The 109,599-nt window shown below is 43.6% G+C and overlaps 3 protein-coding genes across 9 annotated transcripts; 2 read left to right on the top strand and 1 right to left on the bottom strand.

Annotated features, from left to right (window-relative positions):
- The first annotated feature begins 12,359 nt into the window (after positions 1–12,359).
- ZNF131 (zinc finger protein 131) lies at positions 12,360–39,611 on the top strand. 6 transcript variants are annotated; one of them, XM_080933572.1, is made up of 7 exons: positions 12,360–13,500; positions 14,398–14,536; positions 15,787–15,888; positions 23,370–23,514; positions 29,725–30,407; positions 36,653–36,783; positions 37,882–39,611. In XM_080933572.1, the coding sequence occupies exons 2-7, from the start codon at positions 14,413–14,415 to the stop codon at positions 38,554–38,556; spliced, it is 1,860 nt and encodes a 619-aa protein (XP_080789698.1). In that variant the 5' UTR covers positions 12,360–13,500; positions 14,398–14,412; the 3' UTR covers positions 38,557–39,611. The 6 variants fall into 6 exon arrangements, with proteins under 6 accessions (XP_080789698.1, XP_080789697.1, XP_080789699.1 ...); XM_080933571.1 differs by having other exon boundaries at positions 12,360–13,893; XM_080933573.1 differs by lacking the exon at positions 12,360–13,500 and adding an exon at positions 13,965–14,194.
- Positions 39,612–45,418: 5,807 nt separating this feature from the next.
- NIM1K (NIM1 serine/threonine protein kinase) lies at positions 45,419–88,702 on the top strand. Its single transcript, XM_080933588.1, has 4 exons — positions 45,419–45,499; positions 73,650–74,567; positions 86,108–86,376; positions 87,890–88,702. The coding sequence occupies exons 2-4, from the start codon at positions 74,276–74,278 to the stop codon at positions 88,637–88,639; spliced, it is 1,311 nt and encodes a 436-aa protein (XP_080789714.1). The 5' UTR covers positions 45,419–45,499; positions 73,650–74,275; the 3' UTR covers positions 88,640–88,702.
- Positions 88,703–92,396: 3,694 nt separating this feature from the next.
- Positions 92,397–108,715, bottom strand: HMGCS1 (3-hydroxy-3-methylglutaryl-CoA synthase 1). Of its 2 annotated transcripts, XM_080933566.1 has the most exons (11): positions 108,608–108,715; positions 103,872–103,930; positions 99,812–100,269; positions 99,315–99,440; positions 98,477–98,641; positions 97,921–98,086; positions 96,902–97,072; positions 96,310–96,416; positions 95,688–95,813; positions 95,369–95,532; positions 92,397–94,153 (listed from the first exon to the last, which is right to left on the bottom strand). In XM_080933566.1, exons 3-11 carry the CDS (start codon positions 100,257–100,259, stop codon positions 94,064–94,066), a joined length of 1,563 nt encoding a protein of 520 aa, XP_080789692.1. In that variant the 5' UTR covers positions 100,260–100,269; positions 103,872–103,930; positions 108,608–108,715; the 3' UTR covers positions 92,397–94,063. The 2 variants fall into 2 exon arrangements, with proteins under 2 accessions (XP_080789692.1, XP_080789691.1); XM_080933565.1 differs by lacking the exon at positions 103,872–103,930 and having other exon boundaries at positions 108,608–108,711.
- Positions 108,716–109,599: the final 884 nt, after the last annotated feature.

Here is a 109,599-nt window from a genome sequence, read left to right as displayed (position 1 = left end):
CTCCTGCTCTCACACTCTTAGGCCAGCCTCAACAGCCCCCATGCCTCCATAACTAGCCCCATCTGTGCGTTCGAGGGACCCAGTCTCCCACATGTACAGACTTAAAGGGGCTGGGCCGGCAGCACACACTGTAGGATGGCTTACCCGTGCCATCACCAGGGCAACCTTCACTAGGTTGCCCAGGTCAGGTGCAGGCCCCAGTCTCCTAAGTGAAAGCCAAAACTCAGTTACTGTCATCATACAATGCAGACAGAGGGAGGAGAAGGGAAATAGGCAAGGGTGGGAAGCACCAGGAATTCACCAAGGTTATAAAACAAGAACTAGGGGCGGTGGCCAAATGCCTTTAATTCCAGCACTTGGGAGGCAGAGGGAGGCGGGTCTCTATGAGTTCGAGGACAGCTTCATCTCCAGAGGGAATTCCAGGAGAGTCAAGGCTATAAAGAGGAACCAGTCTTGAAAAAAAAAAAAAAAAAAAAAACACAAAAACAAAACAAATAACAACAACAAAAACAAACAAAAGAACTGGGAAGTTGGGAAGTATAGAACTTTTTAAACTGAAGTGGAAATTCCTGGTTTCTTTGGAGACTCAGTTATGTTACGAGAGAGCACGTTATATTTTGAAATAAACACTTGCAAGGTCGTGTGATGTTTAGACCGCAAGGGGACGCCTTGCAATACTCTCTAGTCTTTGCTGATCTTCACACGCCGTGACTTCATTGAGAGAACCAGGCCAGGGAGCTTCTCAGGGTATTCCAGCTGCTTCTTGCTGCTTCCACAGCCTCATTCGGTTTCTTCTGGATCAAGCCACTGCTACTGACTTGTGTTCAATGTTTCAGACTGGACTTCCGATATCCTGAAAACGAAGATTGCAATTGCCCCAAAGAACTGCTTCCAAACAGGTCCACATCCCCCTGTCCCGTTAACCATCTTTCTCCCCTACCTTGGCATGTGAGCTGGAAGGGAGGTGGAAGCATTCGAGAACATTGGGCTTTGAAAAATCTAAGCCCACCACAAATAATTTCTTAGTTCTGAATATCTTATTTTTCTTATATGTGTATGGCTTTTTGCCTATTCAGCATGTGTACCAATGACTGCAGAATCCAGAAAACAGACAGAACCCAGAAAATGTAAGCTATTTCTACACATTAGGGAAAGAAAGGGCTGGAGAGATGATTCAGCGGTTAAGAGCACTGACTACTCTTCCAGAGGTCCTGAGTTCAATTCCCGGCAACCACATGGTGGCTCACAACCATCTGTAATGGGATCTGATGCCCTCTTCTGGTATCTAAAGACAGCTACCATGTATTTATATATAATAAATAAATAAACCTTTAAAAAATAAACAGAAATAAAATGTTTTAAAAGGAAAAGAACACTGCTATGTGACCAAGAGCCAGCCTTCTGCCAGGCTCTGGACCAATCTTCTATGCCATGTATGGTGGTAAATCTTCATATTGTCAACTTAGCTTAGAATCATCTAGGAGATACATGCTATGCTTTAAATATGGCTTTCTCTCTCCCCACCCTTGGATGCATTTTTAAAATTTTATGTTAATGGTATTAAACAGGTATAAACTTAATTCCAGGGTGGTGCTTAGAGGTGGGGCCTTGGGGAAATGATTACATAGGACGTGGTCATGGGAGTGGAGATTCCATGGAGTGAATCCTGGTGGCTTTTAAAATCATAGTGAAAGATGCCCTACAAGAAGACACACATACAGGAACTCTAACCAAGATGTAATGCAGCAAAGCAGGGGGTGGGGGAGTTCTTTGTCACTAGATCCTGTGACATGCTGCTTGGCCTCCAAAAACTGTGAACGAGATGTTTCTGGTGTCTAGTAATGAAACATAGCTAACTGACTGACAGACCGTCCCAAGGTGAAAATGTTCCCCAGGATGCACCGACAGGAAGCAGGAAGGAGTGAGTCTGTGCATTCTATTGCAGCTTGGAAAGTTCCCTCTCATGTCTGCCCAGGGGAAGCCCAATCAATATAAAATCAGTTGCTTAAAAATAAGAATGGGGGCTGCAAAGCTCTGGCTCCAATATACCAAGAAAGGTATAGAAGAGTCGGGTTATACTAAAAAGAAAGATAATGTTCACTGGTATATTTCACCACATCAGTTTCACCAGCTCTCAGATGCTGTTTCCTAGGAATTGGTTCCTGCAGAGAGAAAAAAAAAAGGTGGAGAATCTTGTGACAGTTAAGAGACTTCAGCATCTCCCAACTTACAAGCTCTTTCTAAAGTAACATTTTACTAAAAATCATGCTGTTGGGCATACAAGGAAAGGAAACACCGAAAGGAGTAGGGAGAGGGTATAGTTCTCAAAGACATGTCCCCAGTGATATCCTTGGCAATGTCATCCCCACAACCTTTCAGTTTCTATCTCATCACCATACTGTGAATCTTTAGGCCACAGTCCTTGTGATATAATTGTCTCTGGAAATACTATCATTCGCATTCGTTTCACTAACCTCCAGGCATTTCTTTCTTTCTCTTCTTTTTGGATTCTTGTTTTTTTTCCATACAAGGTTCTCCTCTGTAGCCCTGCTGTCCTGGAACTAATTCCATATACCCAGGCTGGCCTTGAACTCCATCTGCCAATGCCCCTGGAAAAACATGTTTACCACTACACCTTCTGTTTATTAATCTAGTTAACTTGATGATTAAAATTAACAATCAAACCCTCAGAAAACAAATACCTCAGGGTATGAAAAGTCCAAATTAATTTTCTTTGCCTACCTCCATTTCTCCTCCATATATAACATACACAAATATGGCTTCTGCCCAAGGGGTTTTCAGGCAACTCACACAAAACATCTATTCAGGACATTACACTCCTCAGCCTCAATCTTTGGACACAGTAACCCCATGCTATGCAGGGCTAAAGGGCAGAGAATGAAGACTATTATTTTTCTGTATTTGGAAGCCAAGGACTAGAATCAGCCCAAAATCAGGATACTATCAAATCCCAGGAGGTAGGAGTCCTTAGGGACCATTGTGTGTGTGTGTGTGTGTGTGTGTGTGTGTGTGTGTGTGTGTGTGTGTACATATTTCGGAGGTTTTTGGCTTTTGGAGACCAGGTTTCTCTGTGTAGCTCTGGCTTTCCTGGAACTCACACTGTAGACCTGGCTGGTCTCCCAAATGCTAGGGTCAAAGGACTTTGACATCACCTTCTAGTTCTTAGGGACTATCTTGAAGGTACCTTAAAGCAAGAAAAGTTAAATTTTTCCTCATTTACTTGTTCATGGCTGGGACTACTAACTAAGATATTAAAAAGAAAAACATACAATGATATTTGCTTCAAGGAGTACTTGCTCTGGTACTTCCAGAGTACCCGGAATCTATTCCCAGCACTCACAACAGCGACTCAGAACTCTAACTCCAGTACTAGGGTATCTGATACTCACACAGACATACAATTCAGGCAAAACGCCACTGCACACAAAATGAAAACAAATACACAATGAAAAAACTAAAAAGTCATTGAAACAATTTTTTATAGAGTATGTTAAAATAAAATATCCACAAAGAGGAAGAAATGTAATTTTAATACATATTTTACCTCCATTTTATTTTTATATTCTATAGATTCATGACATCATCAAATATTTACTGGGCAAGTACAATTATGTTCTCGACAATCATGATTCCCTTATGGGGCTTGCATTTAGCGACAGCATGTGTGCCAAGTACAACAGCTAGAAAACACATAAGCTTTTAATAAAGGAGAACACAACACCCTAAGATGGTTAGTGTTAGCCAGGCATAGTAATCCCTACACTGGGGAACTGAAGGTACAAGGACTGTCAGGAGTTCAAGGCCAGCCTGATCCCACAGCAGGACTCTAGTCTCAAAAGCAGAATGGAAACGAAGAAAAGAGAGATAAAAACATTAAGACTTTGATAGTTTGCCCTTTGCTTAGTTTTTTCCTTGGGTATTGAAACCAAGGCCTTCCGCATGCCAGGCAAGCACTCTTCTGGCACTAAGCTATAACTTCAACTCTTTATTCTGAGGCAGGCATCAGTTCAGGCTTTGAAGTTTGGATCCTCCTAGTCTGCCTCTCTTGTATTGGGATTACAGAATCACACCATCAGGACTTCCTATATTGTTTTCTTCCTGTCCATCTTTGCTATGCCTGTACTCGGACATCTATAGAGCATACAAGCATGAGGTTTTATAGTACCCTGTCTCATACAGGTCTACACAGTGTGTTTCGGGTAATTGTTGGAATTGTCAAACAGATTTAGAAAGACTATTAGCCAATCATTTTGAGGTCATTAAAAATGCCAAAACAAGAAGACTGGGCAACACAGGCATGTATCGCCTAACAACTGGCAAAAGGTGATTCTGCAATTATATAAACACTGTGGGAAATACACAAATCTAGGTGATCTGCCAGTCACAACCCAAGTTATATGGTGTGGTTTTGCATCTGAGTCACACATCTATAGCATATAATCCATTGCTTTTAGGGAATCGACAAGATAGTTTAAACACAAGAGAGAACTGGGTAATCAGTGAACACAAGACAGCCATAAGAAACATGAGCCTATCGATACTGTTTTATAAAAAAAAGCAACAAAAAAACCTCAGTATATTTGTATGTGTAAGTAGGAGCACATGAAAAGCCGGAGCAAGTACAATAGGGCGCACAAACCAAAAACAGTTGCTTATTTTCAAGCATCACACAAAAATATGCACTATATCTTTATTTTTTAAGGATTTATTTATTTATTTATTTTATATAAGTACACTGTAGCTGTCTTCAGACACACCAGAAGAGGGTATCAGATCTTATAACAGATGGTTGTGACCACCATGTGGTTGCTGGGATTTGAACTCAGGACCTCGGAAGGAGCAGTCAGAGCTCTTGACCGCTGACTCTCCAGCTCCTGCACTGTATCTTGATACTATAATTGCAGATTTGTTTACACCAGCATTGGCACAAACACCAGTCATACAGTGCTCTAAAAGCTAAGAAAGCTATGACAGGTCTCAGTCACGGGGACTTTTCAGCTGCATTCACACTGCTTGTGAATGTGGCTATCCTGGCTGATGTCAGTCTGTGGGGAATGAGGACACGCCGGCTGGATGTGTGTGTGAGAGAGAGGGAAGGGTTCTACAAAGGAGAAAGCGTGAATATCAACAACCAAATGTATGTTCTGGGTAAAAAAAGTGAACTTGATATATTCACAAACTGTAGTGTTTAGGTGGCTGAGGTAGCCAAGAGAATAACAGGTCAGGACATCCATATATGAACTGGAGTGACAGTGCTTGATAAAGTTTCCATGTTAAATGTCCCCCAAAGCCCATTCTCCAAAGGACCATGGCCCTTGTTGGTGGGGGCAATCTTGAAGGGACTGCACAGTAGGGGGCTCTAAGTCTTTGGGAATAAGCCTTTAAAGGGGACTGTGCGATCCCGGCTTCTTCCTCTTCGTGTTCACAAAGACAATGATTTTGTTCTGGCCTGTCCTCATAATAAATTGCCTCATCATACACCACACCCCAAAGCAATGGATCCCATCAACCATGAGCTGGAACCTACAAAGCTGTGAACCAGAACAATGCTTTTCACATTACGTTAGTGGTCACAGGTATTTATTGTCGTGGGAAGCTGAGAACACGGGTTCTGTATTGTACACCAGGGAAGGACAAGTGGAGCTTACAGCGTGGCAGCAAAGAGAAGGAGAAGACAGAGCTGGGTCCCAGAGAAAAATTCCCATCACCAAACCTGGCCTTTCATGCTCTGGACTGGGTAATCTTGGGATGGCTGAAATGTTTCCAGATCTTCCTAGGGCTTTCATTAGATTTAGGGTTATGTCGGAGATGCCTGGAGAACCTTTGGTGGGGTACCCTTGTTTTACCCCTTGTACAGCATTGCGACATCGAGGGTTGAGGTAGAGACTTCCTGTGTTTATTTTTTATTTGCTCTGCTGCCCCAACATGCACACATACCTTGAATTTCATTTACGATTGTTTCCATGTAAGATGTTTGAATCATCTTACATGGCGAAAGCAAAACATGTACTGGATGTTTAACAACAGAACTAGAAAGTCTCAAAAATCATGTGCAGAGTATTCTGAGCTCCAGAAGTCTTAGCAGCTGAACAACAAACTAATTTAGGGGGTATTTTTGACTCTTAGAAGTCAAATGAATCATTCCAAAAAGAGTTTAGTAAAAACGAATGTGAATGAATATTTGCTCAATATATGATCCAGTCACTATTTAGGGACCATAAGACAAGATCAAACCAAGAATCAGGAGACAACAGAAGATCCATTTGACTCAGGGCACCATACATACTCAGTGGATGGCTTCAATCACAGTGATACGCTGGCAGCAGCCAGAGGTGACAATACTGCACCTTCAAAGCTTGTTCTTCATAGGGTATTATTACCTCATACATGTGTCAGAAATGTTGAGGCTTAGATACGAAAACTGCATTCTGACTTCTGAAAAAGCAGACGTTACATGTAAGTATTTATTAAATACTGAATCCATTCACTATTAATTTTTAAAGTGTATTTTTTTAAATGTGGATTTCGGAATCAGATGCAATTTGTCAAGCGTGTGCAGTGAGCGCAGGGCTCTCCTGCTGCTTCTATTTTTTTTTTTTTTAATTTCTGTCATTCAAATTCAGTTCCAAAATTCAAAGTTGGGAATTACACTATTTCTTTTCCTTCCCCGCCCATACAGTAGCCTTGACAGTCCTGGAACTCACACTGTAGACCAGGCTGGCCTCAAACTCAGAGATCTGCCTGCCTCTGTCTCCCAAGTGCTAGGATTAAAGGTGTGAACTACCAAACCTTGAGAATTATTTTAATCTTTTCTTTACCAAAGCCTTCTATTCTATTGTTAAATTTCACACGTGTTCACGGTTGCTTCTGACAGGTTTTGAGCTAATTCTAACATCTCTGGAACTTTGTTGTGTTTCTTTCACAATTAGCTTAAGAACCTTTTTATTAATTTATTTTATAAAATATTATTATAGCTCACAAAATTTGTTACATAATAATATATGAATACACGAATTATTTTTTTCTAAGGACTGAGGCTTCCACATGTTGGCCTTCCTTCTTTTTGAGCTTCATAAAGTCTGTGAATTGTTTCTTGGGTATTCAGAGCTTTCTTGGGCTAGTATCCAATTATCAGTGACAGCATACCATGTGTGTTCTTTTGTGACTGGGTTACCTCACTCAGGATGATAGTCTCTAGTTCCATCCGTTTGCCTAGGAATTTCATAAAGTCATTGTTTCTAATAGCTGAGTACTTCATTGTGTAAATATACCACACATTCTGTATCTATTCCTCTGTTGAAGGACATCTGTGTTCTTTCCAGCTTCTGGGTATTATAAATAAGGCTGCTATGAACATGGTGGAGCATGTGTCCTTGTTATATGTTGGAGCTAGAACTTCTTTTCTAAAAAAATTGAAGTTTTTTTTTATGTTAGTATTTTACCTGCTTGTTGTGTATGTGTATAATGTACATGTCTGGTGCTTTCAGAATTCACAAGATAGCATTGTTTGTCTTGCAACTAGAGCTACAGATGGTGTGAGCTTGGAATCAAACCCAGGTCTTCTGTAAGAACATGGGCCACTTTTCCATCCCTGTAACTTTGGTTTCTTGTTATAAAACTCAGTTTTATTTAAATCCCCACATTTAACAGGTTTTTTAGGACATGGTTTTTACAAAGGAGGCAGAGCCTTACTACTGTTGGATGCAGAAGCCCAGGTTCCCCTTAGTCTCCATGAACACCCAGGGAGAGGGCTTTATTGAACATTGGGCAACAGTAGGTGCTTGGGGTGCACAGGTGTCTGCCCTTGAACCCACAGGGAAGGCGTTCTCATTCGTTGTGTAAGAGTGTCCCACTGTCCACTGAGCTACTGCTGCTGTGACTCCCAGAAGACAGTTGGGAGTCCAGGCCTGCATCACAACCCAGAGACAGCGGAAACTTTGGTTTGCATGCAGGCAGAGATGGAGCCCAGGCTTTGTTTCTTTGACCTGAGCAGTAATTTTTTTTTTTTTATAAAAGTTTTCAATCCTTCTTTCCTGTCCTTTGGGCCAGATAGGGCAGATTTTTATTAGTTTTTTTTTTTTTTTTTTTTTTTTTTTTTTTGCTTATTTTGGCTGTACTTATTGGTTCATTCCTTGCTTCACTGGTTGAAAGTCTGTAAACACGAAGCAAACAAGAAAGCCGGAAACCTGCTGTCAGGTTCTGAGGTTGCAGGATCTTCTTCTCGGTTTCTGCCAGACCCTCTTTATGTTTGTTTTTCCATATAACAGCCAGGGTTTTCAGTTGTTTTTCACGAGGTGGGAATCATTATAACTTCCTCAAAGTGGGAGTTTTAATATTCATTTTGCTTTTTAAAAACAATTCAACAGGGGCTAGAGAGATGGCTAAGATGGTTAAGAGTGCTTGCTGCTCGTCCAGAGAATCCAAGTTCAGTGCCCCACACCTACATTAGGCGGCTTCTAATAACTTCAGCTGTCCTCTTCTGGCTTTTGTGGACACACACACACACACACACACACACACACACACACACACACACACACACACACGGCATATAAAGATATATGCACATAAAAGAGCAATGATCTTATTATAGATGGTTGTGAGCCACCATGTGGTTGTTGGAATTTGAACTCAGGACCACTGGAAGAGCAGCTAATGCTCTTAGCCACTGAGCCATCTCTCCAGCCCTATGTGCCACCCTCTTAAACCTATCTTAAAGGAAGTACTAAAAAGAATTTGCAGATAGAGGGAAAGCAATAAAAAAAAATTTAATTCAGATCGAGATTAAATGAAGGATAACAAAAAAGGTAAATTATTAGCCAAGTTTTAATCTGAATGGATACACATGAGACAATAAAATAATATTTACAATATTGAGATTCAAAAGTGAAAAGTATGGAGAGAACGGGAATCAGAATGTCCCCAGGACTTTCTGTTGTATGGAAGACAGTAACAGCACCAAGCCATTTAGATGTTTTAAATCATGGACTAGGATGTAGCTCAGTTGGTAGAGCATTTGCTTATAGTGCATGAGGCACAGAGTTCAACGGCCAGTACATGCCTTTCAAAACCATTTGGGAGGTAGGGGCAGGATCAGAAGTTCAAGTTCATCTCTGGGGCCATAAAGGAATGAACAGAGAACAGATACATCTCCATAGTGAAAAGCAGGAGTCAGATGGGCTGAGCAAACTGATTGAGTGGCACCAACTACCAAGCAATCCAGACCTAACCCTGTTTAATATGCACACGGGGAAAGGTTAGCTAGCTAGTCTTCTGGTGGCAGGTCCCCGTAAAACTCGTTTCATAAGAGTCCTCCAATGTAGAGGAATTTTAACCCAGCAACATGGCTGCTGTCATTCCAGCCAGACCACACAGACCTAGGTCTCTGGATAAGAGACCAGAGCACACGTTACTCCTTAGAATTCCTCTATGTGCTGGAGAGATGGCTCAGTGGTCAAGAGCACTGACTGCTCTTCCAGAGTTCAAATCCCAGCAACCACATGGTGGCTCACAACCATCTGTAATGAGATCTAATGCCCTCTTCTGGTGTGTCTGAGGACAGCTACAATGTACTTGTATAAATAAATTTTTTTTTTTTTAAATTCCTTTACACTCCAAGACTGAAACATCTCGTTCCTACAGGGAAGCTCCATCAACAGGAAGGTAAATAGCTCAAGACAGCATCTCGGAAAAAGACCACAGTCTTCTTCACTAGGCCCCTCTCTGCCAGAGTAAATAATAAAAGCTGAGAGTCCCTCTCAGAGGAAACAAGCCAAGTTGCAGCCAAAAGACCATCAAAGCACACCAGACCAGCCAGCTGCCTGGAAACACAAACTAGTTGAGCTGCCTAAAGACAGGCTTAACCGAGACACCTGGGAAGGGCACGGATTGAGATGCCTGCAGGCTGTGCAGTGGTTCCCCAGCTTTTGTGAGCTGTGACCTATGCTGGAGTGGGCCTTGGTGGTGCATGAAGTCATTTTTGTTCTGGCTCCTGCAATCCCCTCACCTATATTCCTGTAAACAACCTCAATAAAACGCATTGGTTCACCCAGTTGGACTTTGCTGGTATTGGTACTTTTGGTCTGTCTGGGATCCCTAACTGGGGCAAGAAGATATGTGGTGTTGTGTCTTCATCACACAGCAGCAGACTCAGGCTGTAAACATCAGGGAGGAGGAAGCTGCAGTTGTTGGATTTTTCACACTCATCAATCACTCAGAAACATTCATACTGCCAACATTCACACTCAGACCACAGGAAAGATTTGCCAATTCCAAGCCAGACCTACACCGGGTTAAGGCTTGGACAACTTCCCATGAGCCTGAGGCCCTGGCCCTTGACATGACAGTTCATGTCAACACATTCACTCTGGACTTCAAGCCCCTTACGGTCCCGGTCCTGTCTTCTTCCCTACCTCTTGAGAAATTATCAGATATTCCACTAACTCAAGATTTCCAGTATTAAAGACCAACATCCATCAGCTGAGGAGCAAGTAAGCCCCACTGTGAAGCATTACCTCACTTCTGGACCCAAAGCAATGCAGCTAACCAAGAACCTGGGCCTCTACAAGTGTGAAAAAGCACAATCACTTCCCCGGAGTACATTCTCTTGGGTATTTCTTTACAGCAACAGACAGCTGTATGTTCCTTCTTTCTCATTTCCTTTCTCGGTTGGGATCTAGTTGGCATGTCTTTCAGAGAGCCTGGGCTGAAGAGAAGGTGTGCAAAACACTGAAGTACTTCATCTAAGGATGGGAGAAACCGAATTCTATTCACAGCTGAACCCTGAGATGCTGGCATGGTTTGGGTGTCATCAGCCCTCCAAGGCTTGTATGTCTGAACACTTGGTTCCTGGGTGGTCCTGTTGGGGGAAACTGGAAACTATGGGGCCGAGAGTCACGCTTTTATAGGTGGATCACAGGATTACAGCTCACCAGCTTCAAGCATGAGCACTCTGCCCCCTCTCTGCTGCTGTAACTTGACCAGAAGCCTCATGTTCTAAAGGATCCAGTAGGAGCCGCCCCACCTCTGAAACCTGTAAGCCAAAATAAACCCCTTCCTTACCTTTTCTGTTGTCTCTATATGAAATAGTGATCGTGAACGTTAACAGGAAACAGCAGCTCTAGCTGATACCTTGACTAAAGCCAGTGAGAGATGGTGGAAAACCCAGTTTCCCGATTCACAGAAACGATATTTTTGAGATTTTTTAAAAAATTAGTTAATCATTTCTTTTGAGACGGTTTCTCTATACAGTCCTAGCAATCCTAGAACTTCGAAGACCAGGCTGGGCTTAACTTCAAGAGATCTGCCAGCCTCTGCCTTCCAAGTTCTGGAATTAAAAAGGCCTGTGCCACCATACCTAGATCCTACTGCCTATTATTTAATAGGTAGGTGTACAGCCGCCATTTCAACTAGTAAAGGACTGAGTATTTAACCTACTTGAATGTGGATTACCTTAGTGTCTCTCTCACTACATCGGCTATCACTAAGGTCTTTCACAAGGATGCCCAAGACACAAAGTGCATCCCCAATTCCCAGTTGTCTATCTGGCATCGTTGTGAGGCTCTTGTGTGCACCGACCCTACTGTAGTTAGCTTTGCACATGTGTGGCCACCCCTGCTTATGTCAGGAATCATATTCCATCCCTCTTCCACCTTATTGACTGAGACAGGATATCTTAATCAAGCCCAAGGCTTGCTGATAAGGTTAGCCAGCTTGCTCTGGAAATCCCACTTTGCTTTGCAAGTCTGGATTACAGGAGGGGCACCGTATTCACTTAGCATGTATGTGGGTTTCTGGAGATTGAGCCATCTCCAGTAGCCAGCCTTTCTGCTTTAGAAACACTCTTCTCTCAAGGCCTTCTTATCTGGTTTCCCACCTTCCTCTTGCAGCATTTCTGAGCCCTTTCAACCTTTTTTATTTTCAAGTATATAAACACACACTTTTTAAGGGAAAAACATTGTTGCTTCCACTTAGATGTTTTAAGCACAGGGACGACAAACTTCCCACAAGGCAAGTATTCAAAAATGAGCGTTATGTTCAGAGACAATGGGGCACGCCTTTGATTCCAGTGCTAGAGAGCCTGAGGCCATCCTGGTCTACAAATCGAATTTCAGGCCAGTAAGGGCTACACAGTGAGACCCTTTTTCTAAATGAATACCTACATGAATAAATAAATAAATGTTAGGAGCAGAATCAAAGGACAGAAGTGTTTTTCATTTAACCAACTCAAACATACAGGGAAGCAGACCCACATACTGGAAGTTTCTCCCAAAGTTTATTTCTATAGGTAATTTCTTGTCCTAAGAAATCGTGAGTAAGGGCTTGAAAGATGGCTCGGCAACTAAGAGAACTTGCTGCTGTTACATTTCCATTCCCAGAATCCGTGTGAAAATTCACAATCATTTTTAACTCCAGTTCTGGCAAGAGGCACATGGTGCACAAAACAATCCTATACATTAATCTAAAAAAATGCGTGTAATAATAACGATTCTAACATTAAAAACATACAGTAGTTCACTTCAATCTACAAGGTGCTAATTGGTCACTCTTGAAGAATCTTCATAAACTAGCCACACACTTTAGCGCTTTCCCCTGAAGAGGTTGGTATAGCTTAATGCTTCGTTGACATTATCACGTCTACTTAGTTGTCCCCTCACAATGATTCCTCTCATCTCGGTTCTCTTTTTGCTGAACTTTCAATGATTCCACTCTTAAAATGGTAAGAAGATCGGACATCTTGGACTTTAAAGGGCTGTCGCATGCCTGTCCCAGCAAAAGGAACACTCTGACCTCTGGAAAGACACGTCGCCGTTTTGTTGGCTATCCTGGACTCTCCAAATTACCTCGTTCGCTATTCTGCTACTCAGACCTGAACCTCAGTTCAGACTAAAGACAGAATGTAGAAAGCACGTGTGTTCGCCCAACTCCTACCCCCCCACCCCCCGCCGCTTCTTAAACACGTTTCTTTACCAAGGCATTGCCTCACACAGCTCTTTGACTTTTCATTAGTCTTAATTCTTCAATTCCGGTGAGAGATTAACGATCACTACACATGAACTATGAGAGCATTACCCTCAGCCGAGCCTTTCTTTGGATGAATGAGCGAGCTGGCCACGTGCAACTGACTGGCACTCTCCAGTCGCTTTAGGGGTGGGTGCGGAGAGCTGTGATGAAGGAAATCATAACTGGATCTCTCCGTGCTGGCCGGGTCTCTGAGTCTGCAGACATCTCTGAGTCTGCAGACAAGTGCGGCCTCCGCAGAGAGGACCTTGGGGAAGAGGGAACCCCTCGCACCCGAGCGTGCTCGCCCCCGCGGCCGCCGAGCCCAGGGCGCAAGTGCGTCCGCCGGACCCCTGCGGACCGAGCGTCCCTGCAGAGGAGGTGAAGATGGAGGGCGAGGAGCTGCTTGGGCACCGGAGCAGCTGCGCCACGGGAGGGGAGAGCGTGGAAAGAGAGGCGCGCGGACCCGACGCCAGCTAGGTAAGGACAAGGGCCCACCTCGGCTCCGGAAAGAGGGCGGGGCCGGGCGGGGCAGCGGAATAAAAGCGTCCCGGGCCTCTGAGCCAGTTTTCTAGGAGTTCGCGGTCGGAAGTGCAGCTGAGGGCCCGGTGGGGGCGGGCGGGCTGCAGGAGCGCGACGCCCGAGGGCCTCAGTCTTTCTTCCCAGTGCTGAGACTGCGCTGCTCTACCGGAAGAAGCCGCCGCAGCCCACGGAGCCTTGGCACACGGGCGCCCGCCACGCGGGAGCACCGAATCCCCCCGGGGCCTCCTCCCCCACCCCCCACGCCACTGGGCCACAGAGGCGTGGCCAGGCGTTGCGGGGATTGGCGCTCCGGGTGCGTCCGCGTCCGGCGCGGTGACGCAGCACGTCGACGTAAGTGACGCGCAGGCCCGGGCCGCTCCTCCTTCCCTGAGTGAGTGCCGGCCGGGTCGGGGCGGGGGAAAGAGGAGGGCGGGCGCCGGAGGGAGAGGCGACCCGGGGAGTCGTTGTGGGCCGCGGGCCGGACCGGGGCTGGGACTGCGGCAGCCTGGGCCGGGCGGAAGGCTTGGCGGGCCGTTGGGAGGCCGTCGAGGCTGTTCGGGGTCCTCCCCGGCCGGACTTGCGCTCCCGGGCGCCCTGAGCCTCCGGCACTGTGCCCACCCCGCTCCAGCTCGCGTCTCCAGACTCCAATTAGGTCAGGCTTGGAGTCCCGCGGCCGCGGCTTCGGCCCGCGACGCGCGGCGGCCGCTCGGCTCGCCTTTCTTCTTCCCCAGCCTTGCTCTCGGCCTCCCCCTCCCCCTTCTTCCCCGGTTCCTGGGTTTTGTTTTGTTTCTGCTTGTAGGGGTTTTGTGTCAACCCGAGCTCATGGGTGTACATTATCATGCTCCTCTTTTGTAGAGCACCCCGACGGCCATGGAGGCTGAAGAAACGATGGAATGCCTTCAGGAGTTTCCTGAACATCATAAAATGATCTTGGACCGATTGAATGAGCAACGAGAGCAGGACCGGTTTACAGACATCACCCTGATTGTCGACGGTGGGTAGGGTAGGTGGGCAGAGGAGAAAATTGGAGCTTCAGATCGCTCTCACTGCCCGCCTTTTTGTACCCACCCTCTCCGGGCTCACTTCCAAAGTCTGTGGAGGGTTTGCATTGGAACCAGGAGGGCGCCTGTCAGTGTGGCTCACGTAGACCATGCTGCTGAAAGCTGGTTGGCTAGTCTCAATTTTAATCTAGTCTGATGTGCATCACGTTTTAACTTCTTGCCGCCTGCTCAAGTTTTATGATTGCACACATGAGCGTTACGTGCCTCGGGGAGAGAGGAGATACCTCAAAATGTTTGGTCAGACAAGGAGGCAGTGTCCAATGTTTTGTTAGTAAGCCTGTTCTTAGCAAGCTGTTTTGAGGAGTTGCGCACAAGAATCATTTGGGAGGTTTTTTAGTTTACCAAGATGGTGTGGAAAACGGAGCATGGCTCCATGAGTGACTAAAAATAGGTTGGGATCTTTGCTAGTCTTCCTTGTATAGGCAAATCCAGATTAGGATTCTTTTTTTATTTAGTGGAAATTGGCTTTCAAGCCAAGCTGTTCCTTATAATGGGAGTTTGTAGGTGTTGTGACTACAGGTAATTTAGGCATATTGAAACATTTCCTGTGCCAAACACATTGGCTTTGGACTTTTTTCCCACCTCTTTCTAAATGATATGTGAGCTTTTGCATTATCATATTTAGCACTTTTTTTTTTTTTTCATTTTAACTTTTGTGGATGAGTGTTTTGCCTGCACCACATGCCCGACACTGGTGTTTGAGGTCAGAAGAGTGTCAAATCCCTTGGAACTGGAATTGCAAACAGTTGTGAGTTGCCCTTGTGGGTGCTGGGAACTGAACCTGGCTTCCCTGGGAGAGCAGCTGTTGCTCTTAACCACTAAACCAGGTCTCTGGCCCATACTTAGTAGTTTCAGTGGGATTAAATATACCTTATTACTTAACTGAATGGAACAGAAAGTGCTAGAAGAGATCTGTTACTTAGTATATAAACTAGCTTTTATAAAAGCTGAAGAAGTAGTATTTGAAGTAAAGGTTTAGATTCATTTCTAATTAGAATTAATTATTCCCAAGAAAATTGACAAGAATGGTTTGGCTATTTTTCTAATAATATATGTGAATATGTATTTGTTTTGTGAGGAGAGTTTTTTTATACAGTCTATAATTTTAACTTTGATTCTTTGATTTTGATCCCAGTGTATGATTTTTCTTCCCTCTGTATCTTCACCCCACTCCCTTGTTTAGGACACCATTTTAAGGCCCACAAGGCTGTTTTGGCTGCCTGCAGTAAGTTCTTCTACAAATTCTTTCAGGAGTTTACTCAAGAACCATTGGTTGAAATTGAGGGTAAGTGGTATTTTCCATACTGTACTTAGCAAAAATAATTGGTTGATCTTGCAAGGCTTCCTAGAAAATACATACCAATAGTTGCTAGTAGACAACTTGAGCATTGTTTTTATTACTTGGGAATTCTTTCAGGAGAGTATTTGGAGTAAGTGATACTGGTTTCTAACAAGTCTGGCCCATTGCTGAAACCAGGGTCCACTGTCATTTTCAAAGCTTGCATAAGTGGAAACTACCGTCTTTGTTTTAGTGACCTTATGCTTTGGGGATATTAGGAATAGTAGATATTTTTATGTTACATGAGAGACCTCCGTACTATCAGAAGCAGTGATGTACTAATGGGTACAAATGAAATGGGCTGTCATAGTATGGGGGGACTAGGGAAGATGAACTTACAAAGAAGAGAGGGGCTATCAGTTTTTAGGTATTACTTTGAAAGTAAATGACTGTGACTCCTCCCCACCCCCCAAATAGCAGGCCAAGTGCCAGGGATTGTGCTGTGTAGTTTGTATCTTATCTGGGCTTCATGTTAATCTTTTGAAAAGTAAGTGGCAGTGTTTTGCATATGGGGATCAGGGTCCTACAGTTTATGTAACCAAGGTTGCCTAGCTAGTCAGACATTTAGTTTGTACTATTAATATGCTTTTATCTTTTGCTACTACAGTGCTAACTCCCATGTCCCATCAAATTCTAAAAGCAGTTAGAAATAAATGCTTATGCCTATGTGAAACACTCTTTTTTCAAAGTTTCTAGGTTTTGTGTCTTTTTCACTCAGTATATATTCTTCATTATGGGTGAATTGCTTAGAAACTTTTTTTTAGGGAGGGTTGATGATACCTAGGGGAGTAAAAAAACATATATGTAACTTTCATTTTGGTATATTTCAGTTACTGTATCAGCTGGTAACTTGATTCTGTGAGAGATAGCACAGGCTTACTGGACATACATAGGGATTGCTAGTGAGACTCTAGCTGCCTAGGTAGTACTGCTTTTGCTGCCTGCCAGGTCAATCAGCTTGAGACTTGTTAAGTAGTGAAGAAGTTATTTCATCTCGGGTTATTTGTCTTCTGTTCTAAAACTGTGTTAATTGGCTTATAGTAATTAGAAAACCTGTCACCTGGCATATTTGGTGCATTGCCAAAGCTTAATAATTGGGAGCTATTCATCATATTGATTACCTGTTGTGCTGTATAGTGTGCTAGATCTAAGAGCTGAAGAATTCATGAACACAGCATTCCTTGAAGTGCTTGAAAGTATAGCAACAGTCTAAAAGAAAGTCAAAATTGTTATGGAGACCATTAGTATGGGTGGTGTGTTGTGATGAAGAGAATGAGATTTATTCCATTTCAGGGAAAAGTCGACTATACTAAATAAAGGTTATCAAGAAAGTGGGGGTGGGGGTGCTCCTGAGCTTGTACATAGTCCAGGCCAAAGGCCAGCATCCATTGTCTTTATTGATGGCTGTCCACCTTACTCTTTGAGGCAGGGTCTCACAGTTGTTCCCCGAGCTGGCTAGTTGAGCTAGCCCTGCCCCACTGTCTTCCCAGTGTTCTAACAGGCAGATTGCTACATCCACCCACTGTCTGCATAGGTTCTAGGGCTCTGAGCTCTAGTCCTCATACCTGTACAGCAGCTCACTGAGCCTCCTCCCCACACCTAACGTTCTAAACCGTGGCCCCGGCTGAAGTACCTATTGCTAATTGAGAAAACAACACTGGAGAAAGGATTTTTCCTTCTATCTCTCAGTACCTCTGACCTACATCCATTGTAGAGTAGTACACATACACCTTAAGTATCTAAGTTGCAAACAGAAAATAAAATGGAAAATACCTTTTTCTTGTTACTGGGCCAGGTTCGGGTTAAAAAATAAAAAGGTTATCAATTATCATGTAACCCTAACTCTGAAATTGCTGTTTTCTCCCAAGGTCACCTGCTATAAAGTTCTGGGTGGGCATGTATTAGAACACTTGGATCTTGGCTTTACTGTTTATTAAAAGATCTTGAATGATATAGTAGTTTCGGGTTATGTCGTGGACATGTGGTGTAAGAGTAGGTGCTCTTAACCTTTAGAGACTGCTTTTGTGCTTTAGCATGCAGTCATCCTATCTAGGTTCAGATGCCCTCTTGGCTCTGCACCCAATTTGAATTTAATTTTAAAATCTTTATAATCCTGGCAAAGTGCTAATCCTAGTTGTAACCCATCTCTAGGGCGATGGGCAAGAACATGGGAAATGTGAGGCCTTCCTGGGCCACAAGGTCCTGAACATTACTGTACTGTTCTCAGTACGGACTTAGAATCACAGCTTATTTTGAATGTTGCTGAGGAGAAAAGTACTACCAAGTACCCACCACACCTTTTATTACCTTGCTTGATTCTTTAGAACGTTCTCTGGTAAATATTTTTTCTGTTTAGACCCATTGCTCAGCTGTGAGATTTGGGCTTTCCTTATGTCTAAGCCAAGATACTTGGGAGGAAAAAATTAAGACTTAAGAGCCTTAAGACTCTGCTGTTTGAGTTTGATTTCACTCTCTGGTTAGCTCTTTTCAGAGTCCTTGTGTATTTGGTGTACAGGCTTTCCCTCCAGGAGCTTCAGTTTTGAAGAGTGGATGAGATGGGGTGGAGTGTGCTTGTGCTTTGTCTGTTCAGCTGGAACTAGAATCCCCATCTGTAAAATGTGAACAGTGACTTGTGGTTTCTTGATGAAAATACCTTTGACTAGAGATACAGTCTCATCCTCCCTATGGCTTTGAATAAAAATTGGTGCTCCTGAAGCCATGTATATACGTGTTCAGCTCTGTGACTTGGATTTTATCCATGTTATTATCTTCAGGACATGGTCCCTAATTCAGAAAGAAGGCTAATTTTCTAGATTCATTGTTTTTCTGCTTTTGAAACTACAGTTCTATAATTTCTCTTTTGGCAATTCTGTCATGTCCAGAAAACTTCATCCCTGATTGTCACAGACAAGCCAGCAAAGAGTTAAAAATTAAAAATTGTAGGTTTTGTTTGTTTGAAGACAGGATCTCCACAAAGCCTCTGCTGTCCTGAATTCACTATATAGATCAGACTGGCCTCCTAATTGGTAGGCAGGTACAACCACACCCAGCCAAAAGTTGTTTTGAGTATGAATTTTTTTTAAATCCAGAGTAGATGAATGTCAAAACAGTGCCACCACGTGAAGATTGGGGTTAGTGCTCTTTAGCATTTTCTGTAGATAATCTCAGGAAAAATTGCCTTTCCACTAAGAGGAAGAGCGGATTAATGAGAATGTTTTAATCCTAAAATACTAGATTATATTTCTCACAACTATTTTGTCTTTTGCCTCCTCCCTTACCTGGGCAGGAGTTGCCACATTGATTTATATTAGCTAATTAGTAAGGTGGGTGTTGGGTTCTAGGACAGTCCTGAGCTGGTTACAGAAAACAAGCAACAAACCCATAAGTGCTTAAGCTAAACAAATAACATTCCTAGGTTTGAGTCAAAAGATAAGAGAACCAACTTAAAGCCCATAGAACAGGTGATTGATTAATCCAGATTGGAAATGGCTAGAGGAAGTGCCTAGCAAGAGTAACAAACACAAACCTCTAGACACAGTAAACCTTCCAATTTTTCTTGCAAATTCCACTTCAACAGCATTTTCTAACTTTATCAACCTTTGTTTTTTCTGAATGTTAATGGTATGTGTTATGTGAGGAAAACATGTCTGTAAGCCTAATTTTCAAGAAGGCAGTCATCCAAGTTATAGTGTGGCTCTTACAGCTTCTTTTTTTCTAAAAAGACTTATAATTTTATTTTATATGTGAATATTTTGCTCTATGTATGTCTGTTGGCTACATGTGTGTAATGCCCACATGAGCCAGAAGAGGGTGTCAGGTCCTCTGGAACTGAAATTAGAAACAGTTGTGAGCTGCCAATGGGTGCTAGAAATTGAGTTGGACCAGGTGGTCTGGAAGGGCCTATTCAGTAGCAGAATAATTGAGTGGTCTTAATGTAGACCTGTAGTAGAATGTTCAGACAGAAATAGTATCATTTTGTTATTTAGATTTAAAACTTGGAAGATAAGATTGGCAGAAACAGGATTTTGTTTTGAGACAGACCCCATTATATTATTTAGTCCTTGCTGGACTAGAACTCACTTTGTTAGACTGGATTGGCCTCTAACTCAGAGAGGCTCTCTTGCCTGGTGGATGCTGGAATCAAGGGTGTATGCCATCACACTTGGACTAGACACTTAGTTTCAAAAGTAACTTTATTGTTGTATGTTTGGTGTGTGTAGAAGCCCTGTTAGACACTCAAAGGTCAGTGTACAGATCAAAAGTTATCTCTTGCCAGTGGGTTACAATGGAAAGAGTTCTATAAAGTAACTCAAACAGTTGCAGAACTGAGCCTGTGGAATGATGGAGAAACGGTGAAGATTGAATTAGTTATCAGAAACCCTCCTAACAAAAGGCTAGAATCAGATGGCTTCTAGTGAAATCAGTCATGCATTTAAAGAATTCATGCCATCTTTTAAAAAATGAGTAAAGGGGCTGGAGAGATAGTTCAGTAGTTATGAGTATATAACTGCTATTTCAGAGAATGAGTTTATTTCCAGCACCTGTGTCAGAGGGCAACTGTTTGTGCCCCCAGTTCTAGGGGATCGGATAGCTTCTTTAGGTCTCTTCTTTAGGTCTCTTCTACTGTGTGTGTGTACACGTAAGTAAAATGTCTTTAAAAACAATTGAATACTTCCCAACTCAGTTGAGACCAGTATGACTCTGATACCGTGGCAAAATAGACAGATGATTTAAAAGAAAACTGAAGGCCAATAATCCTTTATGAATATGTAATTGTCAGTAAAGTATTAGGAAACTAGCCAAGCATGTGGCTGGCACCTGTCACCCCATTACTTGAAAGTTAAAACAGGAGGGTTGCTACAGGTTTAAGGCTAGCTATAGAGTGAGGCCTAATTTTTTTTTAAAAAGTCTAGAGAGATGATGGCTCAGCAAGGAAACAGCTTGCAAGGACAGCCTTTCTGAATTTGAGTCCTGGAACCCACCAGAGAGAGTAGCAAGCAAGCATTTGTAATCACTGTAGGCCATACTCTGAAGTGTGATGGAATAGAGAGAGAATTAGCTGAAAGCCAGAGAATTGACCAGCTAGCCTGGCATTCACAGCACAGTAACAGCAGCAAAAGAATGCCTGCTTCAGAATAAGGTGGAAGGAGACTGACTTAAACTTTGTCTGACGGTCTTCTGTCCTGTGTAATCTGTGTATACACATAAACACACATAAACTGGGAAATAGAACCCAATAGTATGTTAAAAAATGTTTACCACACCAAGTGAGATTTGATCCTGTGATGCAAGGATACGTCTGTGCAAAACTCAGTGTGGTACACCATGTTGACTAATTATATCTCAGTACACTAAGACTTAGGCAGAGCATTCCATTAGTATGGCATTTACTACCACAGGCAACAAGACACAGTAAAGGGAGCGGTGAGAACACAGGAAGTGGAAGTGGATACACCTTACACACCAAGGATCTATGTGAAAAGGAACCCAGACAACTTAAAGTTAAAAGTTATAAACTGGGGCTGGAGAGATGGCCCAGTGGTTAAAAGCAGTGACTGCTCTTCCAGAAGTCCTGAGTTCAATTCCCAGAAACGACTCAGTGACTCACAACCGTTTGTGTAATGGGATCGGATGCACTCTTATGGTGTGTCTGAAGACAACTACAGTGTACTCATACATAAATAAATAATATTTTTTAAAAAGTTATAAACTGTTATTTTAAATGAGTAGGCATTTAGGTAGAAATTTCTCCAAGAAAGAAATACAAAGGGCTGGAGAGATGGCTCAGTGCTCTTAAGTGTTCTTCCAGAGGTCCTGAGTTCAAATCCCAGCAACCACATGGTGGTTCACAACCATCTGTAATGAGATCTTTTAGTGTGTCTGAAGACAGCTACAGTGTACTTATATATAATAAATAAATCTTTTTAAAAAATACAAATAAATAGCCATTAAGTATATAAAGCATGTTCCACTTCATTACTTGAGTCAGATCTGGAAAGTATTGCATACGTTTGTGAAGAGGGCCATCAAGGAAGCAGACAGATGTGGGAAGAGAAGTTGGAAATGAGTGCAGCTGCTGTGGAAAACAAGACTCATTCCAAAACTTAAAAGTAGAAACACCATATGTATTGAACAGCTTTCCAAGGAAGATTTGCTTTGGCTCAGAGGTAGAGGTTGTGATAGGACAGAACCTTGGCATAGAGAGCAGGTGCTAAAGCTGAGGCTTGTGGTGTAAGCAAGAAGGACCTTCCTCTCACCGGTCCTTTAAAATCGATTCAACGTATACTGAGCCCTTACTCTGTAACTTAAGCCTTTTTAGCATAATGCTTTCTGTTCATGAATGAGTTCATAATATTTTCAGAGAAGCACACCATGGAGAACAGTGTATAGTGAAGAACAATTGGGTGTCTTATATATACAGACAAAAGCTGCACAAAGGCCACAGAATAGAATAGCTTAACCCCCATCTCTTCAATATTTCATCCAGCTTTGAATAAGCATTGTCAGGATCCAGTCTGAAGTAACATCACCTGCTGGGGTCCAAGGTGTTAACACATGAGCCTTTGGGAGGGATATTTCATCTTTAAATTAGCACATGGACTATTAATTCCACATCTGAGCATCCATGTAAAAGAATTGTTCTCCTTGGCCAGCAAGATGCCTCAGTGTACAACACCATTCAGTACAAGGCTGACAGCCCATACTTGACCTCTGTAGACACACTGACACATACCTTCATGTATCATGCACACTCACAGTAATACACTAAAGATTTTCTCTTAATTGCATGTCCACATTCTTTTCAGCACCATTCATGGTAGCCTACATGTGGAAATGACCTAAGTGTTCATCAGCAGGCTAATGAATAAAGGAAATTTTATGCTTATGTAAAATAGAATACTGGTCTTTTAAAATTTTGCCATATGCAACAGTGTGTATAAACCTTGAAAATGTTAAGCCAATTAAAAATAAATGATTAAACTATCCTATTATATAACCATCTGAAATTGTCAAATTCATAGTTTAAGGGTTTTGGGTATTGGAGAAGTGGTTCATCAGTTAAGAGAATAATTGCTTTTCCAAAGGTCCAGAGTTTAAATTCCAGCTCCTGTAATAGGTAGCTCACAACCACCTGATATTCTAGCTCCAGGAGGTCCAGGGCTTCTGGCTTATACAGGCACATACATAATTTGAAGTAAATTAAACCTTAAGGGGGTGGGGGCTTCAGTGGGCTTATCAGCTTTCAGAAGAGGACCATGAGACCTTAGCTTGATAAATAGTACTGGGAAGTGACGAGCATATTGTGATAAGAATTCTGGAAATTTTCAAAAAAGAGAAGAAATCATCAAATCCCAAGACCTTCATTTACTGTGCATTGTAAAGTTTGAATTAATGTGAGCTAATGGTAATGTGCATCTTTTTTACAGGCGTTAGTAAAATGGCTTTTCGTCACTTAATAGAGTTCACATACACAGCAAAGCTGATGATACAAGGGGAAGAAGAAGCAAACGATGTGTGGAAAGCAGCAGAGTTTCTACAAATGCTGGAAGCTATTAAAGCACTTGAAGTCAGGTAATTGTTTAAGACTGTAGTGTATGTGCCATATCATTAAGTAGTCATATCCTGAAACTAACTGATAGAGCTAGGGTTCTCCATTGGCATTGGTTTCTCAAGAGCCTAGGATGAAAGTAGTATCTCTGGTATGTAATACCAGAGTCTAGGCAGCTCTTCAGGGTGGCCTCTGGGTCCTCAAAATTCTTTTGCTGAATTTGAGTGAGAGTTATACTAAGAATGTCAATAAAAATAAATAGGTCAGACAAGAGTAAGGCAATAAATGGCTGCTTTAGTTAAAGTTCTTTGCTGCAAAGAGACATCATGACCATGGCAACTCTTACAAAGGAAAGCATATAGTTGGGGTTAGCTTACAGTTTCAGAGGGTTAGTTCTTTGTTGTCAAAGCCAGAAGCATGGCAGCGCACAGGCAGACATGGAGCTGGAGAGGGGCTGAGAGTTCTGCATCCTAATCTGTAGGCAGCAGCATTTGACACGCCAAAGCCCACCCTCCGTGACTCATCCCTGTCAAGTAGCTCCATGGGGCCAATATAACTACTATAGTTATAACTATTACAATCTAAATGTATTTTTATAAGCTCATTATGCCTTCTGCATACTCTAGATGGTGTAAATCTCCATCTCAATCCTCATATACCAGCTGCAAAGGGGAAAACATGGTGTTTAGAAGTATTGTTAAAGAATGACAAAAGATCCTTGTTCAGGGGTTACTACTTGGTAATCCATGCCTTTAGTCCCAGCACTCAGGAGGCAGAGACAGTTTGAGGTTAGCCTGGTCTACAGAGTGAGTTCCAAGACAACCGGGTCTACCCAAGAAGAAACCATGTCTTAAAAACAGAACAACAAAAGCCCCACAAAATTTCTTCTAAGAGGCATTCAGAAATTTAAAGGATACAGTGAACAAGTCACTTAGCATATATGCACACTGGAGCAATGAGCTGAGGGGTCTGGCATTGCTCTGGGTCACCCCGGCTCTATCACTGTGAACTTAGTGAAGTCGCTCAGCTCCTGTCACATGCTGTAATAATTTGACTTTCTACATAGAACTGTTTATGTGGGTAAATTAATGCCTGTAAAATTTATATAATGGAGTCTATCCTATTGTATTCCAAATGTATGAATTATCAGTTCATTTTTACCTCTTGGTACTATTTGGTTTTCTCATTCTTTCTCTTTTTTTAATGATGATTTAGTATAGGCCATTAGCATGCCAATAAGCACAGTTTGTAGGTCATTTCCCTTGGAGAGCAAAATGATTTAATTCAACTCCCTGGTTTAGTCAAAAGATGAAATTGGGAATAAATCTAGTAGATAATTGTCCATAAATAACATTTTTTAATCTTTATTTTTATTTTATGTGCTTTGGTGTTTTGCCTACTTGTTTGTCTCTATACCTTTTACATGAGGTGTTCCTGGAGATCAGAAGAATTTTAACTGGGGTTAAAATTTAATGGTAGCTGCATAGGGGTGCTGGGAGTTGAACCCAGGTCCTCTGGAAGAGCAGCTAGTGCTCTTCTCAGTCATCTTTCCAGGCTCCAGTAGCATTTTTTTTTTTTTTTTTTTTTTTTTTTTTTAGCTGATTTGACAGTTCACAGTTAACACTTTAAGAACTTGGTGTATATCCATTTTGATCCCTAACACCTGGTACATAGCACATTGGCATTTGTGGATGTGTGCCAGTCCACACCAGCCTAGTCTTCTCTGGCACACACCTGAAATTGATTAGCAGAATTAAGACGTGTGCTGAGGCATGTATATAGATGGCATAGTTTCCAGTCTGTGAATTAATGTTTTTAGTAACTCTGAAGTGTTTGCTATTTTTCATTAGCATTGCATTTCAGAGGTTTGTCTATAAATGTGATGTTACTGCATTCATTGTTCTTGTCTAGTAGTGGTTCATAGAATAAATGATAGTGCGACATTTGTGTCATTTTCCCAGTGTTTCACTGTTAAAGCAGTGCCACTGTATACAAGTTAGTGGGCACGGTGACATTTAGTAAACATTTAAAGTTCAGTGTATGCACCTTTGGAAACGGTGGCTTTGCTGGTGCACAGGGACTGCACTTTTATTGCATTCTCACCAGTACACTGATTTGCTAAGCGTTATTCTTTGGAATTTTGAAAACATTTTAAAAGTATTCATTGGGGAAGGGGCATACATGCCAGAATGATTGGGTCCCCAGAATCAAATGTAAGTCGTATAGCTTGTTCACATCTGTTCCATCTCTGGGTGTATATGTAAGTCATATATTTGTGTGATGTGTGTGTGTCTGCCACAGCACAGATGCCCTAAGTCAGAGGACAAATTGGAGTAGTTGATAATGGGCATTGAGTGGGTCCTGGGGGTCAAACTCAGTTGAAACATCTCAGCAGCCCTGTTTTTGGAATTTTGGTAAGGCTAAATATGATAAACACATGCTGCTTTTGTACTTATTTAAAGTATTTGATTTGAGGGACTGGAGAGGTGGCTAAGTGGTCAAAAGCATTGACTGCTTTTCCAGAAGACCCAGATTTGACTCCTGGCCATCCACATGGTGACTCACTGTTTTGTAAATCTAGTTCCAAAATATCTGATGGCCTCTTCTGGCTTCTGTGCGCACAAGGCAGGCATATGATGTATGGATAAAAATAATGGTAGGAAACACATAAAATATAAAAGTACAGACTAAAGGGCTGGAGACATGGCTCAGCAGTTCTTGTGGAGGATCTGGGTTCAGTTCCAAGTACCTAAATGGTTGTTCACACCATTTCTTACTCCAATTCCAGTTCCTCTTTCTGACCTCTGCAGACACTCCCATCCACGTGGAAACCATAAATGTAGGCAAAATACATAAACTATATACATCTTATAAAAAGTTTTTTAGTGCTAGATGGCTTACCAATTAAGGGCACTGACTGCTCTTCCAGAGGTCCTGAGTTCAATACCCAGCAACCATATGGTGGCTCACAACCATCTGTAATGGGATCCAGTGCCCTTTTCTGGTGTGTCCAAAGAGAGTGAACTCACATACAACAAATAAATCTTTAAAAAACCAATTTAAAGATTTGAAACGATGCGGTTTTAACATACCCATAAAACTACTACCTCTATCAACTTAATGAATAAGGCAATCCCGTCCTCCTTTTTTCAGTCTTAATTATTATGTAAGTACTATATTGTAAATACAAGTTATTCATTTTCTAGAATTTTACATATGTATTCAGTAGGTACTTAACCTAATTTCATCAGTCTTGAATTTTATTGTGGTTGTGGACACTATCTACTTTCCACTCTGAAACAGGCATACTATGTTTTTAAGCTGTTGTATATAAACCTTGAAAACTGATCCAAAATAAAGAGTTGTCTGTGTGTTTGTAAATCATGCAACAGCATGAGAGATCTGTGAAAAGTTTCTTAGCAATTTTCTTGGCTTCTGGGGACTTTCTCATAATTGCCTTTCATTAGTCAGTGATAAGTCTACCGGAAGGGACTGTGACCTAATCCATTCAATTTTTCTCATATTATGCTTAAGACTACTGTTAACAGAATTTGCAGAATTTTCATCTGCCTACCTTGTACGTGCAAGGCCTATTTCACTAAAGAAGCATGTTGACGTGTCCTGCAGCTCAGAGAAGAATGCTTGACTCTATTAATTGTAGTTTTTGGAGGGGTGTCTAAAAGTAGTTGAGGTTTTATTTATCACAGACCTGACTGTCAGCTCTGTGGCAGTTGTCCTTGTTAGAGTCCTGGGTTCTGAAAGATGTAACGTTTCTCCTTCCCACATACCTCCTGGGGTTGCTGCTTTCCCTCCACCCTACAAAATTAGTGTCCAAGTTTAGCAACTCCTTTCTAGTCATTACTCCTGCCCAGAACTTGCTAAGAAAATATTAGTTCACTTTTATGTGATTTAGTGACCTATTAGGTTTCTCATTTGGCCTCACGTGTCATTATAAATGTCCTGCTTGGTCTAGTGGTTTTTATTTCTATGATATAGGATTCTAATAAGAGAATCCAGGTCACTAAAGTAGAATTAAGGTTGAATCCTATAAGCCCATATCTGAAAGAGACACCAACTTTATTGTCCCATAGTTGCTATTGGGGAAAAAAATAATAGAGAATATTCAGGGCAGAATCCTAATTTTCTAATTAGGTTTATATAAGCCTCCCCTCCTTTTTATCTTCACCATTACTCAGGAAACATCTGAGAAGAGATGATCCCTTTGTGGGGACAGCTGAACTTGATGACCAACCTGCCTTACTCAGATTTTTGGACAAGGAGGAGGTGAGGGAAGTGAAGTGTGAAATCATTTTGAGTCAGTGTTTGATGAGGTTATTGTAAGAATTCAAATAGCAGTATCTGTTGGAGGTAGGAAGCATGAGAGACTAATAACTTCCAATTATCCAGTTACTATAGTGGTTTTGTGATAAAAGGTATACCATTTTCAGACTAGATAATCTAGGAAGCCAAACGAGACATGGTTTTTATGGACCATAGTCCTGAGACCTAAAGCTTCAGACTGGACCAGCACAAGAGCAACCTGAAAAGATCTCGGGGTGAAGCTGCCACACACAGGTCCCAGAGCAGTGTCAGTTTGTAAGTAACAGCGTCCTGTGAGATGCTGTCGCTTCACTGTAAGACAGGCAAAATTTTAGGCGTTATCGGAAGTTAAGCATGAAGTCTACGCTTCAAGACCAGTTTGTGTTAACACACAGTCACAGTGTTGGCTCTTGGCATTAACAATGACAGTCTGGGCAAAGCATACTGCTTCCACCAATTGATTAGTCTTCTTAAATGGACAAGTATTGAATGACTGGGTAAGTTTCCAAAACCACTGTTTTTCCCTGTGGTTGTGGCTTTGAAGTAGCTGTCTTCAATGGGCCATGCCTTTCAAGTTAGCTCACCAAATACCACGGCCCATGTGTCAGTAAATATATAGCAAGGTCAATCATAAGGAATGTTGGCCAGAGCTATGATGACAGTGTAGACTTCTGCCTGCAAAGCATGGCTGCTATGTCTACTTGATTTCTCACAAACGCTGTTGAGGCTAAGCACATGCAGCAAAAGGCCAACAACTTTTTCAAGTTAAGCATTTCTTCTTGACTAGCCAAAGAAAGATACTTGCTGGACACCTCTTACCATATTAATCACAAAGTCGGGTTGACTCACATACAAAATGGGACTTTCAGACTGGAAGACTTCCAACTCTCCACAGGTTGGGTATCAGTTTTAATATGTGACAAGCAGCGTGCTAGTTGTTTTCAGAGGAGTTGTACATTGTAGCTGTCACTAGGGTTAAGTCCAAAACCCAAAGCCTTTTGAGTAGAACTGCCTCCCTTTGCCCAAGTCCCTTCCAACATTATTGGATTGCTCTTAGCCCTCATTGTGTGTCTGTAAGGAGACTTGCTCCACCATGAGTTTTGTTTTTCCTTAGAACAGCTGAATGTAAATGGTGACATACTGCCAGGACGCAGGACACATTTTCTTTCAGTTTCAAGCAGCCTAGAAGCTGCATGTTTCTTGATTGTCATGTTTTCAGCCTACCTAAACACCTCAGTCAGCAGCACGGTGAAAACTTCTGAAATGGTCTGGTTCAGGTTGTAGGCATTCTTGACTTAGCATCTCTCTCCATGCTGTTTTCTAGATGAGGATGGCAGATAGATGTCCTTTGGCTTGACTCAGGTTTGAGTTGCAGTGGTTACTTTTTGCAGAACACATCCTGGAGTTTGATGCCCTTGTCACAATACTGCACCCTAGGCTTTCATGTTAGCATCAAATGGGGAGGCAGAGCTTAGTGGGCCTGTGCTAAGACTTTTCCCTCTGTTTTCTCGAAATGTAAAGATTTTTGTTCTCACATTTTAGTCTGATCCATTTAGAGTTATTATTTATAAATGGTCTGAGTTTAAAGATTGAAGCTTATTTTCTAATATATTACCAGATGTTCCAGTACCACCACTTTTAAGTGTTTTCTCCATTGAGAAAATGCAGGATGGTTTTTCAGAAGTTTATAAGTATTGTTGATTTCCATTAACCTTCATATAGCTACACTTTGCAAATGTCATTGTCTTGATTGATACAGCTTTTAGGGAAATCTTAAAATTGATCAGTATAGGCTGCTCAATTTTGTTTTCCGCCTTCCATATAAATTTAGTTGTTTTTTTTTTTTTTTTTTTCTTTTCCAAAGAAGTCTGATTTTGTAGATTTTTTTTAAACCTGTATTTTATATATTTCAGGAACAAAGAAAACTCAGCTCCATTAGAAGAAAATACTACAGGAAAAAATGAGGCAAAAAAAAGAAAGATTGCAGAAACTTCGAATGTTATCACTGAATCCTTGCCATCAGCAGAATCAGAACCTGTGGAAATTGAGGTGGAGATTGCTGAGGGCACAATTGAAGTAGAAGATGAAGGCATCGAGGCTTTGGAGGATGTGGCTTCTGCCAAGCAGTCTATAAAGTACATACAGAGCACAGGTTCCTCCGATGACTCGGCTCTAGCATTGTTGGCAGACATCACCAGCAAGTACCGACAGGGTGAAAGCAAAGGACAGGTTAGCGAAGATGACTGTGCATCTGACCCCATAAGCAAACAGGTAGAAGGTATTGAAATTGTGGAACTTCAGCTGTCACATGTGAAGGACTTGTTCCATTGTGAGAAATGTAACCGTTCGTTTAAATTGTTTTACCATTTTAAGGAACACATGAAATCACACTCCACTGAGAGTTTCAAGTGTGAAATATGCAATAAAAGGTATCTTCGTGAGAGCGCATGGAAGCAGCACCTAAACTGTTACCACCTTGAAGAAGGTGGAGTAAGTAAGAAGCAAAGAACTGGGAAAAAAATTCACATATGCCAGTACTGTGAGAAACAGTTTGACCACTTTGGACACTTTAAAGAGCACCTTCGAAAACATACAGGTAATTAGCAAATACTTTATGTCTCGAGTATTATTTTTTCCTACATTCACTTGAATCTAAATCCTGTTTTCCTTCTGTATTTTCTAATGAGCTGGTACATACTCATTTCTTGAAATAATCGATGCTTTAAATGCAAATCAGTGTCAGCTTTAAAACATGTTTGTTTTTATGTCTTGTCCTTTTTTATATTCTTTAAAGAAATTTGTAAAATAGATTATAGTTTATTTGCCAAGTACCATGAATTATTAAATTTTATTATGCGAATTTATTCTTTTGTTTTCTGTGCTAACATGTTACATAGATAAACATTGATAAGCAATCTAACATTTTTATTTTATCTTATTTCTTTTGAGGGGGCATACATTTATAATCCTCCTTATGAGTATGTACTGTATTTGGTGTTGAATTTGCATGTGGGTGTGTGCATACTGTTTGTGCATCTGTGTGTGAAATCCAACATGACGGGCCTTTTGTTTCTTTTCTACTTTTTGGAAGCAGAATTTCACTGCACCTGACATTAATCAATTCAGCAAAACTCCCTGGTTAGGGAGCTTCAGGGATCTGCCCCCACTCCCCACCCCTAGCCATATGCTGAAGTTACATACCACACTGCCTTTCTAGCTTTTTACATGGATTTGGGGGAGGGGGGTTCAAACTCATGTCCTGTTTGTGTGGCAGACATTTCCAGTAGTAGTAATATATTTTGACCCAGAAAAATAATCATCTGTGTTTGTCTCTCTCCATCTCTCTTAATGTCAAATGTGTCAGGACTAGTGGACAGCCAAGGGGGTTGAGGAATACTGATTCTCCTAAGTTATTCCACTCTGGAAGAGGCCACCATAGTTCTGTTATTCCCCTCCCCCCTTCACATTAGATTTCTTTTCCTTTTACTTCCCTTACTAGATTTCCTAAGTCAAGCACAGGACCTACTACCAGTGACTTAATTTCTTGCTAGGCTCTAAACCCTCAATAGTATGGAGAAAGCAGTTACCATGAGCTGCCAAGTGTTAGATTTCTGGACAGTTGTGCTTGAGGCTTGTTAGGTATAGTGACTATGGCTATTGAGAGTGTTGATGGTGGGAATAGAACATAAGTACATACACCATGCAGAATCTTTTTCTTTGATGGTAGTGTTGATTTTTTTTAATAGCTGTCTTACTGCCCAGAGTTGTTTGTATACTAATTGAAATAGAAGAATCAGAATATGTGTTATTCCTCAAGATCTAGCTCCAATTATGATGACTCACAGGAAAAGAAGTTAGCCTGGAAACAGGTTTTGAAGCAAGAAATAAGACACACAGTCAGGAAGTGTGAAAGCAAGTTATTTTCATTGCTAGTAGAAGGATGGATGACTACAGAGTTGGGTCAAAGTAGAGGAATACCAAGAGATTGCTAGAGCAGGCCACCTTGCCAGCACAGTGTCTGCAAGTGGTTTTTGGGTGAAGTGGGGGGGGGGGCAAGAGAGAGAAGAGGAGCCTTTCCATCCTGTGCTTTTCATTTAACAGAGCAAACATGTGGCTGACACACTTTTGGTATGTCTCTTCTTACTCTCAAAAATGATGTGAGACAACGGAAGTAACTTAATTAGTTTTGCTTCTTATAGATTATAAAGCCTTACGTTCAATGTAGGGACCATGAAGTACCAAAGCAACTGAACCTTTGTAGGCTTAAATGTAGAAACAAAATGATCAGAGTTTTATTTTAGAGAGTTGACTGGCAAAGTAGATGGATGTGGAATAAGAGCTGGCTTTTAACGAGGAAATAAATATTTTGCAGTAATCTAAAGAAAGGGAGAAGAGGTAATGGCAGCAGTAGTGAGGGTGGGGTGGGGCAGGGTCCACAGGACTTGGTGCTGCTGAGGCTTGAGGGTGACTTTGTTGGAGAGACTGACTGGGTTTATTAAGAAAACGTCAAATGAGAGCCATGGTAAAGGAAAATACCATGTCCATTTGACATCTGTGTTTGAGAGGAGTCTTGGTAATTCAACATGTTGTTAGGGAGTTGGCTCCTTTCCTGACAAATGCCAGTTTGACAAACTTGAGGCCCCTTTTTTTGCTTTAAGGATAATGGCAGTTGTCCTGCAGATAAGACAAGAGTGAAAACACTCTACCAACCAACAGTCCATACATCTTTACAAAAGAAAGTCATCTAGGTTTCACAGGCTTACTAAGCTAATTGTTTAATAGACACAGTTCAGATGGTATGCAGTGGGAAGTGAGCCTTTCCTACTTCAGCAGATCTCTTATCAGCTACTGGCAAAGGGGCAGAGCACTGGGATTCGAGCAGGGCCAGCAGCAGGTCATGTTTGCCTCCAGCCTTCAGCTGTCTCCCTTGCCTTATCAAGTGATCCATCATTGATAAAGCACACACAATTCTAGGAAAATATAAGCAAGCATGAACAAATGTTATATCATTTAATTTTAGACTGGTTGGTTAGATGGTTTTCTGAGACGTTTCTCTATGTAGTCCTTGGCTGTCTTGGAATTCACTCTATAGATCAGACTGGCCTCAGAGATCCTCCTGTCTCAGCTTCCTGAGTGCTGTGATTAAAGACATGCTACCATTCCTGCCTAATATTAGGGGGTTTTGTTTTGTTTTTGAGACAGATTCTCGGTAAGTAGCCCAACTGATCCTTTTGCTTCAGCTTCCCAAGGGTTGGGATTACAGGCTTGTGCAGTGATGTTCTGTTTACAGTCTTTTTAAATGAACCACTTATGGAGGCTTCGTTTTCTTCTGCTGTAGCTACTAGCTGCTGAACTGTGACACTAGAACTATTAGCATGGGTATGTGCTTATAGCTCTAAGTAAACAATGTTTTGGCTAGAGATTGCCAAGCGTGAGATTGTAAGCATCTTTGTACATTTATCTTTTTATACATGTTCCTGTGCTATACTTTTAAAGGCTTATTGAATATATGTGCCCGTGCACTTGACACCCCCATGTGTACAAGTCAGAGAACAACTTTCAGGAGTTGCTTCTGTCCAGTGTCTGGGTTCCAGGAGTTGAAATTAAGTCCATCAGTCTTAGCAGCCAGTGCTGAACCATCTTCTGGCCTATGCCATTTAGTTTTTAAGGAAATAATTGCCAAGTTTAAGAAATCTTGGGAAATATCATGTTCCTTCCCCACCTCCTTGCCTTTCTCTCTCTCTCTTCCTTCATATGTGTGTGCCCATACCTGCTTGTGGAGGCCAGAGGTCAACTCCAGGTGTCTTTCTCCACCCTATTTTTGAGACTAGAGTCTCTCATTGTCCCTGAAGCTCACCCACTGGCTGTGTGGCCCCAGGGAGCTACCCGTGTTCACCCACCTGCCATTTTCCTTCAGGGCTGTGGCAGCTCTTCTACCACACTGGGTTCTTAGGTGCATCAGACTCAGGTCTTCATGCTTACACTGCCACTTACATGCTGCCACTGTACTGAGTCAAGTTCCCAAACCCTACACATTGCCTTTTCAAAAGGCTGTAACAGTTTGTGCTTATAAATTATACTGGTAATGAAAATCACACACTAATAAAACATAACTATTTTTTTGAAACATAGTATGTTGAACATATTTCTCATTTCCAAGTCTTACTGTTTTTCCCCTCATGTGGCAGCTGTACATAGCAGTGCTTCATTGGGAGAGCATGTTAGCGGATAACTTACATCAGTCTGCTGACGTTGGCATCATCCAGAACCTCCTCATTGGAGCAATGACACTGAAGCCTTGGTCCTGTTCTCTGCAAACACCATGCTGTCCTTGAATCCCCAGCTCTCCACAGCTCTCATCCCTCCACCTCCAAAGCTTTCAGCTCCTTCATCCTGTTCAGTGTGTCATAGCTCTGATTTCCGTCTGCTTTCCTAACCTTAACCTTGTGTCTGTTCTTGCATAGAGCGGTCCTGTTGTGTTTAAGAACAGCTGCCATCTTGGAATCCTTGCAGTTCTTAGCTCCAGTAAACAGTACTGGAGAAAATATCTCAAACCTTAACTGAATTAGCTTCTTGTCTGGAGTATCTTTTTCTAATCGATTCTCCAGATTCTCCCTGTCTAGTCAAGACCCTGACACTCCACTTTAGCCTTGGCATTGCTCGTGTTGCCTTCATCTCCAACAGCTTGCTTTTCTTCAAAGACCAGTCGTGAATTTTCTAACTTTGTGTATCTACCAAAACCATGCCCATCTTGATTAACTCATCCTGTCCTCTTCCCCTGCCTAGTCCCACAGAAAGTCAACAAATGGACATTCTAAAGAGTGAGTTTGTGGGCTGGAGAGGTGGCTTGGTGGTTAAGAGAATTGGTTGCTCTTACTGGAGATCCTGGTTCAGTCCCCAGCACCCATGTGGCAGCTCACCTGCCAGTTACCCCAGTTTCAGGGGATCCAACACCTCACACAGTCGTGTGTACAGGCAAAACACCAGTGCACATGAAATAAAAAAAATACTGTAAAAATGTAAAAGAAAAAGGTGAGTACAAGTATGTTTCTGAAAACTGAACCTGGGCCTTGTGCATGCCAAAGAAGCATTTTGACATTGAGCCTCATCCTCAACCCTGCTTGAGGCATTATTGAAAGAATTCCGTACTGTTTTTACTATTGTTCTTCTTGATAACTTCACCATTCTGGGTGAGCCTGGCTCCTGATCCCATTGTGCTTCTGTCTGCTCTAATTTTCTTTGGTATCGTTTGTTAGTAACATTTCTGTTTCAACCGTCAACATCTACTTGGTGTTTTCTCTCTAGCATGTACTCAGGATTTTGTAATTATATAACACGCTTAGAAGCTTGTTCCATCTTGGAAGTATTCATTGCCACTAAAAACAACCCTTTTGTGTATCAATTCATTGTATTTGGGTCCAGAATTGTCCATACAATTAATCTCCTGGGTATCTCTGCTCTGCTTTGAATTTCTTTTACATTTTTCTTAACCTCTTGGATTTTTGTTTGTTTGATCTTAAAATTTTATGTGTATATTGTGTTTTGCCTGCATGTAAGTCTGTGCACATAGAGGCTAAGAGGGTGGCAGATCCCCTGAACTAGGAATAATAGGTGGTTATGAGCTGCTATGTGTGTGCTGGATTAAACTTGGGTCTTCTGGAAGAGCAGCTACTGAGCCATCCTCTCTAGCCTCTTATTTTTTGAGACAGTTTCATGTAGCCTAGGTGGCCTTGAATTTAAGAAATACATGATCGAGGATGGCCTTGATAGGCCTCCACCTCCCAAGTACTGGGTTATGGCTGTGCACCACCACACCAAATTTATATGGTGCCAAGAACTTTTTTTTTTTTTTTTAAAGCAGGTTTCCAGTGCTTTGCACTTATTTTCATGAAAATGTTCAAAGCAGTTTTATTTGCTTTTTATTTTTTACTTTCCTTTTGTTAAAGACTGACTCACTGTGCGGCACTGATTAGTCTCTCTGGTACTAGGATTAAAGGCACTTACCACTATGCCCCTGTGCATTTTACTTGGTAAGAAAGGATCTTGCTGTGTTGCCCAAATTTGTCTCAAACTTGGGATCTTCCTGGCCAGCTCCTAATCCTGAGAGTATGGATACGTGGCTCCACGGTGGAGCTTAGGGAAAGGCTAGTTCTCTATTTCCATATGACTCCAAGACTTAGCATGAGTGTTCCCCTTCTTAAGGATGTGTGAATTAAGTCAGAAATGTGGCTCATGCCTGTAGTTGCAGCACTTGGGAGGCCGGGGGCTTCGGAATGAACATTACAAGTTTGATTTCAGTCTGGGGAACATAGTAAGACTGTATTTAGAAAAAGGAAAGCCTTATGTTATGGCACATGCCTACAGTCTCAGTACTGGAGAGGCAGAGGCACACTCAGAGGAATGACCATAAGAGTTTGACTAGCTAGTATACATAAGTCCTGCCCCACCCAATACAGACACAGACAGACACACACACACACACACACACACACACACACAAAGGAGAATGAACATCTGCTAGGTATGGGAGTATACTAACCTTTAATCCCAGTATTTGGAGGAAGGAGGATCTCTGAATTGGAGGCCAGCTTGGTCTACATACCAAGTTATAGAACAGCCAGTGCTACATAATAGAGACTCTGTCTTTAAAAAAGAAAAAGAATGATGTTAAAGTTGGCCAGAAGTATGCCTCAGCGGTCAGTCGTTTTCCTGGCATGCATGAAGCCTGAGGTTCAATCCCAAGCACTGCAAAAGAAAAAGGAAAAAATAAAAAATAAAAAGGTGAGCTTATATTTGCTTTTGCTAATGTTCTCAATTGTCAATTTTTTTTTCTTATAATAGGTGAAAAACCTTTTGAATGTTCAAATTGTCACGAGCGGTTTGCTAGAAATAGCACTCTCAAATGTCACCTCACTGCATGCCAAACTGGAGTAGGGGCAAAAAAGGGAAGGAAGAAGCTTTATGAATGCCAGGTATGTGTTGGGTATATTTTGTTTTCACAAGGAACTTACTACAGTTACTAGAGTGCAGAGTAAACAGTCCTTGTCTCACGCACTCACATTACCAAACAAAACCAACACTCATCATGAGTGACCCCAGAACAGCCATGGATTTTTGTTTTCCTTTTTTCCTTCCTTCGTTTCTTTTGTTTTAAGGCAGCCTGGCCCTTGAACTGACTTTGTAGCTGAAGGTGACCTTGGAATTGTCCTGTCTGTATCTCCCACACCTGGTTTGGGGGAATAGTAGGTTTGGGTGTTGGTTTGTATTTATTTACTAGGGGCCGTGCATGCATCAGAGGATACTTTTTATGACTTTGTGCTTTTCCTCACTACCTGGGCTTTAGGGACTGAGCTCAGGGATTGTCCCTGGACTTGGTGGCAAGTACTGCCTTTCCTTGTGGCGCCATCTCACCTGCTCACAGTTAACCATTTTTAACCATAGGAACAATCTAGCTCTGGAAGAGGGGTAGGGAAGGCAGAAAAGATAGAACTGTTTTCCATCATTAGTATATTTTTTTGTCCCAAATAGTATAATGGGTCTAAATCTTGAAATGGGCTAAACTATGATATTGTTATTTTATATTGGATACTTCACAGGAGCAATGATGGAGGGAGAGTTTCCAGAATTTAGTCAGTTGTTAGGTGTACGGGTTAAAAGATCAAATGAAACCAAGTATGCAAAATAGCTTTGCACTGGGTACCCTGGAAACTGTATTTAAAATGGTTTTGTAATAACTTAGAAGTGTTGATGGTAGTGTTCTGTGGTTGGATGGTTGGTTTTCTGGTACTAGGGATTAAACATGGGGCCTCCCATATATGCCAGGCAAGTACTCTTACCACTGAGTTATACATTCAACCCGTGGGAATTTTCTTTGTTCGTGGTTTTTGTTTTATTTTGTTATCTTATTTGTTGACACTTAGGATTAGAACCAGTGTAGTGCCTTGTAATTGCTAGACAGATACTACTGAGCTAACTTAAACCCGTTACGTATTTTATGGAGAACAAATGTATCCACATTTACTTCAGTGTGATTATAATTATTATTAACATACTGTATTTGGTGATTTCAGGTCTGTAACAGTGTATTTAACAGCTGGGACCAGTTCAAAGATCACTTGGTAATACACACTGGAGATAAACCCAACCATTGTACTCTGTGTGACTTGTGGTTTATGCAAGGAAATGAATTAAGGAGGCATCTTAGTGATGCTCACAATATTTCAGAGCGTATAGTAACTGAAGAAGTCCTTTCAGTAGAAACACATTTACAGACCGAACCAGTGACATCAATGACCATTATAGAACAAGTTGGGAAAGTGCATGTGTTACCACTGCTTCAGGTCCAAGTGGATTCTGCACAAGTAACTGTGGAACAAGTTCATCCAGATCTGCTTCAGGACAGCCAAGTACATGATTCACAAATGAGTGAACTTCCAGAGCAGGTCCAAGTGAGTTATCTGGAAGTGGGTCGAATTCAGACAGAAGAAGGTACTGAAGTACATGTTGAAGAGCTTCATGTTGAACGGGTAAATCAGATGCCAGTTGAAGTACAAACTGAGCTTCTAGAAGCTGACTTGGATCACATGACACCTGAAATCATGAGCCAAGAGGAGAGAGAGCCTAGCCATGCAGATGCTGCCATGGAAGAATATGAAGATGCTGAGGGGTTAGAGACCAAACCAAGAGAGTATCCCCAAGATAGAAAAGCAGAGAATGACAGGACATCTATGCCGGTTTTAGAATGAAATACTAATTCTAATTTTAGATTTACATTTGGGGTAAGCTGATGGGCAGTGTGACCTTAAGCTATCAAATGAGTGGACCAAAGTTAACTCTTTCTGTTGTGCTGAACTGTTTCTATGGAAACAGGCTGATGTCCTTCCAGTTAATGCCACAGGGTGGGAATATTCCTCATAATGAGTGGGAGCTCTGAGAAGTATATTTCTGGTAACTTAATGAATTATATTCTTATTCTATAGTTGGGTACGAATGCATCTATTTTCATTGTGGTAAGGGTCTCTGTGTCCTCTTCCCAGGTCGTGTCTGTCCTTAAAATCTTTGCATATTATAAAATCATACTTAAAACCATTAGAATACATACATGTGTGTTCTAATGCATGTAGGTAACACAAGGCTGCATGAGGGAAGTGCATTGTTACTGTGCAGTTAAGAGTTGGGGGCTGGCTTTATTTTGAACAACATTCTTGTCAATCCAGTGGCTACAAATGCTGTCCCCACAACAGAAACGGTGGTGGCAGAATTTCTAGAATGTTAAACAACCACCCTGTGCCTTTTCAAAACCAACAAAACTTCAGAAAAACATCTCTGGTTCTTTCAAAGTTTGTGTTTTAAAGATCAGCATAAAGTGCTCTGGTACTTGGTATTTTTGCTTAAAATGACAAATTGAAATTCTTTTTCCTTTAAGTTACATTAAAAATTTTTCATTTAACGGCAGCTGAAGGGCCATTTTCAATTGGAAAAATTTATTTCCATCTGTGGTAAACTTTATTTTGATGAGAAGTTGCACTAGTATTTTACCACCAGATGGGGAAAAATTAGATGAGCATCATTTTTAAATTAATGTATTTAAAATAAAGTACAGAAGGAAAGTATGTATATAATATATCAGGCTTTGTTTTGAGTGGAATCTTTTCCCCCCAATCCTTAATGTAAAGATTTTGTGCTATAACTTTTAAAGCCATACAAATAAGAGTGCTAAACTGTGGACTTAAAAGTAGTTGTGTAAATATTTTTAATCAGTATTACTTGGAAAATAAAAATATAACAACCACACAAAATCAATATGCTATTTTCTTTACCTGTTAAATACTGGGAGATAATTTACATTTTAAAGTAAACTTTAAAATTATGTGTTCATGACTCTTTTTAAAGTTGTTTTATTATTTACGTGTGAGTGTTTTGCTTGTATGTATGTCTGTGTACCTCGTGCGTGACTGATGCTCCCTCCCCAAACCCAGAAGATGGTTAGAGTTGGTTGTGAGCTGCCATATGGGTTCTGGGAATTAAACCTGGGTCCCCAGAAAGAACAGCAGGTGCTCTTAACTGCCGAGCCATCTCGAGCCCTCCTTTTAATTATCAATTTGGAGATACTTGATGTATTTTTGTGACTGTGGTAGCATTGCTCATTAATTAAGATACAAGATTGTTAATACATACTTCCTAAACCAAGAGTTAGCTCAAAAGGCCAAGACACAGTTACTTGTATTTTTGTAGATCTTATTGGCACTGAAGTGGTATTTTTTAGTAGTGCCTATTTATTTTAAACTTATATCTCTACTTGTTTTTTAAAGAGATCAGCTCAAGTAATACTTTTGCTGTGGTATTAAATGATAACAAATAAAGTTTGCTGAAGAGGTGTTTTATGTCACTAGGTTGTTAATATTAAGATCAGGCTTACAAAATGTGTATTACTAGATCACATTTATATGTTGAGTAAGCCACCAACAAATGAGGCCTCAATGTGAAGTCCTCACTTATATAAAAGTGGATTTTAATTCCTCTCTGCAGTTTTAGCTTGCATGTCTTCAGTGAAAAGGTGATCATTAAGGAGCTCACTTGAAAGTAGACGTATAGCTGATGTGGGAAGGTAAGAGGAGCCCGAGAAGTCCCTGTGGTGACCTAGGCAAACTGCATCTCGTGTAATGTGCTAAAGTGTGCTGTAACTCTTAACTACACTTTCATGGCAGATACAGTTGAGAAAGTGATTTAGCTGAAATAACCTCTACCTTGGTATTTCTACCAGAATGTGATCTGGTAAAGAAAGGCTTTATTGCAATGCTAGCTGTCAGTCATGAATCACATGACTTTGTGTACATCCACACACCCTCTCTGTGGCTGGGTGAGGTGAATGGAGCTAGTTATGTAATTCAAGTAGTTCCTCTGAGGCACCTCTTTACTTCAGATTGTACAAAGCACAGAGTAGATGCTTTGCTTTCCGGAATGCACTCCAGTTTTTAATGGGGCTGGCTGTCATTCTCCTGCCCTGAGGCTGTGCCATCTGTGTAGTGACTGTCCCATTTGTGAATCTCCCTTTTGTTCATCTGCCTAAACAAATTTATGGAAACTAACCCAAGAAGTTAAAGTTGTTTGGTTGTCACTGACACAGCACTGTGCTTCCCTCTGTATACTTCACCTCAGGCTCTTAGGTGGCCTTTGACGGGGAGGAGTTCCTACCGCATTGTCAGAAGATTTCCTTCCCAGCATTTATCTCTGAAGCACTGGCCTTTGAATGGTGAGCAGGCAGATGAGTTCAGTGACATGCATACGTAGTAGCTTAGCAGTTACCAGGGTCTTGTTAAAAGCACCTTACGAGACTCCATATCCAGACCCTCTTCCTGTTCATTATTCAGTTGTAAATGGTAGCCGATGTCATTTATAAGAAAGTATCACAGTAATAGTAAGATATGGGTTGGGCAGGGTTGGGGAAAAGCTAACAGTTCTGATTCCTGTTCTGTGGTTCCGTCCTTATACAGAAGAGTTCTTGTTTCTTGTTACCTCCTGGGAGCCGTACTGGAATAATGATTGAGAACATCCAACATTGATCTGTGGCTCCTCGCAGGTGTGTGAATGTACACCACCCCTCACAAATCAGAGAATATCAGAGTTCAGGGGCTAGTGGCCCCCTTAATCACTGATGTCCTCTTTCCTTTCGCTGCTGTTGAATTACACTTGCTAAAGGAATAAAAGCACCAATGAGTGGGCAAGTTGGCTCAGCCAGTTCCCCTGAGTTCAGTCCCTAGGAACAACCTAGTTGTTGAAGAGAATTGACTTCTGCAAGGTACCCTTTGGCTTCATGCATAACCCTTGCTCCCCAGATAAATAAATTAAACAATTTTTAAACATAATAAAGTTAGAAAAAATTTCTAAGCTTCACATAATTTATTCATTACTACAGCAATACTTGGTTGGTTGGTTTGGTTTCGTTTCGTTATTTTAGATAAGGGCCTCTTCATGTAGACCAGGCTGGTCTTGAACTCAAAGAGATCTACCTGCTCCTGCCTTCTGAGTATTTATTGGGGTTAAAGTTATGCACAACCGTGCCTGGCCCGCTATTAGTTCTTAAAAGGGTCTTGTAACATTAAACAAGTAACATTGATAAACACTTATTGTTATGAAAAGGTGGTTCAATTTTAAACCTCAGAGGTCTCCCTTCTGGGAAAATGAAGAAATGGGCATCTGGATGCTTCCCTCTCCGGCTTAGTTGTATTTCCACTCCCAAAGTAACAGAGGCTGTAGGGTTGGACGGCAGATTAGCTATGACTCGTGGTAAATCCAAGATGCAGTTACCTAGGCTGTCACACAAAGACGAAACTGCAGATGACAAGATCTGATACATATGCCCACTGGCAGGTACTGAGGTGGGGCGACCTGGGAAGCAATCTGAGGGACAAAATGTTCATGTGCCCCCCCACCCACAGTTCATATATTGAAATCACAGTCCCTAGTTTGTTCGTATTAGGGCCTCTGGAAAAGAATTAGGTCATTAGAGGAGAGCTAATCTTGGGCATGATAGTAAAGTCATAAGATGCCCTAGAACAAGCTCTAGCCCTCTCTCTGCCATGTTCATAAGAACTTGGTACTCTGCAGCCCACTAAATCACTATTTCCAGAACTTAGCCATGTTGACCCCCCTTAGCTCAGACTTCTGACTGTAGAGCTACTGATAAGAAAATGACTAAATTGATTATCCAGCCCAAACCAAGACTATCTTTTCCATTCAAAGGTATTGTCTGGAAATACTTGAATTTTTGTGAAGACATGAGCTCTCAGATTTGGGTTGTACACAAATCTGAAACAAAATAAATTTCCTGGGACAGGCTAAATCATTTTGGGTTGCAGAATCAACTGTGTAATAATAGTTTACAGTCTTCTAGATCGTAAGATTCTCTTCTAAGATTTGTCAAGTCACCAAAGGAGAGAATGAGGAAAGAAGACTAGGGCTGGAAATGCCCAGTTGAATGGCCAGGTTCACATGCAGTGTGGCTGTATCCTAGGTAACTTAATTACTGAAATTAGACTAGCCCTATTTGCCCTTGACTAGCCCACTTAGCCATTGACCCCATCCCTGGACTTCCCAGGCTTTCTGGCCAGATTGATACATTGTTGCTGGAAACATTATTTTTTTAGTTCTCCCAACAACTCCAAAATTACAGACAAGGGAACTGAAGCTAAGAAGTGTTTGATGTCAAAGGTGTCACCAGCTAGTAAAGCTAAGATGGCCTTTTAACCATTAGCAGTATTTCTTAAAGGCGCAATTGTCTCGTACATTAACACGTCCAAACTAATAGAGGGAAGTTAAGGGTTAGAGACCATATTTCATTGAGCTTCCCAAGAATCATGGGCCTGCCTACATTGCTGACAGGGCCTAAGTCATAAGTTCTTTTGAAAAAGTATTTTCTAGAAGATACTTTTGTGAAGTATATACATGCCCTTGTAGGAAAAAGAGGATCCCTGGAGGGATTAAGAACTTTGGGGTCACTGGCAATTGCACCCACAATGACTTGCATTTCCAGATGTGTGTCACAGATTTGTACCTTTCCAACTTTTGCTCACTCAACGTGGGTTTTCTTAAAGGCTGGGTGGGTATGGTGACACTTGCCTATAATTCCAGTTTTGGGAGACTGGGGCTGGAGGATAACCTTGAGTTCAAGTCCAGCCTGAATTACACATCAAGACTTTTTAAGTTAGAGCTCTGCGTAGTGATGTGCTGTAATCTGCTATTGAATGGGCTTTTGTAGGAGGGAGAAGAGTTTTCAAGTAAAGGAAATCAAATGTATTCCACTTTTGTATGGCTGAGGAGTCCCAGAATGCCAGTGGGAGAGACGGGTCTGATTTGGAAGGAGGATCTATTAAAGTGGTTCCTAACCTGGGTGGCCTAAGACCACTGGAAACACAGATATTTACATCGTGATTCATAGCAGTAGCAAAATTACAGCTATGAAGTTGAAAGTGCAAAGGGCTGGTGGAATGGATCCCGGTAAGCACACTTGCACGTTTTCCTTGCTCTGTGGGGGTACACTGTAGCTATACGTCTGGCCTGGAATTTGAGGGTCCTAGATTGCTATATCATTTTCCTATAAGATTTTATCCCATGTACTGTCATGTTTCAAGACCCAAAGGGCCTTTCAACTCTTTTTTTTTTTTAATGAGATTTTTTATTTCATTTTATTATTATAGAAAGAAAATAGGCTGGTGGCATGCACTACTTCAGAATTATTTGTTTGGTTGAAGACAGAGAATCTTTTTTCACCCCGCCCCACTGGGTTGGCAAGCAGTCCTTTGAGAGCCCCTGGGCTTCCCTGCACGTGGCCCTGAGCATGGCGCTGTCCAAGGTTTTCAGTCTCGCCCTTATTGTTCCTGACCCCTTTAAGGAACACTCAGGAGGCAGCAGCAAAGAAAGGTGTGTCTGGAGTGTCAGTGTTTGGGTTCCAGTCCCAGCCCCAGTGATCATTCCACAGCTTGTGGACCTTAACTGAAGCATGTCTGTCGTTGCTTCAGTTTCCTTATCTGCTAAACCGGAGCTACTCAGATTGCTGTGGGGAGTTAGTCTTTGTAAAATTATTTAATACACTGTCTGGCAAATAGAAAAAGAAAACAGACTCTTCTAGACGCGTCCCCCCACCCCCAATTTCTGCCTCATAAGAATTTTAGATGTCGGTGATCTTGATTCTTGTAATTTTGCCCTGGCATCCAGGGGTACATGGGGTGAGCAGTAATCAAGAAAGTGGTTGGACTGCTCACACAGCTGAACTTAGACTCCTAGATCGGCCTCGGCCATCCAACCATCTAATGAAACTCTGAGCTCTGTTTCCTCCTCTATTAAACAAGCAGGTTAACTCCACCGTCTATATTCTGAATCAAATTCCCAGCACTACACTCAACCCAATGACTTGGCTTCCTAGTTTGTAAACTAGAAAAAGAACGTTTGACACCTACCGCCAGCCGGATCACGGCAGAGAGTAGACAAGCAGTAAGAGGGCCACGACTAGGTGGTACCCTGGGAACTAGGCCTGAGTGTGCGCAAGCAGACAGAAGCACTTCTTTCTGCAGAGCTTAAGCCCTGCTACTCACCCGGAGGAACTGTCGCGGTGCTTTGCTGGAAGTCTCAGCTCTGTTGGAAAGATTACAGGGTAGTGTCGCAGTCACTTAGAGGGAAGGAATGGGAGAGCGCCCAGGGGCTGTTCCAGCAAAGTGTTAAGTTGGCTTGTTTTCTGCTGTGTCTCTGCTTCCCATCGTCGCTCTAGGCCCAAACCCCCTCCCGGAGAGTCTGCAGTGGGTGTCCCCCTTCCCACACAACTACACACCCCCATCTCTTCCGCTCCTCCCTCCTGGCTGCCATAGAAACCAGCCTGCCAAGTCCAGGCCGGCTTCCCGTCGCAGTGACCATCCAGTCTCCATTCCCTGCTCCCCCAGAGCCAGCCCCCCGCTCGGGATTGGTCCTATTCAGGACGCTGCGAGAGACACTGGGCTCTGGTGGCGGAGCTAGGCGTAGACAGGCAGCGGGGTTTGCCACGGCCCTGTGGGTCAGATCTACCCACCAGTTCTCAGAGCCATAGGAACGACCCAGACGTCTGGGCCCCGGGACACTCACGAGCCTGTGCCAGCGCCTTCCACTGTGCGCGCCAAGCCTGGCCGCGCAGCGAGCTCCCCAGGCGGCCTCCGGACCGAGGTAAGCGGGGCTCGTCGCCAGCGCTTGGGTCACGCTAGACTCGCCATCTCCGGGCTGCTGATGTGCGCGGCTAGAAAGAGACACTTCTCCAGGATCTCAGGGGAGAAAGGGAGACACGAGTTCTGGTCTGCGGTGGCGGGGAAGTGAGGTTAGAAGGGATGGCCACCAGGTCAATTAGCACTCTGCAGGAGGGGACATTGACACCAGGGCGCAGGCTACCCTGTCCCTGTCTGAGGTGCCCTGCTCTGGGCGCGTGTGTGCACCGTGCTGTCACCCGTGTCTGTCTGTGCTCCCACACGTGAGTCAGAGGGCAGCCTAGCGTCTCGCATACCCACACCGGTTCTCTGGACCACAAGAGCGAGGAGCCAGCCCAAATCCGTTAGTTTGCAACTAGGGCTGAGCACCTGTGTGACCTGGATTAGGAATGGACGGAACTTCTCACAGCTGTGCCCGGGGGAGGGGTGGCAGTGGCATGAACCTTCAAGGACACCATACACCAGAATCCTCCCTAGAGAAAGGTGCTTCTTTGGGAAGATCCAACAAAGTAAGGAGGAACCTCGTGTCTCTTCCCGGACATCTCTCTAGGATTTTTTATAATGGGGGTAGAGGACTTGGAGATAGAACCAGGAAGAGACTTCAACAAGGTCTTTAAAACGCCTTCTGCAAGCAGAACCCATTGGTTCCGACGGAGAAGCCGAGAGATCCACTCCCCCTCCCCTTTCCCTCTTCCTCTTTTCTTCCTTCTACTTCACCCTATCGCTCTCTCTCTTTCTTCCCATTCCAGGTTCCCCTTTCCGGGGTGTGGTAGACAAGAGTGCTCCAAGTTAACCCCCCTCCCCCCAACACACACATTCCATTTCAAAATAAGGACAAATGAATCACATTCTAAACGCTGCTCACCGTGTAATTCAGACAAGTTTGGAAACTAAACAAGTCGTGTTTGCACTCTGGGGCCTGGGCTATCCAAAGGGAAACGAGTAAAACCAGAGGAACAAAAAATTGTTCCAAGGTACGATTTCAAACAGGAATGTAAAACGGGTATTTGTTTAACGTGATAGGGATTTTTTTTTTTTTTTCTTTTAAAGAAATGTTTGAAAATCTGTACACAGTTTGCATCATCAGCATTCAGTGAGATTCACAGAAGCACTTGAGGAGATGGGTTTTGTTAGTGTTGCAAAAGCCCGTGTAATTTTTGGTTGCCATGGTAACTAAAGAAGGTGCCCTGCACTTAAAGAGGCTGCCTGGCTGGAACCAGGAACTGTTCCTGAAGGGAACTCCTCATGTCCCCTCCCGGCGCCATAGCAATAACAGAATTCATAAAAAGATATGTTTCTTTTCCTTTCAAGTAGTTAAACTCTAAGCCATGCTTTGGTGGGTTTTTGTTGTTCTCTCTCTCTCTCTCTCTCTCTCTCTCTCTCTCTCTCTCTCTCTCTCTCTCAAGTTTTCTTTTTTCCAAATTTGCATTCTGTTCTTCAGACCTTTCCTCTCATACAAATGAGAAAAAACACCACTGCCCTCCAGCAAGTCAGATGGCCACCGGTCCCGAGGGCCCAGCTCTCTTCCCACACTCACTGAACCAACAGAGGACAGAGGAGCTGTTTGATGTTCAAGGAATCCTGGCCTGGGACTAGACAGCCCTCTCTATTTACCGGATAAATTTGGAATTCTAATTAGCTTTCTAATTAGGAGCTGGAGAATGTAGGTGGGAGTCCCGGCAAAGGCTACTGGGGGGGGGGGGGTTGAGCTGGGGCCAGTTCTCCACAGATTGATGTTGCCAGGCTGTTGAATGTGCTTAGTACAGCTCTCAAGCACTTATTTTTGGACTGACCACTATTAGGTGGTTGGTAGACCTGGAAAAACCTTCAAGAAAGCCCCTTTTCTGGTAGGGAGAAATGTGGCTGGATTTGGGGTTGAAGTGTGTGCTTTTCCTTATTTAAGCTGCATCTCAAATAAAGGCAGGTTTATATGAATCCAAGTTTCCCAGTCATGATTACAAATGGGTTATAGAACTCTATGCTCTCATTTGACCTTAGGGTTTTCATTTAGAAAATGTAATTTGGGACAAGCAGTGTCTTTAAAGACATAATTCGTCAACAGCCACCATTTCTTTTATTTCTAGACATCAGTCTGGCAGATTGATGGTATATGGATGGAAATTTCAAAAGCATCTGGACTTATAGTACAAAGGGGGAAACACAGAGATTTTGTCTGAGTAGAGCCATGTTTTCAGCGACACAGAAAGCTTCATTTTGTGAATCTTAGAAACTAAAATAGACTTTACATTCAACTCCAATATGTATTTCTCTAGGATTAAAAAGTCTTCACTCATTGGCTGATTTTCTAGAATTTGTTATAAATCTCAGGAAAAAAAAAAAAAACCCACCCAAGTCACTTATGGTTGTAATAGCACACAGCCAGAATGAACTCTGTTATAGTTTTAATTAATTACTTTGAATAGCTTCAAGGTTAGCTCAGCCACGGCAATATAAAATATTGTGCAGGTGGACAAGGTGCAGTCCAAAGACAAATGATTTCAGCCAAGCACCTGGAAAATTAAAACAAAACCCTAAGTCACTTACAATGTTTATGAAGGTGGGTATCAGTCAAGACTTAGAGAACTTAGTGACCAAGCCAGCTCAGGCAGTCAGCCAACAGGTTCTTCTGTGCAGGAGCCAGGATTAAAAAGAAATGGGCTGGAGAGAGATGGCTCAGCGGTTAAGAGCACTGACTGCTCTTCCAGAGGTCCTGAGTTCAATTCCCAGTGACCACATGGTGGCTCACAACCATCTGTAATGAGATCTTATGGTCTGTCTGAAAATAGCTACAGTATACATAAAATAAATAAATCTTTGAAAGAGGGAGAAACAAAGAAAGAAAGAAAATTAGACAATACTCCAGCCAGTCCTGAGGCTGCTCTTTTATTTTTCCCTAGTCTGCTTTTATACCATTTTAATGACATGCAAGTAATGAGGTCAGTTCTAGGTTATGGGAACCAGCAAGGCACTAAACACAGATAGTAAAGGAACAAGCCAGGCAATAAACAAAGTCCCGAGATCACTGTTTCTAAGAGCTTATCGATATCTGAACCTACTTCCCTGTCCTAGCCCAAAGTCATGCTCTTGCCTGAAGCCTACTTCTTTGTTCTAGCCTAAAATCAGATTCCTGCCTGAGCTGACTTCTCTGTCCTGGCCCAATGTCAAATTCTTGCCAAGTGGCCCCAAAAGCTCTCTACAACTTAGGGTGAGAAGAGAGACAAAGCGGGGGTGGGGAATGGAAGAGTTTCGGACAGAAAGAGTAGAAATGAAAGGGCAGCTGTGAGGGAAAAGCAGAGTAAGACAAAGCAAATGGAAGAGGGCATTAAGGATAAATCAGGCTGCAGAGAAGGAGAGTCAAGCTGTATCACCAGAATCTAAAAAGGGTTCTACACATTCTGTAGACCAGGCTAGCCTCCAAGAATTACACCTGTCTCCACTAGTGTTTGTTTTCCTGGGTTTGTTGTTGTTTGTTTGTTTGTTTTTGTTTTCTAAGATGATCCTTACTTTGTGTAGTCCTGGCTGTTCTGGAACTCCCTCCAAAGATCGGGTCGACCCTTGAATTTAGAGATCCACTTGCCTCTGCCTCCTGAGTGCTGGGATTGAAGGTGTGCGCCACAGCCGTCCAACAAGACTGTAATAGTAGCACTTACACTCCCCAAATACAGTCACTGTCAGCTTTGAACACTTCACATTATCACTTACCTTCCTATATCCAACTAATTATCTTAGTTTAGACGTCACCGACTGAGTTACTCTTCTCCTAGGTATGGATTTAACTCTTTTGATCTACTTCCTCCAACTTTCTTATTCCATTTTTTTATTTTCAGTATAGCTTGTAGACGAGACTCAACTACATCTTCAAAAAACCCTGGGAGGTGGCTCAGTGGGTAAAAATCATCTGCCATGCAAACCTGGTGTACTGGCTAGTTTTGTGTCAACTTGGCACAAGCTGGAGTTATCACAGAAAAAGGAGCCTCAGTTGAGAAAATGCCTCCATGAGATCCAGCTGTAAGGCATTTTCTCAACTAGTGATCAAGTGGGGAGGGCCCAGCCCATTGTGGGTGGTGCCATTCCTGGGCTGATAGACCTGGGTTCTATAAGAAAGCAAGCTGAGCAAGCCAGGGGAAGCAAGCCAGTAAGTGACATCCCTCCATGGCCTCTGCATCAGCTCCTGCTTCCTGACCTGCTTGATTCTAGTCCTGACTTCCTCTGGTGATGAACTTTGATATGGAAGTGTAAGCTGGAATAAACCCCTTCCTCCCCAACTTGCTTCTTGGTCATGATGTATTGTGCAGGAATAGAAACCCTGACTCAGACACCTGGGGACTTTAGTTCCAATCCCCCAAACCCAAGTACAAGCCAGAATTGGCAGTGCTCTTGTTTTTAACTCCAGCAGTCCTAATGATGTGGAAGGCAGAAATTGAAGAATTCCCAGAAAGCTCTGGGAACACACAACAGCACAACAACAAAACAAGAGACAACGTGTCAAACAAGATGGGAGGCAAGAGAACAACTCCTTAGGCAGTCCCCAGACCACAAGTGCTCTGTAACATATTCTTCCCACCCCCTCCCTCCCTCCCTCTCTCCTCTCCCTTCCTGTGCCCCCCCTTCCTCCCAACATAAAAGCTTGTATTAGCATCTAGTCTCAGGTAAGATAGCTAAATATTTTATAGGGCATTAGCTGGAAGCACCTCTGTAGTCTTCAGATACAGTACAAGGATGGCTTTTTAAAGATAGGAGTTGTTCTCAAAGCTCACCAGCCATTGTTTGAGTAACCTAGATTTTAAGCAAGGAGCGGGCTGGAAAGAGAATCAGGGGCTGAAGTTATGTTCTAGGAACTGCATAGGAATAGCTGCAGGGAGCAAAAGTCTTGCCTGGTCCATAGTGGAAAACTCTGTCTTTCGACCTCTCCCATAAATTATATCCCAGTTAAGTCACATCCATATTGAGTGTACGTTGTTAAGATTGTGCAATAAATGTTCAGTGCCTATCCAAGTTGTAAACTGTGATTGTATCCCTCTCTCTTTATTTTATAAGATTTTCTGGGAAAAAAAAAAAACATTTATATATATTTTTTGTTACTTTAGTTCTTAGGAACCCAATTGCTATTTCTTGCCAAATATCCAATGGCTGTGAAAACACCTCTTCTTGGTAAGTTCTCACATTCAAAGGCATCTGGCAAGCAATAGTTCTTTCCTGGCCTCCTTTAAGCCATGCAACACAGGGCTGGTTGTCAGTTCCGATGCACGTGGGTGTTCTGACCGCCTGTCCTCTCATTTTCCCCCATCCTTATTTTTTGTCCTCCTTTGATGAAGCCCTCTACTAAGCTAGTTCTACTAGCTTAAAATTATTGTTTTAAAGCAGGGTGGAGCACACCTTTAATCCCAGCTCTCAGGAGGCAGAGGCAGTCGGATCTCTGAGTTTGAGGCCAGCCTGGTGTACAGAGTGACTTCTGGGACAGCCAAGATTACACAGAGAAACCCTGTCTGGAAAAAGAAAAAACAAGAAAAAACAAGAAAAAATTTATGTGTAGGAGTGTTTTCTGAATGTATGTCTACACCATGTTCATGCCTGATGCCTGTGAAGGTCAGAAGAGATCACCAGATCTCCTGGAAATGGGGTTACAGATGTTCAGAGTGACTATGTGGGTGCTGGGAATTAAACCTCGGACCTCTACAAGAGCAGTGTTCTTAATTCTGAGCTATCTCTCTAGTCCCTCTGTTGGTGGCAGCTCCTCTTCCTCTTCCTCCTGTTCTTCCTTCTCCTCTTCCTCTTTTCCTTCAGAATTTATTTTTCTTACACATCTGTCTACTCAAATACAAAAAGAACAAATTAAAATCTTTTCAATTCAACTTCTAAGAGCTCTGCATATGCTCGGATTATAAGAGACTATTATTCAGTTCATCTGCTTGGACCCTCACTCAAATCAATTTTATGTAGAGAAATTGGCTTTTAGTCCAGTTACAAGAACTGGCATGTGCTTTCTGCAGAAGGGAGACATTTCCTCAGTAGTGAGGAAGGAAAGCCACTGTGAAGAACATGGCCTAGGTATGCCCTCAGTGGTGGGAAGTGTTTGCCTGGTGCCTACAGGCTTTGGATTTGACCTAGACAGACAGACAGACAGACACATACACACCACCACCACTACAACCATCCAAAACAAAGCCAAAACACAAAATACACTGCATGGAGGCTAAAGGGAAGAAAGGCTGGCAAGGAAGGAAGAAGGAAGCCAGGCTTCTTTTAGTTGCTGCAGAGGCTGTGATCCCAGATACTCAGGAGGCTAATGTACAAAGAGATCTTGAACCCAGCAGTTCAAGGCCAGTCCAGGTAGAATTAAAAATGACATAGTGCAAATTCCAAGCTCTTTTGCAGTATTCAGTGACATAATGGCATAACTGGCCTAAAAATCCAAGCTGCAGTCTCCAGAGAGCCAAAGACTGGTTGTGTTTTCTTCAGGAAACCAAAGGTTAAGAAGGTTAAGTTAGTTTACTTGTTGCTAGAATGTGTCCTGAGAGACTCTTTACTGTTCATGGCTGTTCTGCCCTGTTCTTAAGAATTTTAAGGATTTTTTAAAAATTAAAAAAAAAACTATACACACACACAAATGAACGTGCGCGTGCACACACTCACACACATGTATTCATGATACGTTGCTTTAATTAATTCTTTCCCCCTTCCCCTTCCTGTTCCTCTGCTTACCAGAGGGGCATAATCAAAGCATTCAAGGGGACTGACCCTCACTTACTAGTTGTCTGGGGTTGGACAGAGTTCTCAACATTTTTAAACTGTTTATTTCGTCAGCAGAATGGCCAGTATGTTCTCTGTGGTGGCTTGAATGAGACTGGTCTCTGTAGGCTCACATATGTGAATGTTGGTCCCTGGTTGGTGGAACTGTTTTAGGAAGGATTAGGAGGTGTGGCCTCATTGGAGAAAGAGTGTCATTGGGGATGGGCTTTGAGATTCAAAAGTCCAGTTCAGATTCAGTCTCTTTGTTGCTCTGTCTCTCTGTGTGTGTCTCTCTCTCCCTCCAGCCCTCCCTTTCTCTCTCTACTCTCCCACTACCCTCTCTGACTCCAACTTGTGGATAAGATGTGAGCTCTCAGCTACTGCACCAGTATCTGCACTGCCTGTCTGCTGTTATACTCCCTGCCATGATGTTCTTGGACTCACCTTTTGAAAATGTAAGCAAGCCCCCAACTAGATGTTTTCTACTATAAGTCACCTTGGTCATGGTATCTCTTTGCAGCAATAAGAGAGTAACTTAGTCTCTATCTTACAGAAATTGTTACAGTGACTAAATCAATGGAACATTGATTCCAAACAGTGTTTGGTATGTAGTAAGTAATTAATAAAAGTAGCTTTCAATATTGCTCACTGTTATAACAAAATCTATCATACAGACTTGACCCCAGCTAAAAGAATAGCTACCTCAAAATATCTGTCTGAGGGTACATACATAGTAACCACATATAGTATGCTTCAGTTATTTTTGGTTAGCTTTTACTAGTATTTATTTGGAACCTATTATATCCTTGTTTCCATTGAATGTTAGAATGTATTGAAGATCTGAAAGAGAAGGCTAGTTTTAGACAGGCTGAACATAATTTGTATATAAATGTGTTCAGTGGGCGTATAGATAACTTAGCAATAAACATCAGGTTGTAGAGAGGAGAAAATAATAAGAAAGTACTTCCCCTGAGCATTTTGGATAGTTTTTTTATATTTAAAATCATATCTAATCTGCAAATAAGGGTACTTTGATGCCTTCCTTTCCTGTTTGCACCCCTTTGTTTTCTTTTCGCTCTAGCTAAGATTTAACACACTATGCTGAACAGAAATGGAGAGAGGAATCCTTGTTTTGTTCCTAATTTTAGTGGAAGTGTCTTTGGTTTCTCTGTATTTAGCAGGGATAATTATTCTTGTAAATTGTCTTTATTACTCTGAGATGTCTCCATATCCCTAGACTCCACAGGGCTTTTATCATGAAGGGATGGATACTGAATTCTTTAAAAGGTTTATTTTCTCTGCATCTAAGATGGCCATGTGGTTTCTCTGTCTGGTGGATTACATTTATTAATTTATATATGTTGAATTACTTCTACAACTCTGAGATGAAGCTGACTGGATCGTGGTAGGTAATCTTTATGATACACTCTTAAATTTGGTTTGCAAGTATTTTATAGACAATTTTGGTATATATGTTCATTAGAGAGGTTGGATTATAACTTTACTTTTTTGTTAGAGCTTTGTCTGGCTTTTGTATCAGAGTAATAATGGATACTGGCTTCATAAAAATAGTTTGGAAATTTTCCTCCCTTTTCTACTTTAAGGCATATTTAAGGAGTATTAGTTGCTAGTGTTTGTTTGTCTGTCTGTCTGTTTGTTAGGCCTGGTAGAACTTTGTGCTATAACCATCTGGTCCTGGGCTTTGTTTTGTTTTGTTTTTTTAAGTTAGAGATATTTAATTACAGCTTCTATTTCATTGGTTGTTATGACTCAAGAACCTCAACATAAGAGCCGATACCCTGAATCTGACAGGGGAGAAAGTAGGGAATATTCTTGAATTTATTTATTGAACCCAATAACACAGGCATTAAGACCAGCACTTGACAAACAGGACCACATGATACTAAAATACTTCTGAGTAGCAAAGGACACCTCATTCTGGTGAAGAGATAGCCTACAGAATGGGGCGCGGGGGGGCGCAGGGAGCTCTTATATATCCGACAGAGGGCTAGTATCTAAAAATATATTTAAAAAGGAAAAGGAAAAGAAAACTAAACATGGATAAAACAACCCAGTTACAAAATAGGGCACGGAAATAAACCGACTTCTCAAAGGATGAGGTAAGAAATGGCAGAGAAGCATTGCTGACATCCTTAGTCACCAGAGAAATGCAAATTAAAACCACTTTGAGATTTCACCTCTCCCAGTCAGAATTAATAGCCGTAAAACAAATGCTGGAGATGGGAATATGTATTCACGGCTGATGGGAGTGCAAGCTAGTGTAGCCACTGTGGAAATCAGTGTGGAAGTTCCTCAAAGAAGTAGAAATTGATCTTCCACAAGACTCAACTGCATCAGTATTGACTCCACAGCCTATGACAGAGAAAGTCACTCATGTGTATGTATTGTTGTTTGAGTCACAATGACCAGGAAATCAAGTTTTCCTTATTTTTATTTGTATGATTTCACTGTAGCTGTCTTTACACACCAGAAAAGGACATCAGATCTCATTATAGATGGTTGTGAGCCGCCATGTGGTTGCTGGGAATTGAACTCAGGACCTCTGGAAGAGCATCAGTGAACCACCGTGCCATCTCTCTCCAGCCCAATAACCAGGAAATAAACGAAGAACAGGGTATCTTTTTTGAGATATCTCTTTTTGTTGAGTGAGGTCTCCACAGACCTCCAAATATTACAAGCAATTTGCCACTGTGTGTGGTAACCCTCCAGAAGTTGTAGGTGAAGCTCTATTGGCTGAAGATACCGCATACTTGAGTCATAAAACATGGAGAACCAAGAGCTGGAGAGATGGCTCAGCGGGTAAGAGCACTGACTGCTCTTCCGGAGGTCCTGAGTTCAATTCCAAGCAACCACACGGTGGCTCACAACCATTTATAATGAGATTTGGTGCCTTCTTCTGGCCTGCAGGCATATATACAATAAATAACTCTTTTTTTAAAAAAGGCTCACTTGTAAAAGATATGTCTATATTGCATCCCTCCTCCTAGGGTTCAGGGAACTTCATGGAAGAGGGGGCAAAAAGATTGCAAGACCCAGGGGTGATGAAACAATGTTTTTTAGATATGTCAGGCAGGACAGTGCGTGAATACAGTGATTGTGACATAAGACCTCTGCGACCTCAAGCCAGACCAAATCTCCGGAAGGAGGTGGGGAGGTGAGCACAAAGTCCTACCCGTCCCTCAAGAGCAGTTGGCATTTGGTAGCTGCTGGGAGAGGAAGAGTCAGCTAGTTTCCTTTAAGAGTAACCCCTCCTAGGTCAGCCACACTTCAGGGCAGACCCCAACCCCAAGAATATTTAGTCAACACAAATTGGAATCAGCAGTTTTTTTAAGAGAGAAAAGGAGAGAGAGAGAGAAAGTTTAAGGACTGGGTGTGTGTGTGGGGGGGCAAATGTGTTCTTTTTGGGGAAGCCAGATTTGTAAAGGCACCTGGCCTGAGACCTTTAGAATGGACATTTAACTGTAAGTCTGTGGTCTTTGGGGGAAAGAGACTGGGGATGCCTTGGGATCCCAGGCAGACACGGGAGCCTAAGAGGTAGGATTTAACTTACTGCTACTTTGTGTTGCTCTTGGCTCCTTTGGGGAGATATAAACCATGGAGGAGCAGGAAGAAGGGCCCGGGCAAGGCCTCGGTGTGTATATTTAAAGAGCTGTTTTGGGAAGCTAAGAGGTGCAGAGAAGGTCATACAGACAGGGTGGAGATTATTTTTGTGTGTGTGTGCTTTAAAAATAAAATTAAATCTGTTGGAAGCGACTAACTTAGCACATCCTAAAAATAAAACCTGGGAAGAAATAAGGCTTTTCTACACTTAGTGTGGTCCCATTAGCCTTGGCAGCCCTCACACTCGGGTTGTTTTGGTTGTTTAGGGACTGGTGCAAACACCGGTTTACAAATGTTCTGATGCCTCCAACTCAGGTGGTCCCTTAGGAATGTCTACCCACCTGCTGCGTTCTTCTGGGGGAACGGTGGCCTGTCACAGGAAAGCAAAGGGACTTTTCATCTACCCCACAGTGTTTCAGAAAATTTCCACCAGACACGAGCTGCCCCAGGGCACTTCTAGCAAACCTGTTCTTGTTTTAGAGAAAGGCATAAAAGTATTTAAAAATATTCATCCCCCCCCCCCCGTCATATTGCTTATAGTGTTTAACTTTTTGGATGATAAAAGATATTCTTAGAAGAGAAGTATCTATTTTTCTACCTGCTGAGGAGTCATGCCACCTTTAAAAATATCTGTGCGACTCAAGTCAATTCTTTCAGCATCTGGGGACCCTTCCAGGGTCCTGGGCGCTCAGAAGCAGAAAGAGTGAGACTGAAGATCAGCTGGGCAGGAACCCAAGTGAGCCAGGGCAGAACAAGCGTATGCACCAGGAAGGGACATCAGTATTTGAGTGTTTCACAGTCAGTTGGTAATTATGCTGCTGGGCCTACGTTGGGCCTGCTATGCCCTTCCTTGCCATCTATTCCATGATTCAAAACTTTCTCTATTTTGAGTGTTGGATTCCATCATCCCATGCAGGTCGGGCAGGTTATTGTATTAGAGCTAAGTTACTCTTACATTTGTGTAGTTTTCAGAGACAGGAAACATTCTCAAATAACAACAGATAAACGTGTGTGTGTGTATATATATATATATATATATATATATATATATATATTGCCCCCAGGTGTCAAGGCTAATTATCATAAAAACAAAAACAATTACAGAAGGTGTCCACATGGTTTAAAAAATAAAATAAAATAAAATAAAACAACTGGATCCTACCTCCACCCCAGTCTCCTTTTCTCCCGACAACAGTTAAGTACTTACCTCACTCAGGCTAAAGTTTTTCTGCACAGCACAGCCTAGATCTGCATGTAAATGAATAACACCAGCATGGTTCTCACAGAGCACTCTTAGCTTTACAATTGTAATCGCAAAAAGGCAAGCTGAAGCAACGTGGGGGGCTGGAGGGAGGCAGTGACGACCTGAGATGCCCATCCGAAACCCACCCCATCACTGCCCCCCACCCCCGCGTTTGCCTTCATGGCTTGCCAGAACCTTCTGGAAAATGCTTTTGCATTTAAATTATGATCCGTCTCCGGGGCGTTGCACTCGGCTCTGGCGCTGCCCTGTGAGAAGAGAGATCCTCTTTATCTAGTTTCATTTGCCTCCTTGGTGATTTTTTTTTTTCCAGTCAAAAATACAGGTCAATTAGCAAGCTCCACGGAACGTTGTAATTCCAAGAGCTGGCTGGAAAGCCTGCTGCCTGCTGGCTCCCTGGCAGGCGGCTCCTAAACTGTCTCTCCAACCGGGTGTAATCACTTCTTCAGTCAGCCCCGGTTAGGGACCACTCCAGAGAGCAAAGCATCTCTAATTACATTTGCCTCCTCTTTACGGTCTCTGGAGCCTCAGAAGCTGTCGAAATAAAGGCATAGCCAGCCAGACACAGTGCTTTCCCCTCCAGGTTTTTTGTTATGTTTTTTTTTTTTTTTCGTTTGTTTGTTTGTTTTTTATTTGTTTGGCGTGGCTTGGTTTGTTTTTTTAGACAATGTCTGACTTTGTAGCTCAGGCTGGCCTGGAACTTAATTTTCCTGCCTCAGTTTCCAAGGGCCAGGTAGTGTGTGTGTGTGTGTGTGTGTGTGTGTGTGTGTGTGTTAGCATATGTCTGTATGTATGTGTGTCTGTGTGTGACCTAGGAAACCAGAGATGAAGTCAGGTCCCCTGGAACTAGCTGGAGTTGCAGGTGGCAATGAACATGGGTCCTAGGATCTGAACTCCAGTCCTTTGCAAGAGTAGCAAGGACTCTTAAGCACTTAAGCCCCCTCTCTAGCCCCTTCAGACTCCTTTCAAAGTGTGGTTTATTTTGCTTTTTGCATGTGAAGTGTATCAGGGCTAGGGAGATAGCCCGGAAACCCAGGTCAGTCCCCCGCACTGACCGCATCATTAAGGCGTGGCAGCACTTGGGAGGCTCAGGGAGGAGGATCACGTTTGTTCCTTGACGCCATGATTCATGTTCTTCCGTGGCTTGGCTTCATCTACTGCCTTCTTGAAGTGTAAGGGCAGCTGGGTTTTGATATTCTTCCCCTTCGTGTTTGTGCGGAGTTCAGCATGACCACCTGTATCCTCGGCTTTTCAGTCTACTCACAGGTATAAACCTATGAAGAATGCTGAGAGTATTCTTATTTCATTTCCTTAACTGAGGCAGTGTTTTAAAATGATAGATTCTTTGGGTTATATGAGCAAAACAGCTTTGTTTTTGTTTTGTGGGTTTTTTTTTTTTTTTTTTTTTTTTTTTTCTGCAGACATCAAGGAATACTTTTCTGTGAAATGAGTTGAGAGATTGTCCTGTATGGAAATGGGGGAGGGGGGTCCCTGCACAGGACTGAGAATCTCTTGCTCCATCCTCCCAGATCTGTACCAACCACGGGGTGTATCATTTATTCAAGGGCTTTTATTATCTCCCCTCCCTCTCCTCCCTTCTTCTCCCCTCCCCTCTCTCTCCTCCCTTCTTCTCCCCTCCCCTCCCTCTCCTCCCTTCTCCTTTCTTTTGACAAAGCCTTACTAAGTTGCCTAGTCAGGTCTTGAGTTTGTGTTCATCCTCTGTCAGCCCCCTGTACAGCTGGGATTGCAGACCTGAACAGATAAGCCTGATTTCAGCCTCTTTAAACGACACAAAATTGCTGGGGCTCTAGGTCAGTTGGTAGACTTCTTCCCTAACCTGTGTGAGGCCCTGACTCAGTGCCTAGCACCACAGACTGAGCAAGGCAGCACTCCCCTGTCAGCACTCTGAGGAGCAGGTGAAGGATCACAGTTCCAAGGTTGTTCCCGGCCACTTGGCAAGGTCCAGGCCTACATGAGACCCCGAGTAATACCCACCAAATACACAAAATGATAGAAAAATAATTAAAACAATGAGTTACTATATCTGAACCCAGATATCACACATATAACAACAGATACAAATAGATGGAGAAAATGGAGCTACAAAAGAGGGGAAATTTGTAGGCTTCACTACAGTTGACAGAAATTCCAAGCAACCGTTGGTAAGTTGTAATGTGTATTGTGAACTCCTGAGTGCCATTTTTAAAAACCCTAAAAATGTATGGTTAAAAAATAAAAAGCTGGGGGCTGGAGAGATGGCTTAGTGGTTAAGAGCACTGACTGCTCTTCCAGAGGTTTTCAGTTCAAATCCCAGCAACCACATGGTGGCTCACATCCATCTGTAATGAGATCTGATGCCCTCTTCTGGTGTGTCTGAAGGCAGCTACAATATATACATACATACATATATATATACATATACATATATATATACACATTTTTTTTCTTAAAGAACTGTCCTCTTTAAAAAAAAAAAGCTATCCACCATATCAAAAAACAAAACAAAACAAAATAAAAAATAAAACACCCAGCTCTGCTACCTAACGGATATATATGGTTTGTTGTTGTTTTGATACAGGGTTTCACTGTGTAGCCCTGGCTTTCCCTAAACTCACTCTACAGGCCAGGCTGGCCTTGAACTCACAGTGATCCACCTACCTCCATCTCCCACATGCTGAAATTAAAGGCCTGCGCCACCACCTCCAGTGCATAAAGACTATTTTAAAAGGCTTATCTTCCCTCATCAAACTGACTTGGTACCTTGGTAGAAGAGACCATGTGTGAGTCGGTTTCTGTCTTCTGTATTGATCTATGAATCCTCTTGTCTAGCCTTAAAACCGTGTGCTGGCTAGTTCTTCTGTTAACTGGACAGACTGGAGGCCTTAAAGAAAAGGGAACCTTAATTTAAAAAAAAAATGCCCCCACTAGATCAGCCTATGGCATTTTTTTTTTTTTTTTTTTTTGGATTAGTGATCAATATGGGTGTGTCCACCCTACAAAGAGAGGGGTCACCCCGGGTGGCATAAGAAAGCAGGCTGAAGGAGCAGGCCAGGAAGCACCAGTCCGCCATGGCCTCTTTACACTGCCTCCAGGTCCCTCCCTTGACTTCCTGTTCTGACCTCCCCTGGATAATAGACCCTAAGCTATAAGATCAAATGAACCCTCTCCTCCCTAAGTTGCTTTTGGTTGTGGTGTTTTATTACAGCAATTAAAACCCAACTGAGACACACTGTCAAAATTACAGTAGCTCTTGGGCAGGAAGTCTAAATAAGGGAAACATGGTTGCAACCCTTACGAAGTGTACGATCTGATTGGATAGATGGCTGACATTAGGAGTCGTAATTTCACAAGTGGGCAAAGGAAACCATACTCCTGGTGTCAGGTGCTGGAAGAAGAATTGAGTTCTCTGTTCAGTTTGTGAGGAGTGGGAAAGCTCCCGAAAGCGGTAACCCGGAAATCAGACCCACAGAGCCAGCAGAGGTCAGTGACAGAGCGCTCAGTGTGCTTAAGGGCGAGGAGAGCAGTGCCGGGGTGCAGGTGAGTAAAGGGGTATTAGAGGAGGTGACCTCAGAGGGGACATGTGGGGAAGAGTCTTGAAGGACATTTTAAGCTTTTGCTGGGAAGAAGATGGAAGGTTATGGAAGCATTTTAAGAAGTGACCTGATTTGATGTTTTCTAGAAGGATCTTTCTAGATACTTTGAAATGTCTGGACAGTTATGAATGTGCAGGGACAAGAGGGGACCTATGTTTCTGTACTATTTCTACATTTAAATTTATTTATTTTGTGTTATGTATATGGGAACTGTCAAGTGCGGTGACCAGCGACTTTAGCCACTGAGTTTTACACTGGTGTGTAAAAGAACCAACCAAAAGCTGATGGCGGCTTGGGATGGTAGTAAGTAGCTGTTTTCTGGATGTTCTCTGACAGAAGGCCAATAGGATTGGCTGACAGACCAGATATTAAATGTGAGGGAATAGAAAAGTCTATGGCTCAGAAGGGTGTGCTGCCGTTCACCAAATGGGGGCAGCTGGGACAAAACAGAACAGAAGTTTCATTCTCCTACTGTGATCCGAATATAGATCTTACTCCCTGACATCCAGGCAAGCTCTCCTAAGGAAGACCTAATGCATGGTGTGAATTAAGGAATGTGTCATCCGAGTTGTCCGTAGGATGTTCTCAGGATGGAGACAGAAGCACTGTGGGGATGGGCTGTCACCCGGCGAATGGGTCTGCTCTCAAGGACAACTTAGGAGAGGGCCTGAACCACTCGAACGGCAAGAAAAAATATAGAGGCAAAGACCAGACTTTCGTACATAGATCTCAAGTGCCATCAGCTAGTAGCAGAGAGAAACCGTGGATGGGCTGGAGTGGGGGAAATGAGCCACACCGGGTCAGGGAGAACGAGACTCATTCATTAAGGAGGGCAGAAGGAGCCGCCAAGGTCGTGGGTCTCCCACATCTGGCTGAAGACTCACTGAGACGATGTAAAAAGAAAAGACAAAGGAAGAAGTAAGAGAGGAGAAACTGCCAGGAAGCAGGGTCAGGGATAGTGCTCCTAACACATGCCACATGTTAGCTAAAAGCCGAGTGATAGTCTTTCTTATTTTAGTAAACCAAATGGAGATCAAATAGTCAACTCTCCATGGCCTCGCCTCACCTTCTCTGTTAATACCTACCTCTATAAAATGGCTTTAATTACACTCTTATTTATTGATTGTGTGTTGGAGCAAGTGTTTACCTGCTGTGGTGCAGGTGTGGAGGTTAGAGGAGAAATTGTGGAAGTTGGTTCTCCCCTTCTACCAAATGGTTCTTAGGGATGAAACTTGGGTCATCAGGTTTGGGGACGAGTGTCTTTATTGGTGGGGTCACCTCGCCAGCCCAGCATCGCTCCAGCTCCATGTGTAAGAAATAAATTCTTTTGGTTCATTTCTAGTGTGAGGTACCTTTAGAGCACATTAGGCAAACACAGGTAGGCAGGAGGCCCTGGCTCCTGACTTCCTTAGCTTTCGACATATCTAGACCGTCTTAGATCATCCGAGGGCTGAAAAGTTACAGGCAGTCTGCTATTTGACTAGACCCATGAACCAGAAGAGGAGGGAATCTCAAATCCCAAGATACATGTTAGGTAAGACTTCAAACCCTGAATCAATAGGATGGGGAATTTAAAGACGGGGCAGAAGAACCCAGCCAACAAGGAATTCAGAAGGCAGAAATGGCATTTGGCGTACAAAAACTAACGCTGTCCCAAATCAGCCGAATAGCTACGTTTTCATCGCTCATTTGCCTTTTCTCTAGGCTGACACCCGGCTTTGCAAGGTCACGAAAGCAAACGCTTTTCTGTCCATACTCTGAGTCTTCGCACTCTCACGGTGAAGGGAGAATTACAGTCTCTCACCGCTTGGGAGCCTTCCCTGGATTGCCTCCTAAGACCTTGATCAGAATTCTTTCGAGCCTGCCTTGGACTGGGCTAGAGTACTCCGTATTCCCGGTGTGGGTTCTACGCTTTTGCTCCATGTGGATGCTTCAAAGATCCAGAAGGGGGCGATGTAACATTAGGACTTCGGGCCTTTTGTGTTTCACCGATGAGTTGGACTTTATCTCACATTGCTAAATCCAGAATCCCAGAAGGTCTGGGGCTAGAGTGAGCCAGAAACATCATGGGTCCAGTCTTCTGACGTGCCAGTACAAACCCTGAGAGAGAAAGGATCTGGTCGGGAACAGAAGCCTAGGCCTACCCTAATTCTGACCCTAAAACAACATCACATGTCCCTCGTGGGTGGTTTGATTTGAAAGAACTGCTTTCAAAGTAGAGTTCCTCAGCTTGCGTCACCCACTTACAATGTTTAATGAAAGGACACATTTACAATCCTCTCTTTAAGACCTACAGTATCTTTTTATGAATAAAAGCAGTAATTTTGTATTAAAAATACTGAAAAAAAAAATGAGAAAACGAAAACCTTTAAATTCCTTTCCCCTAAAGCTTGTATACTCTGTAAAGCAAAAATGCATTGACCAAGTACAGGCAAAATTTAAAGCCAATGAAATTTACATTGTTACAAAATTCACAGTCTTACAGGAACAGTAAGATGGCCGGCCTGGCTGGATGGCTCAGTGGGTAAGGACTCTTGCTGTGACCTGAATTCAACTTCTAAAACCCAAGTAGGAGAGCCCTGAATTCACAAAATTATCCTCTGCCCTCCCACAAATAATAATATCCTGTGATAGATAAAATTGTAACCAAAACATTTAAATAAATAAGTTGATGAAATTGTTTTGTTGAAACTTTTTTTACTCAGAAGTTACAGTGACTTTTTTTTTTTTGAATCACTGTTCTTTCTTCCACAGAATTACATATAGTTAAGAAGTGTGGCTTTGGTTGCCCAAAGGTATAAATGTTTGAAATATTCTGCAATCCTAGATAATGGAATTCTGAGTGTCTACAATAGGTTGTCTGTCCTTGACCCACTATCCTTTGTCTACTGTCTGTCTCTATCCAGCCTCTGTATCTATCTGTATAAACAGATAGATGTAGACAGATACAAACTTTTAATTATAGAAGTTATATGCGTTGTAAAACGATCAAACAATATGGAATCAGAAATCAAAAAAATCAAGGCATCTCCTTGTATAACAACTATCAGGTTCCCTAAAGGATACAGAATCTGAACTGGACATCTTCCTGACCCCCACATTTGGGGAGAGGGGAATATGTGCATGTTTTTTGAGATACAGGCTTGTTATGTAGACCAGACTGTTTTACAACTGACAAACTTACAATGCCCCTGCCTCAACCTCTCGGGTGCCAGAATTGTAGGTGCGCACCACCAAGCCCTGCCTGTCTGCTTTCTCTTGTTGTGATAAAAATACTTGTGGTAAGTAAATTGATAAGAGAAAACATTATTTTGGTTCACGGTTTCGGGAGTTTCAATTCATGTTGCTTTGGGCCTGCGGCACACCACAGGACATCGGGCTGTTGTCTGAACTCTCTGTAGCTCTGTCAGTCTCTGGATTCAGCTTCCACCTTGGTCTAAATGGTCATTTCTCTCACACTGTTGTGTCCACGTTCCAGCCAGCCTGAAGATCAGAAAAACGTAAGAGGGTGGGGCATGCCTGTCTCTCTTTAAGGCCTAACATCTGCATTTATTACTTCTGCTCAGAGTCCAGACTAAAACTCAGACACACAGCCAAACCCAGCTACAGAGGAAATTGGGAAGAACAGCCTTCAGCCATACAGCAGCTTGCCTACACAAAGCGTCTGTGTTATAAGACGGAGGTTTGCAAAACTGGCTATACCTCGAGTCACTAGGAAACCCTAAAAAACGAAGTCTGGAGGCAAAACCCTTGCCTAGCGTGCACGAGGCCCTGGATCTGATGTGCAGCACTGACCGGTTCCGTGCGCAGGGATCAGTGACAGACAGAGGAGACTCGTCACAGTTTCACGTGCACCTGAACCGTTTGATAACAAAACTGTTTGTTCTGCGGTAATCCCCCTCACCCAGAGCGGTAGCCCTACTGTTGGTGAACAATAGACCTGCCTTAGTTTGACTCAAAAAGAGCTAAACTCCCTAATCCCTGTCTTCCAGAATATATTCCACTAGGGCCAAGTGAGATTACAGAGCAGTGAAAGAGCAGTTTGGGCTTCAATGCCCAAACATTTTAATCCCCTAAAAATAAACCGTGAGTTGCAAGTAAGCACAAGCGTTCTCACGCTGCTGCCTAAATTAGCCCTTTCTGGGGACATGGGGAATGTGGTTTTCTGCTCAGGGCTACCTGTTTGTGGTTCAGTGTACGGCAGGTTTGGGTTTATATGTCTCCGTGGCATCCCTTGCTTGTCTGAAGGCAAGCACTATCTCGTAAAGGTGCTAGGAGGGTTTATGTCTTGGAAATGAAAGTAAAATTTGTATTCAGTATCCAGGAACCTGAGATACTTCTGTCGAATCATGGCCTTTTCTTTCTTGTTTGAAATGTGTGGTTGATAGGCAACCTAGACACTCAGTTCTCACCCTCAAGAAGCCAACAGTAGAAAACCTAAAGGCAACTTTGTTAACTTCAGTTGCCCTTAGATTTTATTTATTTAATCCATGGAAGGGAACTGAAGAGTGCTCACTTCACAACATTGTCAGGGTTTCCATTCCTGGGGGGTGTGTCAGAGACTGAGATGAGGGGTGAGAGGCTGAGGTGAGGGGTGAGAGGTTGGGGTGAGGGGTGAGAGGCTGAGGTGAGGAGTCAGAGGTTGGGGTGAGGAGTCAGAGGTTGGGGTGAGGGGTGAGAGGCTGAGGTGAGGGGTGAGAGGCTGAGGTGAGGGGTGAGAGGCTGAGGTGGGGGGTGAGAGGCTGAGGTGAGGAGTCAGAGGCTGAGGTGAGGAGTCAGAGGCTGAGGTGAGGGGTGAGAGGCTGAGGTGAGGGATGAGAGGCTGAGGTGGGGGGTGAGAGGCTGAGGTGAGGGGTGAGAGGCTGAGGTGAGGGTTCAGAGGCTGAGATGAGGGGTCAGAGGCTGAGGTGAGGGGTCAGAGGCTGAGGTGAGGGGTCAGAGGCTGAGGTGAGGGGTGAGAGGCTGAGGTGAGGGGTGAGAGGCTGAGGTGAGGGGTGAGAGGCTGAGATGAGGGGTCAGAGGCTGAGGTGAGGGGTGAGAGGCTGAGGTGAGGGGTCAGAGACTGAGATGAGGGGTGAGAGGCTGGGGTGAGGGGTCAGAGGCTGAGGTGAGGGGTGAGAGGCTGAGGTGAGGGGTCAGAGACTGAGATGAGGGGTGAGAGGTTGGGGTGAGGGGTGAGAGGCTGAGGTGAGGGGTGAGAGGCTGGGGTGAGGGGTGAGAGGCTGAGGTGAGGGGTCAGAGGCTGAGGTGAGGGGTGAGAGGCTGAGGTGAGGGGTGAGAGGTTGGGGTGAGGGGTGAGAGGCTGAGGTGAGGGGTGAGAGGCTGGGGTGAGGGGTGAGAGGCTGAGGTGAGGGGTGAGAGGCTGAGGTGAGGGGTGAGAGGCTGAGGTGAGGGGTGAGAGGCTGAGGTGAGGGGTGAGAGGTTGAGGTGAGGGGTCAGAGGCTGAGGTGAGGGGTGAGAGGCTGAGGTGAGGGGTGAGAGGCTGAGGTGAGGGGTGAGAGGCTGAGGTGAGGGGTGAGAGGCTGAGATGAGGGGTGAGAGGCTGAGGTGAGGGGTGAGAGGCTGAGGTGAGGGGTGAGAGGCTGAGGTGAGGGGTGAGAGGCTGAGGTGAGGGGTGAGGGGCTGAGGTGAGGGGTGAGAGGCTGAGGTGAGGGGTCAGAGGCTGAGGTGAGGGGTGAGAGGCTGAGATGAGGGGTGAGAGGCTGAGGTGAGGGGTGAGAGGCTGAGGTGAGGGGTGAGAGGCTGAGGTGAGGGATGAGAGGTTGGGGTGAGGGGTGAGAGGTTGGGGTGAGGGGTCAGAGGCTGAGGTGAGGGGTCAGAGGCTGAGGTGAGGGGTCAGAGGCTGAGGTGAGGGGTCAGAGGCTGAGGTGAGGGGTGAGAGGTTGGGGTGAGTGGTCAGAGGCTGAGGTGAGGGGTGAGAGGCTGAGGTGAGGGGTGAGAGGCTGAGGTGAGGGGTGAGAGGTTGGGGTGAGGGGTGAGAAGTTGGGGTGAGGGGTGTGAAGTTGGGGTAAGGGGTGAGAGGCTGAGGTGAGGGGTCAGAGGCTGAGGTGAGGGGTGAGAGGTTAGGGTGAGGGGTGAGAAGCTGAGGTGAGGGGTCAGAGGCTGAGGTGAGGGGTGAGAAGCTGAGGTGAGGGGTCAGAGGCTGAGGTGAGGAGTGAGAGGCTGAGGTAAGGGGTGTGAGGTTGGGGTGAGGGGTGAGAAGTTGGGGTGAGGGGTGTGAAGTTGGGGTGAGGGGTGAGAGGCTGAGGTGAGGGGTGAGAGGCTGAGGTGAGGGGTGAGAGGTTGGGGTGAGGGGTGAGAGGCTGAGGTGAGGGGTGAGAGGCTGAGGTGAGGGGTGAGAGGTTGGGGTGAGGGGTGAGAGGCTGAGGTGAGGGGTCAGAGGCTGAGGTGAGGGGTGAGAGGCTGAGGTGAGGGGTGAGAGGCTGAGGTGAGGGGTGAGAGGCTGAGGTGAGGGGTGAGAGGTTGGGGTGAGGGGTGAGAGGCTGAGGTGAGGGGTGAGAGGCTGAGGTGAGGGATGAGAGGTTGGGGTGAGGGGTGAGAGGCTGAGGTGAGGGGTGAGAGGTTGGGGTGAGGGGTCAGAGGCTGAGGTGAGGGGTGAGAGGTTGGGGTGAGGGGTGAGAGGCTGAGATGAGGGGTGTGAGGTTGGGGTGAGGGGTGTGAAGTTGGGGTGAGGGGTGTGAAGTTGGGGTGAGGGGTGTGAAGTTGGGGTGAGGGGTGAGAGGCTGAGGTGAGGGGTGAGAGGCTGAGGTGAGGAGTGAGAGGCTGAGGTGAGGGGTGAGAGGCTGAGGTGAGGGGTCAGAGGCTGAGGTGAGGGGTGAGAGGCTGAGGTGAGGAGTCAGAGGTTGGGGTGAGGGGTGAGAGGCTGAGGTGAGGAGTCAGAGGTTGGGGTGAGGAGTCAGAGGCTGAGGTGAGGGGTGAGAGGCTGAGGTGAGGGGTGAGAGGCTGAGGTGAGGGGTGAGAGGTTGAGGTGAGGGGTGAGAGGCTGAGGTGAGGGGTGAGAGGCTGAGGTGAGGGGTGAGAGGCTGAGGTGAGGAGTCAGAGGTTGGGGTGAGGAGTCAGAGGCTGAGGTGGGGGGTGAGAGGCTGGGGTGAGGGGTGAGAGGCTGAGGTGAGGAGTCAGAGGTTGGGGTGAGGAGTCAGAGGCTGAGGTGGGTGTGAGAGGCTGGGGTGAGGGGTGAGAGGCTGAGGTGAGGAGTCAGAGGCTGAGGTGGGGGGTGAGAGGCTGGGGTGAGGGGTGAGAGGCTGGGGTGGGGGGTGAGAGGCTGAGGTGAGGGGTGAGAGGTTGGGGTGAGGGGTGAGAGGCTGAGGTGAGGGGTGTGAGGCTGAGGTGGGGGGTGAGAGGCTGAGGTGAGGGGTGAGAGGTTGGGGTGAGGGGTGAGAGGCTGAGGTGAGGGGTGAGAGGCTGAGGTGAGGGGTCAGAGGTTGGGGTGAGGGGTGAGAGGCTGAGGTGAGGGGTGTGAGGCTGAGGTGGGGGGTGAGAGGCTGAGATGAGGGGTGAGAGGCTGAGGTGAGGGGTGAGAGGCTGAGGTGAGGAGTCAGAGGTTGGGGTGAGGGGTGAGAGGCTGAGGTGAGGAGTCAGAGGTTGGGGTGAGGATTCAGAGGCTGAGGTGAGGGGTGAGAGGCTGAGGTGAGGAGTCAGAGGTTGGGGTGAGGAGTCAGAGGCTGAGGTGAGGGGTGAGAGGCTGAGGTGAGGAGTCAGAGGTTGGGGTGAGGGGTGAGAGGCTGAGGTGAGGAGTCAGAGGTTGGGGTGAGGAGTCAGAGGCTGAGGTGAGGGGTGAGAGGCTGGGGTGAGGGGGCTTCCTCTAGCTCTCTCCATCTTATGTTTTCTAAGACAGTGTCTCTCACTAAACTTGGAGCTCTCTGTTTTGGTTTGACTGGCTGCCCGGTAGGCCCCTAAGGTTTCCCTCGGCATTCCCTGTGCTGGGGCACAGATACGACTGCATCCAGCTGTTGCACCGAGGCTGGTAGTCCAAATTCATGTCCTCATGCTTGAATAAGAATCATTTTATCCACCGACTCCTTTCCCCATCTCTATGCATCACACACACACACACACACACACACACACACACACACACACACACAAATTCTGGTCCAACAGTTCAGTTTCATTTACTCATGTTTTAAAACTATTTAACCCACCATTATCCAAAAACTCAATTCCCAGTTTCTTTGGGGGATGGCGAGACTTGACAAACATACGCTTGCATTTCAGCATGGCTGCCCGGCTGGAGCAGAGCAAGGGCTGCCTTAGCATGCTGGGCACGGGCGCCTAGACAGGTCATCCATATAGAAGTCCTTCCTGCACCGTCCTCACAGACATTGCAGTCCTGGGACTCTCTACTTTAGTAGAGGGCTGACGTGGGCCCGGCAGTCTGAGCAGACTGGCAGTAGGTTGTGAGCGTGGGTGGGTTGTGAGCGTGGGTGGGTTGTGAGCGTGGGTGGGTTGTGAGCGTGGGTGGGTTGTGAGCGTGGGTGGGTTGTGAGCGTGGGTGGGTTGTGAGTGTGGGTGGGTTGTGAGCGTGGGTGGAGCCGGGAAGACCTGGGATGAGCGACAGAGCAAAGCCTCCTGTGATATCAGGAAGGGAAGCAGCGCTGTCCTTGCACCAGAAGAGTTGACACCAATTTCGCATCTGCTTCACAACCTCCTCACCGCTCCCTATGGGGATCTCAGGGCATGTGTTGGGAAATAGGAGCTAAGGCCAAAAATAACAATGGTGCAAATGATTTCTAAATGCTAAAATAAACTTCCAAATGGACTGCATTGGTTAACTACCTCTGTGAGGGTGGAAAGTGTCTGAGAAGGCTTACAGCCACAGTCTGATAGTCACCCAATCTGTTGGCCCACATATAGAAAAAAATAAAACACCCAGATTTTCCTCTGAGCAAGCCTGGCCCTGCCAACCAACGAAGGGGCTGTCTGAAAGCTTTGCCCAGAAGTTTTGAAATGAGACAAAGAGAACAAAGGCAAGATGGCTTCCTTTGATATTATTTTCACAGCGTGTTGCAAGTCAAGAAAATAAATGACCAAGGAAGCTCTGTCTTCTTTCATCTTATTTAATGTATCGCTGTGCGGCAGCAGTAAGCTAATAATTAAGGGGCTGCTCTGCCTCCTCGGATGCTTTGATGTGTGATGACTGACTCCGTATATTTGTCTGGTTGAGTTTCTAAGCTCTTATTAGTGTCCATAAAAACTGGTCAAAATCAAAGGGGCAAAAGGCAAGAACAACAACGGAAAGCACCTGTATCTGAAAGATGGGAGACTTCATCTGAAATTAATCATGTCTTAACTCCATTATCCTGTCTAAGTTTTGACATAATCTAGCTGGATGTCTAGGGATGCTAGTAGAAAGCACTCGGGGGGGGGGGGGAGATGGCTCAGTGGTTAAGAGCACTGGCTGCTCTTCCAGAGGTCCTGAGTTCAAATCCCAGCAACCACATGGTGGCTCACAACCATATATATATATAAAGAAAGCACTCAGGATATTACTGTTGGTATCAGTTCTTTAAACTCTAAGTGGAATTTCTACTGACAGAGACCAAATGGAGGGGGAACAAGACTTTGCATAATGAATATGTATTCACCTGTGGACATATATGCTCTCTCCTCATTCATAATTGTCATTAGAAATGTGCAGAATTGGCAATCCAAGTGTGACTGAAGATGTATGTTTGTCACTGTTGAGAATGTAACAGTGTGACTGGAAATTCTGATAATTGGATGTTGATTATCTAGACTCTTCTCCTTTCTACTCTATTGTTCATCTCTTCTTAAAAAAAGTTCAAGTAAATAATTTAATTCCCAAGAGAGCTTGTTTGCTGAGTAGTTTTTGTTGTTGGTGTTGGTGGTGGCGATGTTGTTGTTTTGATGGTGGTGGTAGTGCTGGTGGTGCTGGTGCTGGTGGTGTGTATGTGTGTGTTGGTTTGGTTTTATGGATGTTTTCTGCTTCTTTCTTGTTCTATTTCCTTCAAGTTCCTTCTGGCTGTTGTGGTGGTTTGGGTGCGTGTGGTTTCTTCCATTTCGGAGCCCTTCCTTTGGTGAGCCTTGGATGACCATTCACTCTAGCAGGAAGAAACTAAGACCCGATGAGAACTCTCTCTGTCTCTGTCTGTCTGTCTGTCTCTGTGTGTGTACGTGTGCGTGTATGTCACGGGCACCCAAGGATAGTGCAATGAGCTTTTTGCATTGCACAGTCTCCAAATGTAGCTTTGGGAAGCCCTTTTCTCCTGAACCAGTCCAACCAAAGAAAATCCCCCTGCCTGGAGGTTTAAATGGTTGGTTCCCTCCTCTCTAGAAACTGCTGCAAGTGCAGGGAGCTGGAGGCAGGGGGATTGCACAAACAACTTCTACCTAATGTCCTCTCCTGCACCCAGGGCTCCTCCCGAGCTGGCACAGGAGGGCAGAGGACATTCTAGCTTTGGAGAAACAAAGGCTTGGTTCTTGCTCTCTTTCTCACTTGGTTTTTGACTCTGCAACCTCCAACCTAACCACTGAGGTATGCACCCTGTGTTTTATGCTTTTGTTTATATTTAGTTACATAATTTATTTTGAAATAGCAAAGGGTTTTTTTTTCCCTCCTAATCGGATTATTGGTGTTTTCAACAAGTTTCAATTCATCTCCAATACAAACCTCATTCCTGTAAATTTGTAAAAGCTTCTTTATCTAATTTAAGTAGAAGAGTAACTGTTTCCCTGGTTGTTAAGAGAATCTGTTGAAGATCACATCACAGGAAATCCAACTTGAGGGTACACAACTCGTAAACCACTATACAGCTTGACCACCGTCAGCAATCGTACCTGACCTCTCCTCCGTGTGGAGTGTTGTTTCTAGGAGGCACCAAAAGTTAATTAGGTTAAAACACTGTTGTAATTTCAGGGCCTGAGTGGAGCTCAAGATACAGAGCCCAAGTTGAGAGCATTGGGGAACCAGGAAAGCGGAAAATGAGTCATGGCGTGGCCAGCAACTGTGTAGGAGCCTAGGGAAGCAGGTGCCTGGAGTCCGGAGGGCTGGGAAGAGTGGAGCTCTCAGAATAAACAAAGAAGATGCATGTAAGGAGTTCTGCAACCCTTCCCGAGCAGATGATAGAATTGTACCTAAGACTGTCATCTACACTGGGAGGTGGTGTTAAGAGGCTAAACAGCTGGCAAAGCATAGCCCAGGCTTTGGAAAGAATGTGCTGGAGTAAGTTTTCTGAGTTAATTAAAAGTAAATGTTGGCTTAGAGTTATTAGTGTATAAATAAAAAGATATTTACCTCTGCTAAATCATACCAAAGTCTAATATTGGATAATGTGGCGCTTAGTCCATTGCTTCGTCTACAAACTTTCCAGAGGAGTGTCAGGCACTGTGAAGAACTCTGGGGTGCAGACAGAACAAAGCACACCTTCTTTGTTTATTTAGCTGGGGTAAAATAGGCCAAGGGCAGCCGGGTGAGGGGGCAGTCTAGGAGGACACAGCCAAGGTTCTGAGTGACTCACCGAACCCCAGATGGCCCTCTTTTTGCATAGATTAAGCTAAAGTTTCTTTCAGAACGATGGTTAACATTACTCTTGTCACTCCTGAGTTCTGTTTTGCAAATCTGATGGCACCTAGTGTTACCTGACCTTCGCTTAGTCAGACGTACGGAGATAGGTTTCAGAGTGTCTGTGAACTCTCTAACACTGGATGCAAATTGTTTGGCTGTGCTTATTCCTGGTCATAGATTTTGTTATCGTCTCAAAGGAAGCCTGCGAGCCCAGGACAATTACTAATTAATGTCTTCAATTTCATTTTTTTTTTAAACAACCGAGTCACTCTACCTTAGAGCTGTGTTAATTACTGCTATGTGGTCCCTTTTGACCCTCTGTTCTTACACCTTGGTGTACTCAGATCCAGAAACAGGAGGAGTGCTGGGCACAAGCTTCCTAACCTTTCCCATAGCAACTGCGTACCTAACCTAGAACAACCATAAGTCCTATCCATAGCAAGAATATAATATTTTCAAACAGACTGGAAATCTGTATTTCCAAGGCAATCTGTTAGATTGGATTTTGGGGTTGTTTGTTTATCTGCCAAGTTTTTCAAGAATCAAATTCAATATACACTTAGTGAATGCTCAACACACAGCTGCCATTCCATGCTGCACGGGAGGGGACATGGGGACAGAACGTGCTTCATGGAAAAAAGTCGTTTCGGAAAATATTCAAAGGGCCACCAAGGGGATTCAGAGAGAAGGCTCTTAGTGGTGTTTGTTAACATCTCAAAGGACTCCATGAACCTTGGACAATTAACAGCATGGAGTAGAGACAGCTACATGGAGTAGAAGGCTGGGCTGCGGCCACACTTCTGCGCACCACCACTGCGCATGCTGTAGCGCATGCGCCCTCCGTCTCTGTCTCTCAGTAAAGGGCTTGGCTCAGAGGCGGATGGCCCAATCAGAAATATAAGAAAAAAATAAGCAGAGTGGAGAGGTTGTCTTTGTCCTTTGAGAGACAGAAACAATGAAAGCAAGTAGTGAAGGAGAAGCCATATTGGAATATGAAGGCGTTTAAAGGAGATAAAACACAGTCGCAAAAATGTAAGGCAGTTTGAAGATTGATAACCTTAGTCATTATGACTGTTGCATCTTAAAAAAAAAATCTATCGTTGAACTAAGCTAATACAATACAAATATTTCCATAAACTTCAAGTGATACAGCTGCCTTGCTTGAAGGATACACGGAACCATAAGGGAGTTCCTAAGACTTGTATTGTGGGCAGGGATACATGTTGACTTTTTTTTTGTTGGAGTTGTTCAACAGTATGTAATTTAGCACCGACTATTAACATAACTTTTTTAGAGTGCTTTTATTAAAGTGTTCATAAAACGGTGTCACATTCTCCTGTGCATTACATTAGAATGGGCTAATAATTATTTCACTCTCTGTCCCTAGGATGAGCTGTCATCTGCCAAATTTTCAGGCCGGCTCAGGGCTTAGAAGAGGGCTCATCTAAATAAAGGCCGGCTAAAGTGACATTGTGGAGACTTAATCCCCTGGCTGCCTGTGTGACCAAAGGCTGATTTACAAGACTCTTCCTTTCTGGAGTTCAGATTCTTAAGTCCCCCGGGGTCTTGCGACTTGACAGCAAGAGAAACAGAAACAAAAAGGAAATGAAGGTCAGCGATGAGCCCCCGCTGCTGGGACTCGGGGGCCGCCAAGGGGCTTTTACACTCCGGAGTGCAAGACTACCTGGTCACGCAGGGAATTAACAGAGCGGAGCCTTTGTCCCCCTGTCGCAGCCCATCTACCACGGAGCACCAGGTTCCGCCTCAGGAGGAGTATGGTGGTAACTGTGTGTGCATCTGGTTGTACCGTTAGAGCTTGGAAATCCGCGGTGTGGGAACGTGGGACGGGCCCGGAGTGAGGCCCTGGTGGGCTGTGTGGACTCTCTCTGGTCACCGGGTTGGACACTGCGCTCCCGGAGGCCTCGGCTTGCCTCGCTCGCCTCCCCTGCCTGTCCTGCAAGCTGCCCTGACCGTGCCTCTGGGCTGAGATGGAGCCGTGAGCCTGCACAGACCATGACTGCAGTGTTAGTGAATGGAGGCGGCCCTGTGAGCACACATCACGATAGGTGGGACCGGAGGGACAGCGTGGACAGCAGCTGTCAAACCGAGTGCGGCAAGGACGGCGAGGAGGACCAGCCCCGCCAGCTGACACCCTTCGAGAAACTGACTCAGGACATGTGCCAAGATGAGAAGGTGGTGAGGGAGATCACGCTGGGGAAACGCATAGGCTTCTATCGAATTCGAGGGGAGATCGGAAGCGGAAACTTTTCCCAGGTCAAGCTGGGGATTCACTCCCTGACCAAAGGTAGGATGGGACTTCCCAAAGATCTCCTGCAAGTATTGGGGCCTAATTACTGTGTAGTAAACAACGGCCTGGAATGTTGCAGAAAACCCAGACCACTGGGTCTCTAAATGGTAGGTTCCAAGGTCTCCTCTAACCCACCGGACAGACTTCTGTTCTTTTGGGAAACGGAGGGCTTGGTCTCGGGCCTCTTCTGCCTTAGCGGACTTAGTAGATGTTCCAAATGACACTTCAATCTTCCCTTCACACTTGCCAGCTCTGGATCAACAGCGCTCACCACTTTAGCCTAAGGGAGAAACAGTGTGGCGAGCACGGGGTGCTTTTGCTAGCCTACCCTAATTGGGCCCTTTCCCAGAGTTAGCCCAATTTAGTTAAAGCTATGAGCTGGCATTAAGGGAGAAAAACACTGGTCAGTCTGCTGAACCACCGTCGGAAGATCACAGGCATTTCACTCTGAGAGAGCCTTCCTGACGTTGTCTCCTTGGTCTGCTGTTACCACACCCCAAGTTCCTGCTTTTCTTCTATCAGAGATATCTTTTGATTTCTGTGTTGTCCAGCCTTAATCTGGGCAACACATGACCTCTTAATCTGTTTTACCTCTGCAGAAAAAGTTACAGGTCTACTTAGCACAGTGCTATGGGACTTGTCCATACCTGAATTTATTTTTACTTCTAAAAATACCCCCAACACACGTGTACATTGGTACACACACTTGGGAGTCATTGGAGCATGAAATCTTCCACCTCCCTCTGAAGCCTTCAGGGTTCACACCTCCACATCTCAGCTACCTCAGTCATCCCTAAATTAAAGTACCTCTCCTAGTTTCATAGTTTTCATTGGCAAAATGCACCTAGTAACAGTGCTTGCTTCTTTGGGTGTCAGAAGAAATGAGTCAATGATCAATCGTTACTAGTTATTGATGAGATTTTTTTTCAGGTACATCTGTCTTGCCTTTGTGCAACCAAAGTTAAATTGAAGTCTCATTTTCAACAGAATTTCATTCCTCATATAAGCCAAGATCAGTTCATCTGCACTTCCTATGGGCTGTGATTTCCGACTCTGCTGTTGTGTGTGATGCTCCAGAGAATTCTTGTCCCTGGACTCGTTTGGGATGTTAATTTCACCATTTTCTTCTTTGGAGTCAGGGTCTCCTTAAGTTGCCAAGGCCAGTATTGAACTCACCCTGCAGCCCATACATACCATGGACTCTTTATTCTCTGACCCCAGCCTCCTAAGTAGATAGGATTCCAGGCCTATGCCACCAAGTCTGATAGCATTTCATGTATAAACAATACGTACACTCATATGTCCAGAGTGGGTTGTATGTGTGTGCATGTGGTGCTGAGAACCAAACCCAGGGCCAAGTACATTGTAACTGAGCTACTTCTTAGCCCTGGGATGGCTTTAAATAATAATCATTTTCTCCGTGAACACCATAACTTTCTTATTTTAGTTTTTTTTTTTTTTTGAAAGTTTGTTTTTGGACAGGAATGGTGGCACATTCCTTTAACCCCAGCAATGGGGAGGCAAAGGCAGCCAAGATCTCTGCGTTTGAGACAAGCCTGGTCTACAGAGCGAGTTCCAGGTCAGCCAGGACTACACAGAGAAACCCTGTCTTGGAAAAAGAAAAAGAATTATTTATTTTTATTTTATGTATATCAGTATTTGCTTACATGTATGTTAGCGTACCGTATGTATGCCTGATCTTCACAGAGGCCAGAGAAGGGCATTGGATCCCTTGTAACTGGAGTTACAGATGGTTGATAGCTGCCATGTGGGTGCTGGGGACAAATGTGGGACCTCTGGGAGAGTAGCCAATGCTCTAAGCCAGCTCTCTGGCCCCTTTCTTCCTTTAAAAATATATTTTAGGGGCTGGAGAGATGGCTCAGTGGTTAAGAGCACTGACTGCTCTTCCAGAGGTCCTGAGTTCAAATCCCGGCAGCCACATGGTAGCTCACAACCATCTACAATGTGATCTGATGCCCTCTTCTGGTGTGTCTACATAAAATAAATAAATATTAAAAAGATTTGTTTTAACTTAGTTATACAATAAGTCTACATACTTTTGGGATAAAGAATATATATGTGTGTGTGTGTGTGTGTGTTATACATATATATATATATATATATATATATATATATGTATATTATGCAATTAAATGATCATACAGGGACATTTATCACCTCAGGTGCTTGTCATTTTTTTTTGGGTTGGGAATAGTCAACACAGTCTTTACATATATTCTTAGGTGTTGGTTCTGTTATTCAGAAGACACACAAGGGAAGGTTTCAATACATAGTTTCAAGCTTCAGGGGCAGATTTTAAAGCTTTACTCATAAAGCTATCTCTAAACTTGGTTTGGTGCTTTCTGGTCCAACTCAGAGGTACACTTGCCTCTGTCCTGAAAAGTGCTGGGATTAAAGGTGTGTACCACCGCCCGGCTTTAAACTACAAGTAGACCAGCAATGCAGATCTAACTGGGTTGGGTGTGGCTTTTCAGTCATCTAGAGCAGAATAAAAGGAAAGAATGGGAGGTGTGGGCCCAGAAGTTGAGACTAACATCGTAGTTAAGGAGAGTAGAGGAGACCTTAGACAAAGCCATACTGGGAGAGAAAGTCACCGGCCACACCCGTGCTACGAAAACCTTCGGGCTGCAAAGGCAAAGGTTGAGCAAGTTCCCTGATGTGGCTGGCTCTATGTGGTTTCGTGTGAGTGTAGCTCAGAGGTTAGAACTAGGCAGAGAAAGTGGGGGTTGGGGGAGAGGACACATTGTAGGCAGAGCTTTGACTTGAGTGTCAGAAAGATTTGTTTCACAAACTCAAGCAGGCATCTGACTTCATGCAAACTACTTTGTTTTCTGTTGTATTGCTAATAAATTATGGACCATGATTTCTTAGTTTGTTGAGAAAATTAGAGATAGCATGTGAAGTTTTAGGCTCTACAGTAGCTACCCAATAAACAGTGGCTATCAAAAAACTCACAAGTTTATTTTGTATTTAAATCAACTTATTTTAAAATGAAATTAATGTTACAATAATAGGGGAAAACATCAGTTGCTTGAAAGGTATTGGTAAAAATTTGGATGTAAAAAATATAGCAGTAAAATAAATGTGAACAGAGTTTAAAGTTTTCAGAAAAAATTATGAGCTAACTAAAACTAACTGAGTAAAACAACCAATACAGACCTTTTTCTATTTGCATTGATTAGGAGAATTGGCTAGAATAATGTTTTTATTCTATAATAACATTTTCAGGGGTTGGAGGCTACTTAAGGCTGCCTGTGCATGAAAACTATTTTGTGCCTTGTGAATCTTACAGGCTTCACATCAGGAAACCATGGTGTTATCCCGTCTCTTCTGTCTTATAGACGAGGAAACAAAGGTCCAGACCTGGCTGCTCCCACATTACAACAAAGCTATGTGTGCAACAGGGTTCCATCTTACTTCATAAGGCTTCCTTGCAATTTTGGGATATGTTTGGGGATGCTGAAGGGGCATGTCTCTCCTGCCATGCCTCTGACCAGCAAGTCGAAGTTAGCTGCTACTGATGCTTTTTGTTGTAGACTCTGGACACTCTGCCCACTTTATTTATTTATTTATTTATTTATTTATTTTTAATATTTATTTGCTTTATGTATATGAGTACACTATAGCTATAGAAGAGGGCATTGGATTCCATTACAGATGGTTGTGAGCCACCATGTGGTTGCTGGGAATTGAACTCAGGACCTCTGGAAGAGCAGTTGGTGCTCTTAACCGCTGAGCCATCTCTCTAGCCCCTCCTCTCCTTTCCCCCACTTTCATAGTACTCCCAAGCAGTGATTTTGACAAGGAAACAGGAAACAGCCAGGAATAATACAAGTATGAAACTGTGTTAGTCAGCTTTGTGGTACTATGACAGAATGCGTGAGATGATAAAGTTTTGGGGGAAAAGGCTTATTTCATTTACACTCTATGAAGTTTTGGTCTATGCTTATTTGACCCATTGCCTTTGGTCCTGTGGTGAGGCAGTGCAGCTCAGTGGAAGCTGTCCTGGGAGAAGCTACCCACTGCATGCAGCCTGGAAGCAAAAAGGGAGACTCGGGCCCCAGTCTCCCTTCAAGGGGACACTCTGAATGATTAACATCATCCCAGTAGGCTCCTCCCACATCCTAGTAGGCTCCTCCCACCTCCCAGAAGCATCATGGACCAAGGACCAAGTCTCTAGCACATGGACCTTTGGGAATATGTATAGCCAAACTATAACAGCATCTTAGTTATGGTTTTGCTGCTGTGTGCAGACACCATGACCAAGGCAACTCTTATAAGGACAACATTTAATTGGGGCTGGCTTACAGGTTCAGAGATTCAGTCCAGTATCATCAAAGCAGGAACATGGCAGCATCCAGGCAGACATGGTGCAGGAAGAGCTGAGAGTTCTACATCTTCATCCCAGGCAGCTAGGACAAGAGTTTTAAAATCCACACATACAAGACCACATCTACCCCAAGAAGGCCACACCTCCCAACAGTGCCACTCCCTAGGCCAAGCATCTACAACCATCACAGACAGTAACCAAATCTCACAAAAGCAGTATGGAGTCTTCTTACAGATGACTTCCTGTCTGTCCTTCTCCCCTCAGACTATGTCCAGGAGAAAAGAATTATCATGACTCACATGGGAAAAGGCAGGGCAATCCTGGAGACAGACTGACTTTGGATGTAGTCAGATTTTTGTGGCATAGTGATTCTTTGTTTTCCTATCTGTGTGGCTATAAAACTGCTCTGTCTCTGTTCTGTGTTTTCCCGAGTGTAAAAGTGAGACAAGGATTAACTTCATTAGTAGTATAGGCTTGTTGTGTGGAGCAGATTTAAAAGTATATCATTTTATTATAGTCTGCTTTCTATTGTGATAAAAACATTCTGACCAAAGGCAACTTGTAGAGGAAAGTTTTGCTTGGTTTACACAGCCCAGTCAAAGCCCATCACTGATGGGAGCCAAGCATCAACACAAGGCAGGAACCTGAATTGTGGCAGATGCCACAGAAGGGTGCTGCTTACTGGCTTGCTTTCCATGGCTTGCTTTCTTATAAAACCGAGAACCGTCTGCCCAACGATGGCCCCATTCAGTATGTGCACCATGGCCTGGGCCTTCCTACATCAGCCATTAATTAAGAAAATGCTTGACCAAAGGCCAATCTTATAGGAGCATTTTCCCAGTTGAACTCAACTGAGGTTCTACCCAGATGACCCTAGCCTGTATAAAGTTAATAATAACAACAACAAAAACTGACCAGAACAAATATGCTACATACCATACGCTACACAGAGCACACAGGAAGTATTCATTAAATGACAACATTAGACTTCTTTCAAAGCAGTGTGGATTCTTCAGGCCTGAGTCATTTGTCATGCGGTTCCAGACTCAGATCTGTTCAGACGAGCTCAAATGGAAAGAGGTGTGAGAACTTGCCGCAGAGTCTCGGTCTTGTCGCTCATGGGATTTGAAATCTTCCCAGGATTTCAAGGCTTTCCCAAGATAACATTTTATCTTTGTTATCATGGTATCTGTCATCATGATAAATATCTCCCTACTCCTTTGAACAGAATGACATTTACTGTATTATCTATGATGCATCTTGGCTGGGAATTGTGGTTGCTAACTCAAGTTCTATAACCTCCCTCATATTGCACATCCCCATTCCACTAGTCCTGATCTATTTCAGTTCCAGTTCTGCAAAGAAACTGCTTGCTCACTGGCCAGCTGTGATGGCTACCTTGGAGTGACAACTGTCACAGTCCTTAGGGTCATGTGTCCATTTCTCTCTCAGCAGAACTAGAGGTCAAAGTATTACTAAGGAGAATAAAGAAGGTACCATGCTGGGAAGTGTACCCATCACATATAGAATAACCAGCTAAGCTGGAAGAAACCCAGGAGGCAGGAGTAAGGCAATGGTGTAAACATTTGGTAGATAGGATGCTAGTTGAGAAGAAAATGAGGATCAGTGTTTATGTGAACTGCATGGCTTCCTGTCTCATATAAAGTTGACTTCATGCTCATCTGTCTGGGTTTCAGAAAACAATTTCCTGCTATGTAGATGGTGTTTTGTGAGGCTTACATGCCCTTCTTGTGCCTAATCACCAAAGTACAGTGTCACCTGAGGTCATGGGATGTGTACAAAAGCAGCCAGGGAAATGAATAGTAGTTTGCACAGATGTGGCCCCTTGACAAAGCCAGTTTTGTCAGAATTGTCATGAGGTTTCCTACAATTGTCATGAGGAGTCTACAGAAATGGCGCATCTCTTGTCTTCTGGGTACTAATAGCTGTTTAGAGGAGACTGACTGAAAATAGTTAATACATGTTGTCCCAGAGGCAGGCCAGGAGAGTGGGCTCACTGTGTCCCCGGTAGAATCTAGAAAGGCCTGAGATTTGTTTTACACGATGCAGTGGGCACAGCTGCGGGAAGAAAGGCCTGTGAAGTACCTGCAGGTGAGAAAACATGAGGGAAGTGTAAAGGTTGTTCAACAGAGCTGGTCAGAGGCAGGGAAGAGCATGGGAGACAATGATATAAACATTGGCTTGCCCACAAAGACTCTTGCTGGGCTGAGTTTTGTCATTCAGGATTCAGAAAACCACTGAAGATGGTGAAGGAGTACTTGATGTGATGTGACTTCGGTGTGCAGGGTAAACTCAAACCAGTTGAATGATCCAGATGAACGAACAACGATGCCCACTGAGACTAAAGGGGTGGCAAGGAGGATGGTTCAGTGGATAAAGTGCTTTCATTGCAAGTCTGAGGACCAGTTCAGACTTTCAGGACTCACATACAAGTCAGGTGGCTCAGTCTTAAAGTCAAGAAGCAAAGACAGGAATCCACAGAGCAACGTGGCTAGTTAGACTAGCTGAAGTTGTGAGCTCAGTTTAGCAAGAGACCCTGCCTCAACAAAATCGAGACAGATTGAGGAAGACACCTGACTCAACCCAATATGGCCTCTAAACTGCCCCCCCTACTACATACACACATGGAATTTATACCCATGCACGAGAGTGCACGTACATACATAAAAATACCATACATACATAATTTTAAAGTAGAAATTCAAATGAGAAGATTTAAAATCTCTGGGCCTTTGGATGGGTAAGACCAGCAAAGGAAAGGGATAAATAGAACTGACTATGTTTTCAGAAGTAACAACTTAACGGAAAATAGTACATTGCTCGAGAAGGGACAGACCTGCTAGTAAAGATCTGAAACACTGACATGAAGCTTCAAGGGGGTGATGGTTGAGAAGATTTGAGGCTTAGCAAAAATCAAAGATTCGAGGGAAATCCTAGGGTTTTGTCTTAGTCACTTTTTGACTGATGTGGCCCTGCTCCATGACTAAGGTGACTTATAGAAGAGTTTATTGGTGCTTACAGTTTCAGAGAATGAGTCCATGACCATCATGGCTGCAAGCAGGCAGGCAGGCACAGTGCTAGCGCATTAGCTAAAAGCTTACATCCTTGACCATAAACACGAGGCAAGAAAGAGCTGAGAATAGCCTGGGTTTTTTGAAACCTTACAGCTCACCCCCAGTGATACGCCTCCTCTTACAAAGACACACCTCCTAATCTTTTCCAAATGGTTGTACCAACTGGAGACCAAGCATTTAATACAAGCCTATGGGAGCCATTCTCATTCAAACCATCACAGGGGTTTAGTTCAGAGCTCCTTGGCATCAGATACTGTATCATGCTATGACTTTTAGTCTCCCCCCACCTTTATTATAAGTATCAAACGCTAGACAAATATTTGAATTGAGTCAGTATACTAAGTTCTCAGGAATGCAGAACAATGCTGAAGAACCGCAGATGGAAGGCACTCTGTGCTCTCATCCCCAGGAGGATGGAGCTAGGGACTAACTCACAGCAAACCTGTGTAAAGAAAGCTATTGGCTTTTAAGAAAGTAATACCTTCTCTCAAAGGGGAAGAGATGATGCAGAAGGAAGAAATTTTAGAGGTATTAACTATGGATAATTAACGATTTGAAGCCTTCCCATAAATGTGCAGATTTCTGGCTTCTTTTGAATACTAAAAACAAACAAACAAAAAACAGTAAAATCCAACAGCATCAGATCTGTGCTGAAAACAGCAATGGCTATTTGGAGTTGAGTAGCTGCAACCTTCCTTCTGTTTCTGGGAGACCTGAGGACCCTGTAGCCCCGCTGCCTCAACAACCCACTTTTTCTCCTTCCCATCTGTCTAGAGACATCTAGAGATACCCCACCTTGTAAATCTGGGTTGAAAGAATGTGTTACCCACGAGGAGGTACCCATGTCAGAGGTTTTCCTTTGTTGCTTTGCTTTGGTTTGGATTTTCAAGACAAGCTTTCTTTGTGTAGCTCTGGCTGTCTTGGAGCTTGCTCTGTAGCTCAGGTTGGCCTTGAAATTACAGCAATCTACCTGCCTCTGCCTCCCCCGTGAGCGCTGGGATTAAAGGGACGTGACACCACGTCCCAGCCCATGTCAGAGTTTGTATCAGACATGGAATTTGTTCTCCCAGCACCAAGAGGAGCCAGCTGCTCCTCTGCACTTCCTACGCTGAAGTCAGACCACTCTTTCTACAACTGGAGTAGAGGTCATGACACGCTTCATAAAGCCTTGGGTTTCCCAAGGCTGTCTTCCCTAAAACAGGCTCCAAGACTGTGTGTTGCCTCATCCTACTAGTCCTCCTGGATAATTTGGGGATCACGATCCATTACTCTCCATCTCTATCAGAGAGGGGTCCCCTCAGCCTCTCTAGCACAATTGTCGCATCTCGTGTAGTCCAACACATGCACCACCATCCCCTGGGCTTCTCCCACACCCCCTAGTCTCTTACTCAGAGGGGTCATGCCATTTTCTTTATTCTGACCCCCTCCTATAATATTAACCATGCACATGCCAAGGGCTCTTTGCAAAGTCCTTCTCTCTCACTGGGTCATAAGAACAGTGCTTGTCTTCTCCATGCTTAATGCATAGTATCTACTCCATGAACATGTGTTTGAAGAGGAGATAGGGGCTGGGGATCTCACTCAGCTGGTAGAGCATTTGCCTCTTCTGGGTGAACACCTGAGTTTGGATTTCCAGAACCCACGTAAAACACCAGCCATCCATGTGCCTTTGTAAATACCACGGGTGGGAGGTGAAAGGCAGAGACTTGGAGATCCACAGAAGGAAGATCCAACTGCTAGCCTGTGTGGCAATGGTATAGGACAATGAAAGAAGGTGAAAGGAGCCTAAGAAATGACATCTAAGGTTGTCCTGTGACCTGGATGTGCACCCATCTGTGATTACAGGAATACGTATGAAGACGGAATTCTTTAGGGAACAGGTGTTTCTATCAGTGAGCAACAATCTGGAATTACATGGCTTTAATTTTTTTTTTTTTTTTTTTTGAAACAGGATCTCTCCATGTCATCCTGTTCATCCTGGTAATCTCTATGTAGATCAGGTTACTTTAGAACTCAAAGACATCTGTCTGGCTCAGCCTTCTAAGTGCTGGAATTAAAGGTGTGCGCCACCACACCTGGCTTTAATAAGGATCTATTTAATTCTACATTTGTGTTGTATAGCAACAGTAGACTTACAAAATATTGGTTCAAGGAAACAGCATGAGGCACTCAGTATTAAGCACTGAAGGGTAGAAAAGCTGTTGCCAAGGAAGAAGGATGCCCAGAACAGGGATGAGGAAGCCTGCTCGCTGGGCTGATAATCTGTAGAGATAGACAAACTGGGGCTTAATTATTTATGGCTTGCCTCTTTGCTGCTCAATATTGCTTCCAACAAGCACTCCACACATTAGACATTGCTACCCCCATTCATTTCAGAAAGCTGAATTGACCCTTAACACACTAATAACCTAATAACACTGGTGCTTTGAGCAAGCAGCCTCTGTTTCATGCCAATAACACTGGACCAAAGTTTTCTGAAGCAGGTATGTTGCAAGTAGGTCAAACAGCCAGCCTGTTACTGTCTCTTCTAATGTGTCTGCTAACCTCTACTGGATAGTCTGGCCAACTCAGAACAATAACAAAAATGATGTTTTATTATGAACTTAAGATTCACTTATTTTAAATGATAACCATTTTCATCCTATGATCTATTTTATAGAAAGATTACAAGTACTAGTAATCAATACAAAATGTCTAGATAGATAAACTATCTGTGATTCCCTGGGTAGAAGATAAGTTCTTCTGGGGTTGGGAGGGCAGGTCAGTAGGCAGAGTGCTCATCTTAACATCTTAACATCCAAACTCCATCTCAAATCCCGGTCCTGCAAAAAGTAGGCATTAGTGGTATACACCTGTAACCTTAACACTTGGGAGATGAAGATAAGAAGATGAGAAATTCAAGATTATCTTTGACTGTGTAGTGAGTTCAAGGCCATCCTAGAAGATCATTTCTTTAAAAAAAAAAAAAAAAAAGGCAGAGAGTTCTTCTAAACATTTTAATGAAATGTCTCACCATATTTTTCCATACCAGTGAATATTTGTATTTTCCTTCTGTCCTATATATTTAACGTAAGTACAGATAAGAGCGGATTAACATCATTTTGGGGCATGTCATGATAAACAAACATCAACCACACTTTAACCATCTCTTGCTGGCTACTTGCTGTTCTCTGTAACACATGCACCCTTACACACATATCAGGTTGTTCCTTTATGGTTAATTGCAAAAAGTGAAATGGCTGGATTAAAGTATGTAATCATCATTAAGATTTCAACACATTATACCAAATAATCCAGAACTATTGCACCAAGCAGTCCTCTCTTCATCAGTATAGTCCTCCCTCCATTAGTACAGTCCTCCCTCCAAGAGTACAGCCCTTCCTCCATCGGTACAGTCCTCCCTCCAGCCGAACAGTGATGGGCCCATTTCCTCGAGCCCTCACCAACACAATATAGACAGAGTGTGCCTGTGTCCTGGACTTTATATGTCAGGCATATAAATAAAGTAAAATAAAACACAGTCTCTGCAGGGAGGGTGAGAGTGATAGGAAGGCAGTGTGTATAAGCTAGTGAGCTGAGATTGTGTGCTCTGAACACCCGGTTCCTGGGTGCTGTGGTAGCCTCACGTGAGTGTTATGGCTAGCCTTGGAGGATTGTGAGGGTTGAACTGAGTAAAGATTGGAGACAGAATGATCTGGACAACAAAGGGGAAAAATGTTCCCACCCATAGATATGTGTGTCTCAAGAACGACCAGACTAAAGGGGAAGGGAGCTGGACAGGAACTACAGATGTCGGTTCTTACCAGGACTGCTGTCTGAGCAGAGCAAAGGAGATTTAGCTTTATCTGGTGAAGATTCCAAGTGAAAACTCCTTTTAAAGGCAGGAGTTGATGTCCAAACCTGGGTGTACATATTGATAAGGACTTGAGGATTATTTTCCATTTCCATTGATTTGGGAACCACGGAACCTCTATGTCTAAGAGAATGAGGGAGACCACCCAGAACCCCTCCAGCTTCCATGCCTACTTTCTCATTAAAACAAAACAAATCAACAACAACAACAAATCCCTTTATCTCCTTTTTCATTCCAGAAAAGGTGGCCATTAAGATTCTGGACAAAACCAAGTTGGACCAGAAAACCCAAAGGCTGTTATCCAGAGAAATTTCCAGCATGGAAAAGTTGCACCATCCCAATATCGTCCGTCTTTATGAAGTCGTTGAGACTCTGTCCAAGCTCCACCTAGTGATGGAGTATGCAGGAGGTGGGGAGCTCTTTGGGAAAATTAGCACTGAGGGGAAGCTCTCTGAACCAGAAAGCAAGCTCATCTTCTCCCAGATCGTGTCTGCTGTGAAGCACATGGTAAGTGGGTTCCCACTCCAGCTGCCTTGGGACATGGGGGCTTTGGTTCATTTGTACACCATCATCACAGTGTTGGCTCTGTGGTGACAGCCATGTGTGTGACCATGGTCCTTGCCTCCAAAGCAGCATCCAGGATCTTGGCACACAACAGGCCCATGGCTTCTCCAGAATTCAACAGAAGCCACTCAAAGAAGTCAGATGAGCATCCTTCTCTTACAGCCACACTGATGTCTCCAGACTCCTGTTGTGCCTCTTAGATGGCTTGTCATTGCTCCTTGGCCCGTCTTTCCTGTACCAGATGCCTTTATACCTCACCTCATATCTTACATTTTAGCCCTATCCACAGTTCACGACCAGCCTGCTTTCTTCTCCTTTCCCTGTCGGAAATTTGCTTCAGTCTCAGGCCTGTTGATACCAAACTTTGTTGTTTTCAGTGACCACCTCAGGTCTTACTGCCTCTGTACCCCACATTTTAATACTCAGTTAAGTCATTTTTTAGTTCCTGGGTTCCTTGTTTATATAAAGCTGGATTTTGGGAAGCATACTGCCTAATTCCTTGGAGATCCATTGTGTGTGTGCTCACTAGGGCCAGCCATACTGCTGGGCACACGAAATGAACTTGACTTGTGAGTCTAACTACCAGATGTCCAGAAGCAGCAGCAGAGTCTCCAGCAGAGAGCACTGGTATGGGTTTGCAGAAGCCCTGTTGCCTACCATTTCTCCCTGCCCTTTGGTCTCTGTAGAGAGAAAGTCGTGTGGAAAGGACCATGCTGAGAACTGCCCACAGAAGCCTTAAGAAGCAAATGCCAACATCTCATTTAATGCAGAGGTCTCATTCACATTACACCGATTATTCATACAGCTGAAGGTAGATTTGACCCGTACTAGTTTACGGATCCTGTGTTTTGAACTCTAAGGGTTCATTAGGACAAATGGCATTAAACCTTTACCCAAGCCTCTTAAACTAAATTGGTCAAAGTTCCCCAGACTGTTGCCTGAATTAAGGGCAGAAAGGGACATGTACTCGAGACATATTGCAGACTCTGTTGCAAGAAACCTTCTCAACTCAATCTTTCTTTTTTGCTAAATTACATGAGCCCACCCAAAGGAGTATAGCCAGGGGTTGGGAACAGCCCCAAGACTTCCTGCTCTTGGGGCCAAAGGAATACTTGGAAAAATCAGGTAAGACCTCAAAAAGCAAGGCTTATTATTTGATTGTGTTCCAAAACTATGCAGTTGCATAAGATCTGGGTATCTTTTCTGACATGAAGTCCAGAGTTTGCGTGACACAAATTCCAGTCTTCAACCCCACAGAAGACACAAACCTTTGGCCTATTTGTGGGGGTGCAAGCATCACACTGGGTTAAAGGTTGTGGCAGAGTTTGCTAATATAAGTTGCTTCCTATTGAATTTCCCAGGTTGTCTATCGTCACCCTCCTCTCTGCCGAGAAACATATATTTTCTACTTTGTCATTTACTTCTAAACCGACTCTTCTCTTATGTCTCTTCATAGCACGAAAACCAAATTATTCACCGAGATCTGAAAGCAGAAAACGTGTTTTATACCAGCAGCACTTGTGTGAAGGTGGGAGATTTTGGCTTCAGCACCGTGAGTAAGAAAGGCGAGATGCTGAGCACTTTCTGTGGGTCTCCGCCCTACGCTGCGCCCGAACTCTTCCGAGATGAGCACTATGTCGGTGTTTATGTGGACATCTGGGCTTTGGGTGTCCTTTTGTACTTCATGGTGACTGGTACGATGCCGTTTCGAGCAGAAACTGTGGCCAAACTAAAGAAGAGCATCCTGGAGGGTGCCTACAGCATACCCCAGCACGTTTCAGAGCCTTGCCACCGGCTCATCCGAGGAGTCCTGCAGCCCACGCCCACGGAGAGGTATGGGATCAACTACATCATGAGCAACGAATGGATGCGAGGGGTGCCGTACCCCACCCCTTTGGAGCCTTTCCAACTGGATCCCAAACATTTGTCAGAAACCAGCACCCTCAAAGAAGAAGAAAACGAGGTGAAAAGCACTTTAGAACACTTGGGGATTACAGACGAACATATCCGGAATAACCAAGGGAGAGACGCTCGGAGCTCTATCACCGGGGTTTATAGAATCATTTTACATCGGGTACAAAGAAGAAAAGCATTGGAAAGTGTGCCAGTAATGACACTGCCAGAACCTAAAGAAAGGGACCTAAGGAAAGGGTCTCGCGTCTACCGAGGCATAAGACACACATCTAAATTTTGTTCAATTTTATAAATGCTATCAGGCAGCTGGGAGCTACCCATGAGCACAGTTTCTGCTTTTAACTTTTCTCCTACACAATTTGAATGGAAGCATTTTTGTAATTTTTAAATAAATTTGAGATATGCATACCGTCCCAAAGTCTCTTAGCCTGGAAGCTGGCGTGTCTTGGGAGGTTTTTTTTTTTTTTTTTTTTTTTTTTTGTCGTATGTCAGCCTTTATGTATTTAATGGAGAAATACATGGATTCAGGGCTGTGTGCCAGGTGCTATTTAAACACTGAGAAATAAGCTGAGCCAGTCCCCTTCTCTTGTGTATAGAATATTCTAATACACAATGTGGACACTTGCTAGCAACTGTTTTTGTTTTTAAGAGAGAGATGTCAAATAGTGGGGGTGCCGTGTGGACTTCCCCACACGGTTTTCTGATGTTAGATGCCTGCTGCTTCTGGATTAGATCTTTAAAGCAGGCCACTTTGAGTGGATGGCAGTGTGCTGGGCGGGATAAAGCAGTAGCAATAGTGAGTGGAGGAAGGTAAATTCTATGTTCAACAGCCAAGGTTATAAATTAAATTCCTCCAGATAATGCTTGTGTGTGTACCAAGTGGTTTCTCTCTATTTCTTGGGGCTTGGTATCAAAAAAAAAAAAAAAAAAAAAAGTCTTAGAGCAAGAAGGAAAAGGTCATTCATTAGCTTGAGGCGGTGTACTGCCAAATAGGCCCTTGTACGAACCTTTCACACTTGCCTGGAAATAGTCACAGCATCAGTGGCTGGAGGAAACAATGTGGCAGGGAGGACCCGGAGGCGGGCACGGAAGCTGTCAGTCTATCCCGACCCCCTGGTCCATTTAAACCCCTCTGTTAAATATACTTCTTGGAGGGGTTGAAACCTGGAAGGACTCAGCACAGCACGTAATCAGTGCTGTAAAAGTAACTGTCAAGTTCTAGATACCAGGGTTACATTTGTCTTACCAGACCAGGCAGTTCCACCTACAGGCCTTGGGATTCAGTGAGTCTCTGAGTGGGCAGGAGCCGGTACCGTGATGCTGTCTGTTCATACAGTGATGCTGAGCTACAGTCATCACTGCAGCTGCTCTGGAGGCTGTAACCACGAAAGGATCCTAGTCCAACTGCCTTATCCTCGGTAGACTGTAACTGTGTCACTTCCTGCTCCCCGTCACCACAGCTTCCAAGAGGAACACACCAGCACCTCTTGTTCCCAAGACCTTTTTTACCTCCTTATTCTACTTAGGGTTAATTATCTTCATCACTACCTGCTGTATCTTCATTTTGCCGTTTGCCCACTGGCCTACATGGCCATGTTAGTCTTAGATTAGGAAGAGTTCTTATTGGGGTTCCTAGTGTAAACATCCTCCTTGCCTCCTGGGAGCCCTAAGTGGTTGGAAGGAATTACAAAACCTTCAGGTCACTGACTGCAAAATGGTCTATCTTACTTCCAGCCTCTGGTTCCCACACCTGTAAACTTAAACACCAAGAGACAGATAAGCCATTGTTAGGGCATGCACGCTGATGTCTGGAGAACAGCACACCAACCCTGCAGGTTACTAATACATCTGGTGCCTTGGGCCCTTCAGGTTATTTGCTGCAGTTGCTTGCAGCATTGAAGTCTTATGCTGATGCAAGGGGATTCCTACACAATGGGTTATGACAGACAATGACAAAAGAACCAAGTGCTCTTCTAGGTTTTAGCATAACTGGAGGACACACTTTGGGCAGGAAATGCACAGCCATAGCATGAGTAGGTTGTCAATTCCAGTGAGGATGAACTGCTGTTGTGCTTGTGCGAGTTGATGACACTCTTGCTCTGGCGATACCCAGATCACAATGCGATACCCAGATCACAGCGATGTGATTCTGTTTGCTTGCCATCCTTGGGATGTCTGTTCAGTCTTGCAGAACGAATCCGAACATTCATATCTCCTGGAGTTTCTAAACATTTGTTCTGTGCTAGGGTGGTTGGTTCTACAAGGACCACCCCATCTAATGTTTGTCATGGCTGCGGTTCAAACCGCAGAATACCAAGACCTGCATAGATGCCCCCTGTCAAGGTCACAGGTAAATGTTCTCATGATACTCTCCCGTTGTAGGCCTTACAATCTCCCCTCCGCCTTTTCTGACACACCTAAGATCCACTTGCACATTTGTCCAGATTGACCAGATTCATCAGCAGCTTCTGCAATTCCTTCAGTGCTTATTTCTACAGACAAAGGGGGGAGGGTTGTCCCCACTTGGGCTGTGTTGAGACTTCAATTTTGCTCATGGAGAACAGTGGGAACATGGGGCAGGACTTGGAGGCCAAATTACATCGGTTGTCTTAGATGCCCTGGCAGTGTCTCTGGACAAGGAGCTGTCCCTCCCGATACAGGAAGCCTGTTTTGCAACTTTCTACTGTGCTAACTTACTCTTCTGATCTAACTTTCATAAAGAAGGGTGAAAACTCAAGATTTTATTTAACCTTTAGATAAAATCTTGGCCTCAATGTAGTCCCCCTCTGTAGCAAGAGACTGTTTTGTTTTAAAGACTCTGACTTCGGGTTCCTTTAATTGGTGGTTGACTGACTTGAGGCTATCATGGTTTTTTTTTTCCTGTTTTGTAAGTAGGCAGTAAAAGCTGGCCAAACTCGTCTTTATCTTCCGCCCTCCCCATCTTGTTCAGGTAACCACAGAACCCAATGCTTTATCTTCCTCTTATATCTTCAGATGACAAGTCTTAGTAGTGACAGTTGATCCTACATGTCACATGTTTTCATAACCCTGTTTGCCAACATCACGAATGTTTCCAGGGTTGCAACAATCCCTTTCTCTGGGGAATTCTGGCTACTGTCTTCTCACAGAAAAGCATGTGGGGACAAGATGCCACAGGAATTCACATGCCAACACTGCTGAAAGGAGCTTGTTCCTGAATAACTGAACTAGTGTTCTGCTTTAGGGGGAAAAAAGGAAACACAACTGTTTTATTTGTAATCCTCTGCATCAAATTACTGCCTCAATAGAAATAAAATTTGTACTATGAATCTCAGGTTGGCTACTTCTCCCTACAATCAATTAAAGACAAAACAAAACAAAAACCAAAGAGGAACCTTTAACCTAAGAACAAATCTTAAAAAGTTTGAAGAGAGACATTAAGATCAAGTGATTTCTGCCTTGGGCATAGCAGCACCTGCTTGTGATCCCAGCACTGAGGTGGGGGCAAGGAAATCAGTCATTTAGACTAGCCTACATGGGATGGTCTCAAAGAAAACAGAAGTCTTGTCATTTAAAATGAGCCTGATACAGCCTTAGCTTTATCGACTTCTGGTTCGGTGTTTTCAGGAGGCCGAGTAGCAGACAAAAGATGAACTCTCAATTATGTCACAGCAAGATCACCGTTTCCGTATACAGTGTGGACGACAAAGCAGGTTCCCCACGGGACCAAGAAAGGTACAGCTCTTAGGATCCTAGAGTACGCAAAAAAGAGACAAAAGGATCCGAGAGAAAACTGGACTAATACTAGGCCGTTGATCCAGAAAATAAAACAAACTGAATCTAGATCCAAAATGATAACTAGAGCTATGCGAGAACAGTCTGCTGTTTCCTACTCGTAAAAGGGGTAACAAGAAACACACTGTATTTCTGGTGTAAAGAGAGGCTCACACTGGGTTTGGAAATGTTGGAAGAATAAGCAAGTAAGGAACTGAAGGCTCACATTTAAAGTACCTATTTGCCGACTCCATGAACAAACAGTTTGCTCAGAAAGGAACACTCAAAGAGTCGAATTAGTTGTCTAAAACTTTATTTCAAAGTTATTCGCCTTGCTATTAGTAAGGTGTGGTTAACACTCGTGCCAGTATCGCCGGGTTTGCCCATTGCCGGCAATGGACCCTGAGGAAGCCCACTTCTTGGCACCCAAACGTTAAATTACTTTTTTCAAAACCTACAGAACTCTCAATACTTGCAAAAAAAAAAGAAGAAAAAAAAAAATGACATGCCCCATTTCCCACCATTCCTTAAATCTGAGCTTACATTATTCATCTAGAGCACTGGATGTTAAAATGAGATCATTTTAACCAATCAAAGCTGTACAAATCAAAGTCCTACCAGTTAATATTGACAAGAATATCTTACAAATGCTACATTTCATTTCACCTTGCAATCTGAAACATTACATGTTTATGTGTTCATTTTAGATAACTGAAACTTCACAGAATTAAACACAAATAAAGTGAAAGAAATTTCTCATTCTGTACATTAGTTCCGACTACCTGTTTTATAGTCTGTGAGGCTCATGTCATTGTTCAGCACCAAAAATCACCCCAAGAACTTTCTAGTGCATTTTCTTATTCATCTCGTGTGGTAGTTTTTGTTGTTTTAAAAGTCAAAGTTTAGGGAAAGAAATGTTATGAGTTCTACTACTAGATCTTGAAGTGAATATTCCTTTTGGCTAATCAAGACTTTGTGAAATTTTCACTATGTAAAAAATGTGGGTTAATTTTTCTTATTTTTATTGGACAGATACAAAAACAAACAAAACACAAAACACACAAACTACACAGGAGAAAAGGTGTCGGTGAATTTAGGCTGTCAGTCTATAAACTGGATCTGTAACACTGTAACCTAATAATGCCCCGCCCCATCTTTCCTACTTTATACTTTAGTCCACAGGGAAGGTGCTCAGGACCACAGCAGCAAGCATCCACACACCAGCTCCATCTTGGTGCCGCTGAGCACCAGGCATGGTGACCTGGCCAGAAGTTCCCATAGCTGTGTCCACAGCGCCCAGGTGTACCCTGAGTGCTGGGACAGAGGCCTGCTCAACGCCAGCATCTTTCTGCTCACCTGATTATAGCTAACCTTTCCTACCGATGCCATCCAGATCCTAGAACCGTACCCCCTTCTTTCTCTTCAGGATTTACAAATCTTAAAAAAAAAAAAAAAAGATAAATGTTTGCCTTGCCATTTTAAAGCAGGGTTTATGTGTAACATTTAAATTCCACAATCCCCAACCTAGAAAAGTGGTTTTTTGTTTTTGTTTTTTCCAAAAGCTACAGGTACTTTTTAAGTATAAAATTCTTATACATAAAAAAAAATTAATTTTTAAAAATTGGACACTATAAGTACCATCTCTTTTTGCCTTCAGAAGCACTCAGTTCACACCACGTTTGAAAACGAAGCCGCATGCGTACAAACATCCAGAGAGGTATAAAGTTCTACAGAGCCCTGGAACATCATTGGGGTGCATTCACCATTGGCCAGACCACAACAGGAAGCATGTTAGCAAGTTCAGCAGAGACTTTTCCAAAAACGCAATAGTTTTCTGGGCTCTGTGTCAGTTACATTACATTTTTAAGCAACACGTAATCTGTAAAATTGTCCCAAGACATCCATTCCGCCAACCGTTTCCAGCCCCATCCCAGCCCCAGGCTCTGTGAAGGCCACAGAGCTCTCAGTGCTCCCCGTTGCTGATGACAGCTGACTCAGGTTCGGCTGAGGTTGCGGGGAGTCTTGGCACTTTCTTAGCAGGGCTTGGAATGTGCTGAAACAAAACGAAAATACTCATTGGCTTTCACAGTCTTTGTTTCTCTAAGAATCATAGGACTAATTAAAGTACAGAGAGAAGCTGACCCTAACATACACTGTGTAGAAAGCTCCCAGGCTTGACCTTACAGTGAAATGATTATGCAATCGCTCATGTAGTGAGGAAGGCCTCCCAAGAGTTTGCTTGTCATAACGTAGTACACTCAACCACCTCCATGTTCCAGAGTGCACGCATCACGGCCGTAACTAATGGAAAAATTAAGAACTCCACAGTTGAAGTTCTTGGTTTGAACCTGGCTTTCCCACTCACCTATACATAGGTACATACGTGGCTACCCTATAACCCTGAGTGACAAGACTTCCTGGGGCCTCATTCTGGAGTTAGTACCATTTGTAAACCTCAAAGAAGCTAGTATAAGGCTTATAAGGATTACGATAGGAAATGTAACTAAAGTGCCTAGCATGTAACAGGATTCACCTGAAACTTCTGAGAGAAGTCTCAGAAATATGGGGGGTTCAGCATCCTCCTTCTCCACATTGTCCACCAGCCCTGAAGACACAAACGAGCCTTCTGTCTAACCCAAACTTCCTCTCCTTCAGTTCTTAATAAACCTAGTACTTAGCATGTGCCTCCTGCAACTGGGAGGATACAGACGGACTCTCAGCCCAGAGTCCAAAGCAAAGGGAGTCACAGAGCCCTTGCTCTGACTGTCTGCTTTACGGAGATTTCTTTTAAGTTGCTGCATCTGTTAAGGCAACTGCACTGGCTGGTTTTGTGTCAACTTGACACAAGCTGGAGTTATCACAGAGAATGGAGCCTCAGTTGAGGAAATTCCTCCATGAGATCCAGCTGTAAGGTATTTTCTCAACTAGTGATCAAGGAGGGAGGGCCCAGCCCATTGTGGGTGGTACCATCCCTGGGCTGGTAGACCTGGGTTCTATAAGAAAGCAGGCTGAGCAAGCCAGGGGAAGCAAGCTAGTAAGTGACAGCCCTCCATGGCCTCTGCATCATCTCCTGCTTCCTGACCTGCTTGAGTTCCAGTCCTGACTTCCTCTGGTGATGAACAGTGATATGGAAGTATAAGCTGAATAAACCCATTCCTCCCCAACTTGCATCTTGGTCATGATGTTTGTACAGGAACCCTGACTTATGGCAGTGAAAACTTCTCAAATCCTGCCAAAGAAGAGGATCAACACAATTAGGCTTACTGACCTCCGTTGCTGTGTTTGAATGCACAAGTCCCACTCCTTCATCCAAACTGTGGTCATTTGTGAAGGGGCGCCGGGCATAGGTTCTTCTGTGCTTTTCATCCACTCTGACCAGGTACCACGTTCCTTCAAAGAGTGAGTCTACTGAACACTGGGGAATATAGTTGGCTGAAAGGAAAGGCAGAGCATCACAAATTACTCATGATATGAGTCATCTGGCAACCAAGCTAAACAGAGTTTTCACTGACATCACACTAGTACTAAAGAAAGCCTTATATACTGCATGTTTAACATGACCGTAGGTCTCGAACATAGTATTTTACCTAAGTGATGTGTGTCCTCTCTGAGCTTCATGTTTTCAGCAAAGACATCGGGCGCCACACAAGTTCTTGCATCAAGCCTTGATTTAAGGTCAGACAGACTTGCTGTTATTTTATCAAGAGCAGATCCTAAAAGAGCCAATAAGTTCAACATTAAAAGACCAAGAATAGCACCTCTCAAAATAACTAAAAGTGCTGCCAAATGCAAGTAACACATCTATCTCTTTTTAAAACTACTGGCTATTGTTTAGCTAGAACATGGATGGTATCTTGAGACAGCTTCCAATCCCGGCTGATATTATTTAGTACCAGCTAGCCCATGTGGGAACTGAAACTATACAACTTCTCTATGGCCAATCCTCAATATAGTTTTCATTGATGCCAAGTTTCCCCTCAATATTGTTTCTTCTTACTCAAGGAAAGCATAAATGTTTGCTTCAATACAGCCAAAACCAAAGGGGGAACTCAATCTGCTATTGAAGCAGAGTTGTAGGGTAGAGAGTTAGTTATGGAGAGCAGTGAGGAAACGGAGGATGGAATGGTCTACTGACAGACTGGTGGCTCGTCTGAGACGGTGCTGAGGCAGCCTTACTGCAGTGTGCTCTTGCTCAGAGCCAACCCATACCTGGGGTGGCATCTTGTGTGACTTTAAGGGAGTACAGAGTTGCAGCCAAGCCAGAACCATAAGAGAACACTCCAATCCTCTTCCCTGCCAACTGCTGAGGTGAGTACCTGTGGAAAGAAAGAGGCACACTTAACAGACACAGACTACACAAGCAGCCTATAGCAACACAGGATCTAACCTGAAGCTCTGCTTACGGTGAGACATGGTCTGCCTACACAGCCCAGGCTGGACTTGCACTAACCATCTCCCTGGCTCAGCCTCCTGCATGTTAGGATGATGGGTGGGTACCGTAAGCAATCTGACCTGAGGTTGTGGTACTAGACTGTATACTCAGCTTACATCTTTTAGCAAAGGATGGGACTCCATAAAACTATTAAACCCCTCATAAATCCTCATCATTAGAGACTTGTGGTCCAACTGCAAGTAAAGAAATAATAAAACAAGGGCCAGGAAAGTCGACAAGATTAACAACTACTCAGCAAGAGATCTGCAGCCTTTCTGTCCTTCAATCAGTGGATGGCAGCACACCCAACCTGAAGACAAAGTACCACTTACAGGAAAGGGGTGTCAGAGGACAGAGATTCACACTCACTGTGCCAGAACAGAAGCAAGGGAGCCATATACAGAAGATGTGTACATATTTCCGTTCTGATTGGATACAAGCAAAGACGCCTTTGTTTTCTGGTTGAACAGCTCAGAACTGGCCTTCATAAATGCCTTCTCCACATCTCTGTCAAAGTAAGTATCTTCTAATTTAACGTCCCTGAAAGAGGACATTAGGAGACAATTATATACAACTATGTACAATTTTAAACACCATGCTTTTATTTTATTAGTCGTTGCCCTAATTGATACTCAAGTCTGTGAATACATAGGGCTTTGTTTCGCCATTTTTAAAAGCCAGGGAGCAACGAACCTTGTTATAATTGTAATATATGATGTTAGCCAACTGTACAGTCCTTTGCCTAACACTGTTACGGTTAAGTAAAGACAACTTGATCCTGACAGGCTGATAGACTAACAGACCTGCTGAAACTTCAGAGCCACTAAACCCAGTCAGTCACGCCCATCCATCTGGTTTAAAAGGTCGTGACATAGGAAAAGAAGCTGCTCGAAGAACAGAGAGGACAAGAGTGAGTTCACCATGTGCAGCACACTAGGAGTCTGAACCCTGAGGACAGGCTCAGTCCTTCTAAACAGCAGGCGGAACCAGGGCAGGAGGACTGCAGGGAGGAGCGAGAGTGAACGCAGCTGTGGAGAGCACTGCTGTGTCTCCGAGCACACTATTATGCAGACAACAGTGACTGCAGCTAAAATCAGACATCAGGAACGTGAGTAGAAATGAGCAAGGAATTTGTAGGTAAGCCAGCTGCTACCTCTTTAGAACTGCTTTTCATTAAATAATTTTTTTTTCTGAGACAGCATTTCTCTTTGTAGCCCGAGCTGTCCAAAAATTCAGAGACCTGCCTGTCTGTGCCTCCCAAGTGCTGGGCTTAAGGACATGCACCACCACCACCCAACTAGAACGGAATGTTTTTTGACTGTATTTTTAGGTCTCTATATAAAAATGCTTTTTATATAGAAATGAGCACATCGTAACAGCTTTCTTACCCAAAGGCTTCCAGTCCACTGTAAATACTGTTTTTATCTCTGTTTTGATCGTTAAGAAAGTCATTCAGGAACATCCGAGCTAGAGATTTCTGCACCAGCTTACAGTACGGTGAGTGAAAGATCATGAAGCCAAAGTCATTCAGGGTAAAATCTTTATCCTTTCCCTCTGAAGGAGAAGACCAAGAAACGATGACATCCACAGAAGCCAGGACATTTCACCTTGACTTTATCTTTATTTACTTATTAACAAGTTTACGTACTACACTACAAAGGGAGTGAAGGGGTCAGTAACAGAAGAGCCACCTGCCTGTGTCCTTAAACAGTGACCCCAAATCCTGTCTGATGAAATCTCTCAATAGTTTAAAATATGGATTTTACACGTAAATTACACATACCCAGAGACTATGGGAAAATGATATTTAGCACAGGAAGTGGTAGAAAGATATTAATGAAGGCTGACTACAGAGATTCTCACTCCAGTCAGCCCGGACATTAATGACACTGCCCTCCAGATACCAGGATCTCACTCAAGAAAATTGGTCGGGGGAAAACCCACCTTTCTGCCACTGGGCCCGGATCTTTTTGCGGTAGACAGAGTAGCAGCGGTCCAGTGCGCTGAGGTAGCACTGTATGGAGAGCTTCCCGTCTACCACGGGGTACTCAGACAGCATGTCGGGCTTGTAGAAGTCGTATGCATGCTGCATATGTGTTCCACGAAGCCCTGGGAGAACCGAAACAGAAGCTGAGACAGTCCTGCTTTGCCATTTTAGTAGCATACTGCCTTGTCTATATCTCTTCAGCCAGTCGACCCTGTGAAGCCAGTATCATTTAAATAAAACCTAGTATCACGGGCACTGAGACTCAAGTTTCCTCACTGACTCTAACCAAGAAGTGATGCTGGTATCCTGAAGACAAATGCTCTCACCAACGTGAGCGTGTTACTATTCTTACAGCTTCACCTTCACCTCATTTTACTTCTTTGCAAAGGGAAGACGAGTCTACCTTTCCACAGTGATACACAGAAGGCACTTGGCAACCAATAAACACTCAGCAAGTTGTAGCTTCTACTACTGTATTCAAATTTCTCAGAACACCGGATCAATAAAATAAGTAAATATAATAAAACGGTAAGTATAAACAAATAAGCATGCTATAGCACAGACCTATAATCCCAGGTGTTTAGAAGCCACAGTATGACCAAAGTTGTAGGCCTGCCTGGGCTACAGAGACAGCACAAGGCTAGCCCACAGAACTCAGTGATAACCTCCACCTTGAAATTTAAAAAGGAAAGGGCTGGGGATAAAGCTAAGACATAGAATGATTGCCTCACATGCACAAGGCCTAAGGTTCAAGCCCAGCACACCACAAAAAATAATGTCTTCTCAATCACTCACCTCGGTCAAAAACTAAAGGAGCGTTTGGCCCAATGAGCAGAGCCACAGCCCCAACTCCACCTGTAGGTCTGGCATTTCCGGTGGCGTATATAGCAATGTCTCCTGCAACTACCAGAGCATATCGTCCTGAAAAATATAATTCAAAGTGATTACAATTATGAAATCAGGCAACAGGGACTCAGGTCTGTTATATTTTCTCCAGAATATGTATTACTAAAATTAAAAGAAAAAAAATAGCCCAAAAAGCCTTCTAAATTTTGAACAGATCACTTTTTCCAATTCACATACACTGAAAGTCGTCTTTTTAAATGAATCTGGACTAGTATAACTAGTATAACTTGCACACAGCGCAGACTAAACAGCCACTGGCGGGCTGGATTCTACTCATTACCAGAGACCCTACCCTCAAGGAGGGCTTTTTGTGTGTGCGTGCATGTGTGCACATTTACTGTGTGTTCGCTTGCTTTTGTGTTCCAGGACACAGACACTGAACATACCATCCCAAGAGCTGGATTCGATCCAGTTGACGGCGTTGAAGACTGCGGCTGTGCCCCCATAGCACGCGTTGGTCGTATCTATCCCTTCTATATCTGTATTCCCAGACTCCTCAAACAGCTGCATCAAATTAGACTTCACTGATTTTGACTTGTCGATGATCGTCTCTGTTCCGACTTCTAGCCGCCCAATGCAATCATAGGAAAGGCTATTTCTCTCCATCAGTTTCTGAACCACAGTCAGGCAGAGAGAGTTGATGTCTTCACGGTCTGTGCAGAAGCCCATCCTGGCCTGGCCCAGGCCGATGGTATACTTTCCAGCATCTACACCATCGTATTTTTCCAACTCAGCTTGATCAACGTATTGAGAAGGAAAGTAGATTTCAAGGGCAACGATCCCCACATCTTTCGGCCAGCAAGCTTCCGCATTCAAAGGAAGTGACCCAGGCATGCTGAAAGAGCTGAACAGAGACAAACAGACACATGGCTTCAGATTTTACGTTGCTGACTTATCAAGTTCAAGGCTGCAAAACAGAGGGTGATAGTTCAAGTAACCTGGACCAGTGCCTCTCAGCTCACCATCCACCTACACACAGAGTTTGCCAGTTTCCTGCAGCATTTATCACCCTGCTGCTAAACTAACACGGAGACTGAAAGGGGAAATCCATGTTACCTGTCCTCCGCCGCTCTAGAACCAATAGAATACAAGTACAGGCTGCTACAGTGAGTTAATTATTGAGATTTTCGGGGACTATCCAACCAGAAAAGCTTGGCCCTTAGAACATGAAATATTTTCATAGCACAAAAGTCATTAAGGACATATTAAAACATAAAAGATAAGCATCCAGTAGCTAAGTTAAAAGACGTTGCCTTTTTGGTAGGTTCTTGTACTCTAACCCACGTCGGTCTGAGATTCTAAGTCATGAAGGTGGGTTAGTATGTGTGGTCTGAGCCAAGGCTCCAGCATAGATTGGCAGTCTTTCAGGAAGACATTAGAGAGCTGCTTCAAGTCTGCATGTGTGTATTCTCTCCGATGTGTAAGGCAGTGACAAGAAGGCAGCCATCTCCAATCTATAAAAGAGCCTTAACAAAGAAGACACCACGTACCTTGAGCTGTACTCTCGAACTAAAAAAAAAAAAAAAAAAGAAAAAAGAAATCTGATGGTTTGTTGTTTAAGCCTTTCAGACTATGTAGACTATGGCGTTATTTTCATATGGTACCCAAGCAGATTAAAAGATCCAGGTGACCTCAACCAAGTCCAAATGCTTCCTAATCTGTTCATGTCTTCGACTTCTCTATACCCCACTTTGCCAAGCATAGTGCACGTACTACTGGATGGGAAAACAGTAACTACATGTAATAATTTGTCAATTATACCTTTTAAGCCCCAAATTACGGACTCTGGTTCAATGCTCAATACATTAAAAAAGCAACTGTCAACACCAACAGTTAGACCCAGAAGCATCAGAATACAATCAAGAAATGATACAAGGGGTTTGTTCTAGTGACAGTGTAGTAAAAGTAAGACGGTCTGCCTCCTACATCTTCAGCTCCTTTTCTGTGTCTCAAATCGAAAGGAGTAACTTCAAAGGCTCTCCATCAATTCTGTGACTATCTAACGTTGGTCCTCACTTCACTAACCGAGGTTCAAATAAAGACATAAAGGAGCTGCTGGTTACTAGGCACAAATTCTGAATCAGGTCCCTGTCCTAACCCAGAACAAAAAGGTCTAAAACTAGCATCAGGGCACGCCTTTAATCTCAGCACTCAGGACGAAGTGGCCGGTGGATCTCTGAGTTTGAGGCCAGCCTGGTCTACAGAGTAAATTCCAGGACAGCTAGGGCTCTTATACAAAGAAACCTGACCAAGAAAAACCTAAATAAATAAGTGAATTAATTAGTTAATTACATGACTAAAGACCAACATCCCAGGCACTGAATCTAATCTCTAGAACTTCAAAGAAAAAATAAAGGAAGCCAGCCTACACACTTATGTAGGTACGTACGTAGTCCTTCAAAAAATGTAGGTTAGCTCAAACAGCCCACAATGCATCAAGTTCACAACTACTATTGTGTGTGTTCGCAAACAAGCTGTATGTATATACTGTCTGATTTGGTCAGTATTATTCATTCTCAGAGAACTTTTCAGTAAGTTCCTTGTAAACAGATATCCAATTTGAAATACAGCAGATGTTAACTTGGGGGGAGGGGGATGAGAAAACAAAACAAAAAATAAACCAACCAAACAACAGTCAGCTAAAGAGGATAAAAAGTAAAGGAGAGAAGAAAATGAAGCCATCACTTGGTAGTATTTAGAAGAACAGAGGTTGATATAACTTTCCAACTAAAATGTAACTGTGGGGTTTCCTATTAACCATGTGCTCTTATATCCTCCCCAAAGCCAAAACAGACCAGCTGAGCAAAGGTCAAAATGCTTAAATTATAGTATGTTGAGATCTGGTCTTTTGCTATGCTAAATAATGGTCACTTCCAGAGACCCAGGTGGTGTTATGTGACCTTATCCCCCATCCCTGATTGGTAAATAAAGATGCTGACAGCCAATAGCTGGGCAGAAGAGACACTGGCAGGGTTTAGGGTTCCTGGGCTTTAGGCACCATGGGGCACCTGAAGAGCACCATGAGAAGGCAGAGAAGATAGAGAAGCTGCCATGGGGTAAACATTTTAAAACAGCCATGTTGGTTGGCTAACTGGAGCTCAAAGCAGCCCATACAAAAACATGGCAAATTATATAGACATATAACATAAAGGATAGATATCTGTCCATCTTTTGTATAGATTAAGGTTTTTTATACATTAAAGGTCAGACATGTCTTTTATCCAGAAACTAAATGGCCAAAGGTGGGGTAGAACCCTTGGACTGAGATTAAATTTTTAATAGTTTGTTGGCTCCTTATCTAGTCAGAGAAGGAGATAATCTGTTTAACTATTCAAAAAAACATACTTTTCTGAATAAAATTTTGAAAATCTAACAGTTAAAAACACAGCTTAAATTCTTGGTAATAAGGTAGATTATTTTTCACAGTAGTGATCGTGCAAAAGAAAGAGAAGAATAGTCAAGATTCTGTATTTGTAATAAAATACAAAGGTCTCTCCTTTCAGTCTCAACTTTACTAAAGGCGAGGGCCTACCCACGACTTCCAGTCAGCCTGCACCCTCAGGAGGTCCTCCTCCACTCCCTAAAGAGACCACACCTCTAACTAGTCCCAACAAAGTCAGGCAGAGAAATTCGGTTACTACTTCCCTCAATGGCTGAGACGCACCAGCTTTGTGCCTCGGGCTATTCTGACAGTCTCCTAGCAGAGCTCGGTGCTCCACCGTGGGCTCTGTCCTAAACTGAACTGTGCCTCCAAGTTTCTAGCAACTGCAAATTCTCAAGCTTTTCCTTTGCTGTTTATGGTCAGCAGCATTCTCGAATGAGAAATGGTACTGTGATATTGGGTGTAATCAGGGTGCTGATCTAAACACTGCAGTTCCATTCTATCCCCAAGTATCCACCGGCTCACCCCGAGCCAGGTAAGTGTCTTTTGAAACTGTAATTTAAAAAGCATTATTGATGCTGCGTGTGGTGTCAAACTGCTGAAATCTCAGCATTTGGGAGGCTCAGGCAGAAGAACTGAATCAGAGTTACCAAATTAGATCCTGTACCAGACTAACAAACACCAAATAAATAAATAAAGAAAGAAAGAAAGAAAGAAAGAAAGAAAGAAAGAAGCCAGCCCTATTGGCTGCCATGTCTGTGATTATTTCAGATTAAATTATATGGCAACATTTTATTACCTTTATTTTTCACGTAACAAGTAAACACTAACTCTTAAATATAAAGTTATTAAGTCTCCAGACACGTTTATAGCATTAGCTAATTTTTAAAAGTAATGTATAGTTTTAGGAACATACGGCTCTACGCGTGGTGGTACATGCCTTGAATCCCAGCATTTGGGAGGGAGAAGAAAAGTCTATGTGGCACATACAAACTGTTATTAGCCAGGATCAGAATCACACCCCTTAGAGAAAACACCTTCCATAACAAGGGCTGGTGCCATACCTGTGTGAAGGACAGAGAACTGTAGTCTCCAGGTCTGTCACCGTTTCCTCCTTCAGGCACTAGGAGTTTCAAATGAGAACTTCTTTTAAAGTCATAAGGCATTACACAAATCAATGACTCCAATTCAAAGAGTTAAAACAGGGACTTCCTTATCAATATTATATGAAGCAAAAAAAAAAAAAAAAAAAAAAAAAACAAAACAGAACAAAAATTCAATGAGTGTAGTACTTAAAGTTTATGGAATGCTCGATCCTCTCTAGGCAGCAGGTTTGGCTCCGCTGAGGAACCAACCTCAACCAGATCACCATTCAGACTATGACTGGACAAGAATCTGGGAGAGGGACAGCCTTTTCTATAAACACGGGTCACCAAGAATCAGGATGAAGAAACAGAAGTAAGCTTCTAGAATAAAGGGACCTACAGACTCCAGAGTTTACTCTATACTAAGGAGTTTTAGCAATAATTTGTGTCTTTTGGACTCTCGATGACCTCACTTATAAAAGTAAAGGAAATGCCCTTTCTTTCTCTTCCCAGTTTACTCCAAAGGTCTCAGAAGATAAAACGTGAGAACTGCTCTTCAAGATAAGACACCACTATTGCCAAGGAAGGCAAACTGCTGAACTGTATCTGGAGTCCTAGAATAAGTAAACCCTGAATTTGTAAGAAATGAGATAATGACATTGGGGGGAGGGGTATGAGTCTGGGGGTGGGCTTTGATTACAGCGTTACACATATACTTTCGGAAAATAACTTATTGTTTATCTCAAATTATGCCATGGTCTCTGTAAATTAAGCAGGCCAAGCCAAGACCATTTCCATAGGGTAGAAAATACCATTCCTTCCCCATGTTGAGATAAAGTAACTTAGTAGGGTCTTAAAGCCATGACTGTAATTTGTAGCAAAGGTTTTTCTTCTAAATGTGACCATACACCTTTTCTATTTGTTTCTTTTTGCAGTGCCGGGATCAAATCTAGGGCTTCCCTTAAACCAGGCAAACACTGGCCACACCCTCAGTCCTCTTTCTATTTTGATTAAACTGGGGGGACGGGGAGGACACACAAAGAGAACCTGAGCACACTAATGCAAGAAAGAAACAGAGAGGGCTGTGGGGCTAACACAGGGAACATACAGGACATCCATACGATCTGAAAGAGAAAAAAGGCAGTAAATAGCACTTTGGAGGAAAACCTATCAGAGTTTAAGCTTGGATTCGGTTTTCTACATTTACTGAGAGATTCTACAGTTCTGCAGCTTTAATCTGAAAAGCTTGAAACCAAAGCAGAACAAAGTTCAACTTTTTGCATGCTGACTGTAGAAAACTCACCTGAACTCATGTGACATGTCAGTCAAAATGCAAGCAACACTACAAATATTGTTTCTTCAGATTTCATGAGTAAGGTGCATGTGAAACAGATTTCACCTTTAGACGTGGGTCTTGATGACTACAAAATATCTATCTATCTATCTATCTTCAAAAGTTTTAAAACATGAAACACTTGCTAGAGAGATGGCTCAGCGGTTAAGAGCACTGACTGCTCTTCCAGGGGTTCTGAGTTCAATTCCCAAGCTCACAACCATCTGTAATGGGATCCTATGCCCTCTTCTGAGGTGTCTGAAAACACCCCAGAAGAGGGCATATATGGTGTACTCATATAAATAAAAAACTAAATAAATCTTCATTTCTGATAAAGAATACACAACCTATACTGTCAAAGTCTAAAGAAAGACTGTAACATCTTTTCAGAGAACGTTAAAAGGAATGATCATGGATCAGGGAGCAGTTAAAGAATTGTAAGCAGCCACATACACCACAACAAAGGCTTAGAAACCTGCAAATCACAACACAGTCTTTTTGAATTTGGCCAAGACTAATGAGACTGTCAAGATAGAGTTGATACTACTTTCTTTGCTGACATTGACTCAACAGGATTCCTCCTTTTAGCTAGCTCACTTCCCAGCCTTGATTCAAACAAGTACACAGATAAACTAATCTACCACACCCTGGTACTTGATAAATGTAAGCAATTACTTGCTGGTCTATTGCATTGTTACTGTAGAGAAACCAGTAATCTTTAGAGCGTTCATCTTTCTTTAGGAGCACATAAGGAAAACTTGTTACAAAGTTGTACAGTGTATGTCTCTTCTAAGTCATCTTTTTCTACAAAACTTTCCAAATACATTAGTTTTCTAATCAAGGACCTGTATTCCTATACAGACACATCATCCACACTGAAGTCAGCACAGCCCACACCACTGAAATATTAGTTATAGGACTCTTTCTATCTGTTCATTGGACAGTATTTTTTGGTTCTTTTTGTTTCTTGAGAGGGTCCCTGTTTGTAGCTCTGGCTGCCCTGGAACTGACTAGTAGATTAGGCTGGCCTTGAACTTGCAGAGATCCAAGTTCTCTTGGATCTGCCTCACTGAGTACTTAGATTAAAGGTAAGCATGATGTCCAGAGATCTGATTCTTTTGAACTATTTTTTTGAGCAGTGGTAGAGACTTAAGAGTAAAGAACACTTAAAGATTGGGTGAGTTTGGAATTATAGCAACTGCAGGACTTTTTAGACTCAAATACTTATTGTCAGTAAGTTTTGCTATCACTTTTGAGATAAACTAAGTGTACGGGGCCAAACAATGTTTTGGAGTTTAAAGATACTGGCTTCCTACCACTACTGTTCAAAGCAAAGGGTAGGTTTGGATCATACCCAGATACTAGTCTGAACATTGCAAGGAGCCCAAATGGAATCAGAGCATCTGCTAGTCTCCCACAAATTCTCACATGAACCCACACTTAACCCTGCCAAGGGTGAACTTTAAAAGGTTAGTTTCTCTTTATTGCTCAGTTGACAGACATTAAGAGAACATCCACAAGTGCTGAGCATTAGGATGAACAGATTAAGACTCTGGTGCTAATATGCAGCCATTCATTGGGTAACATGTTTCTCAACCTTTTTCATCTAAAACTGACACAGTGGTCAGCTACATGGCTTTCTGAGACTTGCCATCAAGTACTGAGGGTATGTTTTAGTCTAAATCGTCACTTTTGACCTCTTCGCTTACATAAATGTAAAAATGTATGAACAGATTCTGATACACAGTTCATTATCTCCTCCAACCACAAATTCAGTTCCCCTGGATAATGAAAAATCTAGCCAGATATTAAATCATTCTAGAAGACAAAACAAAACACCCATGTTCCATCAATGTGTTGGGATTTTCCATTTCTTCTAAAAACAAATGTATCTAAAATCTCAGTTAAAAAAAAAAAAAAACCACTCAAATAAGTCCATCTGTTAAATATGAATAAGCAATCAAGGAGGATATTTATGAAAAACAGACATTGAAAGCAAGGCCCAGATGACTTCAAACATAATCTTTATACTCCCTCTTCCCCATTGCCAGACAAACCTGAGAACGTTACACTAAAGGGAAAATTTGCTAATTTAGGAGAGAAACATCCACAACAAGAAGACAGCTTCTCTCCTTGCTCTCTAGCTCCATGCAAAAATAAAGCTGAAACTTAAAAGACTGATCAAAGAACATGAACTGTTTAGAAGTCTCAAAGAATCATTTGCAGATATCCGTGGGGGGCTTTCAGTCTGTCTCCAGTCTGATGGAATTTGTACAAAAAAAAAAATTTAAACTAGGGCATGGAAGGAAAAATCTGTAACTATGAGTAGTCTGACTTGTTGTTTAGCATGCTTCTCATGATTCAACCCTAAAATACAGCAAAGGTTAGCTGCCATCAGAACAGGGGTTCTGCCTAATCACCAGCAGGAGGGAGGGGTTGCAGTAGAGGTGGGTAGAGATGTCAGTCAGATGGCCTGAGGCCAAGGCCACAGGGGCAAGCTTGGCAAGAAGAACAACCTGCCTACTCCCCAATTCCCTCCTCCAGAAGGTTGCGAAGCAATTCTTTCCCTACCACTGGTCAGAGAAGGTCACGTTTCCAAAGATTTCCATACACCTAGCTTTGAAACTTCCACGACTTAACCCAAAGTCTGTGTGTGAGAAAGGCCATCACAACTTAAGGCTGGTTGTTATAAACAGTCGTAGACCGTGAACATTATTAGCCGGTAGGGAGGGGGAGGGGAAAAAGAAGAGAGAGGGGAGGGAAAGGGGGAGGTACCGAGCTCACTAATCTTAGATTTTAAGCAAGCCAAAGGTGTCCAGAGCATCAATCCTTGGCTAGGTCTAAATCACAATTGTGATTTCTTGCACCTGATTTGGGGAAAAGTAACACTGCCCACTTTCTCTCATCAAGGCTGTAAGTGGAGGCAGGACACACCCCCTGCCAACCTACAACCCTTCCTCTGAGCTTGAGCTTCCCCATCCCTTTGGGGTACACCATTAACCCCAGGATCGCTCTGACAGCCCGGCTCCCTTCTCATCCCCTGCTGACGTCCCCACTTCGGTGGTCACAGGCACCTCTAAGGCGACTCCGACTTCTGACTATGTCATCAGAACCCGGGGCCCTCAACGCCCTTTGCCTTCTCTCCGCGTCCCGCCTGCCCACAGTGGAGTCCGGGTCCCCTCTTGCGTCTCTCAGCGGCCCGGGGTCCCCCAAACCCTCGAGCTCCCCACACAAGCCCACTCCCAGCGCCCCATCCTCCGGCCCCGTCCATGCTTTAGCCCTGACCAGAGCGCAGTCCCTTCCGGCCTAGTCAAGGACACTGCCTCCTCCCCGCACACAGAGCCAGCGGCCTCGGCTGGCCCGTCCCGCGTGGGACACTCACCCAAACGCGATCGGACCCTCGGAGCGGGACGGAGTAAAGCACGGAGGACGGTAGACTGTGCCTCCCGCCCTCAGCAGCTTTATAGCCACCGACCCACCCGACTCCCGCACTGCCGGGGAGGGGACGGGGGGCGGGACAGCGGCTCTCTTAGCCAATCACGGCACTCAGAGTCGCTCGGGAGCGCCCGTCCCTCGATCCGCTTTCTGCCAATGGGAAGAAAATGAGAGGCGGTGACTCGCTAGGGTTTTCCCTCGCGGCTGGAAGGGCGGGGGAAGGGGTGGGAACGAAGTCTGAGGCCCGGGGAAGTGGGGTGAGACGGTGACGTAGGGTGGCCCGAGAACGAGCCTGCCAATGACGGGACAGCGAGAGACGGCGAGAGCCAACGGGAGCGGAGTGAGAGGTTCTCCGACCAATTGAAGGTCAGTGAGAGGAGATAGGAACCAATGGCCACTCCGCGTCCCACTACTGGGGAGAGATGGTCAAGTGTGGGAGGCGAGTTGGTCCCTGCTTGGGAGGCTGTCAGGTTGCCTAGCAACCACAGCTAGGCTTCACCTGTAAAATTTTTGAAATACTTGATTTGAATTCAGACTTGATCCTTTCTAGTTTCCAGAGCAGCAAAGTGCCTCTGCATCACAAGCTATAGCATAATACTTCACCCAGATTTCTAAATTTGTAAGTATTCTAAATGTCCAATTTAAAACTACGTTGGCTTTTATAGAAACTGTGATTGAGACAGTAAGTAAACCTAAAATATGATATTTTAGGGTTTAGGGGTCAATGAATGATGCAGGTCTTGTCTGAAAAGGGAAGTCTATACAAATCAGTGTTTTGTTTTTGTTTTTTCCTGGCTAGGCACTTGGTCCAATCAGAGAAGTTGTACTACTTAGCTTTGGTGACGTTGAATGAGGGACAGTTCAGAACTGTATTAGTAACTCTTCTTAATTCCATTACCCATCCAAGAACTGTTAATAAGACTAATGATAATTTAGTGT

The sequence above is a fragment of the Micromys minutus genome (assembly GCF_963924665.1).
Source record: "Micromys minutus genome assembly, chromosome: 20".
Lineage (NCBI taxonomy): Eukaryota > Metazoa > Chordata > Mammalia > Rodentia > Muridae > Micromys > Micromys minutus.
This window is presented reverse-complemented; position numbering and strand designations above follow the sequence as displayed.

What these genes read in the sequence shown, in the direction of transcription:
- ZNF131 (XM_080933572.1), top strand. Translation starts at nt 14,413, where the DNA reads ATGGAGGCTGAAGAAACGATGGAATGCCTTCAGGAGTTTCCTGAACAT. An exon ending in ACCATTGGTTGAAATTGAGG is followed by an intron (nt 15,889 to 23,369) that starts GTAAGTGGTATT and finishes TCTTTTTTACAG; the next exon opens with GCGTTAGTAAAATGGCTTTT. An exon ending in GCACCTTCGAAAACATACAG is followed by an intron (nt 30,408 to 36,652) that starts GTAATTAGCAAA and finishes TTCTTATAATAG; the next exon opens with GTGAAAAACCTTTTGAATGT.
- NIM1K (XM_080933588.1), top strand. Translation starts at nt 74,276, where the DNA reads ATGACTGCAGTGTTAGTGAATGGAGGCGGCCCTGTGAGCACACATCAC. An exon ending in GATTCACTCCCTGACCAAAG is followed by an intron (nt 74,568 to 86,107) that starts GTAGGATGGGAC and finishes TTTTCATTCCAG; the next exon opens with AAAAGGTGGCCATTAAGATT. An exon ending in TGTCTGCTGTGAAGCACATG is followed by an intron (nt 86,377 to 87,889) that starts GTAAGTGGGTTC and finishes GTCTCTTCATAG; the next exon opens with CACGAAAACCAAATTATTCA.
- HMGCS1 (XM_080933566.1), bottom strand. Translation starts at nt 100,259, where the DNA reads ATGCCTGGGTCACTTCCTTTGAATGCGGAAGCTTGCTGGCCGAAAGAT. An exon ending in TCCTTTAGTTTTTGACCGAG is followed by an intron (nt 98,642 to 99,314) that starts GTGAGTGATTGA and finishes CGGTTCTCCCAG; the next exon opens with GGCTTCGTGGAACACATATG. An exon ending in AGAGGACACACATCACTTAG is followed by an intron (nt 95,533 to 95,687) that starts GTAAAATACTAT and finishes CTTTCCTTTCAG; the next exon opens with CCAACTATATTCCCCAGTGT.